At 43.2% G+C, this 132,469-nt stretch overlaps 1 protein-coding gene across 1 annotated transcript; it reads left to right on the forward strand.

Annotated features, from left to right (window-relative positions):
• Positions 1-60,317: 60,317 nt before the first annotated feature.
• On the forward strand, positions 60,318-118,415 carry ADRA1B (adrenoceptor alpha 1B). The gene is given in 3 exon segments (XM_068534574.1): positions 60,318-61,595; positions 117,784-117,936; positions 117,939-118,415. Coding segments are annotated over 3 exon segments (1,560 nt in total). The 5' UTR covers positions 60,318-60,646; the 3' UTR covers positions 118,397-118,415.
• Positions 118,416-132,469: the final 14,054 nt, after the last annotated feature.

Below are 132,469 nucleotides of genomic sequence, written 5' to 3' on the forward strand. Positions count from 1 at the left end.
CCTGGCCCTTGGGAGGGCAGGTTGAGCCTGCTGTTGCATTTGCCGCATGAGCTTGCTCTGCTCATTACAGAAACCACACTGTTGACAGAGGCAGGACCACTGGGTCAGTGGATTAAACTGCATCCTCTGTGATCAGTGGCCTCTGCAGGCCCAGAGAGGTTTCTGTTTGTTTGGAGCTGGGAGGATTTGCCCAGATTAGCACAGAGATTGTCTGTGCACCAGGGAAAGGGGCCCAGTGGCTGCCGATGGACCAGCTAGCACACAGTCAGCTCAACTCCTCCCTGTGGACCGCAACCCTGGAGTGACACAGCACTTCTCTGGGCTCCGGCAGCAACAGGCGCCTGCTTCTAAGAGAGCACGATGGTGGGAATGACATCTCTTGGTTATCTTATCACTCTCCATCACTGAAGCTCCTTAGGAATGATTTCAGCCCCCTCTCCAGCAGCCAGGGCTATAAATAAAGATTCCCCAGGGATGCTGAATCCTGCCCTTTATCCCCATCGCCTCTGTGACTCATCCCACAGGCAGATTCTTCTTCCATCTTCTTGATTACAGGGAGGGGGAAGTGAAAGTCTGTGCCTGTCTGCGCGAGTGGGTGTGCATGGCCATGCTTGTCTGCATGCCATGTGCATTTACTTAGGTGCAGTCTGGGTGCATGCATGCATATCTGTGCATGGAATTCTGTGTGTATACTGCATCTATTTGTGACTCGATATTTAATTTTAAAGGACAGAGGGGACATGCATTCTTACATAAATTTTGCCATAAAGATTGTTAGCTAAGACTCCATATTAGATCGCATCTACTAGTATTTATTAAGGCCCTTCTTTGTGCACAGCCCTATGCTAAGCAAGGAGAATAAGACACAAGCTATTTCATCTTCAAGGACTACAGCTGCTTAAAGCAAATCAAATCCCTGAATTGGCAGTGGCAGTTGAGAAAGCAGCATTTCAAGAAAAGAAAAGCCTCACCTGCAGCAGAGAAGAATCAAGAAAACACTCAATTACTGAGTTCCTTCTCTGTACCAGGTCTTTACTAAGTGCTGCATCGTTTATTTCTCACAACATCTCACAGATGAGAAAACAGCCTCAGAGAAGTTAAATAACTTACCTGAAATCACGAAGACCATAAAGAGCCAAGATAAAATTAGAACCTAGAGCTTTGGGGCAGAATCTTAGAGGTCATCTCATCTAAACCTTCATATAATGTTTGCATCAACCCTACAAAAATCCCTGAAAACTGGTCATTTGGCCCCTTGATAAGAGAAACTCAACTTTCAAGGCAAACTGTTCTATCTATAGATAGTGCCAAACTGCTGGAAAGTTCTCTCCTATGTTGAGTCCCAATCTACCGCCTTCTCATTTCTGCTCGTCAACTCTTATGCCCTCTGGGGCTAACAAAGTCTAATTCCTTTTCCTGTCACTTCCCTTCAAATAAAGGATGACAGCCGTCATGCTGTTTCCTCACCAAACTAAACCCTTCAACCATTCCACACTTGAAATAATTTCGAATCCCTAAATGTTGTTCATCACTGTATCCTTCATGCTGGTATCTACAGTGCTGGCACATTTTGGTTAGGTAAATATCAGCTGAGTGAATAAAGAGATAAACAAGGGACTTCCCTTGCGGTCCAGTGGTTAAGACTCCACGCTTCCAGTACAGGGGGTGCAGGTTAAATCCCTGGTTGGGGAACTAGGATCCCGCATGCTGCGGCCAAAATAAATTAATAAATAAATAGATTCTTTTTTTTTTTTTTTGATGATTATAGCAGCTTTATTCTTTCTTTTTTTTTTGAATTTTCTTTTATTTATTTTTTTTATACAGCAGGTTCTTATTCGTTATCCATTTTATACGTATTAGTGTATACATGTCAATCCTAATCTCCCAGTTCATCCCACCACCACCACCACCCCCCGCTGCTTTCCCCCCTTGGTGTCCATACGTTTGTTCTCTACATCTGTGTCTCAGTTTCTGCCCTGCAAACCGGTTCATCTGTACCATTTTTCTAGGTTCCACATATATGCGTTAGTATACGATATTTGTTTTTCTCTTTCTGACTTACTTCACTCTGTATGACAGTCTCTAGATCCATCCACGTCTCTACAAATGACCCAGTTTCGTTCCTTTTTATGGCTGAGTAATATTCCATTGTATATATGTACCACATCTTCTTTATCCATTCATCTGTCGATGGGCATTTAGGTTGCATCCATGTCCTAGCTATTGTAAATAGTGCTGCAGTGAACGTTGGGATGCATGTGCCTTTTTGAATTATGGTTTTCTCAGGGTATATGCCCAGTAGTGGGATTGCTGGGTCATATGGTAGTTCTATTTTTAGTTTTTTAAGGAACCTCCATACTGTTCTCCATAGTGGCTGCATCAATTTACATTCCCACCAACAGTGCAAGAGTGTTCCCTTTTCTCCACACCCTCTCCAGCATTTGTTGTTTGTAGATTTTCTGATGATGCCCATTCTAACTGGTGTGAGGTGATACCTCATGGTAGTTTTGATTTGCATTTCTCTAACAATTAGTGATGTTGAGCAGCTTTTCATGTGCTTCTTGGCCATCTGTATATCTTCTTCGGAGAAATGTCTATTTAGGTCTTCTGCCCATTTTTGGATTGGGTTGTTTGTTTCTTTAATATTGAGCTGCATGAGCTGTTTGTATATTTTGGAGATTAATCCTTTGTCTGTTGATTCATTTGCAAATATTTTCTCCCATTTTGAGGATTGTCTTTTCGTCTTGTGTGTAGTTTCCTTTGCTGTGCAAAAGCTTTCAAGTTTCATTAGGTCCCATTTGTTTATTTTTGTTTTTATTTCCATTACTCTAGGAGGTGGATCAAAAAAGATCTTGCTGTGATTTATGTCAAAGAGTGTTCTGCCTATGTTTTCCTCTAAGAGTTTTATAGTGTCTGGTCTTACATTTAGGTCTCTAATCCATTTTGAGTTTATTTTTGTGTATGGTATTAGGGAGTGTTCTAATTTCATTCTTTTACATGTAGCTGTCCAGTTTTCCCAGCACCACTTATTGAAGAGACTGTCTTTTCTCCATTGTATATCCTTGCCTCCTTAGCCATAGATTAGTTGACCATAGGTGCCTGGGTTTATCTCTGGGCTTTCTGTCCTGTTCCATTGATCTATATTTCTGTTTTTGTGCCAGTACCATATTGTCTTGATCACTGTAGCTTTGTAGTAGAGTCTGAAGTCAGGGAGTCTGATTCCTCCAGCTCCGTTTTTTTCCCTCAAGACCACTTTGGCTATTTGGGGTCTTTTGTGTCCCCATACAAATTTTAAGATTTTTTGTTCTAGTTCTGTAAAAACTGCCACTGGTAATTTGATAGGGATTGCATTGAATCTGTAGATTGCTTTGGGTAGTATAGTCATTTTCACAATATTGATTCTTCCAATCCAAGAACATGGTATATCTCTCCATCTGTTGGTGTCATCTTTGATTTCTTTCAACAGTGCCTTACAGTTTTGTGAGTACAGGTCTTTTACCTCCTTAGGTAGGTTTATTCCTAGGTATTTTATTCTTTTTGTTGCAGTGGTAAATGGGAGTGTTTCCTTAATTTCTCTTTCAGATTTTTCATCATTAGTGTATAGGAATGCGAGAGATTTCTGTGCATTAATTTTGTATCCTGCAACTTTACCAAATTCATTGATTAGCTCTAGTAGTTTTCTGGCAGCATCTTTAGGATTCTCTATGTATAGTATCATGTCATCTGCAAACAGTGACAGTTTTACTTCTTCTTTTCCAATTTGGATTCCTTTTATTTCTTTTTCTTCTCTGACTGCCATGGCTAGGACTTCCAAAACTATGTTGAATAATAGTGGTGAGGGTGGACATCCTTGTCTTTTTCCTGATCTTAGAGGAAATGCTTTCAGTTTTTCACCATTGAGAATGATGTTTGCTGTGGGTTTGTCGTATATGGCCTTTATTATGTTGAGGTAGGTTCCCTCTGTGCCCACTTTCTGGAGAGTTTTTATCATAAATGGGTGTTGAATTTTGTCAAAAGCTTTTTCTGCATCTATTGAGATGATCATATGGTTTTTATTCTTCAATTTGTTAATGTGGTGTATCACATTGATTGATTTGCATATATTGAAGAATCCAATAAATTCATTCTTAAAAAAGAGAGAGAGGTAAACAAGCCCTTTCACAGTAGATGGTGCCATGACTTGTTTCCTTAAGTCTTTTGTCTTAATTAAGGATTTCCTGGTTGCCAGGAAAAGAGCCTATTGTAGCTAGTTCAAGTGAAAATTCAGGTTTAAAGGAAGCATCCAAGGGATTCTAAAGTAAGCTAAATGTGGAGGAATTAAAGGGACTTGTAGAATGAGAACAATATCAGAAAGCCCCACCACCACCACTGCCCCCACTTCCTTCTGTTCTCTGATCTCTACCTTCACTTCATGTGTCTACTAGGTACACTTCTTGACATGCTGGTTTCCACTATTGCTCATGGCCCAACATGGTGGCTGTCCCATAACCGTAGTCCCATACAGCTCCATGTCCATCAGCATTAAGTAACAGGGGCTCTGTGTCCCGGTAGAGAGGAACCGATTGGTCATACGATTAGTCAGGTAGCTACTCCTAGACCAATCGACAATAGCTAGTAGGCAGGAAGGAGGGATCATCTAGTACAAACATGCATCCTTCAGCACCTCTTTAGCAAGGGTTCAAAGGGTTTGTTCAGAAGGAAGGGAAGATTCTTTGGTAAAGGAGTATGGGTGACTAGAAATGCTGGCATCTCTTGTACACCTTTAAGTATGAGTATTATAAATTTGTCTGAATGACTTATGGTGCTCTCGGAGAAGCACTTTATCCTTAGGATGTCCAAACATGAGCTCTAGGGACTAGGGCCTTTCAGAACTTCTTGTGCTTCTGTAATTCTACTTCAGTGCCATGAGGCCCTGAAAAGACTGACCAGTGGCCATAGGTGCTCTGGAGAGGGCTCAAGCTTCCCACCTGCAGGGGAATGTTCTACTGGAGTTATTAGTGGCGCCTTAGATCCTGTCAGTGATCTTGGCCATCTCTGGTAATATAGAAGATCCAATCAGCAAGTGCTAACCACATAAACAGCCCATTTTCTTCTTCCCTGTATTCATAGAGAAGGTATGTGTACATGGAGTAGTGAGGGTTATGGTTAGATAAGGGCTAGAGAAAAGGGAAATATGGCTGTTTTGTAAAGGAAATTAAAATTGACTGACTCATAGACTGGAAAGTCCCTTAGTGATCATCTAGCCATGTGGTCATCAAACTGTGTCTCTCGGACCTCTAGGGTTCCTCAAGAGCCAAAGAAGGAGGTAAAACAGGAACAACTGGCAGGCAGATTTCCACCCACCACCACCACCTGGACCACCAGCATTTTTCCAGCAGCCAGAGAAATTCTGCTCTTCTTAATATTCTATGCTAGGTTGCTGTGTGTTATCTCACTCTTTTATAGGTGAGTAAACTGACTGCAGAGAGGGGAATGACTTGCTCAGGGTCGCACAGCTAGCTAGAGTCTGAGCTGAGCTGGCTCCAGCTGTGCTGACTCCCAGAGCCCTCTCTCTGTTGGCACAGCACAGGTCATATTGAGACAAGAAAGAAAGCAGGGGGCTTCCCTGGTGGTGCAGTGGTTGAGAATCTGCCTGCCAATGCAGGGGACACGGGTTCGAGCCCTGGTCTGGGAAGATCCCACATGCCGCGGAGCAACTAGGCCCGTGAGCCACAATTACTGAGCCTGAGCGTCTGGAGCCTGTGCTCCGCAACAAGAGAGGCCGCGATAGTGAGAGGCCCGCGCACCGCGATGAAGAGTGGCCCCCACTTGCCACAACTAGAGAAAGCCCTCGCACAGAAGCGAAGACCCAACACAGCCATAAATAAATAAAAATAAATTTAAAAAAAGAAAAAGAAAAAGAAAGAAAGCAATGATTTTTGACATGGAGAAGTATCATGATAGCTAACCATCTGTGTTTTCCTCCTGCAGCGAAGTGTGAGGCATTCACTACTGACACGTTTCCATTGCCCGATAGCCCAGGTATACAGCTGTGCTTGGCAGTGTTCAAGCAGCAGGACAGTGATGAAGTGGTGGCTTTAGGGCTCAAGCCCCCTAAAAGGCCAAACTCACTCCTTAGGTGTCTGTCTATTTTGCAATTAGCTAATTCATAAAGGGACCCTGTAACAGTTAGGGTAATTTAATTGCAATCAACAGAGCCCTACTCTAACTAGCCTAAAAGAGAGATTGAGAGAGAGTATTGAGGAGTCCTCCAAACTGACAGTGTCAAGGCACCATGGCTGGAATGAATGAAAGTCAACCAATTTTCCCGAGATTGCAAGGTCATGGGAGAGGGAAACAGATGGATGAACTCAGTTCACATGACCACCTCCTTAGTGTCCACTGAGGTTCCTTTGTACAACTGCTGGTTCCAGGCTCTCCAGGTCACCATATTTACTGCTTCCCTTGAGCCAAGTCTTGGGTGGCATGGCTCAAGCAGTCACAGGCTACCTAGCCCACAAGTGGCCCTTGCTCCTTCTCCCCTCTCCCAGTCTGACCTGGCTTTTGTCATGCTTCTACCACTCTAAGAATCATAACACCAAACTCTTGTCATACCCCTAAGTAGAGTTTCCATGCTCTCTCAGTATCTTGCAGCCTGGTGTTATGATTCCTTTGACTCACAAATACAGTTTCTTACTGTGCCCTCTCTTTTGGGAATCTGGGAATGGTTTCTTTGGGACCAGGATAGAGGGCAAGATGCAAAAAAGTGTAGCATGCAGAATTATCCCCCTTCTTTGACAGACCATCTAAGAACTGGACTCAAACTTAGAGTTGGTTCAAGAGTTAAGGGGCAACCTTTGTTCCCCATCTTGGTTCATGAATTTTAGCCTAGAGCAAACAGTCAGCTCCAACATATTTCCTCACTGGCTCTCCTGGAAGGTCTATGGGGACTTCATACAGACTGAATCCCTACATCAGAGTCCCGGCAGCAGACACAGATTAGGTCCACCCCATGGACTTTGCTGCAAAAACATTTAAACACATAACCTCCAAAGTCACTTCTAGCTCTGAGTGTTCATGATTCTCTGATGAAAACAAAGGGAATTTATTTCTAAGAAGAGGGTGATAAACATCTTACTCAATGAACCATAATTCATTCTGCCGGATTCTGGAGACTTCCTGGCTGATCATTGAGAATACTACCATAATGCTGAACTTCTGCCATTTGCCTGGGAGTTATGACGTCAGACAGAAGAGTCTGACCTGACCCTTGGAGGAAAAATGTTATCTAAGGTATGAGGCGATGGACCCTGTCTACCCTCGGAACCAAACACATCACTCTCTGGTTGACTCAGGCCGACTGACCAGCGGCTGAGGGGTTGCTGATGGTTGATTGAACAGACCATTTGCAACAGACAGAAAAAATGGTCTGTGCCATCTGCTCTGCAAGCAACCTTCATTGTGACCAAAAGCCAAGGATAAATTCAAAAGAAAAAATCAATTCAGTTATGCATGTGACTAAGCTATGTTTCATGGTGAGGAAACTAAAAAAAAATTGGTTGCCCCATGTAACTGAAGAATATTTTCCCAACCCCCAAATGGCATGCCATTATGTTTTGAGTTGTTCCTTCAAAATGGGAATGGTTTTTATCAACCATTTGCACTGATCCTTCTAAAAAAAAAAAAAAAATGTTAGCCATACAATATGTGACCGCAACACACAGAGGAGCTAGAAATGTCCAGATGTACTGCCCTTCAATCCAAAACACTATTTGAGGTGGGCTTGCCATCTTGGGTAGAGGAGGGATTCCCAGGTATGTTCCTGAAGTAGAAAAAGGCAGACACTTTGGCACTTAGTCAACTGTATCATCAGCTCAGTTACACAACTCACTGTTGTGAGTGACAGTTGCTGGGATCTTGAAATCAGTTTCCTTTGGCTTGTTCTGAGTAACTCTGCACACCTGGAGTGTTTGGCTTGAGGTATTTCCGAGAAGGGAATGAAAGTTGGAAATAGAAATGGTACATTTCAGTTGCCCTCTCATTAGAAGAGGCAGGGACCAAACTTAGCCCAGCAGACCCTGAGAATGCTGAGTAAGATCAGACTCATGACTCTCAGAACAGGAAGAGAGACTGGGAGAGCAAGCAGTCCAGAGCAAAAACTGATGATAAAAAGAGTAATAATAAGAATAATAATAGTAAAACTTATGGATTGTAGAGGTTTTATTCAGATGCCTAGCCAGCATCCATATCTCCCTTCTTCTTTCCCAACAGAACTTCAGTTTTCTTTGGACATCCAGCCTCCCTCCGTGTAGCCTCAGGTGAAGCTGACTGTACCCCTCAGAGCCAGGGTAAGTTCCATTGATTAAATGTGTCTTACAAGTAATTGGTCAGAACAGGCATGTGTCCCAATTCTGGACAATAAGATATACGCAGAAGTTTGCTGGTGGGATTTTAAAAAAAAAAAAAAAGTTACTTAGCTTCAAATAGAGAGTCATAGGAGAGACATCCTTTTTCTTCCCCAGGACATTGACATATGAAGATGTGGTGCCTGGAAGTAAGGCACCCATCCTGATACCAGCCTAAGAGTGGAGCTAGCACTCAGGATCACAAATAGAAATATGGAAAGAGCCAGGTTCTTGATGAAGTCACTGAGGAACTAATTTAACTAATCCTAAAGACATCCTCTCCCTAAACTTTCAGTCACATGAGCTATTACACTTCCCTTTTTAAGCCACTCTGAGATGGAGTTTCAATTACTTGCAGCCAAAAACATCCCAAGTTAGAGAATGCTTACCATGTGCCAGCCACTGTGCTTGGTACCCTATAAGCTAAAGGGAAATAATTTTCCCTTATTTGCCTTGTGGCAGCCCTGTGAGATGAATATCATTGTTACCTGATTCTACAATTGAGGAAATTAAGTCTTAGGGATATTAAATAATTTGTCAGAATCAGTTGGTAAGTGGTGGAGACTAGATTCAATATTTAAGCACTGTGACTCCAGGACCTACAATTTTAGCCTCCATGCTCTATAACAGAAAAGGAAAAGATTTGTTCCAAAAACACCGTAAGTCAGTATCATCCAAGGGTTGAAACCAAGGTCCAGTGCTCTTTCAGTGCCCGTAAGGATGGTGATGATTTCAGAGATCAGGAGCCAGTGTGGTCTCTCCTTTAACCAAGGCATCGCTTCTCACGAGACCCATACTCTGGCTTGAATGACTAGCCTTTCTCTTTAATCATTAGCCATATTACCTGGTTCTCTATGCCCTTCCACCTCCTTTTTCATTTGTGCCTTTTCAGTTCATTAATTGACTTTTTGCAGCCATTGAAGAGAGACATGATTATCCTGGAAACCCCTGCCATGACAGGGGTTACATCATTGCCAGTGGGAAGTTCTCACCACCAGGGAAATTAGGCTGTCTGCTGGGGACTTGGAGGATGAGTTGGCAGGTTTCCCATGCTAATTGGTTTCAGTCTTGATTCAGCGCGTCTCCCAAGCCAGGTGACAGCTCAATAGTGGCCAGAAGTCCCAGACATGGAAAGAAGGCAGACACCTGAAGCTGCTTTAAGCTGAGGATGGGTCACCAGGAGCTCCCCCATAGGGACCTCACAGGCCTTTGATTGTCCATGAGTGAAAAGACAGACTGACAATAGCATGACAGACTGATATCATCATGCTAATAGGACAAAGAAAAATGAGGAGCCCACCCTTGCATTGTGGGGTTCTAGACGTGGGAAAGCAGTAGGATGTCGTGGTTTTGAGCATGTTCTCATAATTAAGCCCATATGGATTTGACTCCCAGTTCAGTTACTTGTTAACTAGTGAATGCAAAAAAGTGAGTAATGGAACATCCCTGAACCTCAGTTTCCTCTTCTGTAAAAAATAAGGGTAGGATGATTGTGGGGATTAGACCTGATGAGCATTACTCTGGAACATAGTAAATGCTCAGCGCCTTTGAAGATAATGATACTGGCTGCAATAATATGACAATAATGATGAAAAATTGAGTGGATAGAGAACATGTGTTAATTCTCATGGTCAAAATTTCTTCTTAATAACAACTCCAGACAGGTCCCATACTTGAGACTCTCCGCTTCTATTTTGCCCCATGCTCCCATGTTTCTTCCCTCCTTAAGGAAAGCACAATTTGGTGCACTTGAAGTTTACCCAAAAAACTGGATCTTCTGTGACTGACTACAGAGATGATTTCCTATTGTATCAAGCTGTGCTAATGGTGAACACCCACCTCAACTCAGTAGAGCCAATTAGTCAGGCTACATACAGAATTGGAAAAGGTGAACCAACACAGATATGGTTACTTTCAAGAGAAAATGTTGGTTACAGGGTAACTAAGCCTCAGTATTCAAAGCTATTATAATGATCTTATCAGGTTCATGGTGTGAAGACTTAGACTATGCTTTATTCAAATATCTCCCCAGGATTTCATTTTATCTGCCATTGAATATGATGTAGTTATCCAGTTGGCCAAAATATACATGTCTTACCTGACAAGGTAGCAGGGAAGATTTGCACCCAGGTTTCTAAGTCTATTGGTTGAAGTAAGGTATGTACAGACTATCATTTGAGCAATGTGTGGGCATCATATTTAATTGGATCCCCTCCTTTTGTGCCTGTATGTGTAAAACTGAAATACATAGAAGAGATGATCTAGTGCAGAGTTATAACTGTGCTCCTTGGATCCTTGGTGGAATGATGAAGGCACTGCCAAGGGTTTGAGGCTAGGGGAAGACTGGAGTTTATGAAACTCTAGAATGCCCACCCCTGACTTCAACCAGATCATCTATTTCTGGTTTCCCTGCTGGGTTTCCATGTGATGTTACTCAAAAATTTTTTAAAGTTTGGACATCACCCTCCTGATTGAACCCACTCATTTTTCAGAAGAGGAGACTACAGCCCAGAAAAGTCATCTGACTTCCAAGGTTGCACAGCTAGCTACTAATGGAATCTGACTAGAATTCCAGACTCAGAGATCAGCACAGTTGCCTAAGAAAAGCTACTGAAGCATTCTCTTGCAAACATACGCTTTTAATCTTCATGACTGTCACTGTGAACATCAACAAACACTGCTGTCATATACCTCCCTATGAGCGTGTGATACTATATTTGGCACTTTAGGGCTTAGAGGGGCAGAGTGCAGGGGTAATATCAGGAAGGCTTCTGGAGAATGAATGCCTGGACAAAGTTTTGAATGCTACATATGAGTTTAGCAGGTGGAAAAGGGAAGAAATGGGAGTATTCCAAACATTAAACCTCTTTGAAATTGAGAACAATGTTATAAATGTAAGTCCTATTGTTCTCACCAAATTACCAAGTGTAGCAGTCAGAGTCCAGTCAGGAAACAGCAAGCAGATTAATATTTCAAATCAGAGGATTTAATCCAGCAAAGTACTTACAAAGTGTTGGAAATGCTAAAAGAACAAAAAGGAAAAGTTGAGGTAAGCTGGAGACTAGGAAAAAGCAGAAAGCAGCTCTATGTTGGGACAAAGACGAGAACATGTTATTATCCAAGTGCAGGAATGCACTTATGACTGCGCCACTGGGGGTGCCAGAAAGGGTGATGGAACCGTGAAGGAGGACCAACAGGGAGGGCTCTCCCAGGCCGATACTGAGCTGTTGTGACTGAGGTTGGAATTGGCAGAGATACAGTCACTCCCAAAGATCACACGAAGAACACACCGTCTCACTTCCTCCCACCATCCAACTTCCTACCAGTGCTTCCCCTTGGCTGAACCTGCAAAGGGGGTCTGGGATCTGTGGTTTGCAGGGGTCCAGGCCCTGTAATGCAGAGCAGCGTGTGTAAAGGCAAGAATGGTGCTGAGAATAAGCAGGAAATAACCAGCACACCATATTTTCTAAATGTAATATTCTTCCCAGAAATTTCCCCAGGGTCTTGCTCCCTCTCCCCTACAAACACACATTGACACAGTGATATACCCACAGTAGCAACCCAGTAGTGGACATTTGCAATTCTTTTTCTGTCCAGTACCTGAAGTCTCTTCCTATCTGGGGGGAATCCCCCATTGTACAAAGATGAAGCTCTAGATCCTGGATTTCCCAGCTTACTTGCAGCTAGGAGGTGGCACATGACCAAGGCTCCACCAATCAGATACATCTGTTCCTAGACTTGGAATCAGGAGCTAGTGACCCAAAGAGGTAGAAACAGGGAGGTTCCATCCTGATGGAGAAGTAGCCACATCCAGGTTCCAAGTGCTGTGGCAATTGTGTCCTTACCAAACTGGTCTGACATGTGACCTGGCCCTTAATCTCTAGCCTCCCAGGGATTTTGAAAACTATCCAAATCTTTCTAATAATTTCACTTTCTGCTTAAATCATCTAGAACAATTGTCTGTTGCTCACAATAAAGAACCTCTACTAGCATAAACTCCTTCCTTGTTTTGTGACCAGAGATCTTATATCTTCAGTCTAGCCCTTATGATTGCCCCTGAGTTTTAGGGAGCTTCATCTCCTACAGTATCCAAGGGAAATAGGCAATGGCAAATAAGTCGACTTTGGCCTAGAACCCTCTAGACGTCCTGAGAGGCTGGGATGTGCTACCAGCCTCCAGCATCCATAGGTATGGAATCAAGCTATCCCCAGCCATGACCATGGAGAAGACTCACTTGCCTTGAGGGTTAAGTTCAAAACCCAGTGGCAGAGACTGGATCATCTTCATATCTCTCCCACAAAGGTTCACTGCACCCAGGAAGCTCTTGACTGTGTTGCATCTCCTTCCCTCTCCCAAGCCAAGTTCTGTCAGAAATTATTAGCCTCTACCCGCTTGCAATTTCAGAACCTCCAGCCTCCTTGCAATATCAGTCAGCAATTTCCAAGGATCTCTCTTACTCTAAATCATCATCTATTAAATTAGTCATCTATTGCTGCATAATAAATCACCTCAAAACTTAGTGGCTTAAAATACTAGTAGTATTTATTACTTCCCATGGTTTCTGGAGGTCAGGCATTCAGTCAGGGCACAATAGGAATGGCTTATCTCTGCTCCACAATGTTTGAGGGTCTCAGCTAGAAAATTCAAATGCTGGAGGTTATACTCATCTGAGGGCTCATTCATTCAGATATCTGACAGTTGCTGCGGGCTGCGGACCTAGCTGGGGTGACCAACTGAAACACCTCCCACACATGGCTTCTCCATGGCTTGGGCTTCCTTACAACATGGCAGCTGCGTTCCAAGAAACAGGTGGAAGCAATATTGCCTTCTAACCTCAGAAGTCATGTGGCATCGCTTCCACCACATTCTGTTGGTCAAGCCAGTTACAAAGATCCACCCCATTTCAAGGGGAGGACACAAAGACCTCCATGTCTCAGTGGAGGAATATCATTGTCACGTTGTAAGACAAGCCCGTGGAATGGGAGATATATTGATGAAGTTTTCTTGAAAATATTTTCTGCCCCAGTCACCTTCAGTAATTCTCAGGTTTAAAAGGCCTCTTTGGACTCATTCTCCTTTGATCATGTAGCAACTCACTCTGTACCTGACCTTCTAAGTATACCCGTCCTCAGTGAGTCCACCTACCTTCTAGGAAGGGGACTGCACTCAGTGTGTCCCAGGTGCTCTTCTGGATCCTTCTTCTGAAGAAAAGCAAATAAATGCAAATGTCGTCTCAATAGAGCTCTCTGCTACACACACGAACCCAAAGATACTGATTTCACTGACTCCCCGGAGCTGTACACCGCATTATGGTTCACACTGCGCTTTTGCTTGCACAGCTCATTTAATCAATAACTCCAAGGTGATTTTTCTGATGAAAAAAATAAATAAAACTACACAGAGTTAAGTACAAACGTGGCTCGAAAATTGCTCACACTACACTTTCCCCACTCAACTTCTGCCACCTTGAATTATATTCATGAAGACCCAGCCCCTCAAGGGCTGACACCTCAGCATAAAATGCATTCCACATCAGCAAGCTTGTTGAGGTGGGAGAGGAAACCCAACAAGGTGGGGTAGGAAGGTGGCTTACACAACAGGAAGAGAAGGCCCTAAACTTGAGTTAATGTTCCCAAGTAAGGATCCTGCAGGAGCTGGATGATTTGGAGATGGAAAGGCAACAAATAAATTGACTGGGCTTTTAGCCCTTAGGTAAAGCATCAGGGATTCATTGCTGAGAATTTTCACAATACCCTCCTGCAGCCTTGCTTCCTCAGTCCTTTGCTGTAGGCCAGGCCTGACTCTGTGTGAGACGAGGGCAAAGTCATGTCAGGGAAGCCGGAACTGGGTAAAAACTCTAGACTGCTCAACAGCGTAGAGATTCTAGTCCCTGATTTTGATGGAGGAGAATCGCTTTAGGTTTCTACCATGACTGTAGAATAGGAGTCACTTGCACTTGTCAAAAAGCTTTAGTTATCAATGCTCAAATTTGAAATGGGCCTCTCATAGTAAATAAAAATAATAGCCATCCTTTGAAGATGCTTAGTTTGTGCCAATCACTGAGCCATGCTCTTCACAGGTGTTATTGAATTTGATTGATTAATCAAATTAATCAAACACATGTTATTGAGTACCTATCATGGTCTCCTAGAGTTTATATTCTTTGAGGTATGTCTGTTAGAGCTGGGACTAAAACTGCTTCTCTGGGATTCCACAGCCTGACACATTAACCACAAAGCCATAGAACCGCATGCTGGTAATGGGTGTATCTTCCATGACCTGAGGGGTTAGTGCCAGGCATCCAAGGGTTCATCTTGGGCTGCAGGGCTTAGCAGGCTGAACTAAGAGTTTAGAATACCTTGGTGATTTGTGGAGACAACTCAAAGGAGGGAAATGGAGAGGTTCTCACAGGCCCAGCATAGGTAGAGAGAATGTCAGAATGACTGGCCAGGCCTAGGTTGGAATTCCAGCTCTGCCACTTGTTAGCTATGTGACCTTGGGTGAGGTACTTCACCTCTCTGTAAAGAGGGGATAAAATAATTAAACAAGATAATGAGCTTAAGTATAGTCCCTGGCCCACAAGAAGTGATCATTCACTCAATGCTTAATGAAGATGAAGATGAGGATGAGGATGCAGCCTAGCAGGAGGGTCTCCAGGTGGCAGTCAGAGCCTGGAAACCAAGAATGAGAGTTGAATATACTGCGAAACAAAGTGGGGAACAAAATATGCATGCCAGCACCTCAGAGGTAATGACTGGGGGATTGCACCAAGCTAGGAAAAAGGGAGAAGGTCAAATATCAAGAAAGATGCAATTCACTATTTCTTCAATTCGTTCATCCATTCAGTCATTCAGTAAACATTTCCCAGGCCCCTGCTACATGCAAGAAGCTCTGTAGTGCCAAAAGGAATACAGGAACTGGTGCTGTCTGAGAAAGCTGGGCAGAGAGGCAGTCAGGAGTGCAAATATCATCAAAAGACCTTTGGAAATACCAGTCCAGAGATGTGGGGCTATGCTGGTGCATCAGGAAACAGAGTAAGGACTCGCAGCCTTCTGCCATGGTTCAAGTAGCCTCACAGACATTGAATCTGCCACCAGGTTCTAGGAGTTTTAAGATGCCATCGGGGACTAAGTTGGAAAGGCCTCCCTGAATGGCCCTGTCCAGTCTGGACCATCCTAAGTAAACCTAATCACTCTCAGAGCCAAGCTCTGAGACAGACCTGGTTTCAGGGGTCTCAGGCTTGCCCCTCACATGTCCAAAACAGGCAGCTACCTACCACCGCAAGGGGCCAGCCAGCCAAAAGCGGTCCTTGTTGAACTGCCAGAAACCCCCTCACTAGAGCCAGGCCCACAGGGAGACGTGCACTCAGTAGCTCCACTCACATGTACCAAGAGCTTACTATGTGCCAGTCTCTGGTCTAGGCCTGGGGATACAGTATTGAATAAAACAAATGAGGTCCCTGCCCCCTTGGGGTATATGTTCAGGTTGGGGAAACAAACAGCTAGAGAGCCACAATACCTTATCTGAAACATTCACCACAGATGTGTTTTGGGGATAGAGAATTTTTCACATTTTAGAGAGGTCATGCTGTTCAAATTCCATGTAATACATTATACCCCTTAGAGTCTGGGCCAGCTCTTCATAGTCAAACACATTAACAGTTCTGTAGCTGCACATATCCATGTTTACACTAAGAGGGATAAATTAAGAAAAAAGATAGTTTCCCATCAGTTCAGGTCATATTTTGCTACAAAAACTGCAGATTTATATCAAAAACAAACTGATGCGTGCCCAAACTATTTTTTTTAATGTTCTACCTTGAGGGCATTTGGAATTGCAGAATTACAGAGGAGGACTGTAAACAAGATAATTTTAGATAGTGATACAGGCAATGAAGATAATCAAAAAGGATCATATAATCCTGAGTGAGGCAGGGAAAGAGCGACTTCACGTAAGATGGGTTCTTATCTGAAGCACCGCGCAGGACCCTCATACACATTGTCTCATGTCATCCCTCTACTCCCTGGGAGGTAATGCTGTCTCTTCCATTTTACAGTAGGGAGCTGGAGAACTGGTACCATTCAGAACCTCATTCTACGCCAGCATTTCCCAAATCTCCACAAACAAATACCACTCGTGGTTTTACCACATTCACATACCACACTGCTAGTCCTTAAGGTTCTCCTTTAAATCAAATCAGTTTTTTTAACTTACATAAATTTATCTTTAAAGGAGGCATTATAGAACTACCATAAGTGGAAAGATAGTATCTTCGTAATACACATAAAAATGTTTGCCTCAACGCTACCTAAACGTTATCTATGTAGACCACACTTTGAGAAGTGCTGACCTGTAGGCCAACAAGCGGAACTCAGCCTGAGCCCAACAGTCTTCCTCTTGCCAGGCACTGCCTTTCTAGACCAGGATGGCAGCAAAGACCAACTGGACCCATTTCCCCAGCTCACTCCACATCTTAGACCCAATGGAATCTTCACCTTCCTAGGAATGTGTCCAGAATGGACTCTGGGGATCAAAGAAGAGGAGTAGCCTCCAGGCACTGTGCTAGCGCTTTGTTGAAGCTTCATAATCCTGGGGTAGATGACACTACTACCCTCATTTCACAAAAGAGGACACTAAGGCAAGGGGAGGCCAAGGTCACAGAGCAACCAGAGGCAGAGCTGGACCTCAAACTCGGCTCTCAGACCTCCAAAGCTTGCACTCAGTATTTCCAGCCGCAGCCTTCCCCAGTACCGCTCCCATTCTCCCTTAGGCTTTCCAGAGTGCTCTGCTACACAGCTCTACTAAAGTTCTTCCTCGCCTACCAAGCCAAGAGCTCCTAGAAGGCACAGCCCATGTCTTAGGGCTCCCTGAAGACTGTAAGATCTACGAAAGCAGGGATCATTTCTGTCTCATTCAGCTCTGTGTCCCCTTCACATAGTGCAGTGCCTGACACCTCCAGGCGGTGCTCAGTAAATACTTGTTGAATGAATGAATGGATAGACGAAAGAATGGCTGGGTATCCACCCACGAACCTGGTATCCCAATACCTAGCACAGTGCTTGGCATATAGAAAGAGCTCAATAAAGACTTGTGGAATCATTAAATAACACTCCTGTTACTTACAGATTAAGTAGAACTAAGAGTTTCTAATTCTGTTACCTTGAACTCAAAAGAAAATGAATTTTAAATGGGATGTTCTTCTGTTTAAATAAACAAACAAGCTACCAATAGGCAAAGAAAGAAGAGAGAACACTTTTTAATTCAGTTACTCAAGATCAATTCAGATAAACTTAAAATGTTAAAAGCCTTGGATTTGAAACCAAACCTGAGCCCGAAAAGAGACATCTTTTTGGCAATGTGCTTCCACAAGAACATTTGCTGTAATTCCCAGCATTGGTATCAATTCCCCAGAGGTTGATGGCACCGACCAAATTTAAGTGATTAAATGTGTTCCTGGAATTCTCAAGTGTTCCTCCTGACTTAGATGGAAGGTGTGTGCTCGGGGACGGGAGGGAATATCTGACGATCTCTATTGTTCAGTGAATGTGGGTGTAGAAGGGTGGAGAGGAAGGATAGGGGCCCATGAGTCCCTTATTTCACAGGGCTTGGAAATTTAATATAATGTGAAAGCAACTGCATGTAGAAGAGCACACTGGGTTCTCTGTCAAATCCGTTCTTGTTTCACGGTGTGATCATCTCAGGAAACACCCTCATCAGGCACACTCCACTGGAATCTCAGATGTATTTAGCAAGCCCCTGGAAAAAATTCTCAAAGACAGAGATTTGCCTAGCACAGGGCAGATCAAGCATTTTACTCCTCCAAGTCAATAAGACAGAAAGATGCATGATCATTGTACATATTCAGTGATAGCAGGGTAAGTGTCTAACTCAGTGCCCAGCACATAAGAATCCAAGAATTCCCTTTTGTAGTAATAAAAAAGCTCCATGTAACCAAATTCTGTCCAGGTCCCAAATAATTATTTACATAATATGGGAAATTTGGAAATGGCCTGAATTTCTTTCCTTTCATTTTTTTCCCCCAACAGCCCTTTGAGGCCCATTGACAGTGGCTTTATTTAATCTCCATGCTGTTGAGGAGGCAAGCAAGGCTAAGACAATCAGGCAACTGACCCAAAGTCACACAGCAAGGAGGTGGCAGAGCTGGGATGGAAGTGCAGTGTTTTGGACTCCAGGGGCTATTTTCCTGGACTCCTCTACCTCTCCCAGTTGCTGATTTGGCTGTGTCTTGACCAGCCCCACCCATGGATGAAGCAAGTAGTCATTTGAGATGAGTGATTTTTTTTTTTTTTTTTTAGAGAATTGAAATTTCAACTTTACTGCTGATTACCACAGGATTAGAGAACGTGGCTTTGAGTCTATGGCAAAGTGGACTTGCCCATTCTTTACTCTTGAGTCAGGTGGGCTTTTCTAGCAGGCATGGTCGAGGTAGACATTTTCAGGGGTGGGTCCCGTACTGCACAGAGGTACTGAGCAGATCAGAATGTTAGCGTCTGCTCAGGTAAGCAGATCTTAAATGAACGCCTATCACAGACAGGCCTTGAAAGTCGCTTCCTTCTTCTTAAATTTGCCAATCAGTCAATGCGTAGGTTTTTCTTCTTCCTCTAGAGAGGGGCTCCTGCGGTTAGGGGAGAGAAGCCAGGGTGAGCACTTACTCTAGCTAATGGAGCATCAGGAGTTGGGAATACATATCTCCCCGGTACCCATCTAATTGAATGTTAGATTCTTTTTTTTTTATAATTTTTTTTAAGACAATTTGAAATGCATCCTCTTTATTTATTTATGACTGTGTTGGGTCTTCGTTTCTGTGCGAGGGCTTTCTCTAGTTGCAGCAAGTGGGGGCCACTCTTCATCGCGGTGCGTGGGCCTCTCACTATCGCAGCCTCTCTTGTTGCAGAGCACAGGCTCCAGACACGCAGGCTCAGTAGTTGTGGCTCACGGGCCCAGTTGCTCCGCGGCATGTGGGATCTTCCCAGACCAGGCCTCAAACCCGTGTCCCCTGCATTGGCAGGCAGATTCTCAACCACTGCACCACCAGGGAAGCCCTGAATGTTAGATTCTTTACACTAATTGTTTCAAGTAATCTTCACATTTTTATCACCATTTTATGGATGAGGCAACTCACACTTAAAGATGCTACTTTACCTAAGATTGTATAGTTTGCAATGGGAAGACCTCTGTGTGATTTGACACTTGTCTTTAGTTCCGCTGCTATGTTTTGTAAAGAAATGAACTAGCAAGAGGACCTTCAAGATGGTGGAGGAATAAGATGCGGAGATCACCTTCCTCCCCACAAATACATCAGAAATACATCTACATGTGGAACAACTCCTACAGAATACCTACTGAACACTGGCAGAAGACCTGACTTCCCAAAAGGCAAGAAACTCCCCAAGTACCTGGGTAGGGCCCAAGAAAAAAGGAAAAACAGAGAGAAAAGAATGGGGACGGGACCTGCACCTCTGGGAGGGAGCTGTGAAGGAGGAAAAGTTTCCACACACTAGGAAGCCCCTTCACTGGCGGGGACAGGGGGTGGGCAGGGAGGAAGCTTCGGAGCCACGGAGGAGAGAGCAGCAACAGGGATGCAGAGGGCAAAGCAGAGATTCCCGCACAGAGGATCAGTGCCAACCAGCACTCACCAGCCCGAGAGGCTTGTCTGCTCACCTGCCAGGACGGGTGGGGGCTGGGAGCTGAGGCTTGGGCTTCGGAGGTCAGATCCCAGGGAGAGGACTGGGGTTGGCTACGTGAACACAGCCTGAGGGGGCTAGTGCACCACAGCTAGCCGGGACCTGTCTGGACCTGTCTAAGAGGCAAGAGACCATTGTTTCGGAGTGTGCGAGGAGAGGGAATTCGGAGTATCGCCTAAACGAGCTCCAGAGATGGGCACGAGCTGCGGCTATCAGCATGGACCCCAGAGACGGGCATGAAACGCTAAGGCTGCTGCTGCAGCCACCAGGAAGCCTGTGTGCAAGCACAGGTCACTACCCACACCTCCCCTCCCAAGAGCCTGTGCAGCCCACCACTGCCAGGGTCCCATGATCCAGGGACAACTTCCCCGGGAGAACACATGGTGCGCCTCAAGCTGTTGCAATGTCACGCCAACCTCTGCCACCACAGGCTCGCCCCATATTCCGTACCCCTCCCTCCCCCCAGCCTGAGTGAGCCGGACCCCCCATAATCAGCCGCTCCTTTAACTCCCTCCTGTCTGGGCGAAAAACAGACACCAGAGGGCAACCTACATGCAGAGGCAGGGCCAAATCCAAAGCTGAACCCCAGGAGCTGTGCGAACAAAGAAGAGAAAGGGAAATTTCTCCGTGCAGCCTCAGCAGCAGCGGATTAAATCTCCACAATCAACTTGATGTATTCTGCATCTGTGGAATAACTGAAAAGACAACTAATCACCCCAAAATTGAGACGGTGGACTTTGGGAGCAACTGTAGACTTGACGTTTGCTGTATGCGACTGACTAGTTTCTGATTTATATGCTTATCTTAGTTTAGTTTTTAGCACTTGTTATCATTGGTGGATTTGTTTATTGGTTTGGTTGCTCTCTTCTTTTTTTTATTACTTTTTTAATTTAATAATATACTTCTTAAATGTTTTATTTTAATAACTTTATTTTATTTTTTTTCTTTCTTCCTCTTTTTTTACTCCCTTTTCTTCTGAGCCATGTGTCTGACATGGTCTTGGTGCTCCGGCCAGGTGTCAGGCCTGAGCCTTGGAGGTGGGAGAGCTGAGTTCAGGACACTGGACCAGCAGAGACCTCCTGGCCCCATGTAACATCAGTTGGCGAGAGCTCTCCCAGAGATCTCTGTGTCAGTGCTAAGACCCAGCTCCACTCAATGACCAGCAAGCTCCAGTGCTGGACACCCCATGCCAAACAACTAGCAGGACAGGAACGCAAACCCACCCATCAGCAGAGAGGGTGCCTAAAATCATAATAAGTTCACAGACACCCCAAAACACACCACCGGATGTGGTCCTGCCCACCAGAAAGACAAGATCCAGCCTCATCCACCAGAAAACAGGCACCAGTCCCCTCCACCAGGAAGCCTACACAACCCACTGAACCAACCTTACCCACTCAGGGCACACACCAAAAACAATGGGAACTACGAATCTGCATCCTGAGAAAAGTAGACCCCAAACACAGCAAGTTAAGCAAAATGAGAAGACAGAGAAATATACAGCAGATGAAGGAGCAGGGTAAAAACCCAACAGACCAAACAAATGAAGAGGAAATAAGCAGTCTACCTGAAAAAGAATTCAGAGTAATGATAGTAAAGATGATCCAAAATCTTGGAACTAGAATGGAGAAAATAGAAGAAACGTTTAACAAGGACCTGGAAGAACTAAACAGCAAACAAACAGTGATGAACAACACAATAAATGAAATTAAAAATTCTCTAGAAGGAATCAATAGCAGAATAACTGAGGCAGAAGAACGGATAAGTGACCCAGAAGATAATATAGTGGAAGTAACTACCACAGACCAGAATAAAGAAAAAAGAATGAAAAGAATTGAGGACAGTCTCAGAGACTTCTGGGACAACATTAAACGCACCAACATTCGAATTATACGGGTCCCAGAAGAAGAAGAGAAAAAGAAACAGACTGAGAAAATATTTGAAGAGATTATAGTTGAAAACGTCCCTAATATGGGAAGGGAAATAGTCAATCAAGTCCAGGAAGTGCAGAGAGTCCCATACAGGATAAATCCAAGGAGAAACATGCCAAGACACATATTAATCAAAGTATCAAAAATTAAATACAAAGAAAAGATATGAAAAGCAGCAAGGGAAAAGCAACAAATAACATACAAGGGAATCCCCATAAATGACCCAATTTCATTCCTTTTTATGGCTGAGTAGTATTCCGTTCTATATATGTACCACATCTTCTTTATCCATTCATCTATCAATGCGCATTTAGGTTGCTTCCATTACCTGGCTATTGTAAATAGTACTGCAGTGAACATTGGGGTGCATATGTCTTTTGGAATTATGGTTTTCTCTGAGTATATGCCCAGTAGTGGCATTGCTGGGTCATATGGTAGTTCTATTTTTAGTTTTTTAAAGAACTTCCATACTGTTCTCCATAGTGGCTGTATCAATTTACATTCCCACCAACAGTGCAAGAGGGTTCCCTTTTTCCACACCCTCTCCAGCATATGTTGTGTGTAGATTTTCTGATGATGCCCATTCTAACTGGTGTGAGATGATACCTCATTGTAGTTTTGATTTGCATTTCTGTAATAATTAGTGATGTTGAGCAGCTTTTCATGGCCATCTGTATGTCTTCTTTGGAGAACTGACTTTTTAGGTGTTCTGTCCTTTTTTTTATTGGGTTTGTTTTTTTTAATATTGAGCTGCATGAGCTGTTTATATATTTGGAGATTAATCCTTTGTCCGTTGATTCATTTGCAAATATTTTCTCCCATTCTGAGGGTTGTCTTTTCATCTTGTTTATAGTTTCCTTTGCTGTGCAAAAGCTTTTAAGTTTCATTAGGTCCCATTTGTTTATTTTTGTTTTTATTTCCGTTACTCTAGGAGGTGGATCAAAAAGATCTTGCTGTGATATATGTCATAGCGTGTTCTTCCTGTGTTTTCCTCCAAGAATTTTATAGTGTCTCGTCCTACATTTAGGTCTTTAATCCATTTTGAGTTTATTTTTTGTGTATGGTGTTAGGGAGTGTTCTAATTTCATTCTTTTACATGTAGCTGTCAAGTTTTCCCAGCACCACTTATTGAAGAGACTGTCTTTTCTCCATTGTATATCCTTGCCTCCTTAGCCATAGAATAGTTGACCTTAGCTGCATGGGTTTATCTCTGGGCTTTCTATCCTGTTCCATTGATCTATATTTCTGTTTTTGTGCCAGTACCATATTGTCTTGATTACTGGAGCTTTGTAGTAGAGTCTGAAGTCTGGGAGCCTGATTCCTCCAGCTCCGTTATTTTTCCTCAAGACTGCTTTGGCTCTTCAGGGTCTTTTGTGTCTCCATACAAATTTTAAGTTTTTTTGTCCTAGTTCTGTAAAAAATGCCACTGGTAATTTGATAGGGATTGCATTGACTCTGTAGATTGCTTTGGGTAGTATAGTCATTTTCACAATGTTGATTCTTCCAGTCCAAGAACATGGTATATCTCTCCATCTGTTTGTGTCATCTTTGATTTCTTTCAACAGTGCCTTACAGTTTTGTGAGTACAGGTCTTTTACCTCCTTAGGTAGGTTTATTCCTAGGTATTTTATTATTTCTGTTGCAGTGGTGAATGGGATTGTTTCCTTAATTTCTCTCTCTGATCTTTCATTGTTAGTGTATAGGAATGCAAGAGGTTTCTGTGCATTAATTTTGTATCCTGCAACTTTACCAAATTCATTGATTAGCTCTAGTAGTTTTCTGGTGGCATCTTTAGGATTCTCTCTATATAGTATCATGTCATCTGCAAACAGTGACAGTTTTACTTCTTCTTTTCCAATTTGGATTCCTTTTATTTCTTTTTCTTTTCTAATTGCTGTGGCTAGGACTTCCAAAATTATGTTGAATAATAGTGGTGAGAGTGAACATCCTTGTCTTCTTCCTGATGTTAGAGGAAATGCTTTCAGTTTTTCACCATTGAGAATGATGTTTGCTGTGGGTTTGTCATATATGGCCTTTACTATGTTGAGGTAGTTCCCTCTGTGCCCACTTTCTGGAGAGTTTTTATCATAAATGGGTGTTGAATTTTGTTGAAATCTTTTTCTGCGTCTATTGAGATGATCATATGGTTTTTATACTTCAGTTTTTTAATACGGTGTATCACATTGATTGATATATGTATACTGAAGAATCCTTGCATTCCTGGGATAAACCCCCCTTGGTCATAGTGTATGATCCTTTTAATGTGGTGCTGGATTCTGTTTGCTAGTATTTTGTAGAGGATTTTTGCATCCATGTTCATCAGTGATACTGGCCTGTAATTTTCTTTTTTTGTAATATCTCTGTCTGGTTTTGGTATCAAGGTTATGGTAACCTAGTAGAATGAGTTTGAGAGTGTTTCTTCCTCTGCAATTTTTTGGCAGAGTTTGAGAAGGATGGATATTAGCTCTTCTCTAAATGTTTGATAGAACTCATCTGTGAAGCCGTCTGGTCCTGGACTTTTGTTTGCTGGAAGATTTTTAATCACAGTTTCAATTTCATTACTAGTTATTGGGCTGTTCATATTTTCTATTTCTTCCTGGTTCAGTCTTGGAAGGTTATACCTTTCTAGTAATTTGCCCGTATCTTCCAGGTTGTCCATTTTATTGGCATAGAGTTGCTTGTAGTTGTCTCTTAGGATGATTTGTATTTCTATGGTGTCCATCGTAACTTGTTTTTCATTTCTAATTTATTGATTTGAGTCCTCTCCCTCTTTTTCTTGATGAGTCTGGCTAATGGTTTATCAATTTTGTTTATCTTCTCAAAGAACCAGCCTTTAGTTTTAGTGATCTTGGCTAATTTTTTCTTTGTTTCTCTTTCATTTATTTCTGCTCTGATCTTTATGATTTCTTTCCTTCTGCTAACTTTGGGTTTTGTTTGTTCTTCTTTCTCTAGTTCCTTTAAGTGTAAGGTTAGATTGTTTATTTGAGGTTTTTCTTGTTTATTGAGGTAGGATTGTATTGCTATAAACTTCCCTCTTTGAACGGCTTTTGCTGCATCCCATAGGTTTTGGATTGTTGTGTTTTCATTGTCATTTGTCTCTAGGTATTTTTTGATTTCCTCTGATTTCTTCAGTGATCTCTTAGTTATTTAGTAGCGTATTGTTTAGACTAAATGTGTTTGTGTTTTTACTTTTTTCCCCTGTACCTGATTTCTAATCTCATAGTTTTGTGGTTTGAAAAGATGCTTGATATGATTTCAATTTTCTTAAATTTACCAAGGCTTGATTTGTGACCCAAGATGTGATCTATCCTGGAGAATGTTCCATGTGCACTTGAGAAGAAAGTGTAATCTGCTGTTTTTGATGGAATGTCCTATAAATATCAGTTAAATCTATCTGGTCTATTGTATCATTTAAAGCTTGTGTTTCCTTATTAATTTTCTGTCTGGATGGATCTGTCCATTGGTGTAAGCAAGGTGTTAAAATCCCCTATTACTGTGTTACTGTCGATTTCCTCTTTAATAGCTGTTAGCACTTGCATTATGTATTTAGGTGCTCATATGTTGGGTGCATATATATTTATAATTGTTATATCTCCTTCTTGGATTGATCCCTTGATCATTATGTAGTGTCCTTCCTTGTCTCTTGTAACATTCTTTATTTTAAAGTCTATTTTATCTGATATGAGTATTGCTACTTCAGCTCTCTTTTGATTTCCATTTGCGTGGAATATCTTTTTTCCATCCCCTCACTTTCAGCCTCTATGTGTCCCTAGGTCTGAAGTGTGTCTCTTGTAGACAGCATATAGATGGGTCCTGTTTTTGTATCCATTCAGTGAGCCTGTGTCTTTTGGCTGGAGCATTTAATCCATTCACATTTAAGGTAATCATCGATATGTATGTTCCTGTTACCATTTTCTTAATTGTTATGGGTTTGTTCTTGTAGGTCCTTTTCTTCCCTTCGTTTCCCACTTAGAGAAGTTCCTTTAGCATTTGTTGTAGAGCTGGTTTGGTGGTGCTGAATTCTCTTAGGTTTTGCTTGTTTGTAAAGGTTTTGATTTCTATGTCGAATCTGAATGAGATCCTTGCCAGGTAGAGTAATCTTGGTTGTAGGTTCTTCCCTTTCATCACTTTAAATATATTGTGCCACTCCCTTCTAGCTTGTAGAGTTTCTGCTGAGAAATCAGCTGTTAACCTTATGGGAGTTCCCTTGTATGTTATTTGTCATTTTTCCCTTGTTGCTTTCAATAATTTTTCTGTCTTTAATTTTTGTCAGTTTGACTACTATGTGTCTCAGCCTGTTTCTCCTTGGGTTTATCCTGCCTAGGACTCTATACGCTTCCTGGACTTGGGTGGCCATTTCCTTTCCCATGTTAGGGAAGTTTTCAACCATAATCTCTTCAAATATTTTCTCGGGTCCTTTCTCTCTCTCTTCTCCTTCTGGGACCCCTATAATGTGAATGTTGTTGCATTTAATGTTCTCCCAGAGGTCTCTTAGGCTGTCTTCATTTCTTTTCATTCTTTTTTCTTTACTCTGTTCTGTGGCAGTGAATTACACCATTCTGTCTTCCAGGGCACTTATTCATTCTTCTGCCTCAGTTATTCTGCTATTGATTTCCTTCTAGTGTATTTTTCATTTCAGGTATTGTATTGTTCATCTCTGTTTGTTTGTTCTTTGAGTCTTCTAAGTGTTTGTTCTTTAATTCTTCTAGGTCTTTGTTAAATATTTCTTGCATCTTCTCGATCTTTTACTCCATTCTTTTTCCAAGTTCCTGGATCATCTTCACTATCATTATTCTGAATTCTTTTTCTGGAAGGTTGCCTATCTCCCCTTCATTTAGTTGTTTTTCTGGGGTTTTATCTTGTTCCTTCATCTGGTACAAAGTCCTCTGCCTTTTCATTTTGTCTATCTTTCTGTGAATGTGGTTTTCCTTCCACAGGCTGCAGAATTGTAGTTGCTTTTGCTTCTGCTCTCTGCCCTCTGGTGGATGAGGCTATCTAAGAGGCTTGTGCAAGCTTCCTGATGGAAGGGACTGGTGGTGGGTAGAGCTAGGTGTTGCTCTGTTGGGCAGAGCTCAGTAAAACTTTAATCTGTTTGTCTGCTGATGGTTGGGGCTGGGTTCCCTCCCTGTTGGTTGTTTGGCCTGAGGCGACCCAGCACTGGAGCCTACCTGGCTCTTTGGTGGGGCTAATGGCGGACTCTGGGAGGGCTCATGCCAAGGAGTACTTCCCAAAACTTCTGCTGCCAGTGTCCTTGTCCTTGCGGTGAGCCACAGCCATCCCCTGCCTCTGCAGGAGCCCCTCCAACACTAGCAGGTAGGTCTGGTTCAGTCTCCTGTGGGGTCACTGCCTCTTCCCCTTGGTCCCGATGCACACACTACTTTGTGCGTGCCCTCCAAGAGTGGAGTCTTTGTTTCCCCCAGTCCTGTCGAAGTCCTGCAGTCGAATCCTGCTAGCCTTCAAAGTCTGATTCTCTAGGAATTCCTCCTCCTGTTGCCGGACCCCCTGGTTGGGAAGCCTGACGTGGGGCTCAGAACCTTCAATCCCGTGGGTAGACTTCTGTGGTATAAGTGTTCTCCAGTTTGTGAGTCACCCACACAGCAGTTTTGGGATTTGATTTTATTGTGATTACGCCCCTCCTACAGTCTCACTGCAGCTTCTCCTTTGTCTTTGGATGTGGGGTATCCTTTTTGGTGAGTTCTAGTGTCCTCCTGTCGATAATTGTTCAGCAGTTTGTTGTGATTCCGGTGCTCTCGCAAGAGGGAGTGAGCACACATCCTTCTACTCTGCTATCTTAAACCAATCTTTTAAGCAGAGTGATTTTTTAAAATTTCTCTGCCTCCAAAAATATTTCCTCTAATGATCTTCCAAGGCTCCTGAAATCCTTGCCCACTTCTCTTCAAGGTCAAGTGCCAACAGGCAACGGTCCACAAAGTTGTCCCATCTAGGTCTTCAAAAGAACCTAGGCCTGTCCCTGTTGATGAACATTTGAATCAAGATTTTCCTTCTGGACTCCCTTTGCCTTCGTCTTATAAAACAAATCCTCTGGGTCACATGATCTTCAAAGTCCCCTCCTGCTGGGACCTTCTCTGTCACTCTGATCTACGTGGATATCCAAGGAGTTTGGCCACCTCTTCCTTGTGCACTTATAGAAGTCCCAGTAGCAGGATAAGGACAAGGAGCACTGACGCCTGAAAAAATAAGCATGGCTGAGAGCCCAGGGGCTGGCACAGCTCCAATCGTAATGGCATTAAGCTAATAACACTCATCACCCCTCCCTGCTCCCTCTCTCACCCTCCCTCTCTCCTCCCTCTGCCTGGCCAGGATGACAAACCACAGTGAGAGAAGTCCTGGGCAAGGCTGTTCTGTGGTATCTCCGCTGGTTCTGCCTATGATTCCATTTAAAGTAACCAGTTGTGCTGGTTCCAAATTGGAAGGGGAGAAGTAAAAAAACTGTCACTATTTGCAGATGACATGATACTATGTATAGAACACCCTAAAATTTCCACCAAAAAACTATTAGAACTAATAAACTGTCTGAAAGAGAAATTAAAAAGTAACCCCTTTACAATTGCATCAAAAAGAATAAAATACCTAGAAAGACCCATACTCTGAAAACTATAAAACATTGATGAAGGAAATTGCAGATGATGTAAAGAAATGAAAAGATATCCCATGCTTTTGGATTGGAAGAATTAGTATTGTTAAAATGGCCATATTACCTAAAGCAATCTACAGATTTAATGCAATCCCTATCAAAATACCCATGACATTTTTTACAGAACTAGAACTAATAACCCTAACATTTATATAGAACCACAAAAGACCTTGAATTGCCAAAGAAATCTTGAGAAAAAAGAACAAAGTTGGAGGTATCACGCTCCCTGACTTCAGACTATACTGCAAAGCTGCAGCAATCAAAACATCATGGAACTGATACAAAAACAGACACATAGATCAATAGAACAAAATAGAGAGCCCAGAAGTAAACCCATGCAGTTATGGTCATTTAATCTACAACAAGGGAGGCAAGAATATACAATGGAGAAAATACAGTCTATTCAATAAGTGGTGCTGGGAAAACTGGACAGCTACATGTAAAAGAATGAAATTAGAACATTTTCTCACACCATATACAAAAAAAAAAGCAAAAATAAAACAGAACAAAAAACCTCTCAGTATGGGTAAAAGATCTAAATGTAAGTCCTGAAACCATAAAACTCCTAGAAGAGAACATAGGCAGAACACTCTTTGACATAAATCATAACAATATTTTTTTGGATTAGTCTCCTAAGGCAAAAGAAAGAAAAGCAAAAATAAACAAATGGGATCTAATTAAACTTAAAAGCTTTTTTACAGTGAAGGAAACCATTGACAATACAAAAAGAAAACCTATTGAATGGGAGAAAATGCTTGCAAATTATATGACCAGTAAAGGGTTAATACCCAAAAAACATATGTATATAAATAGCTCACACAACTCAATATCAAAAAATCAAACAACCCAATTTTTTAAAATGGGCAGAAGACCTGAATAGACATTTTTCCGAAGAAGACATATACAGATGGCCAACAGGCACATGAAAAAATGCTCAGCATCGTTAATTATCAGAGAAATGCAAATCAAAACCACAGTGATATAGCACCTCACACCTGTCAAAATGGCTATCATCAGAAAATCTAATAACAAATGTTGGCAAGGATGTGGAAAAAAGGGGAACTCTTGTACACTGTTGATGGGAATGTAAATTATAAATTAGTGCAGCCACTATGGAAAATGGTATGGCATTTCCCCAAAAAAACTAAAAATAGAGCTACCATATGAACCAGCAGTTCCATTCCTGGGTATATATCCAAAGAAAATGAAAACACTGATTTGAAAAGATACATGCATCTCAATGTTCATAGCAGCGTTATTTACAGTAATCAAGATATGGAAGCAACCTAAGTGTCTATCAACAGATGAATAGATAAAGAAAATGAGATATATACAGATATAGATTAGATAGATAGATAGATAGATAGATATACACATATACAATGAAATATTACTCAGACAGAAAAAAGAATGAAATTCTGTCATTTGCAACAATTTGGATGGATCTAGAGGGTATTATGCTTAGTGAAATAAGACAAAGACAAATACTATGTTTGGTATATGTTATCACTTATATGTGAAATCTAAAAAATAAAACGAATGAATATAACAAAACAGAAACCGACTCACAGATACAGAGAACAAACTAGTGGTTCCAGTGGGGAGAGGGAGGGGAAGGGGCAAGATAGGGGTAGGGGATTAAGAGACATAAACTACTATGTATAAACTAAATAAACAACAAGGATATATTATACAGCACAGGGAAATAGTCATAATTTCATAATAACTTTAAATGGAGTATAATCTACTAAAATACTGAATCACTATGTTGTATACCTGAAATATTGTAAATCAACTATATTTTTTTAAATTTTTTTTTAAAGAAAGAAACATATAATTCAAAAAGAGTCATGTACCACAATGTTCATTGCAGCACTATTTACGATAGCCAGGACATGGAAGCAATCTAAGTATCCATCGACAGATGAATGGATAAAGAAAATGTGGTACATACATACAATGGAATATTACTCAGCCATAAAAAGAAACGAAATTGAGTTGTTTGTAGTGAGGTGGATGGACCTAGAGTCTGTCATACAGAGTGAAGTAAGTCAGAAAGAGAAAAACAAATACTGTGTGCTAACACCTATATATGGAATCTAAAAAAAAAAAAAATGGTTCTAATGAACCTAGGGGCAGGACAGGAATAAAGATGCAGATGTAGAGAATGGACTTGAGGACACGGGGAGGGGGAAGGGTAAGCTGCGACAAGTGAGAGAGTAGCATTTACATATATACACCACCAAATGTAAAACAGATAGCTAGTGGGAAGCAGCTGCATAGCACAGGGAGATCAGCTTGGTGCTTTGTGACCACCTAGAGGGGTGGGATTGGGAAGGTGGGATGGAGACACAAGAGGGAGGGGATATGGGGATATATGTATACATATAGCTGATTACTTTGTTATACAGCAGAAACTAACACAACATTGTAAAGCAATTATATGCCAATAAAGATGTAAAAAGCAAAGAAGGAAGGAAGGAAGAAAGAAAGGAAAGAAGGAAGGAAGAAAGAAAAGAAAAGAGGAAGGAAGGAAGAAAGAAAGAAAAGAAAAGAGAAAGGAAGGAAGGAAGAAAGAAAGGAAAGAAAGAAAGAAAGAAAAAGAAAGAAGGAAGGAAAGGAAGGAAGGAAGAAAAAGGAAGGAAGAAAGAAAGGAAGAAACAAGTTATGCTGATGTCTGTGGTCCTACCAAGTGTGTTTGGCTGCTTTTGCATCACCCATAAGAACCACTGAAGGATGGCCCCTCTTGACCCCTGTCACCACCACAACCCCACAAGTTCACTGGTTTCCTGCGAACACAGAAAGCAAGGGAAAAGAGAGAGAGAGAGGAGACTGACTCCTGAGATAGTCATAAGGCATAAGAACAGAAAGAATTATGCCCCCTAGATTTCTAGATTTTAGAAGCCACTGGATCACAGAACCTGATCCCTAGAAGGAGTGTGTGTGTGTGTGTGTGTGTGTGTGTGTGAGACAACTGAAACTCTGATAAGCATCTAATTCTCAATCATACTCAGCAAATTATACCTCTGACTTATGTTTGTAACCTAGGGGCTAAATCAAGAATACAGACATTAGGGGCTGTAAGCACATTAAACATATATTTATAGATTCCAACAAGGTGATTTTTAAATATTTTATTATAATTTTGAATTACTAATTATTGATCTTTGCAAGAGGCTAGTCACTGTCTAAGGACTTTACTTGTATTATCTCATTTAATCCTTAAAACATTCTATGAAGTTATCCTGACAGTATTGACTGCTTGTTTTGCTTGGGAGTTTTCTCACTATCTGATGCTAGTATCAATGAATAGAAGCTAAGGTAGAGACTTGGGAGGGGAGTCATTCAGAGGACAGATGTGAGCTACTCACTTTAGTACAGGAAGGCAAATAGATTTTAGCTCAAGTGTCAGCTACAGTTGAACACTGGTGGTAACGAAGAGGGTTGGGTTGAGAAAGATTCTGAGATTAAACCTGAGTTTAGTGGGAAGGAGTAACATGATTGACAGGTAGTGCCTGTCATGAGTACTACAAGAAGAAGTGTCACTACATGTGATAAGTATTTGCCATCCCTACTGAAGGACTCCTACTATGCCCATACACGTGCTCTTCACAACTCTAATGAGTGTCATTCATATAGATTTTGATATAAATGGAACCCCCTGGAATTGTGCAGTCCATAACCTGCACTAATGTACTCAGCAGCCCTGCTGCTATGATCCCTCATGGAAATGAGAACTGAGGTAGAAGATGATGACCTGAGCTGTAGAGATGGGTCCTTAAAGAGTAGGTGCTTTAGTGCGAAGAGCTCCAAATGGGAAGTAAAGAGCCCTTGGCCCTGCTTTTAATTTGTTCTGTGTCCTGGGGCAATCTCTGACTTTTCTGGGCATCAGTTTTATAACTTATGAAATAAGCTGTTAGACCACAGGATCCCCAAAATCCCTACCAACTGTGTATGTGGTAAACTTTGTTGTTCACCTTTGTTGGTCTCCTCCCCCTCTGTGATGTCATAGCCCAATTTTGGGGTAAGGGGAGCTGCCTTCCCCACTCTTAGCTTTTAAGCTTTATGCTAGTCATGAGCATATAACTAAGCTAAACCAAGCAAGGCATCTCATCCACCTTCTAACCCCCAGCCACAGTGACTGGTTCAGAGTTCAATCCAAACAGAGCCAATGAGACTCAAGTCCAGGGATTTGAAGTGGGCTTTATCTTTCCTACTAGATATGAATAGAAGGATGTAGCCTCAGGAAGTGTAGGCAGTAAGTTGGTTGAGCATGAAGGGAAACGCTGTCTTAAAACAGCGTTACCTTACCAAACCACAAAATCAAAAAATAGAGAAATTGTATTCTGGTTGGACTGTATGAGCCCTGTACCAAGCTTCTCCTGAAGCCAGACATTCTCTGACATGAACCAACAAATTCCTTTTGCTTAAGCAGTCATGGAACTTTTAAAGTATCCTAACTGAAAATGTATGAATTCATGAATGTAAAGAGTGAATTTTACACCCTCTAACTCTGGCCAATACTGGTCTTGGTATCACTGACAAGAGCCCAACAGAAATGGGAGGTCTTCATGATGCTCTGAGATGCTCATGTCATGATGAGCATTCCAGATTCCATTCGAGCGCTTCTCCCACACACATCATACATGCACAGTGGGCCTGGGAAAATGCAACAAGTGTATTACTATGCTTACTAAGACGTCCACTTCCAAATGAGTGCTGTCAGCCAAGCAGTCACCTAGGGAGTCAGGCTATGGCTTTTTTTTTTATATCACAAATGTATCCAGTCCTCTTTTCTGAAGGTCTACAGATCCAGTTTGCAAAACCCCCAGTAAGAACACCCTAGATCAAAATTACAACAATCCTTTACTGCCCACTCATTAGGTGGAAGGGGCTATAACAAACACTGAGAGATGGCAACAACAACAACAGCAAAGTCCAGAACCTCAAAGCATTTATAATTTAAAAGGAAAAAATAAGGCAGGTGTCCAATCTATCCAAACATTACACTCTGACTGGCTCATAAAAATAATTTTCCAATGTTAAGTGGTTTTCTAGGCAAACCCTCAGGCTCTTCTTTCCTCCATCCCATTCTGGATCTTTATGTGCTCTGAAGTGAGTACCTATGAGGCACCTTCTTGCTAAGAACTGTCCCTCTCTCATCTGTATGGTCACCATGGATACCATCCCAGAAGAATGTGACCCCCCTTCCCTGGCCAGTGTTGATGGTCCGGGGCTAGTCACCTACCAAAGCCAATGATAGAAGCCATTGCCTAGTGACAGCCGATTGGTCCAGCTGTAAGACCCTGATCCTCAGATTTACCTGAGCCCTTTTGTGGGAGTTTTGGAGCAAGACTGATATAAAGGAGCCAGGCTTTTTGTGGCTGCCCACATGCTGAGATGTAAAAATTAGAGCTTTTTGTGGTCTTTTTTCTCATCTTGTGGATCACAGAAAGAGGGTTTTCATCCTGTGGAAAGAAACAAAGGTGAAATATGGTATGTGAGGAGTTATCCAAAGGGTCTTGAACACGTGGGTCCAGTTGCTACTGAAGCCCAGATACATGCCAGGTTTTGAATTGCTTATTATACCCCACTAACACAATAAAGTCCTGTTTTTGCTTAAGTTACTTGGAGCTAGTTTTCTAGAACCAAGTGTCCTTACAAGCACATGGTCATCTGATAGGTCTCATGTCTCTGGTTCCAATTTAAGTCCACCCAGCCAGGTTTGGTCACGCTCTCATTCCTGAATTTGGACCTTCATGGTTGTGAGCATTGAGCTCCCTTTCAACTTGATGTCTTTTGTTCTCTGTTGGGGCTTCCCCACCCTCATCCCAGCCTGCAAAACTGCATCTTGATTCTCCTGTGAAGGGAGGGGAATAGGACAATCCCCAGAAACCGTGACACCTGGGGGCAGGTGTGGACTGTGCCGGAGCCGTGTCCACAGTGCTGTGGAAGCGCTGAGGAAGGAGCAAGCAGATCCAGCTGCAATAGGGCCGGGGAGGTCCACAGGGACTTAGCTAACCCTCAGAGGCTGGTAGGACTCTCATAGGTGGAAAGGGCTGGGAGTATTAGGAGGAAGGCAGCTTGAAAAGACTATTTCTAGCGGAAGGAACAAAATGGGTCAAAATGTTTGTGGGAAAATGGGTAAGTACAGCTTTAGTGGATCTCTAAGGAAAAAAGCCTTCCATCTTGGTTCCTACATTATTTAACATATTTGGCTCCAATTGACTTTGCCCTTTCAAAATAATTTTTGGGGGGAGAGGGAGACAGTTGATTACATGTCTATTATTTAAAAAAGAAAAGAATACCTTCAGAAAATATGGAAAATTATGAAATCATCTATAATCTCTCCACCTACTCAGATATAATCTCAGCTAATGTATTTGTCTATATGCTTATTACCTCTTTTTAAAGCATTTATATATTATAAAAGTAGATTTGAGCTATTTATATAGTTTGGCATCCTGGTTTTTTTCACTTTCAATATTTTATGAGAAGAATGTCTTTAAATATATACAACATCATGATTTTACATCGTCATTAAATGGCTGCATGGCATTCTCTGTGTGGATGTATAGTAATGTCTTAACCAGTTCCCTTGTGGCAAACATTTAGGCTGCTTCCAATCAGGTTACAAGCATGTGTGTGTGTGTGTGTGTGTGTGTGTGTGTGTGACTTTGCTTTTATATCAAAACTGTGATGACAGATCTTTATGCATTTGTTTGCTTGTTTTATTAAGGTAAATTCCAACAAGTAGGATTGCTATGTTAAAGAACTTTCATATTTTCAAGTCCTTTGACATATTGTCAAATGCCCTTTAGCAGTGTGCCAATTTGTATACCCACCGTCGCTGTATGAAACAATCAATTTTTCCTCACCCTTTTCAGACTTTTTAGACTCAGTTTTATTCTGTTCTATCTGCCCAGTAGGTAAAAACCAGATATCATTGTTATGCAATTTGCCTTTCTTTTATTAACATACAAGTTTGTATATGATTATTGATCATCCATGTATTTTATTTAAGATTTGTCCATTCATGTCCTTTTCACATTTTTATTTGGATGTTATTCAACTTTTTGTGATTGATCAAAAGGATTTCTTAAATATCTAATACTAGTTATCTATTATTCAAATAAGTTGAATGTGTGTTTTGAATATATCCTTTGTGGTGTGGTTTTTGTTTTTGTTTTTTTTTTTGTGGCTGCATCACGTGGCATGCAGGATGTGGGATCTTAGTTACCCGACCAGGGATCGAACCCGCACCCCCTGCAGTGGAAGCACAGAGTCTTAACCGCTGGACTGCCAGGGAAGTCCCTGTCCTTTGTGTTTTAACTTCATCATGTGGGAGATTTTGCCACATAAGTTTTACATTTTCCTTTATAGTCATACTCTTTTTTTTTTTCTAACATCTTTATTGGAGTATAATTGCTTTACAATGGTGTGTTTATACTCTTTCTTTTATGGTTTCTGATGTTAAATGCCATTGCTAAAAAGAATTCTCTAACCCTAAGAAGCTAAAACTATGCACCTATGCTTTCTTTTAGTGTTTTTATGATTTAGATGGTCACATTTAAATCTCTAACTTGTGTGGAATTTGTATTTTATGTAAGGTGAGAAGTAAGGCTCTAACTTTATTTTATTCCAGATATCCAAAATTGACACCATTTGTGAAGAACAGAAATGTCACCTTTATCACATTTTAAATTTCATGCATAGTTGGATCTTTTTTCAGATGATCTCTTCTATTCCAGTGGTCTGCCAGCCTACCCTCTGCCAGTGTCATTATCCAGCATTTTAATCTAGTAGGGAAATTCCCTCCACATAGCTCTCCTTTTTAGAAAAAAATTTTGGCTATTCTTAAGCATTTATTCTTCCAGAAGTACTTTGGAGTCATTTTGTTAAGTTCCTTCCAAATCCCACTGATATTTTGGATGAAATTACCTTAAGTAACTAGATTAAACTGTGGGGCATTGACATCTTTACAATACTTCCAGAAGCACAGTACATCTTTCCATTTGTTCACGTCCTCTTTCATGCTCCTCACTAAAGTTTTGTCATTTTCTCCATTTGGGTCTTGTACATTTGTTGCTAAAGTTATTCCTGAGTATTACATATTTGTTTGCTATTGTGAGTGCGTGAAATCTCTTTTGTATTATATTTTATAGAAAGTTCATGCTGGTATATAGCAAGCCATTGAGATATATATAGATAGAGATAGAGATGGAGGTAGAGGTAGAGGTAGAGACTGAGATAGATATTACTGAACCTGTCTGGTGGAGGAGGAGTCATGGAACAACTCTTGAGAAAGAAGAAGAGAGAGAAATGTCCTGACTTCTCCTGTTTCTCTCCTTCCCACCATGCCCACCACTGACCAAACCCAGCTAGAAGCCAGATGACAAGGGAGCCTGGGAACTACAGCCTGGAGTGGGGGCTTAGCCCCCAGCCATATAGAACAGCACAGGGGAAGTCGTGAAAGGAATCTAGGACCGAGAGGCCACGGACCAGTGCTAGATGCCTTCATAAGACTATCGGTTGCTTCTAAAAATCTGCTCTCAAATAATGAATGTTTAACTCCACCATGATGATCACAAGATGTGCATTGGTTTGAAAACAATATTGAAAGAGGAGAAAAATTAGTTTTAATTGGATTATTGAAACAAACTTATTGCCTCCTGAAGTGACCGCTTTGAAGGGGAACACCTACATATGGAAGTATTGGTATTATTTTTAAATATGCACATTAATGTAGAAATATTCACTATGTAAAATACATGTGTTACTTCAACAAGCTCCCAAGGAGCGGAGAACAAAAATAGTTCACTCTCTGCAAGGACCCAGCAAGATCTTATTTTTCTCCCTCTGTCTCAGAGCAGCGTGCTCACCTTCCTCAGGGGGAAAAGTGAGGGGACTTATCAGCAGGTGCATCCCCTCCTGCCTCAAGCACCAGCCAAATAGGCCAAATAGAATCCCAGTAAGAACAATACTTTACAAATAAATAAAACTTGCTAAATACCAGCATGAACTAATGGACCTGCTGTAAAATGTAATTTCAATTCTGTATCATTTAACTTTCTTAAAATCAACCAGATGTTACCTTGAGGAAAATCCCAACACTTTTCTAAAAGTTTCTTGAGGGGTTTCTTGTTCATCTCCGCTGTCCTCAGCACCTAGTAGACGCTAAAAGAATGAAGTGAAGTGAAGTGAAGTTGAACCTACTTAAGTACAAATGATTGACAGCTAACTCTCAGAGCCCTCCCACACTTTAACGTCCCTCCCTGGTGATGGTTCCCTATTCCATGTCTTATCCCCTTGCTTAGTCAATAGCACTGTTGGTGGCAGAGTCTGTGTTTTTCCATGTTTGTGTTCCCCACGTGATCTAACCCAGCCTGGCACAAAGCTCAACAAATGTTCATGTCATCCATGAAGGAGCAGATGGAATAGGGCCTCAGTGTCCCCATCTATATAAAATGGGAGCCTTGACATCTGCCTTTTTAATAGTCTGTGTGATGGAGCAATTCTCTTGGTGTTCTTGCTTTGGGGATGTAAGAAGTGGGTTTTCGTTCCTTCTGTGCCACCCACTTGTGTCTGTTCTCATCCTGATGAGTCATCTGGGAGCCAGACACCATCACTCTCAGACAGAACGTGTAAGGTACTTGCTCAGGAGCAGCGGGGCCATAAATCTGTGCCGCGTCCCTGTGGTTACCTAGGGAACACTGGGGCCCAGCCAGGGAGGGGGCACTGCAGACAGAGAGGACTCTGGCCAGTGCCCCAGCCTCCAGGCGACAGCCCAGCAAGCACTTCCCACTCTCTAGTTTGGAACCAGTGTCCTGGCCCCTGTAGAAGGCAAGGGTGGCCCCCAGTCAAGAGGCTCTGAAATACACCATGATCCTCCTACCAGACACTCAGAGAGACAGAAGGGATCAGTTAGCAAAATGACTGTGACAGGAACCAGAGCAGCTGGAATCTGGTCCTGCACTTCATTCCTTCACCATTTACACAAGCAATCATAAGCAGATCCCCCTTCCACTCTCTGTGGATGTGAAAAGTAAATGAAACAATATATTAAACTGCTTGGCTTAAGTCCTGATCCCACCAAACAATTAACAGAGGCAGTTGTAAATTTAATTATTATTATCGGTACTGATAGCAGTAGTAGTAGATTATTCTCACGATAATCTCCCAAGTATTATCCCACTTTAGAGATGAGGAAACTGGGTCAGAGAGGTAAAGTGACTTGCTCAAAGTCCTTTAAGAATCGAATACACTGGTAACAGCCAGCTAGCTACTCTAATGCACAGGGATTATTCTAGTAAGTACTATGGGAGAGTGTGGGAAGGACAGACAGTATCACTCAGCTCCATTCAGCTCCAGACCCAGACAGGTAGGCCCTCCCTGGAATACTCCCAGACCTTGCTCCAAACCTTACATAGTCTCATCCTCAAATCCCATGAAGAAAGAGTCCCTGGGCCCTCACTGGCTCTGATTGGGTCGGATTGTCCACCCCTAGAGCCACAGGGGAGGGTCAGCCTGGGTCTGAGCGGTGGGGAGCTCAGCAGACAGCTGTGGGTGCAGAGGGATGTAGAATGGAGGCTAGGGGCCCAAGCACAGCATGGTGTGTGTGTGTGTGTGTGTGTGTGTGTGTGTGTGTGTGTGTGTGTGTGTGTGTGTGTGTGTGTGTGTGTGAAGTCTGAAAAACATTTGCCAAAAATGTTTATAGAGATGCTGTCTCTGGATAGTGGAATAAAAAGTTGATTTCCCTTTTGTTTTGTTTTTTTTACATATAGAGAATACTTTTTTTTAAAGTTTTATTGGAGTATAGTTGATTTATAATGTTTCCCTTTTGTTTTCTATACCTTTCCATAGCTTTACCATAAGCACATACTTTGATAATTTTTTAAAAGCTATTTTCATTTGCTTAGTGGTTGAATAATGCAAGTAATATACAGTTATGTTAAGTATATTTACTTTTTATTTTTAAGAGTTTGGGGCTGGATATTTGAGGGCTCAGTCCTGGTTCTGGCTCTGAGTGACCACAATCATGTCACTTGTCTGGCCTCAGTTCCAGCATCTGTGAGATGAGGGAAGAGCCATACAACCTCTGTAGTCCCTTCCAGCTCTGATTCTCTCTCTTCTGTGTACACACATCAAGTAAAAAGGTGTGGATCAGCTGGGTCCTAGGAGACCTGCTTGAATGTGAAGAGAACACAGTTGGCCCTGAAAAACATGGCTTTGAACTGTGTGGGTCCACTTACATGCAGATTTTTTTCAATAAATCTGTACTATGTACAGAACTACACAACTTCCAGTTGGAACCACAGATACAGAGGGCCAGGGCTGACTGTAAACCCTCCCCTCTCGACCCCTAAACCCCTCCTTTGCCCCCTCTCCCCACTCCCATTGTTTAAGGGTCAACTGTAATTCCTTTTTTTAACTGAAGTATAGTTGATTTACAATGTTGTGTTAGTTTCAGGTATACAGCAAAGTGATTCAGTTATACATATATATGTATGTATATGTATATATATATATTCTTTTTCTGTAATTGTTGCTTTTTTTTTTTTTAAGTGACTCAGCCCTTGCAGTGTTGTTTTGGGAGGTCACCACTCTTTTTTTTTTTTTTTTTTTTGTTTAATTTTTGGCTGCGTTGGGTCTTCGTTGCTGCGCGCAGGTTTTCTCTAGTTGCTGCGCGAGCGGGGGCTACTCTTCGTTGCGGTGTGCGGGCTTCTCATTGCGGTGGCTTCTCTTGTTGCAGAGCATGGGCTCTAGGAGCGCGGACTTCAGTAGTTGTGGCACGTGGGCTCAGTAGTTGTGGCTCACGGGCTCTAGAGCGCAAGCTCAGTAGTTGTGGCACACGGGCTTAGTTGCTCCACGGCATGTGGGATCTTCCCGGGCCGGGGCTCGAACCTGTGTCACCTGCATTGGCAGGCAGATTCTTAACCACTGCGCCACCAGGGAAGCCCCTGTAATTGTTTCTTAATAGAAATCAGTTCTGAATAAAAATGGGTACATTTATGGAGTTGAAAAAGTTTCTCCACAAGTTGAATGTGTTCCCAGAGCTGCTAAGAGAACACCCCTCCTAAGTGGAGGCCAGCTAACCTACTCCAGCCCTGAAAAATCTCTCCCTCCCTAAGAGGGAAGAAGAATTAACATTACTGACTGGGCCTACTATGTGTCAGGCCTAATACAAAGTGTATTATACACACAGTCTAATTTAAACTCATAATGTGGTTACCATCGTTTGTTTGACAAGCAACTAGATACTAGACTCCTGCACTGTTATTGAATGCTTGTCTTCCCATAAAGATCCTTGAGAAGAAGAAATGCTCTTTATTCGTCTTTGTATGTCCCTCAGACCCTAACACAGGGCTCAATAAATATTTGCTGATCATTAGAAACCTCCTCCTATCATCACTGCTTCTTGGGCTCCATAGAGGATGATTCCTAATATCAAAGTTTTGACCACCTCCTTGGTTAAGAGAATGATGATCAAATTAAAAGGGAGGAGAAGGAGCAACAGATTAGGTCATTATCCACTGTTGGCCGGAAGCCGTCACTTTACAGAGTTGTCCTGGTACGCACAGGGCCTTCAGGACATAGGACGTTGGACAGGTAGACTTTGACCAGGAACAGAAGGTTAGAAAGGTCAGGATTAGGGGTGACTGGAAGCAATATGAGAGCACTGGGAGCTTTATTTTTATTGAAATACAGTTGCTGTACAATATTACATTAGTTTCAAGTATGCTACATAATGATATGACATTTGCATACATTATGAAATGATCACTGCAATAAGGCTAGTAACCATCTGTCCGCATACAGAGTTATTACAATATTATTGACCATATTCCTTATGCTGTATATTACATCCCTGTGACTTGTTTATTTTATAACTGGAGATTTGTACCTCTTAATCCCCTTTGCCTATTTTGTCCACCCCATCACCCCTCCCCACTCGGTTTGTTCTCTGTACCTATGAGTCTGTTTTCCTTTTGCTTTGTTTGTTTTTTAGATTCCACATATAAATGAGATCACGCGGTGTATTTCTCTATCTGACATTTCACTTAGCATAATACTCTCTAGATCCATCCATGTTGTCACAAATGACAAGATTTCATTTTTTTTTATAGCTGAGCAATATTCCTGTGTGGGTGGGTGGGTGGGTGAGTGGTGTGCTGTGTGTGTGTGTATACATACATCACATCTTTATCCATTCATCTACTTATGGGCACTTAGTTGCTTCCATATCTTGGCTATTGTAAATAATGCTGCAATGAACATTGGAGCGCATGTATCTTTTCTAATTAGTATTTTTGTTTCCATCGGGAAAACACCCAGAAGTGCAATTGCTGGATTATATGGCAGTTCTATTTTTAATTTTTGAGGAAGCCCCATACTGTTTTCTGTGATCGCTGCACCAATTTACATTTCCACCAACAGTGCAAGAGGGTTCCCTTTTCTCCACATCCTTGCCAACACTTGCTATTTGTTGTCTTTTTGATGGGAAACAAAAGCAAAAATAAACACATGGGACTATATCAAACTAAAAAGCTTTTGCACATCAAAGAAAACTATCAGTGAAACAAAAAGGCAGCCTACTGAATGGGAAAAGACATTTGCAAACAATCTATCCAGTAAGAGGTTAATATACAAAATATACAAAGAACTAATACAACTCAATATCAAAAAGACAAACAACCCAATTTAAAAATGGGCAGAGGGAGAGACCTTCAACATGGCAGAGGAGTAAGACGTGGAGATCACCATCCTCCCCACAAATACATCAGAAATACATCTACATGTGGAACAATTCCTACAGAACACCTACTGAACGCTGGCAGAAGACCTCAGACTTCCCAAAAGATATATATTTTTTTTCCTTTTTCTCTTCTTGTGAGTGTTTATGTGTATGCTTCTTTGTGTGATTTTGTCTGTATAGCTTTGCTTTTACCATTTGTCCTAGGGTTCTGTCTGTCCGTTTTTTGTTTGTTTGTTTGTTTTTAGTATAGTTTTTACAGCTTGTTATCATTGGTGGATTTGTTTTTTGGTTTGGTTGCTCTCTTCTTTCTTCCCTTCTTTCTTTAATTACTTTTTAATTTTTTTATCTTATTTTTAATAATTTATTTTACTTTTTATTTTAATAATTTTATTCTTTCTTCCTTCCTCCCTTTCTTTCTTTCTTCCTTTCTTTCTTTCTTTCTTTCTTTCTTTCTTCTCCCTTTTCATCTGAGCTGTGTGGCTGACAGGGTCTTGGTGCTCTGGGCGGGTGTTAGGCGTGTGCCTCTGAGGTGGGAGAGCCGAGTTCAGGACGTTGGTCCACCAGACACCTCCCGGCTCCACACAATATCAAACAGTGAAAGCTCTCCCAGAGATCTCCATCTCAACACTAAGACCCAGCTCCACTCCACAACCAGCTAGCTACAGTGCTGGACACCCTATGCCAAACAACTAGCAGGACAGGAACACAACCCCACCCATTAGCAGAGAGGCTGCCTAAAATCATAATGAGATCACAGACACCCCAAAACACACCACTGGATGTGGCCCTGCCCACCAGAAAGACAAGATCCAGACTCATCCACCAGAACACAGGCACCAGTCCCCTCCACCAGGAAACCTACACAACGCACTGAACCAACCTTAGCCATTGGGGGCAGACACCAAAAACAATGGGAACTATAAACCTGCAGCCTGTGAAAAGGAGACCCCAAACACAGTAAGTTAAGCAAAATGAGAAGACAGAGAAACACACAGCAGATGAAGGAGTAAGGCAAAAACCCACCAGACCAAACAAATGAAGAGGAAATAGTCAGTCTACCTGAAAAAGAATTCAGAGTAATGATAGTAAAGATGATCCACAATCTTGGAAATAGAATGGAGAAATACAAGAAATGTTTAACAAGGACCTAGAAGAACTAAAGAGCAAACAAACAATGAACAACACAATAAATGAAATTTAAAATTCTCTAGAAGGAATCAATAGCAGAATAACTGAAGCAGAAGAACGGATAAGTGACCTGGAAGATAATATAGTGGAAATAACTACCACAGAGCAGAATAAAGAAAAAAGAATGAAAAGAATTGAGGACAGTCTCAGACACATCTGGGACAACGTTAAACGCACCAACATTCAAATTATAAGGGTCCCAGAAGAAGTAGAGAAAAAGAAAGGGACTGAGAAAATATTTGAAGAGAATATAGTTGAAAACTTCCCTAATAAGGGAAAGGAAATAGTCAATCAAGTCCAGGAAGCACAAAGAGTCCCATAGAGGATGAATCCAAGGAGAAACATGGCAAGACACATATTAAGCAAACTATCAAAAATTAAATACAAAGAAAAAAATATTAAAAGCAGCAAGGAAAAACAACAAATAACATACAAGGGGATCCCCATAAGGTTAACAGCTGATCTTTCAGCAGAAACTCTGCAAGCCAGAAGAGAGTGGCAGAACATATTTAAAGTGATGAAAGGGAAAAACCTACAACCAAGATTACTCTACCCAGCAAGGATCTCATTCAGATTCGACAGAGAAATTAAAACCTTTTCAGACAAGCAAAAGCTAAGACAATTCAGCACCACCAAACCAGCTTTACAACAAATGCTAAAGGAACTTCTCTAGGCAGGAAACACAAGAGAAGGAAAAGGCCTACAATAACAAACCCAAAACAATTAAGAAAATGGTAATAGGAACATACATATCGATAACTACCTTAAAGGTACATGGATTAAATGCTCCAACCAAAAGACGTAGACTGGCGGAATGGATAAAAAAAACAAGACCCGTATATAGGCTGTCTACAAGAGACCCACTTCAGACCTAGGGACATATAGAGACTGAAAGTGAGGGGATGGAAAAAGATATTCCATGCAAATGGAAATCAGAAGAAAGCTGGAGTAGCAATTCTCATATCAGACAAAATAGATTTTAAAATAAAGACTGTTACAAGAGACAAAGAAGGACACTACATAATGATCAAGGGATCAATACAAGAAGAAGATATAACAATTGTAAATATTTATGCACCCAACATAGGAGCACCTCAATACATAAGGCACATGCTAACAGCCACAAAAGGGGAAATCGACAGTAACACAATCATAGTAGGGGACTTTAACACCCCATTTTCACCAATGGACACATCAACCAAAATGCAAATAAATAAGGAAACACAAGCTTTAAATGACACATTAAACAAAATGGACTTAATTGATATTTATAGGACATTCCATCCAAAAACAACAGAATACACTTTCTTCTCAAGTGCTCATGGAACATTCTACAGGAGACATCATATCTTGGGTCACAAATCAAGCCTTGGTAAATTTAAGAAAATGGAAATCGTATCAAATAACTTTTCCTACCATAACACTATGAGACTAGATATCAATTACAGGAAAAAATCTGTAAAAAATACAAACACATGGAGGCTAAACAGTACACTACAAATAACCAACAGATAACTGAGGAAATCAAAAAATACTTAGAAACAAATGAAAATGAAAACACGATGACCCAAAACCTATGGGATGCAGCAAAAGCAGTTCTAAGAGGGAAGTTTATAGCTATACAAGCCTACCTCAAGAAACAAGAAACGTCTCAAATAAACAACCGAACCTTATACCTAAAGCAATTAGAGAAAGAAGAACAAAAAACCCCAAAGTTAGCAGAAGGAAAGAAATCATAAAGATCAGATCAGAAATAAATGAAAAAGAAATGAAGGAAACAATAGCAAAGATCAATAAAACTAAAAGCTGATTCTTTGAGAAGATAAACAAAATTGATAAACCTTTAGCCAGACTCATCAAGAAAAAGAGGGAGAGGACTCAAATCAATAAAATTAGAAATGAAAAAGGAGAAGTAACAACTGACACTGCGGAAATACAAAGGATCATGAGAGATTACAACAAGCAACTATATTCCAATAAAATGGACAACCTGGAAGAAATGGACAAATTCTGAGAAAAGCACAACCTTCCAAGATGGGACCAGGAGGAAACAGAAAATATAAACAGACCAATCACAAACACTGAAATTGAGACTGGGATTAAAAATCTTCCAACAAACAAAAGCCCAGGACCAGATGACTTCACAGGCAAATTCTATCAAACATTTAGAGAAGAGCTAACACCTATCCTTCTCAAACTCTTCCAAAATATTGCAGAGGGAGGAGCACTCCCAAACTCATTCTACGAGGCCACCATCACCCTGATACCAAAATCAGACAAAGATGTCACACAAAAAAGAAAACTACAGGCCAATATCACTGATGAACATAGATGCAAAAATCCTCAACAAAATACTAGCAAACAGAATCCAACAGCACATTAAAGGGATCATACACCATGATCAAGTGGGGTTTATGCCAGGAATGCAAGGATTCTTCAATATACGCATATCAATCAGTGTGATAAACCCTATTAACAAATTGAAGGAGAAAAACCATATGACCATCTCAATCGATGCAGAAAAAGCTTTCGACAAAATTCAACACCCATTTATGATAAAAACCCTCCAGAAAGTAGGCATAGAGGGAACTTACCTCAATATAATAAAGGCCATATATGACAAATCCACAGCCAACATCGTTCTCAGTGGTGGAAAAAGGAAACCATTTCCACTAAGATCAGGAACAAGACAAGGTTGCCCACTCTCACCACTATTATTCAGCATAGTTTTGGAAGTTTTATCCACAGCAATCGGAGAAGAAAAAGAAATAAAAGGAATCCAAATGAGAAAAGAAGAAGTAAACCATCACTGTTTGCCGATAACATGATACTATACATAGAGAATCCTAAAGATGCCACTAGAAAACTACTAGAGCTAATCAGTGAATTTGGTAAAGTAGCAGGATACAAAATTAATGCACAGAAATCTCTTGCATTCCTATACACTAATGATGAAAAATCTGAAAGAGAAATTAAGGAAACACTCCCATTTACCATCTCAACAAAAAAGGAAAAAATACCTAGGAATAAACCTACCTAAGGAAACAAAAGACCTGTACTCAGAAAACTATAAGACACTGATGAAAGAAATCAAAAATGACACAAAGAGAGAGATATACTATGTTCTTGGATTGGAAGAATCAACATTGTGAAAATGACTATACCACCCAAAGCAATCTACAGATTCAATGCAATCCCTATCAAACTACCAATGGCAATTTTCACAGAACTAGAACAAAAAATTTCACAATCTGTATGGAAACACAAAAGCCCCCAAATAGCCAAAGCAATCTTGAGAAAGAAAAACGGAGCTGGAGGAATCAGGCTCCCTGACTTCTGACTCTACTACAAAGCTACAGTAATCAAGAAAGTATGGTACTGGCACAATACAGAAATATAGATCAATGGAACAGGATAGAAAGCCCAGAGATAAACCCACGCACATATGGTCACCTTATTTTTGATAAAGGAGACAAAAATATACGATGGAGAAGAGACAGCCTCTTCAGTAAGTGGTGATGGTAAAACTGGGCAGCTATATGTAAAAGAATGAAATTAGAACACTCCCTAAGACCATACACAAAAATAAACTCAAAATGGATTAAAGACCTAAATGTAAGGCCTGACAGTATAAAACTCTTAGAGGAAAACATAGGCAGAACACTCTATGACATAAATCACAGCAAGATCCTTTTTGACCCACCTCCTAGAGAAATGGAAATAAAAACAAAAATAAACAAATGGGACCCCAATGAAACTTACAAAGCTTTTGCACAGGGGCTTCCCTGGTGGCGCAGTGGTTGAGAATCTGCCTGCTAATGTAGGGGACACGGGTTCGAGCCCTGGTCTGGGAAGATCCCACATGCCGCGTAGCAACTAGGCCCGGGAGCCACAACTACTGAGCCTGCGCGTCTGGAACCTGTGCTCCGCAACAAGAGAGGCCACTATAGTGAGAAGCCCGTGCACCGCGATGAAGAGTGGCCCCCGCTTGCCACAACTAGAGAAAGCCCTCACACAGAAACAAAGACGCAACACAGCCAAAAATAAATTAATTAATTAATTAATAAAACTACAATGAGGTATCACCTCACACCTGTCCGAATGGCCATCATCAAAAAATCTACAAACGATAAATGCTGGAGAGGGTGTGGAGAAAAGGGAACCCTCTTGCACTGTTGGTGGGAATGTAAATTGATACAGCCACTATAGAGAACAGTATGGAGGTTCCTGAAAAAACTAAAAATAGAACTACCGTATGACCCAGCAATCCCACTACTGGGCATATACCCTGAGAAAACCATAATTCAAAAGGAGTCATGTACCACAATGTTCATTGCAGCTCTATTTACAGTAGCCAGGACATGGAAGCAACCTAAGTGTCCAGCCACAGATGAATGGATAAAGAAGATGTGGCACATATATACATTGGAATATTACTCAGCCATAAAAAGAAACGAAATTGAGTTATTTGTAGTGAGGTGGATGGACCTAGAGTCTGTCATACAGAGTGAAGTAAGTCAGAAAGAGAAAAACAAATACAGTATGCTAACACATATATATGGAATCTAAGAAAAAAAAAAAAAAGGCCATGAAGAACCTACTGGCAAGACGGGAATAAAGACACAGACCTACTAGAGAATGGACTTGAGGATATGGGGAGGGGGAGGGGTGAGATGTGAAAGGGTGAGAGAGTGTCATGGACATATATACACTACCAAATGTAAAATAGATAGCTAGTGGGAAGCAGCCGCAGAGCACAGGGAGATCAGCTCGGTGCTTTGTGACCACCTAGAGGGATGGGATAGGGAGGGTCGGAGGGAGACGCGAAAGGGAGGAGATACGGGGATATACGTTTATGTATAGCTGATTCACTGTGTTATACAGCAGAAACTAACACACCATTATACAGCAATTATACTCCAAAAAAGATGTTAAAAAAATAAAAGAAAATAAATAAAATAAAAATGGGCAGAGGACCTGAATAGATATTTTTCCAAAGAAGATATACAAATGGCCAACAGACACATGAAAAGATGCTCAGCATCACTCATCATCAGGGAAATGAAAATCAGAACCACAGTAAGATACCACCTCACACCTGTCAGAGAGCATTGGGATCTTAGGCAAGGGTTAGAATTGAAAGTAAGGGAGGGTTGCATAGAGGAGAATGGATTTCCAACACAGAATTCACTGGAAAGATAGAAAGATTAAAGAAATAAACAGACAGATGATGAAAGAAAGCAAACCTCCTTCTACACAATTTTGCCTGCAAGAAGCTCTGGTTTTAGGGATGGGATTAGATGTTGGGATCAAAAAGGTGGGTCAAAAAGAAGAACCAAAAAAAAAAAAGTCTAAACAGAGAAAGCCCATCGAAGGACAAAAGTTTCACAAATTTTTCTTTATTTTGACGTTCAGTTAAGGCTGAAATCAACCTGTCCTTTTCATTCACTCATTCATTCTATTGCTCATCTAATAAATATTTATTGAGCACATACAATCCATCAGACCATGTGCTAGCTCCTCGGATGAGCAAAAAGAAACACTGTGCCTGCTCTCATTGAGTATGAAGTCTAGGAAGAGAGGCATATATTGATCCAATAATCACGTGGAGGAGTGAGTAAACAGAAACCAGGGGGAATGCCATGAAGGAGAGGGATGTGGTTTTCTGAGAGCAGAGAAGAAAGGAACCTCACCTAGACTGGGGTGGGGAGGGGCAAAACAAGTCTCCCTGAGGAATTGACCCCTGACTTGAGATGTGAAGAACCATAGGCCCCTGGCAAGGAATAAGCCACAGCAAATGGAGGTCAAAGTCACTTTTAATGGGTCCAGCCGAGGTAAGACTAGCAATACTGGTAATCAGAAAATCTAAGTTTAAGACGTAGACCCTCCAAGAACCCTCTCTGTGAGACATTTAGCTAAGTCATTTGTACTTTCTGGGCCTCCATTTGATGATCTGTAAAATGGGGATGATAGACTAAAGTGATGTTTCTCAAAATATGATCTGCTGGTCTTCTGCAGTAGAATCAGTTGGGTTGCTTGTGAAAAATATTAATTCCTGGACCTCACTTCAGACCTACTGGATCAAAATATCTGGGGCTAGGACCCAAGAATCTACATTTTTAAGGCTCACTCTAGGTGACTGTTATGCTCAGTAAAGTTTGCGCATCACAGGCTGTGTAGGCAAACTTTTGCCCGCTAAATGGCTCCCTATTTCTTTCTAAATTTCTAGGTTCCCAAAGGAGCAGCACCAAGAAGCGGTGAGGTGGGCAGTCCTCCAGACTGAGCAAAGAAACATTCTAAAGTTTTCAGGTGACAACAAAGGTCTGAGCTTTTATACCTGGAGCTGGTCCAACTGTTTTAGGGACAGCTTGGCTTGAGAGAAAATAGCTCCAGGCTGAATTTTTTTTTTCCCTTCACTTTCCACTCCACCCCTGGGATTTACTTGAAAATATATAATATATATTCAATGAAGTCTGTTCCCTGCCCTTTTCCCTCTTTTTCTTCTTTCCCTCCTCATGGATCTGGTTCTCTGCAGTATCGGGGGCCAGTGGAGGTTCACATGGGTCCCCCTTCCTTCCGTGCCTTTCTAGGGCACAAATGGTCAGCCTCTGATATGATGGTTTATAGTCTGTGAGCCTCTTTGTCTTGCTACACAGGGAAAATTCCTGTTGACACTAATTGTATCAGGGACCAAGAATTACAGGCTGAGATCCGGCTGCCTTGCCTGCTGGACCAAGCCATTTCCCTTTCCCTCTGCACAGCAAACTCACAGGGCCTACTGCCCAAGGCTACCAGTAGCCATACTGGCTTGGTCTCCAACCTCACTTTGAGTTCTCTGTGTGAAGAAATATTTCCAGCAAGTCCTGGGGTCTCTAGGTGTGGTAGAGCCAATCTCACAGGTTGCTTCTCAAAGGCCAGGTATATTATTTCTGCCTACCTGATAGAATTCTTGTATTAAAATGAGGTAGTGCATGTAAAGCACATAACACCAGCCTAGCACACAGTAAGCTCTCAACAAATGTTAGTTAGTGTTCTTTATATTTTTGTTATTTTTCTAGCCACTGTTTGTTCAGTGGTATTTATAAGGAAAAAAAAAAAAGAAAGAAAGAAATCAGTTATATCAACTGGCAAGTAAAGGGTTGAAAGTATCATTGAGAGATCAACTAGGAAAATCTGTACCTGAATACTCCAGTTACTGAGAAATATGTTGTATGTTAAGACTATGCAAAACATCAACAATAACTAATACTTACTGAGAGCTTTCTAGGTGCCAGGCAAAGTTTCATTTAATCCTCATAATAACTTGATGGAGAAAATACTAAATCCCCATTTTACAAATAAACAGACAGAAGCTTAAATAAATGAAGTAAAGTCACAAACTCACAAAGCTAGGAAGTAGCAGCAACTAGAATTTGATCTGATGCTTAATAAGCTATTTCCTTAGGTCTAACTGATATCTCTCATGCTGTATTTGGAGGCTATATCTGCTCTCTCTCTCTCTCTCTCTCTCTCTCTCTCTCTGTCTCTCTGAGATAGACAACAGTTGATTGCCATCATGCGGTCAATAACCTTTGCAGTCCTTAAAGGCAATTGTTAGATCAGGTCTCTTCCCCTTCTTCTTGGAAGAATTAAGGCTCAAGCCTGATACAAGCCCTTGATCTCATTTGAGGTTCCCAGGGAGGGGTTAGGAGGAGAGATGCAATCCTCAGATCCAGCCCAGAGACAGGCCGTGTTTGCATTGTGCGATTAGTACACAGACCAAATTAACTTCTGCCTTTCTGACCCATGTCTCTGGCCTGCTGAGGTGCCCAGAAATTTCTGTCATTTTATCAGTGAGGTCAGCCTGCAGCCAAACTTGGGTTATCTGAGAGGTGAAAAGTATCAACTTTGAGTCAAACCACTTCTGTTCTAATCCCATCTCTGAATAATCTTGAGCAAGTTAATTAATCACTCTTATCCTGTTTCCTCACCTGTAAATTGGAGCCAATAGTGTCTTCCACAAAAGTGCTGTTTGGAGGGTTAAATGAGATGATGCCTGTGAATTAGCTTGACACATGCTTGCTGCATAACTGCACTCATAGTTAATTAACATAGGTGATTCGGAAGAGGGCAAGGCTTACATCTAAATGGATAGCACTCCAAAGGATTGGGGAGATACTTGGAAGCCCTTCCAAGAATTTGTAATTCACACCATGCATCTAACTGTGATTATCCCAGGTGCTCCTATCTAGAAGTTTCCACAAAATCTTCCACATACCTTACCCCCAAGCACTTACCAGGGCAGTCCCACAGAGGTAGAAAACCAAGGCTCCTCCTCCTTCTCCCTTCATCTTTTCACGACTCCCAAGGCAACCTTCCAAATTCGTCAGTCTGGCGTCCAGTAAACAGTAGAGAAACGCTGGGCATTTCCTGTCCCAGCATCCCTCAGGACACAATAGAGATGGGCAAAGAAAACTACCTCTTTCTCACACTCCTCCCTCCTTTGCCATGCCCCGGGGCCTGAAGTGATGTCACACACATTTCCCAAGCATGCCCACCCCCATCCCAGGGTCCTACCCTGTCACGCCTGCCAGAGAAGGCAGACATCACTCTATGACATCATTCCTTGCCTTGCTCCCCAGGGGCCCAGTCTGTCCTCTCCAAAGCTGGACTCTAACACTTTGTCCAGATACAATTTTTAGATGCCCCCAAGGAAAAAGGTTCCCACCACTTCCTTTAGACCTTTCTGAACTTGGTGGCCACCACAAGTAATTGGTTCAAAGAACCCAAAAGAGGAAGAGGAAGATTGGAGAAACATGAGACCTATGTCATGTATTTATGTGTTTCCTTATTTAACTCACATCACTGTTCAGTGTCAGGCACAATTCTCTCTGCATCCTCAGACGCACATTCCCGTTATTCATCTTAGACCTTGAACTCTGGGAGGATGAGAAAGGCCAGCATCCATTTACTTCATTCAGTGCAAGTTCTGCTCCATGATGAATGGTAAAACACTGCATTAGTTCTGTTGCCCAAGAGTGGAAGAGGTTACACCAAGATAGAGTTAGCAGGAGAGAGGCTCAGCAAACAAAAATAAGAAGTAACAGGGTGGAGATCAATTGATCAAGGGGCCCTGCCAAGAACTTGGCACTGAAGAAGCCCTTATAAGGAATTCAGAAAAAGTGTGGAGTAAAGCAAAATTTCCACCGCTTTCAGTAGATTCTTAATAAGGTCTAGGACCCAAAAAGTTAAAGAACCACTGGGAAGGGATATCACTTTTTCTTATGAAATTTGGAGGGGAAGGGAATAAGATTAATACATATAAAATTACAGAAAACATCAGTATAATAATAGTGCTACTTTTGGCTGAGTGTTGTTTATGAGCCAGGTCCCAGCCTAAGCATTATAGACTACAGTTCCTTTAATTCTTGCAACCGCCTATGTTGTTGTACATTATCTCAAGAAATAGAAAGCATTATGTCCAGGTCTCAGATGAAAAAATGGAGGCTGAAAGAGTTACGTAGCTTGCCCAAGGTCACACATCTGGTCAGCCAAAGCTAGGATTCAAACTCAGACTCCATGCCAGGCTGCAGAAATTGATAACAGCAGTGGCAAAAAAAAAAGAGCCATGGGAGCAGAGTCAAATCTCCAGGCTATGGACCCTGGTTCTGCCTTAGGTAAATCCCTTCCCCTTTCTGGGCCTTTGTGTCCCTACATGTAAAATAAGAGAGTTAGACTAGATAAACATTTGATGCAACAATGTTTATAGAACATGCAACAAACATATTCTGTAAAGGTTCAGAGAACAAATATTTTAGGCTTTACAAGACTGTCTCTGTTGCAGCTCCACAACTCTGCCATGGTACCATGAAAGTACCCGAAGACAATACCCAAGCGAATGGGCGTGGCTGTGTTCCAATAAAACTTTATTTACAAAACAGGCACAAGGCTGGATTTGTTCCATGGGATTATAGTTTGCTGACCCTGGACCAGATCATCTGCAGGGTCCTTCTGAGTCTGATATTTCAGAAGTCTGGGTCCTGATTGTAGCAGTGGAGCCCAGAGGGCCCAGTGCCTTGAAAAGTCAGCTGTACGGAGCCTATTGCCATAACTTTTGTTTTGTTATGTTTTGCTTTAACCTTTGACGGTTTCAACAAGTGTGTTTAGAAAGTAAATCCTGGCATTGGCAATACAAAGGCAGCTTGGAAGAGCTTTAGCCCCAGCAAAATCTCCATCGGCAACATGAACAACTACCTCTGTCTTGTGAAGAGCATGGTACAAACACAGCTGCGTGCCCACCTTCAAACCATATTGCAACCCAAAGACCATTTCTTGAGAAATTTGGGGCCCACGACAGATTTCTGGACAAAGTGATGGGCAAAGCCCATGGATGGTAAAGGGACAGCCAGAGTCTTTCAAGAAAACGGCATACGCTCCCCTTTGCCCTCAACTCTGCAGCACTGCGTGTTGGTGTTGGTGACCTGTTTACCTTGTCCCACAGGAGAAGCTGCTAGGGCATAAGGAAGCAGGGACCCATTCTTGGTTCCAGACTCAGTAGGCTTTTCACACTCCACGCTTTGGTGCCCTCACACCCCAGCCCCCAATTCAGGGCTCCCAGGCTCTCCCCGAACATGTGATGTGATGTCAGCCCCTGGATGACTTGGCAGTTAATCTTCACAAGTCTACTGCACATGGTTGCTCCAAGCTCTCTCTCACTTACCGAGACCTGCAGTGCATCTAGAATTTCGGGGCTGGGGGAATCCTTGCTCACCAAAGATTGACAAATTATAATTACCAGAGAGAAAAGCAAGTTTGCCCAGAGGGACCTGAAATCCCTCCCTCCTGGGAGCTTCTGACCTGCTGCCTTTAGAGGAAATGCCTCTAGTGCAGCCAGTGTCCTCCGCTCAGAAGAAAGGGTACTTCTCCTCTCTCCCATCTGGGCTGCAGCAGGGGCAAAAATCCTCCTTCAGGTCCCAGGAGACCCTAGTGTACCTCATGAAGCAGACGCCTCATACCTCCAATTCTTTTTCCATTTTTAGTCTCATTTGCTGGGTACTCTGTGTTTCGGCTGTGCCACCTGCCAGCCCTGTGGCCTTGGGCAACCACTCTGAGACTCAGTTTGCTCATCTATACAATGTCAGTAGTGATAGCATCCGCCTCATAATATTATTAACAGTATTAAGTCAGAAAATGTACATAAGGCATTTGGGGCACAATGCTTGCATTGTGGTAAGCATTTAATAACTCACATTATTAAGTGCTGATATTTTCACTATTACTCTGTGCTAGGCACTTTATACACATTATCACATGTAATCATCACCTCAGCCCTCTGAGGTAGGCACTGTTATGGTCTTCATTTCACAGATGAGGAAACCATAGCTCAGAGTGGTTAAGTGACTTGCCCAAGGACACACAGCTAATAAATGAGTGGAGGTGGGACATAAACCCAGGTCTGTTTGATGCCAGTGTTCAGACTCTTAGTCACTTTACTATCCTGCCCAAGTTCACATTAGCAGCTATTAAATAAGGGAAGCAGGATTAGACTCCAAGTTGGCTCTCAAATCTTCAGCAGACTGAGTGCTGGCCTGGGAGGCAAGAAAGCCTGACCCAAGGAGCTCCTCTGCAGAACCTTCTCACCCAGACAGCTCTGCCGTGCCGTCCCTTCCCTGACCTCTGCCTCGCTCGGGAACCTGATCACATTCTGTCTTCTACTGTGATTTCCTTCTACTGTAATTTCAGGGCTAACATTGAACCTTCTGCTGCCTTTTTTTTTTTTTTTTTAATCTCAGTCTGGTGCAGAGAGAAGGATACAAGCTTTGGAGCCAGACAATAATGCTTTGAATACCAGTGCTGCTTACTCATTGAATGGGCTTGGCCATGTCAAAGAACCTCTCTGAACCTCAGTTTCCTCATATGTAAAATGGGGATAATTCCTACCTTGCATTGTTGTAAAGGTTTAAGTAAGTGCACATAGAGTACCTAAAACAGTGCCTGCCACATAGTAGGTACTCTCTGAAGGGCACTTTACCATCATCATCATCTCCCATGGCACCTAGCTCAGTGCTAGGTTATTGTTTGCTTGATTTAATTCACCTTTGATTCGCCCGCAGTACCTAGCATGGTCCCTTACACAGAGTAGATGCTCCTGTATGCGGCTGGTTGAATTGAAAACTGGAGAGAGCTAGAGAGGGAATACCATGCAAAACTGCATGATCACAGATGACAGATCTCCTCCCACAGGTCCTCTAAACAGATCTCTGAATCTCCCACAGCCTTGGTCTCCCCACAGGTCAAACTCAGTGGCAGCTTCTCCTAGAGGGCTCACAGAAATGGGAGTTTGCAACATCAGAGGTTTCTAATGTAATCAGATGGATAATGAAAAGGTTCTTCTTCCCTGAGCCTCGAGTGAGTCAGAGCTCTGTGCTTGGCTTTGCCCCAGGGAGTACCAAGAAAATGAAATATCGTCTGTATCATCATGACACCTAAACAAATGTTCATTTCTCTGGGTCAAATATCAGCCAGAGGGGTTAAAAGGCATCTCCAGTGAAGGGACGAAAGGAGCATCAGGGAAAGGACCATGAGCAAGGTGCTTGGTGGGGTCCTGGTACGTGGCTCCTGTTAAGGCTGATACCTGTTTGCCTTATGATGGGATGTTTGTTTTGCTTTCGTGAAAGATGCTGCTAAATGACAACATATCTGAAATCTACAAGCATTTTGAACCCCTCGATCTGGCTCAATAATCCCTTCCACATCCTGACACCTGAATCAAGACATAAGTTCTCATTTAGGTAACAAACTGTCCTCTTTTGTAACAAATATAAACCACATCTGTATCTCAGACTTGCTCTTTTTTTTCCTGGCCTTTTGCCACTATAGAAAAATGTCGGATAGGCTAAGTTTTCACACTGCAGCTGGTTACTGTGATTATGTAGACACAGCCTCTGTAAATTCAATGGTGTGTTGCTGGCTGTTCAAGAGCTGGTGAAATTAATGCCCAGGGAAGTGGGAAATGGGCCACCACAATCAAAATGTGGACTCAAAACTTGCTCTTCATTCTGCCCCACTCTTTCCCTCCTACATCCCTGTCTTTGTGCTGATCACCACCTTTCTGCCAACCTGCTGGCATTCTGTTCCTCCTCCCACTCCCCCTTGGGAGTAAACCAGTTCAAGAGAAGCACCATCATCCTAGACTTAAAGATACATGAGGATGGTGGGAGCTGAGTGTATGAAACCCCACTCCCACCACCGCTGTGGACAGTGCATCAGAGAAGGGGCAGCGTGGTTGCCTTCAGAGGCCTCTTTATCCAGCAAAGGAAGCTGACCACCTGGAACTAGAAGACCTCGAAAGATCATCTGGCCCAGGCCCTATCTCCAGACAGATCAGTACATGAGCCACCCACGACCAAGGACAATCTCTCCTCTTCATAAGGACCCCTGGCAGAGGCCTGCCCAAGTTGTCCCTGTCTCACACTCTGCTGTATAAGTCATGAGTAGCCGCTGTGTGTGGCTTCTGTCCGAGGCAGAGGAAGGTGCACCGCTCGGTGGGGCAGGGAAATGGAGTTTGAGAACCAGCTCTGCACCTGACTAGCTGTGGGAGTTTACCAACTTTCTCTGCCTCCTAGACCACCTCCAAAATGGGAAGATGGGCAAGCAAGAGTTCTGCTAGCTCTTGAAGAGCTAAATCAGTGAATCTCTTATTTTAAAATCTTCATATACAACTTAAGCCAGTTTAATTGAAATAGAAAAAGTCTGTTTTCAGGGCTATCTCTATCACAGATTCCTTAATCTCAGGGAACTCCTTGAAATTGTGTATTTTGTGCATTTGAGGGTCTGTAAATTTTGATGGGAGAGATTAAATCCCTAGATAGGTGTATGATATCCTACCACCTCCAAATATATATATATATGGTTAGGGACCTACCTTTAGGATGGAGAACTTAAATGTAAATCACCCTGAATGGCATCCTGGTTCCCCACCCCTGAATACCAGGCTACAGTGATTATCAAGGGCGGGAAGTAGGAAGCCCTAGATGCAGGATTCTGGACGAGAGTAAAAGAAGGCATCAGGCTTTACTTTCTTTTTTTTTTTTTTTTTTTTTTTTTTTGCTGTGTAGCATCTGGGATCTTAGTTCCCGGACCAGGGATTGAACCCGCGCCCCCTGCATAGGGAGCACGGAGTCTTAACCACTGGATTGCCAGGGAAGTCCCCAGGCTTTACTTTTCAGTCTCCAGCTGTCGCTACCCATTGCTCTGCCGCATGTCTACTAGCCATACAACCTGAGGAATATACTAACTCCCTCTGAACCATGGTTTTCTCAACTGTCAATGGAGAATTGTATGCTTCTGTTAAAGGTTGTTGTGAAGAATAAAAGAAAATGAGTAAATGCTTGGCTATCAGTGGAAACTCAATAAATGTGAGTTCCCTCCCAGCACTAGTAGCTCAGGTCCCAAAACTGACCACTTGGAAGACAGCTCCATCTATAACAATCAATCCACCCCTACCTCAAATGTAAATTGGCACAGTCACTATGGAAAACAGTAAGGAGGTTCCCCAAAAAATTAAAAATAGAACTACCATATGATCTAGCAATCCCACTTCTGGGTATATATCCAAAGCAAATGAAAATAGGGTTTCATTTGCACTCCCATGTTCTCTGCAGCATTATTCACAAGAGCCAAGACATGGAAACAACTTAAATGTCCATCAGCTGATGGATGGATAAAGAAGATGTGGCATATATATATATATATACACACACACACACACACACACACACACACATATACATACATACACACACACAATGGAGTATTATTCAGCCAAGACAAAGAAAGAAATCCCACCATTTGCAGCAACATAGATAAGACTTGAGGGCATTATGCTAAGTGAAATAAGTCAGACAGAGAAAGACAAATACTCCATGATATCACCTATATGTGAATCTAAAAGAAAAAAAAAAAAGCCTCATAGAAACAGAGTTAGTTAAGTGGTGGTTACCAGGGGTTGGGTGGGGAGGGGCTGGAGTGGGGAAATGTTGGTCAAATGGTGAAAACTTCCAGTTATAAGATGAATAAGTTCTGGGGATCTAATGTGCAGCATGGTGTTCGTAGTTAATAATACTATATCATATACTTGAAAGTTGCCAAGAGAGTAGATCTTAAATGTTTTCACCACAAAAAAAGAAATGGTAATTACGTGACATGTTGGCAGTATTAGCTAACACTATGATGGTAATCATTTTGCAATATATAAGTGTCTCAAATCAACTTACATAATGTTATATGTCAGTTATATCTCAATAAAGCTGGGGGTGAGAATTCACCCCCTTCTTTGCTTCTGGGGGAAAAGTGTGACATAACAGGTAAGTCCTCAACTTTGGATAGACCCACAGTTGGGTTCAACTCTCAAATTCTCTCCTTGATGGCCATGTGGATTTACGCAGAGTTAAATTTCACTGCACCTTGGTGTCCCATCCATTTAAATGAAAATGATTATGAGAATAGTCCTTCTTTCTTAGGGTCGTGAGAAGATGCGACAAGTACTTAGCACGCTGTCTGGGACTGGGACATATGGATAAATGTTAACTAACATAAGACTCTCCCTCGGCATCCTTGGCCATACCCTCTTTCCTAAGTACCATTCACCCACCTTGGGAAGTGTGTCCCTATAGCTGAATGTCCAACATGGATATCAGGCGGAAAGGGGAAAAAAATTCAACAAATAATCTGGATTCCCCAAGTCCCCTCCCCATTTGCCTGGAGGTCTCTTACCCCATTCCCACCCCCAGATAGCCCACAGTTTGTTCCTCATTTCTTTCAGGTCTTGGCTCAAATATCACTTCAGGAAAATCCCGAGCACCCCTATAAAATTCCACATGCGCCCCACAGCGTTCCATTTCCCCAATCTTGCTTTATTTTCTCTGCTACACCTGTCAGCATAGGGTGCACCTCAGAATTTGCCTACTTGTTTGTCTCCTCCCACTAGAATGGAAGTTCCCCAAGGACAGGGGTCTTTGTCTGCTTGCTTCAGTTACTCTACCCACAGCGCCTAGAACAGAACCCAGGGCCGACAGGGGGTTCCCAGTTAACAATTTGTTGAATGAATGAGTGAGTGAATGAATGAATCACAAGAAGCTTCCGAGTTTTCTTATGAGACCAGAGAGGTTTCACAGGGAGGGAAGGATGGGAGTTGGTCTCAATCTGACTCAAGTCCCTCCCATTTGACTAACTTTGGAATTCTTCCTCTTTTAGGTGCCACGCAAGTTGCAGAGCCCCCTATATCTGAGTGCTGACTCCAGACGCCCCTCACTAAAGGCAAGCACCCCCAGCCCACTTTTTAAACTGCGGAGTGAATAGGGGGGAAAAGAATACCAGTGGGCTACCTGGGGGTGGGGGACAGGGGGATCCCCACGCTCAGGTCGCTCTATCTCCACCCCCACCCCCGCTCCCCCCACCTTTTCCCCTCCCCCTACTGGCCTGCCCTGGGGGAGACGGGGGCGCGGCCCGCCTCCGGGCTGAGCAGGGTGGTGGCGTCGGGGCTGCGGGCGCCTTCGCTGGACCCGCATTGCCCCCTAGTGCCGCGCGGAGTCAGGGCGCCGGGCTCCCCCGCCTGATGTCACCGCCGTGCAGTCAGCCCAGAGGCGGCTCATTGAAAGCAGACCCTCCTCGGCGCTAGCTGGGCGGAGGCGCCGCTGTCCGCAGACCCGCCGCGGGCCGGGCAGAGCCGGGTGCCCCCTGCCCCGCTGCCCGCTCCTCCCCGCCGCTCCCCGCGAGCCCGGCCCGGCGCGCCTGACGTGGACCGTTAAACTTGGAGCTGCCGCCTCGTCCCCTCTCTCCTCCTCCTCCCTCTGACAGGCGAGCGAGCGGCTCGGTGCAGGCAGGAGACGTGCTGCCGGGCTGGGCTGCCCGGGGGAGATGACTTCTCGCCAGGAGGGCGCCTCTGGGAAGAAGACCACGGGGGAAGCAAAGTTTCAGGGCAGCTGAGGTGCCTTCGCCAGCCCTTCCCAGCCCTGTCACCCCTCTGGCTATGGAGGGCGGACTCTAAAATGAATCCCGATCTGGACACCGGCCACAACACATCAGCACCTGCCCACTGGGGAGAGTTGAAAAATGCCAACTTCACTGGCCCCAACCAGACCTCGAGCAACTCCACACTGCCCCAGCTGGACATCACCAGGGCCATCTCCGTGGGCCTGGTGCTGGGCGCCTTCATCCTCTTTGCCATCGTGGGCAACATCCTAGTCATCTTGTCTGTGGCCTGCAACCGTCACCTAAGGACGCCCACCAACTACTTCATCGTCAACCTGGCCATTGCCGACCTGCTGCTAAGCTTCACCGTGCTGCCCTTCTCCGCGGCCCTGGAGGTGCTCGGCTATTGGGTGCTGGGCCGTATCTTCTGTGACATCTGGGCCGCCGTGGATGTCCTGTGCTGCACAGCCTCCATTTTGAGCCTGTGTGCCATCTCCATCGACCGCTACATCGGGGTGCGCTACTCTCTGCAGTACCCCTCGCTGGTCACCAGGAGGAAGGCCATCTTGGCGCTCCTCAGCGTCTGGGTCTTGTCCACGGTCATCTCCATTGGGCCTCTTCTTGGGTGGAAGGAACCGGCGCCCAATGATGACAAGGAATGTGGGGTCACTGAAGAACCCTTCTATGCCCTCTTCTCCTCCCTGGGCTCCTTCTACATCCCTCTGGCGGTCATTCTGGTCATGTACTGCCGGGTCTACATCGTTGCCAAGAGGACCACCAAGAACCTGGAGGCTGGAGTCATGAAGGAGATGTCCAACTCCAAGGAGCTGACCTTGAGGATCCACTCCAAGAACTTTCACGAGGACACCCTCAGCAGTACCAAGGCCAAGGGCCACAACCCCAGGAGTTCCATAGCTGTCAAACTTTTTAAGTTCTCCCGGGAAAAGAAAGCAGCCAAGACCTTGGGCATTGTAGTCGGTATGTTCATCTTGTGTTGGCTACCCTTCTTCATCGCTCTACCACTTGGTAAGTTGGGGACTGGCGGAGGGGAACGGGGCATTTTCAGATCTTGGGTTTACTGATGAGCTTACTATAAAGTTTTTTGTGGGTTTTAGTTTTTTATGCAGTCTGTGTGTGTTTGGAGGTTGGGGAATATTGTTTGTTCTGCAAAGGCTTTGCAGATGGGGTAGGTGGCTAAGAACCGACTCAGGTGTTAGTGGAACGCGCTAAGGTACGAGTCACTTGAAATAGAACCTCGGGAGGCAAATCTGCTATGTGCAATGACTCATTCAGCAGCCTTGGTTTAATAATTAAAAAGGACACTGGACTTGAACATCACACCAGCGTTATTTCAGTAGTAATCATGTGCCCACTAAGGCGGCGTCACTAATGCAGCATACAAAATAGTTTGTAGTTACCGCAGACACGGTATTTGGGAAGCAAGGAAGCAGCTCGTACACAGAAAGGCAGTTTTCATCCAGCATTTCCAGGGCTCCTGCAGAGATCCACGCTCCTCAAGAGCTTTGCAGAGGCTGCCTTCTCCCCCTCCTCCTTTCACCACTTGCTGTCACCTCCAAGCACTCCCTCCATTACGAGTTAATAAGAGCATTTTACAGCCTCACAGCCCCAACCAGCCTCTATCTAAAGCTTGAGATTTGAAAGAGAAGGAAGATGGCCAGAGGGTCACACATTCTCAGTTTTCACCCCAAAATATCCCTAACTCTGGTAATTTATGGAATGTCCAGAATTAAATTATAGTTGCCCCCCACCTTCAGCTACCAGACACCAAGTCCTGCTAGTATGAAGCTGAGCACTTTCTCTCCTATGAAAATGTGCCCATCTTATTTTGTTTGGGAGTCCTACTAAGTGAGTTGTTCAAAAGGCTACCTGACTTCCTCTAAGGATGAAGCCAAGGTCTGGGTAGGAGGTAAACCTAGAGGAGGGTACTGTGACATGCTGTCCACACGGCTCAGGAAACACTTGTCCCTTCTCTGAGGCAGTGATCTGCTTTGATTTCTTTTTCTATCCCTGGGGGACACTCCAGAAAATGAATGGAGGGAGGTAATTATGACAGAGTCATGTGCTGTGATATCAGAAGAGACGACGGCTGCTACTTGCTATGGACCACTAACGCCTACAGTCACACCAGGGGCTCACTTGGAACCGAACATAAACAAATCCCCGAAGTAACAAAAATCCTAAAGACACACTGCTTCCAAGAGAAAGAGCCAAATGGAAAGAGGGTAAACTGATGTCGGGAGTTTCCATTTAAAAATGATAAAGAAAAACTGTTTAACCTACTCTCCATATTGTCATTTCTAAGGCTAGCTTTCGAGCTAATGCCTTTCAGAAATATTTTCAGCATGTTAAGTGGAGAGGTTTTGAAGCTCTACCCCAAGTAGTGATCACATCCTGCTGCCCAGCTTTCTTTTCTTTCCCAAGGTCTCAGGGTCCTTTTGCAGGCTTGTCCAGTTAAAGTGGAAGACAAGTTCACACTGCACTGGACCATACAAATATCGTGGTTGCACATGGAGTGATTTGGCCAATAATTAGCCATGTGACCTTGGGCAAATGACTTCTCTGTGAGCCTCAGTTTCTTCATCTGCAAAATAGGGCTAATTACTATTTGCTCCATGGGGTTTGCACTAGTGCATGGAAAGGACTTAATACAGTGTCTGGTACACAGCAAATACTCAATGTAAGTTAGCTCTTAGTACTACAAACCAAACCCCAATAACCCTGCAGCTAAAACTGTGTTTTCTTCTCCATTCAGTTGCCAATACCTGTTATTAAAGGCTCAGAAGGGAACTAGATCTTTTTCCTTTCTTCCTTCTTCCCCCGATCCTCAGCTGGCAGAGGCTGTGACCAGAGCATCCTCAGGAAAGGCAAAGCCCCAGCAGGATGCAGGAGTGGATCAAAGGTGCAGGCTTTCACTTTAGGTGGCAGGGGAAACAAGTGAAGAGGCTGCCAGCATGGTGAAATGGAAAGAGTACTGCTCTGAGGGTCAGGAGCAATAGAGTTATGTATGTGAGCTTTGCCATAAATTAGCTCTGTGAACTTAGGTGTGTTGCTTTACCAGCTGGGCTTCAGGTCTCACTTCCAGCGAACAAGAGGGTTGGACTAGATCAAGGGCTCTCAAACTTCAATAAGGATCAGAATCATTTGTGGAACTAGATAAAAATTCAGCTTCTAAGACCTAACGCATAGAGAATCCGAGTCAGTAAATCAGAGAAATCCCAGGAATCACGTTTAACCAGCCCACCGGGTGATTCTGAAGAGGTGATCCGCAGACCAGGCTTTGAGAAGCACCAGCCAGGGGCTCTCTCAGCTCCTTTCAGGCTCCAGCCTCCTGGTCACCAAGGCTTTTAAACGCTGCGAAGGTTAGCACTTCACCACCCACGTGGTGGTGCAGGACGATGTGGCTTCCCTCTGGGTCCTGCTCTTCACACACACCCTCAGTTTCTTCTCACTTATACTATTTCTGTTTCCCCCCTCTTTCTGTCCATGCCTTTCTGAGACCTTATCTTCCTAACATCTCAGGTCCTTGGCTTCCATGCCACAGAAAGTGAGATGTTCTTGCCACCCTGATGCTATCAGAGCTTGTTTCTCTTCTCTTTGACTTGAAGACTTCTGACCATCTGTTATCTCCCGGAGCTCTCCCAGTGTGCTGTCCCTGAGCTGAGTCCATCCACATGCTTCTCCCCTGGAAACCCAACCCTTGGCGGGTAAGGAGTGTGGACCCCAGGCCTTGAATTTGGGATGGACTTCGAAAGTTACTCAAGAGTTTCAAACAGAGAAGGTGCTTAATTAACATGTTCTTAGTAATTTATCAATAGAAAGAGCATCTGAGCAAAATGGAGATGTGGGCTTCTACTTCTTCTGAGTTCAAATAACACCCAAATAAAAGTAGCATGATGTAGAACAATAACTCCTTTGGAATCTGATGCAGGTTCCAAATTCTAAATTTTCCATGAAAGGCTTTTCACTCAGAAGGGGAGAAAGCAGATCTGGGGGAAGACAGTGGTTGGCAAACAGAGAAGCCCAGGTAGGAGTAAACTTCCAGTTGGCGATAGACTTCCAGGTGCCTGGATGGCGAGATTTCTATCGCTGTGTTTGTCTTCTCCGTGGAAGAGAAGGGTTGGGATTCCTCCTGGGAAGGAAGGAAAATAGCCTTGCCTCCTACAGGGTCCTGGTCAGGGGCCCCATTTGTTTTCCTTCCTCCCTTGTTTTTATTGTTGGGAGCGAGGTTGGGCTGCCTGCAGAGACAGGCCTGCCATCTCCTGTGGAGCCCTCCCCACCTGTAACACCCTCCCTATCTCCTCCCCACCCTTTTTCCCTGTGGCCTCAGACCAAGTTGGGCCAGGGACCAGCTCTCACTTACTCAGGAGCAGGGATGGATCCACCAAACAAGGACCTCTTTATTCAGCCCCTGGAATCAGGCCATGGAGGGACAGGAAATAATTGGAATATAATATAGTAGCATTTCTACTTGATGGGCGATGTGCAAGGTGTCCAAGGAATCTTCAGCTGCCTGGCATTACAGTGAAGGCCAACTCCCACCCGCCTGGTCAGGGTTCAAGAAGTGGCTGGGCTATTGAGGGATGTGCGTTGCACTGGGGTGCATGGGGGTGTGTGGTAGATGGGGGTGCGGGTGGGTAGCAGGAAGCGCTGGGCAGCCAACTGGTAGCTGGGCTTGGTGTGTTATTTCGAAAACACTGGAACCTTGCCTCGCTCCAAATCCTTCTTCCGTCTTTTAAAATGCTGAAAGGCACCAGGAAGCCATTATTGAACTAACTGCTTTCCCCTCCACATAAATGAAGGTCAGTTTCAAAGAAACAGTTGTAATCTCTGTAGTACTGGAACCAAATCGGAATCCCTCTCTCCATTGATTTGTTTCTCCAGTCCTCTCATTCAGATTAGGGCTGATGAATTTCCAGCTCCCACAAGAGCATAAGGGAGGGTGGGGGTCTCAGAGATGACTCAGGACAGAGCCACCCCCGAAGACACACACGCTAATCCTCCAGTTCTGAGGTTTCAGAACACAGGGATTTGAGTTGCTCACAGGGAAATCAATTGGTTTGAGTGAGGGAAAATTTTACACACAGGGAATCCTTCCTAGAAGAGGGAAATCTTACTGCAGGAAAATACATTCAGTCATTTATAAAATCATTAATGAAGACTTCCTAAAGCACCTACTATGTGCTAGGCATTGTACTAATCGCTGGGTTGTTGAACCAAAGCAAACATGGCCCCTGCCTGCAGGAGGCTCACAGCCTAGTGAGATCCTATTATCATGGAGCACATACTATGTACCAGACATTCTGCTAGGCCCTCTACAGACATTATCTCACTAATCCTCACAGCTACCCTGACAGGGGAAAGTAATTGCTCCCTCTCGACAGTTAAATATACTGAAGCTAAGAGAGGTTAGACTTCTTGCCCAAGGTCACACAGCAAGTAAATGGTAGAGACAAGAATTGAATCCGTGTCTGTCAGAACAGGCACTTACCTGGTCCAGTGCACAAAGATGTCTGACCTTTTTGCTTTCTGGTCCCAACCTGCTCTCATAGCAAGTGTTCTCCAGGAACCCCAGAGCCACCTTGTCAAAAGCTGATTATTCTACTTCTGCTACAAAACCCTGTCTTTCTTCCATTCCCCACTCACCCCTGAAAAAAGTTCACTCATAAACTATCAGGGAAGGTCATCCACATTCTAGCTCAGGGCTCGGCTTTCTCTATATCTCCCGCACTGTGTATGATATGGGTCTCTCAACATTGGGCATTTAGTCACCCCAACCAGGAAGAAAAAGTGGGATCTTGCCCTTCATATAGGGACTTGTTTCCACATCTTTAATCATTCATTCATTCATTCATTCATTCACTGAATAAGTATTTATTTATTGGAAGCCTACTAGGTCCAGGCGTCATGCTGGAGATTGTGGAGCAAAGCAGCTGTGTTTCACGTTCTCATAGAATTTAGTTCTAGTGAGGAACACAGGTAATTTGAAAAATATACACATGCAAATAAACATAAATGCAAATCGCGAAAAAAGATTTGAAGAAAAGGGGTATGCTGCTATTAGAAGTATACAACAGGGATAGGTATATCACAGGGGTCCCTGAGTGGCATTTAGGCAGAACCCTGAACAGTTTGGAGGAGTTAATTCAGTTAAAGGGGCATGTAGAAGAAGAGAGCTCCAGGCAGAAGGAATGGCACACCTGAGAGTCCTGAGGGAGGAGCTAGTAGGGAACTACCAGAGCCTGGAGAACAGAGGGGAGGCAGGTGCAAGTCGAGGCTGCAGGTGCAGGCACAGGTTGGGCCATGCAGGGGCTTTTGTGCCACATTAAGGATTTTAGATTTTATGATAAATTGCCGTGGCCAGTACCGAAGGGTTTGAAGCCGACAAGAGATACAATCTGATTATGTGTTTAAAAGATGACTCAGGCAGCTATATGGAGCACAGAGCAGAGATGGGGCAGTTAGGAGGATGTAATCCCAGTGAGCGCTGGTGGTAATTTAGACCACGCTGGTAGCAGTGGAGGTGGAGAGAAGTAGACAGATTCAGGGACTTGGGGATGGGTTGGTTATGATACAGGAGAATAAGAGATGTATCTGGAATAGCCCTGAGGTTACTGGGTGAAACACAACCAAGAGGATTCCTCCCAGGATCTCCTCAGACCCCATTCATCAGGGCTCACAAGATACCATGCTAGGAATGATACACCGGACACTCTTATGAGATGAGTGGACAAAATGTCCCAACCCAAAAACCAGGAGCCGTGACCATCAGCAAACCCAGATGCTCATTAGAAACATTTGGCAGGGGACTGCTTTCAAAAGCACAGATTCTTGAGCTCCACCACAGACCTTTGTATCAGAGTCTTTCAAGATCGGGCCATGAATCTCAATTTTTAACCAGTTCTCACAGGCAATTATGCCACCAGCATAGCAGTAGTCCTCCCCATGCCTGGGAACCTGGAATGAACACCCCTTGGAGAACCAAAGTTTGGTTAAACTTCCCCCAGTGCAGCCAGAAACATCCCCAGTCCTGCCCAGTCCCTCGGGCCAGTCCATACAGAGGAAGGCAGAAGATTGTTAGGAGGGAAGGTGAACTCTTCAAACTAGAGCCTCCCTGGAGAAGGGAAGGAGAATGAGCACTGTGGAAGCAGGTCTTCAATGTAGCAGGTAACACTGCTCAGCACTAAATGTTCTGTATAGCTTGTAATTCTCACAGCCCCTCTGCAGAGCAAGGATCATCACCCTGTGTCTAGAGTTCAGAGAGGTTCGGTAAATTGCCCAAGGTCACACAGCTAGTAAATGATAGAATCTATTAGACTCCATATTTGGCACTCAATAAACATACGTTATATTATTCTTGTTGTTACTACAGTGCTTCCAGACATTTGTCTGAGGTCTGGTGCCCATGGGTGATAAAATTTTTACTGGCTCATGACAAAATGAAAGAAGAGTTAGGAAAGTTCTGTGTTTTTCCAAATGTACTCAGTATAAATGACTGTTCTTTTATTCTAAAGACTATGTCCTGTCTATTTTGGGAAACTGAAATAACATTTCTTTAATGGAATGATGGTAATAAGTGATGGTGATAGTCATTGTGTGTGTGTGTGTGTGTGTGTGTGTGTGTGTGTGTGTGTGTGTGCAGTATTCTACTTGGCAAAGTGAAAATTTGGTAACCCTATGTCTGTCCCCACCAAAAATTTTTTTTGAAATTTTACTGTGAGTCTCCTAAAGTCTTAGAATCATGGGAGACACCATGATAGTTAGGCACGATAAATATTTGTGGGCGAAAGCAGGAAGAAAGGGGGAGGGTGATTTATCCTCTCAGTGATGGATAAACAAATTAGCCTCAGCTTTGCCATAAGAGTCAAAGGCGTAGGGCGGGGGGCAGGGGGGCAGTGAGGGGGAAGGATGATGTGTGTGGAGTCATGCTTGTCAGATATGATAGGATGGGGGCCATTTGTGGAAGCACCCAGTCCTTCTGGGGTGAAACAGACCACAGAAATGCCAGTGGGTGTGTGTGTAGCTGCAGTGCCATCACAGATGGGCCTATTAAGATCTCTAATGCAGGAGATGCCTTTACCTGAGTATGTGTGGCTCATAAAAATAACTGATGGCCACCAGACCACAATGGGAAATTGCTTTCTCCCACATCTGCAGGATGTTTCCGCAGTCACTGTGCTCCCTAACCACATCTGATAATAGTAATACTAATAGCTCCATTTATTAGGTCTTGCCGTGTGCCTGGCTTACACCAGGCTAAGGGTGCTTTCTATGCATGATCTCATTCACTCCTTCCCAGAGGCTTACCAAATGGACACTATTGTTGTCTCCATTTTACAGATGAGGAAACTGAAGTTCAGAGAGATTGGGTGATTTGCCTCAGGCCACCCAGCTGATTAGTGACAGAACCTGGATTCACATCTAGGCAATCAGATAAAGCTAAAGGGTTCATTAGTGGGGTTATACTAGGTATGGGGTTCTGAGCCCTGATTTATGGAAGCCCAAAGAGGCCCTAGGGAAAGCAGAGTCTATTCTGAGAAGATGGAAAGGAAGGGCGAGTGGCTGCCTGTTATTCAGCAACCAAAAGGCACCATATCCTGGTGAGAACATAAAGAATATAAAAATAATTGGGTCTTTCCCCTAGCAAGCTAAGTCAAAATTTCTCTTTCTTTTATTACGGGTGCTTTAGATTTTTTTCAGCTTCACAACATATTACGGGTAGTGCCATATACCTTTAAGGCTTTTATCAAATTTGGGCTTTGGGGTTAAACACATAAAATTTACAACAGTTTTTCACAGCCTAATTTCTGGCTGCATACATTTCAGAACTTGATTCACCTCTTCACCACATACGTGTGATCTCAGCACCATAGGACTCTCTCCTACCTTGGATCAGCCTTTGGTCCTACCTCTTGATGTCACAAAGGCTGGCATCGTGGACAAGAGAGTATTTCTAGAAGCTGTTTTTCCACTTTGCAGTAACCCTGACTAGTGATAACCTAGCTATACAGAAAGAAAATGCACATATATGTATATAAGAATATACATATATGCACACCATATATGTATATTCAAGAGAACCCAAATGAAATGTATCTTAGCTAGTTGCCAAAAATGCCCACAGCCCCTATACTAACACCCACATGAAGGGAAATATGACAGAGGGAAGTTGGAGTGGAATTAGATAGTGGTCCTAACCAGTTGCAAGTAATAGATCTTACTCATGAAAACTTTGCAAAATAGTGCTACCCAGAGGAGACACGCTGGGATCCCTCCCAGGGCTTTGGAGGGTCCCATGAAGAGAGGAGCCCTGAGGTTAAGGAAGTGCCCATGGTCCACCCCTAACACTGCAGGGGTGGCTCTCTCTAGCAGCCTCGTGACTGATGGACTTAAGTGTGAACTTCTTGTAAGCAGTGACCGCATCTTTCCTCTTTGCCTAACACGCGTGCTGGGAGCGCGCCTTAACTCAAATTGTTTGCTGTTTCCCCAAATACACCTTACATTTTCCTTACCCTGTGTGTTTTTCATACTGTTCCCTCTGGCAGGAATGCTCTTCCCGTACCCTCTGAACGTCCAAATCCTGTCCACCTGTAGACCCCCAGTTTTGTGGACATCTCTCTTAGGAAGTCTTTCCTGGTCCCCACCCCTTTCCCTGGTGGTGATGGCTGCCTTTACACCTTGTGTATGGTGCTTGTCACATTTGTTCACGGGCATCAGGACTGATTGGCACATCTTTAGCAGTGTTACCGGGCTGCAAACCTCTGGAGGAAATGGTCCAGGTTTCACTCATCTTCCTGTCCTCCATGCCCAGAAACATGTACCTACTAGACTCCCAATAAAAATAGCAATTGCAGCTATGATTCACACAGTATGTGCCAGACTTCATCTACCATTTGAACCTCCCAATAGCCCATTAGATAGGTATTAATGTTCTGCTCACTTTATAAATGAGGAAACAGGCCTAGAGGTTAGGTGACTTGTCCCATTCCTTGAAAATACCACAAGCACGTTGAAAGTGTCTTGACTGCTCTTGTGAAACCAAAAGGCCAATATGGGTCTGGTTATGGGGCCAATGAAGAAGGATTAGATAGATGAAGACCGGAGTGGACCCAAGTTATGAGCTTGAAAATTGGACAGCATCTTCATTCTTCATAAAAGGTTGCCATTCCACCGCCTCTGGGGGAGACCTGTCTATTGCCAGTCAGTCCCCATTTTCCCTCACCTTCTCAGCCCTTGTCACCTGCCTCTCACCTCTGGGAGGGATATGGTCAGAGTTGGTCCCCACAGAAGTAGGAGAGGAGGACACAATTCTGGTGACTTTATAGCAGGGCCTGATTAAGACCTTCAGAAAGGCCCAAGGTATTGAGAAGTGAATGCTGCCGCCACCTCCAAATGTAATTCTAAATTCTTGCTCTCTCTCTCTCACATACACACACACACACACACACACACACACACACACACACACACACACACACACACACACACACGACATACACACACACACGGCCCTAAAATGAATGGAAGGAAGGCCAGCATTCTAATTTATCCCATGAAGTCTACTTTGATTTCTTTAATATCAAAGTGTTTCCCCAAAAAAGTGAAGGTGCCCAGCTTTGCTAATGCACCAAAGATACACTGGGTCTGTTTGTAGGTGATATAACATTGCTCTATAATGGGGTGACCAGACATCCCACTTTGCCTGAGCCAGTCTCCACTTATGTCTGTTACCAAGGGCACTATGATGATTATTGTAACCCTCTCATATTCTCAAAATGTCTCAATTTGAATGGTAAAAGTACCTCGATATTTTAACTCCCGGAGTAAGAGTGTTTACAATGGAACGTCCAGTGGTGCCTTGGTTTCACTGAGAAGCCTGAGATGGGGGAGGAGAGAGTCTGGCACCCATGGCCTCAGCAGTACAGAGAAAGATTAATAATGAGAGAATGAAGTGAACATTAATTGAAGGAGGAAAGACACAACTTCACGTATGTGTTTTTTGTGGGAAAAGGGAATTAATGTAAAGGTTGGTTGGAAATTTTTAGGTCTTCATTCAGTTAATTTACCCTACTTGCACAAGTGAGTCACTGAGCTGGGATCTGAATCCATGGCTGGCTGACCCTAAATACTTAAATGAGTGAGTCAATGAAGGAGTGGATCCATTTCAGCACAAGGCAGATGGTATGACCTGAATGATGAGTGTCTCCAGAATGAAGAGGAGACGGAAAGAAAGGTGAACCAAAACAATATTGGGGGGAGGAGAAGAAAAGCGAGCTATGTCTTAGGGACTTGTCAGGCTGGAATGATGGCAGGGGAGGGGCATCTTCACCCGTTCATCACCCCCCTCCTGACATGACAGAGCGTAGGTCAGCCCAGTGTACCATCCTCACGGCAGGCTTGTGTTCTTAGATTGTGTCAACAGCACACTCGTGACCACACCCAGGGGCAGCACACGTGAGTCCCCTTTGAGCACTCAAGTGCCCCTCTCTGGTGTGAGCACACAAAGTCCGCTGTAAAAGTCGCACCAATGAACAGTTCATGCCGAAATGTTCAGAAATAGAATGTCCTAGCACATGCAAGTGGACCATTTCTTTCAGAGCCCCATTTAACTTTTTCCAGGGGTATCTACCCGCAGTGTCTTGCTCCCCTGAAGCTGGGATGCATTTGGGGCTTGGCTTCGCACGCTTTTTAAAATTCTTTAAGATAGAGTTTCCTGCCAAGCTAACATGCATCGCTTCGAGGCTGAGCTCAGCACCCTGGCCATGGCCCAGAAGGAGGTTAAAATAGGACCAAGGGCAAGCCGGGCTCACTGTCATTCACAGGCATGGGCCCCAGGGCTCACGCCACCAGTACAGGGCCGGGCAGAGATCCAGAGAGGCAGCTGGTGGGGGAGGAGGGGGTGCTACCAACTGGAACAAACAAAAAAAATTACATCTCTGATTTATATATTCAGGCCATCAATCACCCCCTGGCATCAAGAGAAAGTGGTACCTGCTTCCAGGTATACCCTCGTAGTGTCATTTGTGACTCCTTGTCCCCAGCTCCGCAGACTTTATCTTAAGCAAGAGTTCTTGGGCTTTTCTGTTGCACGGGCCCCTTTGGCAATCTGATGAAGCCCCTTCTTACAATAGATACATAAAATAAGATACACAGGATATCAAAGAAAATCAGTTATGTTGAAATAGCTATTATAATGTTGAAAAAACAAATTTATTGTAGAGTAAAACAATGTTCTTCATTATTAACATATTAAACAAGATCTAGCAGCAAGTCAAATAAATAACTACTATAATTTGAAGTAGTGGCAAGTGGAAATATTTCAAGATATCTGCAACAAACGTAATAAAATATCGTAAATCTGATTTCTGTGGGCGACAAATCCTGCTAATTCTACTGTGGCTTGTTGCCTGCATTCCTGTGGAAGAAAATGCTAACTTTCAGCCAAAGGTTAATTCTTTAAAAAAAAATTAAAAAAAAAAAATAATTTTTCCCATCCAAGTTCAGGGACTCCCTAACCCCAGAATAAGAACCCTATCTTATGACATTATAAAGATGTACTTCAGGACATGAGGTTTTCTATACTTTTTTCTTTCAAATTAGTCTTAGGACGACAGGGAACTTGGACTATGCCATTGTGCTTTGTAACTGTCTTGCATGATTACTTGTAGCAATTTTTAAATCTACTTTCTTTATTTAAAAATAGTGCATAGGCTTTTATTTAAATCAAGGAGAATAAAAAAAAAAAGAAAAATCAGTCTACCCAAACCAGACCCCAGGTCCGCCTCTATCCAGCACTCTCAGTCTTTTTTCCCAGGAGCAAACACTGTTACCAGATTGTGTATAGTTCCAGAAATATTCTATTTATCTGTAAGCATCCATATACATATGTATGTAGGTGTAAATATTTGAGTGTGTATGTGTGTGGAATGTATGTTTACATCCTGTTTATTTTTACAAATGGTATCATTTTATAAACACTATAGTGGAGGTTACGTTTTACACTCAACAGCATATCTTGGGCATAGTTCTCTGTCAGAATGTATAGTTACTGCCTTCCTTTTCATGGCTGTATAGTAATCCATCTATGGAATATCCTATTTTATTTAACAGTTTCCCAGCTCATTGACATTAGGTTATTTTTGGTTTTTCCATACTAAAAACAGTGCTGCAGTGAGTACTCTTGTTTATGTGTCTGTGCCCACATATTCAGGATAAATTCCTAGAAACGGAATCACTGGAGCAAGAAATATTTGATATTTTAGGTTTAACCTGATTATGTTCAATTTTACTAAATAAGGAATTTTAAATATATTAAAATGTAAAGTTGTTAAAATAAATAGGTTAGATCTATCATGTAGGAGGGTTGTCATGATATTTATGTGAAAAAGACAAGTCATAGGGTTTTATGGAATCCTATATTTAAAAGCTATTAGTCACCTCCAGGGGTAGAGAGAAGTGAGGAGGAATAGATTATTAACTTTTTTATACACCTCTGTATTTCATATTTCACATTATTTCACGTGTATGTGTGTATGTATACACAAATTATATCACCTAGTGCTTTTATCACTAAGTATCAAGTGTGAACTTCTTGCCATTTCAATAAAACTGAATCATTTCAGTTTTTAATTTGTATTTCACATCTTTTAAATGATGTATTGCAATCCATAATAGAAGGTACCATAATATATTATATATAACCAATCCACTTATGACAATAGTGGTCATATTTATGTAAATAGATAAGACACACACAAGGTATCACATTCACAAGGCCCAAGTGTAGAATGAAAAGAATGTCCCTCTCAGTTCCTTGGTCCCCACCTATCTAATTCCCCTCCCTGGAGGCAACTATTAATACCAGTTTCTTGCACATCCTTTCAGAGATATTCTATGCATATAAAAATATATTTATATGTTCTTTTTAATAGAAATAACACGCTATTCTGCACTTTGCTTTTTTCACTGAACAGTGCATCTTGGAAATTTTCCACTTCATTATAAATAGAGCAACCTCATTCTTTTTGATACTGTATAGTATTCCTTTTTCTTCAAAAAAGACTTCTATAGAAGGACATTTAGATTGTTTCAAATCTTTTATTATTACAAACAACACTGTAGTGAATATTCCTGTACATACTTCAGTATTTCCCACATTATACGATTAAAATCCTGAAAGTGGACTATTCTGAGTAAATTTTTTTTTAATTTTTATAAATACTGCCAAATCATCCTGCATAGAGATTGTACCAATTTTCATTTCCTTAAGTGACATTTGAGAGTGACCACTCATTCCCTAACAGTTTGTTATCAATCTTTTTGATCTTTGCCAACTTGATACGTGAAATATCTGTGAATGAGGTTAAGCATCTTTTTGTATGTTTGATAATCCATCCCCTCTTGATGTACAATTGTTTTGAGTTTTTAGCTGTGACAAATTTTCTTATACATGCATTTTTTTCTTTAATATCTTTTGTACACTTGCCCTTTAGGATTGCCTTAGGATAAAATCCACTTTGAATGGTTAGGATCAAAAGGTAGACTCATGTGAAAGGCCTCAGACCAAATTATCAAATTACCCTCTGGGAAGGATGTAGCAATTTACACTCCCACTAAGCATGTTTCAGCATAGCTGAAGAAACCACTTTTTATGCTGATAGTTCCTCACTGCCGGGGGAAGTTTCAGACATCTGCGTGACAAGTCAGCTTCCCCTCAGAGGTGATAAGATGGCTTGAAAGCTTCAAATCCTTCCAACTAATTTGGTGTCAGCCTTCCAGACTTCAGGGCTAGCAAGCTGCCCTCTTGGAATGCAACACCCCATCCATCAGGGGAGCCAGAGCAAGCAGCAGCCTTGGAATGTGTGTATGTTACCCAGGATCTGAGAACAAAAAGCAGTCACCCACAGTGTGTAAACGGATTTGATCTTTCACATGGCTGCCAGGGCCACCACGATCCACATCAGTGGTTCGAGGCTCTGGGGCTGATGTACTGATTAAAAACCATAACAAAATAAGATACTCACCCCCACCCCAGGAAAACAATCAACTTTCAGGCACTCAAGGATGAGTTAATAAGGAAGGATTCCTTTGGGCATCCAAGCTTGCCGCACCCGACCATGGGGGCCTGTGCTGATCCAGGGAACTCAGTGGACAGTCTATATTTAGACAAGGGCATGGCAAATGCACCACATTTTAGTTGCAAAATTCAAATTGGCTCGGAAGATGCCAGCCTCACGAATGGAAAATTTAATCGAGCACTGCTTAAGAAGCAAGGAGATGGCGTGTTGAGCAGATTCTTCTGGGGAAGGAGGCTTTTTTGAGAGGCAGGCAATGAGCCCTGGTCAGTCAGGGTGGTAATTTAATCCCGACCTTGAACTGCTAGTCAGGATGGAGAGGCAGAGTTATTTTCAGACTGTACTAAATCTAGAGGTGTTGGAACCAGCATCCAGGACAGGGCAGGGAAGAGATGCACTCTGACCCACTGCCACCAAGTTGGGAGATCAAGAAGATCCTAAGCCAGGAACTGAGACCAGCCAGGGAGTCTCAGAACCTCAGGAAAGCCTTTCCTGCCGCCTGTCTCTGTCACTGCCATCCCACCCCCCCATATCCAGTAAAGAGGGCTGGTACCTTCCCTTTTCCTTTCCTTTCCTTCCCTTCCCTTCCCTTCCCTTCCCTTCCCTTCCCTTCCCTTCCCTTCCCTCCCCTTCCCTTCCCTCCCCTCCCCTCCCCTCCCCTCCCCTCCCCTCCCCTCCCCTCCCCTCCCCTCCCCTCCCCTTCCCTTTCCTTTCCTTTCCTTTCCTTCCAGCATCCTTGTTAGCCCTTCACAGGTTCTGTTTGGCTGGCAGCTTGGAGTACTAGAAAGAACAGGGACATTGAAATCAGGCAAATCCAGGTCTGAAGTCCTAGCTCTGCAGCTCATCTCGCTAAGCCTCAGTTAACACATCTGTAAAACGAGACTGAAATCATCTGCTCATAGGATTGGAGTGAGGAATAAATAGGAAAATGGATGAAAAGGACTCAGCTGGGCGCCAGACATGAGTAAATAATTCAAAATCCTCAGCTATTAATGTATGTGAAGCCTCTAATATAATACCACCTTTGGAGGATACATTTAATAAGGATCTGTTGATAAATAGGGATTATGAGTAATTCTATAAATGGGCTATGTCTTTGGGGGAAATAAAAATGGGACCAGTTCCTTCTCATTAAAAGGTTGGGGGATTAAAAATAATTTGAGACTCCCATGGCTTGTCCACCCAGATTTAACCAATGTTAACATGTTGCTGAGTTTGCTACCTATCTTCTTTCCCCTCTTAAATAAAATGTTGCACATACACCTAAAAGGCCCCACTCCTCATCCCATTCATCTCTCTCCTTCTCAGAGGCAATCACCAGGATGCATATGATTAAGCAGACGCTCTTCTCTACATCTTCCTAGATGTGTCCTCTTAGAAGGGAGGAGGGGAGTGGTCCAAAATGAGGCCTTGGATTATGTCAGTCCTGAGTTCCAATTCTGCACCTGCTCCTTTACTAGCTGGGTGGTCTTTGGCAAATTGCTCAACCTCTCTTTTCCTCCTCTCCCTCATTCTTCTCTAAAATGGGACAAATAACACCTACTTCACTGGGTTTTGTGAGAATGAAATAAGATTATTCATGTAAAGCAGTGGTTCACAATCAAGGATGATTTTGCCCCACAGGGGACATTTGACATTGTCAGGAGACATTTTTGGTTGTCACAACTGGGGTGTGCCACTGGCATCTAGTGGGAGAGGCCAGGGATACAGCCGAACATCCTACAATGCACAGGAAAGCCCCCCCACAGCAAAGAATAATCAGTCCCAAGATCTCAATAGTGCCAAAGTAGAGAAAGCCTAATATAAAGCACACTATCACAAGGGCTTAAAAATACTTATTCAATAAACAATAATGATTTTTTTATTTGTTAAGATATTATGTTAGACCCTTCCATGTGCATTATCTCACTAGTATTCCGTGAGTTGCCCCTTCTTGGTAAAAAGAATGATGGAAAGCAAACACTGTTGCTTCTGCTTGTCTGAGACTATCTGTCCTGCTTGTTAAAGTGGTAAACTTATTGAAAATATAAAATTTCAGGCTAATAGATTAATTGGAAGTTGTTACTCAGAGCCTAACCCCTCCTTGTCTCTGTAAACCACAAATATCCCTTCAACCTAAGCAGGCCCAAGGACTGGCATGGCAAAAAATTAAGGCATCATAATTAAGCCTTTTTGACCCCTGTTCACAAGGACTGGATCCCAAAACCTCAGGAAACTACAGAAGCGGGGTAGAATATGGGGAAGAGGAGAGAGGCCAGAGCTCTGCTTCTCTGATTCACCTCAGGCTCGGATGGACTCCAAATGTTCTGCCCAGGGATTAGAGCCACTGTTACGCACAGAGAGTACCCACTATGAAAGGCCTTTGCACTGAATCTCTAAGTGTGGTCCCCAGCCCAGCAGTATCCACATCGCCCAGGAACTTGGTAGAGATGACACCCCAGACCTACTGAGTCAGAAACTGGGGGTGCAGCCAGGCAATCTGGGTTCTCAAATTCTCCGGGTGATTCAGATGCACACTCAAGATTAAGAAGCAATAACGTAATAAGATCAGATCTCACTTTCCCTGTGGGTCCATTTCCTGTTGCCCACGGCCCTCCCTGCTGTAACCACACAGCTCACCAATACCTATTCCGAAGTGGAGGAGCCACTCCTTACTGGCATTTCCCCTGGGCTGGAAGCTTCACACATATTCTTTAACTTTCGCAAAAATATAAGGAAGATACCATTATTCCTTTTTCCAGATGAGAAAATCCCAGCTGAGAAACCTTAAACAGCTTGCCCAGGGTCATACCTACAGAAAAGGGCTGGAATCAGGATCTGAATCTAGGTCAGCCTGCCACCAAATCCTGTCCTCTTAATGATGACATCACACTGCCCATGGATGATGAAGAGAGACAGAACATGAATAGATCAAACCTGCTGGGGCCAAATTGTAAGCCTTGCCAAGTTAGTCTTTAGTGCCCCTCAATCCTCTGTCCTGGGGTTCGCCTGCCCATAGGTGATCCCCTGGGATGCTTAACCCCCAGTGACCTGATACTGCCCCCTAGAAGCCAAGGCTGCCCACATTTCAGTGCTCTTCTAGCCTTTGTCTGATGTCCTGGGACTTCAAATCCCCACTCTTCCTCTTACTAGCTGTGTGACTTTGAAGCTGACTCAACCTCTCTGTGCTCCTGTTTCTCATCTGTAAATCAGTTATAATAATACATTCATATCAAGGTTGTTAAAAGGATTAAATGGGATAATAAATATGAAAATATCTAGCCCAGTGCCTCATGCATAGTAAAAACTAACTCTTCTTTTGTTTTTTTTTTTTTCCCCCATGCTTTACACACTAGCAAATATCAAAACTACTCAGTCCAGGGTTGATTCTACTGCAGTCTCATTTATTGGCCAGTTAGCTAATATGAGGAGCTAATCTTCACTAAGGTATTAATTCATAATAATGGTTTTCTGTGTTTGCCTCCCAACATACCATTTGCACTTCAACCAGGGGCCCTAAGTCCTTGAAATTGTACAGCTTGGGAGGGATTAATGATGGAAGTATTAAGGAATATGGAAGGCCAGTGGGAAGCCTCTCCCCATCCTTCATATTGTTCCAATTCAACTCTAATAGACAGGGAATCCCAGAGAAATGGGAAATGGGATAAGAAAGGGAAGTATGCCTTCAAGGTTGCACCTGGCTTTGAAGAGAAAAATGAGCTCCTGGCATCTGAATATCAGGATAGGTGGGAACAATGCAAAAAAGGAAGTGAAATCAAAGACTAATGAGCCGTTTGCCAACATTTAACACAATTGCTTGGTATCTGCATAGTTGAATGTAATAAAGCTTCATTAAAAAGTAGTTATAACAACTAATAAGACTCTAATTAAATTACCTTTCACTGGGCAAGCTGCTTGTGAAGTCCTAATTAGGTTATTTGCTGCCATTGGCCTAGCCTGGGAACAAAAGAAGATTCTCCTATGTCTTCAGGGATGCCTAGAAAGCCAGATCTCTAGACTCATGCAAGAAATGCTGAGAGGCTCTAAATCTGGGGGCAGCTGGTCTGAGACTATCTTAGCTCTCCAAAAACCATGATGTGTGGCCAGAGTGAAATCCCTTAATAGGTCCCACTGCTCTTAGGAGCCAGACAGTTTAAAAGATGGAAAAGATATTTAAAGATGGAAATTCTAAGAATTTCATTTTACAGAAGAGGGCCTGAGAAGTGATTTATTCAAGGTCTTCCAGCGAGGAGCAATGTGCCCTTCCCCCAACCTCCTCCCACTATGGTCTGGAAAAGACACAGAACTTGGGCTGCTAGCATGGATTTTCATTTGGGAAGAGAGAGAGAAACAAAAGCACTGGATTCTCAGAGGCTCCTATCTTTGAAGCCGTGTGTGTGTGTGTGTGTGTGTGTGTCTGTGTGTGTCTGTGTGTGTGTGTGTCTGTGTGTTGAGAGTGGTTCAGTCCCAGGTAAACTGAAGACCTACTTACAGTGTGGGTTGAGCTCTCTCCAACACTGTCTTTGCATTGGTGCCACAATGTCTTCCTAAAACACAGATCCGGTCACGCCAGCATCCTGCTGAACTACCCAGCGGGTAACTTCTGAGTCCCTGAGTGTGGCAGAAAAGTCTCCTCACAATTGGGTGCCATCCTCCCTCATCACTCAAGACTGAGCTTTGTGCTCAACAAACAGGATTCCCAGCTCTGCCCTCACTAGCTAGGCAGCCTTGAGCAAATTATTTCATCTCTCTCAGCTTCCACTTTCTGCCTATAAAATGGGGATGACATTTTACTTATCAGGGGAATAGGAGAATTAAATGACAATAAAGCAGATAAGCTACCGTGACCTGTACTATTACCTCTCCAGCCACACAGGAGCACTCTCCCTTCCCTGAACACACCTGGCTCCCTCATGTCTGAAACCTTTGCACATGCTCTTCCCTCTGCCTGCAACGCCCCTCACCCTCTTCTCTGCGTCATGAATTCTTCCAATTCAGATGTCCAGCTCAAATGTCATTTCACCTTTGCAGTCTTCCACAGCTCCCCATGCAGTGGCTACTCCTGTCCTGTGCTTTCCCTGGCCTCGCTTCACCCCTATCAGAACCTTGTCACACTGGGCTGAATGGGTTTTTGATGTCCTTCTCCCCCAGGAGTCTGGGTCTCACCCAGCACAGGCCTGGCACACAGTGAGAACACAGTAAGTGAATAAAATCTTATCACAGGTACTATGAGAAGGGACTGTGAACAAGGAACAAGATTGGTTCCACTGTCACTTTTGCTCCTGTCCCCAAAGCTGAAATATAAATAAATTCCGTGTATGTGCACAAACACACACACACACCCCTCAAGATATTAGCAGTAACTACCTGTAGTTGTTTTTGTTTTCTTCTCATGCTTCTCTATGCTGAATATGTATTGCTCTTGTAATAAGAAACTAAACACTTCTTGAAATCGAGTGAGCTGAAAGCATAAAGGAGATACACAAAGGGCTGATTTTCCAAACACATCTCTGAAAAAGTTGGGAATTTCCTGAATTTCTGTGTGGTGCGGTTCTGATTTAAGGCCTTGTGGTCTCTGAATTTCTTCTCTGTGATGTCTGTGACAGGAGCTAGTTTGGAGCTGTGAGGTGCAGACCAGAAAGCAAGTCACTTTCTCAGAATCTTTAAGGTGACCTTTTGGGGAACCATGAGATTTTACAGACAGGAAAGAGTAAGTACTCTGCTGTCCAATATAGTAGCCATGGGCCACAGAAGACGAATCCAACTTATTATTCATTAAAATAAAATAAAATTAAAGATTCAGTTCCTAAGTCACAGGAGTCACATTTCAAGTGTTCAGTAGCCATATGTGGCTGGTGGCTACCATACTGGACAGCACATCATTGCAGAAGGTTCTGCCAGACAGCACTAAATTAGTGTGTTTCTCAGCTTGCTCCAAACATGGTTGGTGATGTCTCAAGAGAATAAACACATCCGTTTGCCCTATGAATATGTTATTTCTTGCTTAAATATACATAGATATAGATATAGATATAGATATTCGTGGCAGTGTAAAATGATGCAGTGACTTTGGAAAACAGTTTGGCAGGTCCTCAAAAAGTTCAACATAGAGTAGCCTTAGGACCCAGCAATCCCACTTCTGGTATCTACCCAAAAGAATTGAAAACATATGCTCACACAAAAATCCGTGTGTGAACGTTCACAGCAGCGTTATTCATAATAGACAAAAACTGGAAATAACTCAAATGTCCATCAGCTGAAAAATGGATAAACAAATTTGATATATACGTACAATAGAGTATTATTTAGACAAAAAAAAGAATGAAGTACTGATATATGCTACATGGATGAACCTTGAAAAGCATATGCTAAGGGAAAGAAACCAAACAGGTCACATATTTTGTGATTCCATTATACGAAATGTCCAGAGTAGGCAAATCCACAGAGAGAGAAAGTAAATTAGTGTTTGCCAGAGGCTGAGGAGAGGGGGAGATGGGAGTCACTGCCAATGGGTACTAGGTATTTTTTGAGGGTGAGGAAAATGTTCTGGAATTAGCTGGTGGTGATAGTTGTACAACTCTGTGCATACACTAGAAACCACTAATTGTACACTTTAAAAGGATGAATTTTATGGTGTGTGATAAGTCTCAGTGAAGCTGTAATTTAAAAAAAAAAATACTCTTCTAATTGGGAAACAACCTAAATGTCCATTTATAGGCAAGTGAGGAAAAACCCCTGACACATCCATACAGTGAACTTCAATGCAGCAGTTAGAAAGAATGAATTAGATGTAGGTCAGAAAGATCTTCAAGACAAATTGTTGCGGGGGGAGACAAGTTTCAGAGAGTTGCGTATAGTATAAAATGTAACATTAAAAAAAATCCCAAATATTCTATTTCCTATGAGTGTATGTATGAAAATACAGGCATCTTGTTGCATTTCTCTTCATTGCACTTCACAGATACTGTGTTTTCTACAAACTGAAGGTTTGTGGCCACCCTATGGCAAGTGTATGGGCACCATGTTTCCAACAGCACTTGCTCGCTTCGTGTCTTCATGTCACATTTTGGTAATTCTCACAATATTTCAAACTTTTTCATTATTATTATATCCGTGATGATGATCTGTGATCAATGATCTTTGATGTTACTCTAGTAATTCAGTGGCGGGGGGGAGGACACAAACCGTGCCTGTGTAATTAAGACTTAATCAATAAATATTGTATGTGTTCTGACTGCTCCACCCACCGGCCACTCCCCCATCTCTTTCCTTCTCCTCGGGCCTCCCTATTCCCTGAGACACAAGAATATTGAAATTAGGACAATTAATAGCCCTACAGTAGCCTCTTAAGTGTTCAAGAGAAAGGAAGAGTCACACATCTCTCACTTTAAATCAAAATCTAGAAATGATTAAGCTTAGTGAAGAAGGCATGTGGAAACCCAAGATAGGCCAAAAGGTAGGCGTCTTATACCAAACAGTTAGCCAAGTTGTGACTGTAAAGGAAAAGTTCTTGAAGAAAATTAAAAGTGCTACTCCAGTTAACACAAGAAAGATAAGAAAGTGAGACAGTCTTACTGCTGATGTGGAGAAAGTTTTAGTGTTCTGGTAGAAGATCAAACCAGCCACAACACTGCCTTAAACCAAAGCCTAATCCAGAGCAAGGCCCTCTCTTCAATTCCATGAAGGCTGAGAGAGGTGAGGAAGCTGCCCAAGAAAAGTTTGAGGCTAGCAAAGGTTGGTTCATGAGGTTTAAGGAAAGAAGCCGTCTCCACAACATAAAAGTACACAGTGAAGCAGCAAGTACTGATGTAGAAGCTGCAGCAAATTATCCAGAAGATCTAGCTAAGATCATTAATGAAGGTGGCTATACTAAACAACAAATTTTCAATGTAGATAAAGCAATCTTATGTTGGAAGAAGATTTCACCTAGGACTTTCATAGCTAGAGAGTCAATGCCTGGCTTCAAAGTTTCGAAGGACAGACTGACTCTCTTGATAGGGGCCAACGCAGCTGGTGACTTAAAGTTGAAATCAATGTTCATTTCTCATTCCACAAATCCTAGGGCCCTTAAGAATTATGCTAAAATCTACTCTGCCTGTGCTCTATAAATGTAACAACAAAGCCTGGATAACAGCACATCTGTTTACAGCATGGTTTACTGAATATTTTAAGCCCACTGTTGAGACCTACTGCTGAGGAAAAAGATTCCTTTCAAAATATTACTGCTCATCAACAATGCACCTGGTCACCCAAGAGCTCTGATGGAGATGTACAATGCGATTAATGTTGTTTTCATGCCTGCTAACACGACATCTGTTCTGCAGCCCACGGATCAAGGAGGAATTTCTATTTCAACTCTTACTATTTAAGAAATACATTTCATAAGGCTGTAACCAGCATAAATAGTAATTCCTCTGATGGATCTGGACACAATCAATTGAAAACTTTATGGGAAGGATTCACCATTCTAGATGCCACTGAGAACATTAATGATTCATGGGAATAGGTCAAAATATCAACATTAACAGAAGTTTGGTACAGTGTGGTATTGGCACAAAAACAGACATATGAATCAATGGAACAGAACAGAGAGCTCAGAAATAAACCCACACACCTATAGCCAATTAATCTTTGACAAAGGAGGCAAGATTATACAATGGAGAAAAGACAGTCTTTTCAGCAGGTGGTGTTGGGAAAGCTGGACAGCCACATGTAAATCAATGAAGTTAGAACACACCCTCTCACCATACACAAAAATAAACTCAAAATGGCTTAAAGACTTAAATATAAGGCATGACACCATAAAACTCCTAGAAGAGAACATAGGCAAAACATTCTCTGATATAAATCATACCAATGTTTTCTTAGGTCACTCTCCCAAGGCAATAGAAATAAAACCGAAAATAAACAAATGGGATCTAATCAAACATAAGCTTTTGCACAGCAGAGGAAACCATAAGCAAATGAAAGAAAGGACAACCTACAGACTGGGAGAAAATATTTGCAAATGATGTGACCAACAGGGCTTAATTTCCAAAATATACAAAGAGCTCATACAACTCGACAACAAAAAAACAAACAACCCAATCCAAAAATGGGCAGAAGACCTAAATAGACGTTTCTCCAAAGACGTATAGATGGTCAATAGGCACATGAAAAGATGCTCAACATTGCTAATTATTAGAGAAATGCAAATCAAAACTACAATGAGGTATCACCTCACACCAGTCAGAATGGCCATCATCGAAAAATCTACAAACAATAAATGCTGGAGAGGGTGTGGAGAGAAGGGAACCCTCTTGCACTGTTGGTGAGAATGTAAATTGGTGCCACCACTATGGAAAAGAGTATGGAGATTCCTTTAGAAACTAAAGATAGAGCTGCTATATGATCCAGCAATGCCACTCCTGGGCATATATCCAGACAAAACTATAATTCGAAAAGATATATGTACCCCAATGTTCACAACAGCACTATTTGTAATAGCCAAGACATGGAAGCAACCTAAATGTCCATCGACAGATGAATGGATAAAGAAGATGTGGTACATATACATAATGGAATACTATTCAGCCATTAAAAAGAGAATGAAATAATGCCATTTGCAGCAACATGCATGGACCTAGAGATGATCATACTAAGTGAAATAAGTCAGAAAGAGAAAGACAAATACCATATGGTATCACTTATATGTGGAATCTAAAGTATGACACAGAGTTATTTGTAGAGACGTGGATGGGCCTAGAGTCTGTCATACAGAGTGAAGTAAGTCAGAAAGAGAAAAACAAATACTGTGTGCTAACACATATATATGGAATTTTTTTAAAATGGTTATGTAGAACCTTGGGGCAGGACAGGAATAAAGACACAGACGTAGAGAATGGACTTGAGGACACGGGGAGGGGGAAGGGTAAGCTGGGGCAAAGTGAGAGAGTGGCATGAACTTTTATATACTACCAAATGTAAAATAGCTAGTGGGAAGCAGCCACATAGCACAAGGAGATCAGCTCGGTGCTTTGTGACCACCTAGAGGGGTGGGATAGGGAGGGTGGGAGACAGACGCAAGACGGAGGAGATATGGGGATATATGCATATGTATAGCTGATTCACTTTGTTATAAAGCAGAAACTAACACACCATTGTAAAGCAATTATACTCCAATAAAGATGTAAATAAATAAATAAATTAATTAAATATGGCACAAATGAACTTATCTATGAAAGAGAAACATACTCACAGACATAGACGGTTACCAAAGGGGAAAGGGGGTGAGGAAGGGATAAATTAGGAGTTTGGGATTAGCAGATACAAACTGCTATATATAAAATAAACAACAAGGCCCTACTGTATCACACAGGGAACCGTATTCAATATCCTGTTATAAATCATAATGGAAAAGAATATGAAAATATGTATATGTATAACCAAATCACTTTGCTGTACATCAGAAACTAACACAACATTGTAAATCAACTATACTTCAATTTGAAAATTTTTTTAAAAAACCCAGAAGTTTGGAAGAAGTTGATTCCAGCCCTCATGGATGACTTTGAGGGGTTCAAGACTTCAGTGGAGGGAGTCACTGCAGATGTGGTGGAAATGGCAAGAGAATTAGAAGTGGAGCCTGAAGAAGTAACTGAATTGCTGCAATCTCATGATAAAACTTTAATGGATGAGGAGTTGCTTATGGAAGAGCAAAGAGAGTGGTTTCTCGAGATGGGATCTGCTCCTGGTGAAGATGCTGTGAAGATGGTTGAAATGACACCAAAGGATTTAGAATATTATGTAAACTTAGTTCATAAAGCAGCAGCAGGGTTTGAGAGGACTGACTTCAGTTTTTAAAGAAGTTCTACTGTGGGTAAAATGCTATCAAACAGCATTGCATGCTACAGAGAAATCATTCATGAAAGGAAGAGTCCATCGATGTGGCACACTTCACTGTTGTCTTATTTTAAGAAATCGCCTCAGCCACCCCAGCCTTAGCAACCACCACCCAGATCAGTCAGCAGCCATGGACATCGAGGCAAGACCCTCCCCCAGGAAAAAGATTATGACTCACTGAAGGCTCAGATGATGGTTAGCATTTTTTAGCAATGAAGTATTTTTAATTAAGGTACTGTATGTACATTGTTTTTTTAGACGTAACGCTATTGCACACTTAATAGAGTACATAATGTAAGCATAACATTTATATGCACTGGGAAACCAAAAAATTCGGGTGATTCGCTTTACTGCATGTGATACTCGCTTTATCACTGTGGTCTAGAACCAAACCTGCAATATCTCCGAATGCCTGTACGAAGAAAAAAAACCAAAACTGTAAGGTTATTCACCAAAAAGATAACAGTAGCTACCTGTGAAGGAAGGGCCTGGAATTAGGGGCAGTGTTCAAAAGATAGGTTCTGAATTTTTATGAAGAAAAAGTATTCATTTATGTGTGTAATTAACAATTGTTAAAGCTCTCTTTATTAAAAATAAAAGCATAAATTAGATCATCCCTGTGGGAATAAAGAAAAATATAACAAAGAGCATGCTTCAAAGAAATAAGCTACCTAAGTATAATCAGATACTTTGTTAATTGACCTCTTATATTCTCCCAGGAATACAAACTTACTCTTAAACTTTGCCTATCCCTGAACCCTCTAAAGCTGAAAATACTCCTACTTCCTCTGGTTTCCCTGCTGGGAGAGCCCCAGACCTGAAGGGCCTGAGCTCCAACCTGATTAAATTTGTTAGTTGGATGATTTCCTCTCTGTGTCACCTGTCATCACCTCTCACTAACCAGCTCTATCTAGGTAAAACCTTGAAATTCTTTTATACTTCCTGTAGCCTATGCCTCTGCCTATGGTTAAGACATTGCATGTGACCTATTTAGCAGATTTTTTTTTTTCAGGGTTTGTAGAGAAGAAGAGATTTGCTTTTCATTTGATTTTTCCCAAATTTTTTCAATCTTCTCTTCACCAGATCACAAGAAAAAAGATAAAATGAAAAAGAGCGCAAAGGAATACTTTCTCATTTTGTAGCTAAAATTCTGTGATGGTTTTCTTCCAATCAGTATATTATTACTGGGTGACTGACTTACGACCATGATTGGCTCTCATTCTCATTCATTCTCTCTCTCTTTCCCTGACTCTCACTCCCCAGTTTTATTTTTCTGGGTTTTCTGTTCCTTTCAAATCAGTAGCTGTATATCATTCAATGAGGGTCTTTACCCAAGATTTGCCCATTTATTTACATCACCGTCTTATAGAGACCACTTTTACCTTTGGGAACTTCTTAAAACAGACAGGTCCTATTCCCTCTGAACCTTTCTTTTTTTTTTTTTTTTTCCACACACACACACTGTATTTTATTTTTACAAGAGATAAATAGACTGACACCAAGCATTGTACATGGATGACCACAACAAAAGCAACAATGATTGCAATTACCAAACATGAAACACACTCATACTATGTCATAATATTGACATTCAGTCCAGTAATCCTCCACTGTAACAGCTCCTTTACTTTGCAGTGAAAATTGATTTGTATATTCTTTGCCTCTGAGTCCTTGTGGGATTTTTTTTTTTAATTCAAACAGAAAGTCACAAAAATTATACTCATCCTCATCAGTTCACTCAGTCCCATGTAATTAATTTTTTTTCATCTTGATCTTTTGTTAGCACTTTTATAAGTTCATCAGTTTTTCATTAGAGTTCTGAAAATGCTTATTCATTCAGTTCAGCAGTACAGTCAGCTACCAGAAACCTGTACTTGTCAGAGTCTTTTCCATGAATTTCTTGAAGATGAAACCCTTTTATAGGAACATATTTGCAAAAGCATCAGAGTACACCCAGAACTGTCTGTAAATGACAAAAGACTTAAAAATGACCACAGTTAAAGATTTGATGAAAGTTCATAACCCTCTGAACCTTTCAAGCAGGCTTTTTTTTTTTTTTTTTTTTTTTTTAACAAAACACTTCTAAAGATACCAATGTACTCGGGATGCCCCAGGAACAAATGATCCCATTTTTTACGGCGGAGAGCCTTGGCAATCTGCTTTCTCACCAGCCAACATCTCCTGGCCTGAGTGTCCTGCTCCTGTGTTTCCATTTCTTATATGTCTGACCCTGGCACAGTGTCCCACAGGCTGCTCATTCTTCTAGATAGAAATTTCATCTGCCCTGTCTTTTGAAGAACGATCGGTAGCACAAGATCTCTGTTAATCAGTCAGTAATTGATTAACATGCAGAGAATGGCTAACAGCCAAAGAAACATCAGAATGATGTTGGGAAATCTGGTCTCTCGACATGCCACGTTACAATTTTGTCAAAGTGTCCCTAACAAAAGATGATTGCTTGCTCATGATAAATGAATCAGAGGCTTCTAGTAGGTGTAAGATTAACAAAGCCCTGCAATTAGCACCCAGCGAGGACAGCCACCGTTTGTACAATGTGCTGGGCGCTGTGCTAAGTTCCTCACGTACATTATCTCCTGCAATCTCCACAACAGCCCTAGAGATGAGAGACTTATTATTAACCTTATTTTACAGACATAGGCTTTGAAGTTCAGAGGTTGAGAGGCTTACAAAGATCCCATAGATCACATGTTAAGTACCTACTACATGTCATGGTCTCTTCTAGGCACTACGGCTCCAAGAGTGAATGAGACAGGCAAAGCCTCCACTTTCATGAAGCTGACATTCTTGGGGGGAGGGTATGGATACAAATATTCGATATGTAAGTGAAAATAATATATAATTGTATGTACTAAAGAGGTGGTGTACTAGAGGGGACAAGAAAGTGGCAGCCAGAGTGCTGGAGTGAAGAGAAAGAGGAGAGAGATGACAAAGGATGTCAGGTAGAAAGATAGCATGGACATTTTGTATGGCCTGCTGGGTCATGATAGTTTACAGTTCTCTCTGAGTGCAGTAGAAAGTCATTGGAAGGTTTTACAGGAAATAATATAATCTGATTTATGTTTTTTAAAGACCTCTGTGGGTAAGTGGAGAATGGATTGTAGAGGCTCAAGAGTGGGGGCAGGGAGGGCGCTTGGGAGGCTATAGAAGTGGTCCAGGAGAGAGGTGATGGAGGTTTGAGATTGTGCTCTGTCCTTACTTATAAAAAGCGAAACCGTCCAGGAAAAAACATGATCTAGGCTTTACAGAGAACCCAACCTTCCTTACTAAGCTGACGTGAGATATCTTCAGGCCTTGTCCCATCTCATGCTGAATGCGTGCGAATTATGTGCCACTTGTTTTTCTTTAAACTTTTTATTGAAGTGTGACATACATACAGAAAAGTGCACCAATCATAAGGGCAGAGCCCTGTCAGTTTTCACAAAGTGAACACATCCCTGTAAGCAGCACCCAAAACAAGAAAGAAAAGATTATCCACACCCTGAAGCTCCCCTCATACCCCCTTCCTGTCAATCTCTGGCATTCCAAGTATGTTTTTCCAGAATGACATTCTGTAAATCACTTTTCTCCATCTTGCTTAACCCATGACCCCTTTTTCCAAACTGAAAGTTGCATGCCCTCTGCAATCAGAGATTCTCTTATACAACCAGCCAAGAGATTTGAGCTTTGTATTCTGTGATGGGTAGTATGAGAACAAGTATTTTCATATAAAAAAAAATCTAATATAATGTTGAATGTGCTTTTTTCAAACTTGATATAAATTCCCACTCCCAGATTCTGTTAGGTCCCCCTCTTAAAAATCACGTATGCAAATTCTGGAAAGACTGCAAGTTGCTGTTGTCTAGAAGAACAGTCTGGAAATCTAACAGCACAGACAGTAGGACTGGGATACACGAGTCTGTAATAGAACAAAGCCATGATTTCCAGGCTTTGTTCAGGAGACAAGACACTGGCAGAGAACTAATATTTACTGAGCACTTATTATGTCTCTGGAGCTGAGCTAAGGTGTTTCAGTATGTGATCTTATTTAACCTTCACAACCCTTTGAGGATACCATTCTCTTCATTGTATAACTAAGAAAACCAAGGCGAGGAAAGGTGAGATAATTGGCCCAAGTTCTCAGGGCTCATAGTGACCAGACTTGGAAACAGCTCTATCTGTCTTCTTATCCCAAGCTCATTTCACTCAACCAAAGCAACCTCTCTCATGTTTTTCTTCCTCTGATCAGTACTTAAGAAATTGAAAATGTTGGTCTCAACATTTGGTTCCTGCAATAAGCCGCATTTCTTCTAGTGGTTTCCCATTTACATTTTTTTTTTAATGCATGGACTTTCAAATTAATGGTAAAGCTATTCATAAATGAAATGGGGAACCTGGCTATAACTTTGCTTCCTTCCAGAAAGGAAAGGCTCTTTAAGCCTGATGAAGTTTAATGCTTGCTGTAAATGCAGGGAAAAAATAAACGAGCACCATTTAAATCACCCAACCCAGAGCCTGGCCACGTGAGGGACACGGGAGCCACACTGTGTCACCACATTATCCATTATTGAGAAGGGAGCCAACAATTAACAAAGCAATCTAGATTAACCACGTTAACATCTCTGGCAGAGTAGTTCATGTTCTCCGGCTTTCTGGAAGCTCTTCCCAGCTCAAGCTGTCCCTGGGTTCTTTGGCTTTGCGTCATGAAGGGAATTGATTTGATTAATTACATTGCTGCTGCCTAATTAGTAAGCGTGGCCACACTTGCCCATCGGTTTTGCAGAGATGAAACTTGGGATCCTGACTGCAGACCAATTTTCGTAGCTGAAAGTCGCTGTGCCTTTCATCCTCGATCCATACCAAGTTCCCCAGAGTTGATCATAGCAGGACTTCAGTCCAGAGCCAGGGGCAGGTTTTCAAAGTCCAGACAGCTGGGTCTCTGGGGCCCTCCTGCATTTCAACACAGATTATTTTGTGAAAGCTTCTCAGGTTAAGGACCCCTGCCTTTCTGCACATGCCAGGTCTCACCTTACACAAAGCACATCCACCCTCACCCTTTTATTTGGGTTTCCCGGTTTCTCAAGAAGAAAGACGTACAGCTCTCATTTTAGACACGAAGAAAGGAACCTTTGCAGAAATGATTACTCAAGGCCACAAAACATTTCTCAACTAAGATTAGTCATCCTTTTTTTTTTTAATTTAATTAATTTTTTTATACAGCAGGTTCTTATTAGTCATCCATTTTATACACATCAGTGTATACATGTCAATCCCAATCGCCCAATTCATCCCACCACCACTCCCACCCACCGCCGCTTTCCCCCCTTAGCATCCATACGTTTGTTCTCTACATCTGTGTCTCAATTTCTGCCCTGCGAACTGGTTCATCTGTACCATTTTTCTAGGTTCCACATATATGCGTTAATATACGATATTTGGTTTTCTCTTTCTGACTTACTTCACTCTGTATGACAGTCTCTAGATCCATCCATGTCTCTACAAATGACCCAATTTCGTTCCTTTTTATGGCTGAGTAATAGTCCATTGTATACGTGTACCACATCTTCTTGATCCATTCGTCTGTCGATGGGCATTTAGGGTGCTTCCATGACCTGGCTATTGTAAATAGTGCTGCAATGAACATTGGGATGCATGTGTCTTTTTGAATTATGGTTTTCTCTGGGTATATGCCCGGTAGTGGGATTGCTGGGTCATGTGGTAATTCTATTTTTAGTTTTTTAAGGAACCTCCATACTGTTCTCCATAGTGGCTGTATCAATTTACCTTCCCACCAACAGTGCAAGAGGGTTCCCTTTTCTCCACACCCTCTCCAGCATTTGTTGTTTGTAGATTTTCTGATGATGCCCATTCTAACTGGTGTGAGGTGATACCTCATGGTAGTTTTGATTTGCATTTCTCTAATAATTAGTGATGTTGAGCAGCTTTTCATGTGCTTCTTGACCATCTGTATGTCTTCTTTGGAGAAATGTCTATTTAGGTCTTCTGCCCATTTTTGGATTGGGTTGTTTGTTTCTTTAATATTGAGCTGCATGAGCTGTTTATATATTTTGGAGATTAATCCTTTGTCCGTTGATTTGTTTGCAAATATTTTCTCCCATTTTGAGGGTTGTCTTTTCATCTTGTTTATGGTTTCCTCTGCTGTGCAAAAGCTTTTAAGTTTCATTAGGTCCCATTTGTTTATTTTTGTTTTTATTTCCATTACTCTAGGAGGTGGATCAAGAAAGACCTTGCTGTGATTTATGTCAAAGAGTGTTCTGCCTATGTTTTCCTCTAAGAGTTTTATAGTATCCAGTCTTATATTTAGGTCTCGAATCCATTTTGAGTTTATTTTTGTGTATGGTGTTAGGGAGTGTTCTAATTTCATTCTTTTACATGTAGCTGTCCAGTTTTCCCAGCACCACTTATTAAAGAGACTGTCTTTTCTCCATTGTATATCCTTGCCTCCTTTGTCATAGATTAGTTGACCATAGGTGCATGGGTTTATCTCTGGGCTTTCTATCTTGTTCCATTGATCTATGTTTCTGTTTTTGTGCCAGTACCATATTGTCTTGATTACTGTACCTTTGTAGTATAGTCTGAAGTCAGGGAGTCTGATTCCTCCAACTCCGTTTTTTTCCCTCAAGACTGCTTTGGCTCTTCGGGGTCTTTTGTGTCTCCATACAAATTTTAAGATTTTTTTGTTCTAGTTCCATAAAAAATGCCATTGGTAATTTGATAGGGATTGCATTGAATCTGTAGATTGCTTTGGGTAGTATAGTCATTTTCACAATGTTGATTCTTCCGATTCAAGAACATGGTATATCTCTCCATCTGTCTGTACCATCTCTAATTTCTTTCATCAGTGTCTTATAGTTTTCTGCATACAGGTCTTTTGTCTCCCTAGGTAGGTTTATTCCTAGGTATTTTATTCTTTTTGTTGCAATGGTAAATGGGAGTGTTTCCTTAATTTCTCTTTCAGATTTTTCATCATTAGTGTATAGGAATGCGAGAGATTTCTGTGCCTTAATTTTGTATCCTGCAAGTTTACCAGATTCATTGATTAACTCTAGTAGTTTTCTGGTGGCATGTTTAGGATTCTCTATGTATAGTATCATGTCATCTGCAAACAGTGACAGTTTTACTTCTTCTTTTCCAATTTGTATTCCTTTTCTTTCTTTTTCTTCTCTGATTGCCGTGGCTAGGACTTCCAAAACTATGTTGAATAATAGTGGTGAGAGCGGACATCGTTGTCTTGTTACTGATCTTAGAGGAAATGCTTTCAGTTTTTCACCATTGAGAATGATGTTTGCTGTGGGTTTGTCATATATGGCCTTTATTATGTTGAGGTAGGTTCTCTCTATGCCCACTTTCTGGAGAGTTTTTATCAAAAATGGGTGTTGAATTTTGTCAAAAGCTTTTTCTGCATCTATTGAGATGATCATATGGTTTTTATTCTTCAATTTGTTAATATGGTGTATCACATTGATTGATTTGCGTATATTGAAGAATCCTTGTATCCCTAGGATAAATCCAACTTGTTCATGGTGTATGTCCCTTTAATGTGTTGTTGGATTCTGTTTGCTAGTATTTTGTTGAGGAGTTTTGCATCTATATTCATCAGTGACGTTGGTCTGTAATTTTCTTTTTTGTAGTATCTTTGTCTGGTTTTGGTATCAGGGTGATGGGGGCCTCATAGAATGAGTTTTGGAGTGTTCCTTCCTCTGCAGTTTTTTGGAAGAGTTTGAGAAGGATGGGTGTTAGCTCTTCTCTAAATGTTTGATAGAATTCACCTGTGAAGCCATCTGGTCCTGGACTTTTGTATTTTGGAAGATTTTTAATCACAATTTCCATTTCATTGCTTGTGATTGGTCTGTTCATATTTTCTATTTCTTCTTGGTTCAGTCTTGGGAAGTTATACCTCTCTGAGAATTTGTCTGTTTCTTCCAGGTTGTCCATTTTATTGTCATAGAGTTGCTTGTAGTAGTCTCTTAGGATGCTTTGTATTTCTGCGGTGTCTGTTGTAACTTCTCCTTTTTCATTTCTAATTTTATTGATTTGAGTCCTCTCCCTCTTTTTCTTGATGAGTCTGGCTAATGGTTTATCAATTTTGTTTATCTTCTCAAAGAACCAGCTTTTAGTTTTATTGATCTTTGCTATTGTTTTCTTTGTTTCTATTTCATTTATTTTTGCTCTGATCTTTACAATTTCTTTCCTCCTGCTAACTTTGGGTTTTGTTTGTTCTTATTTCTCTAGTTCCTCTAGGTGTAAGGTTAGATTGTTTATTTGAGATTTTTCTTGTTTCTTGAGGTAGGCTTGTATAGCTATTAACTTCCCTCTTAGAACTGCTTTTGCTGCATCCCATACATTTTGGGTCATCGTGGTTTCATTGTCATTTGTCTCTAGGTATTTTTTGATTTCCTCTTTGATTTCTTCAGTGATCTCTTGGTTATTTAGTAACATATTGTTTAGTCTCCATGTGTTTCTGTTTTTTACGTTTTATTCCCTGTATTTGATTTCTAATCTCATAGCGTTGTGGTCAGAAAAGCTGCTTGATATGATTTCAATTTTCTTAAATTTACTGAGGCTTGATTTGTGACCCAAGATGTGATCTATCCTGGAAAATATTCCGTGCGCACTTGAGAAGAAAGTGTAATCTGCTGTTTTTGGATGGAATGTACTATAAATATCAATTAAATCTATCGGTTCTATTGTGTCATTTAAAACTTGTGTTTCCTTATTAATTTTCTATTTGGATGATCTATCCATTGGTGTAAGTGAGGTGTTAAATTCCCCCTCTATTATTGTGTTACTGTCGATTTCTTCTTTTATAGCTGTTAGCAGTTGCCTTATGTATTGAGGTGCTCCTATGTTGGGTGCATATATATTTATAATTGTTATATCTTCTTCTTGGATTGACCCCTTGATCATTATGTAGTGTCCTTCCTTGTCTCTTGTAACATTCTTTATTTTAAAGTCTATTTTATCTGATATGAGTATTGCTACTCCAGCTTTCTTTTGATTTCCATTTGCATGGAATATCTTTTTCCATCCCCTCACTTTCAGTCTGTATGTGTCCCTAGGTCTGAAGTGGGTGTCTGTAGACAGCATATATATGGGTCTTGTTTTTGTATCCATTCAGCAAGCCTGTGTCTTTTGGTTGGAGCATTTAATCCATTCATGTTTAAGGTAATTATCGATATGTATGTTCCTATTACCATTTCCTTAATTTTGGGGGGTTTGTTTTTGTAGGTCCTTTTCTTCTCTTGTGTTTCCCACTTAGAGAAGTTCCTTTAGCATTTGTTGTAGAGCTGGTTTGGTGGTGCTGAATTCTCTTAGCTTTTGCTTGTCTGTAAAGCTTTTGATTTCTCCATCGAATCTGAATGAGATCCTTGACGGGTAGAGTAATCTTGGTTGTAGGTTCTGCCCTTTCATTACTTTAAGTATATCATGCCACTCCCTTTTGGCTTGTAGAGTTTCTGCTGAGAAATCAGCTGTTAACCTTATGGGAGTTCCCTTGTATGTTATTTGTTGTTTCTCCCTTGCTGGTTTCAGTAATTTTTCTTTGTCTTTAATTTTTGCCAATTTCATTACTATGTGTCTTGGCGTGTTTCTCTTTGGGTTTATCCTGTATGGGAGTCTCTGCGCTTCCTGGACCTGGGTGGCTATTTCCTTTCCCATGTTAGGGAAGTTTTCGGTTATAATCTCTTCAGATATTTTCTCTGGTCCTTCCTGTCTCTCTTCTCCTTCTGGGACCCCTATAATGCGAATGTTGTTGTGTTTAATGTTGTCCCAGTGGTCTCTTAGGCTGTCTTCACTTCTTTTCATTCTTTTTTCTTTATTCTGTTCCGCAGCAGTGAATTCCACCATTCTGTCTTCCAGGTCACTTATCCGTTCTTCTGCCTCAGTTATTCTGCTATTGATTCCTTCTAGTGTATTTTTCATTTCAATTATTGTATTGTTCTTCTCTGTTTGTTCTTTAATTCTTCTAGGTCTTTGTTAAACATTTCTTGCATCTCGATTTTTGCCTCCATTCTTTTTCTGAGGTCCTGGATCATCTTCACTATCATTCTGAATTCTTTTTCTGGAAGGTTGCCTATCTCCACACCATTTAGTTGTTTTTCTAGGGTTTTACCTTGTTCCTTCATCTGATACATAGCCTTCTGCCTTTTCATCTTGTATATCTTTCTATGAATGTGGTTTTTGTTCCATGGGCTGCAGGATTGTAGTTCTTCTTGCTTCTGCTGTCTGCCCTCTGGTGGATGAGGCTATCTAAGAGGCTTGTGGAAGTTTCCCAATGGGAGGGACTGGTGGTGGGTAGAGCTGGCTGTTGCTCTGGTGGGCAGAGCTCAGTAAAACTTTAATCTGCTTGCCTGCTGGTGGTTGGGGCTGGGTCCCCTCCCTGTTGGTTGTTTGGCCTGAGGCGACCCAACACTGCAGCCTACCCGGGCTCTTTGGTGGGGCTAATGGCGGACTCTGGGAGGGCTCACGCCAAGGAATACTTCCCAGAACTTCTGCTGCCAGTGTCCTTGTCCTCACGATGAGACAGAGCCATCCCCCGCCTCTTAGGAGACCCCCCAACACTAGCAGGTAGGTCTGGTTCAGTCTCTATGGGGTCACTGCTCCTTCCCCTGGGTCCCGATGCACACACTAATTTGTGTGTGCCCTCCAAGAGTGGAGTCTTTGTTTCCCCCAGTCCTGTCGAAGTCCTGCAATCGAATCCTGCTAGGCTTCAAAGTCTGATTCTCTAGGAATTCCTCCTCCCGTTGCCGGACCCCCAGGTTCGGAAGCCTGACATGTGGCTCAGAACCTTCACTCCAGTGGGTGGACTTCTGTGGTATAAGTGTTCTCCAGTTTGTGGGTCACCCACCAGCAGTTACGGAATTTGACTTTTTTGTGATTGAACCCCTCCTACCATCTCATTGTGGCTTCTCCTTTGTCTTTGGATGTGGGATATCTTTTTTGGTGAGTTCCAGTGTCTTCCTGTCGATGACTGTTCAGCAGTTACTTGTGATTCCAGTGTTCTCGCAAGAGGGAGTGAGAGCACATCCTTCTACTCCGCCATCTTGAACCATTCTCCAGTCGTCCTTTTTTTAATTCAAGTAACTTTTACTGGGTTTGTTTTGTCTTATTGAAAGAAGTTATATATGCTCATTATAGAAAAGTTTAGAAGATACAGAAAAACAAAAAGAAGGTATTAAAAAGCCGTCCTTCACACATAACTACTGAAATATTTGATGCATATTTATTCAGCCACTTTTCTATGGGATGATATCATACATACTCTTTTGTAACCTACTCTTTGTCTTTTGATATATTATTAACACTTTTCGAATCATATTCACTAATTTAATCTTTAATGGTTGAGATATATGGATCATTAAACCAATCAGTTATGTTGGATATTTGGGATTGTTTCAAAATTTTAGTTATGATAAATAATGTGGCAATAAAATCCTTGTATCTAAATCATAATAACTAACATTTATTGAGTATTTATTACTCAGGCACTATACTGTTTTACATGTATTATCTTTTTTATTTATTTTTTTTAATTGAAATATAGTGGATTTACAGTGTTGCACCACTCTCTGCTGTACAGCAAAGCGACTCAGTTATATATATATATACATTCTTTATTTTATAATCTTTTCCATTATGGTGTGTCCCAGGAGACTGGATATAGTTCCCTGTGCTATACAGTAGGACCTTGTTGTTTATCCATTCTATACGTAATAGTTTGCATTTACCAACCCCAAACTCCCAGTCCATCCCTCTCTCCCTTCCCCTCCCCCTTGGCAACCACAAGTCTGATCTATATGTCTGTGAGTCTGTTTCTGTTTTGTAGATAGGCTCATTTGTGCCATGTTTTAGATTCCATATGTAAGTGATATCATATGGTATTTGTCTTTCTCTTTCTGACTTACTTCACTTAGTGTGATAATCTCTAGTTGCATCCATGTTGCTGCAAATGGCATTATTTCATTCTTTTTTATGGCTGAGTAGTATTCCATTGTATATATATATGCCACATCTTCTTTATCCATTTATCGGTCAATGGACATTTTGGTTGTTTCCATGTTTTGGCTATTGTGAATAGTGCTGTTATGAACATAGGGGTGCATGTATCTTTTTGAATTAGAGTTTTGTCCGGGTATATACCCAGGAGTGGGTATATGCCTATGGTAATTTTATTTTTGGTTTTCTGAGGAACCTCCATACTGTTTTACATAGTGGCTGGACCAACTTACATTCCCACCAACAGTGTAGGAGGGTTCCCTTTTCTCCACACCCTCTCCAGCATTTGTTACTTGTAGACTTTTTAATGATGGCCATTCTGACCGGTGTGAGGTGGTACCTCATTTGTATTATCTAATTTAACCCTCCCAGGAGTCCTATGAATAAGTAATATTACCTCCATTTTACAGGTGAGGAAACTGAGGCCTAGAGAGGTTGAGTAATTTGCCCACAGTGACATAGATAATGACTGCAGAGGCAGCACCCTTAATCACTAAGATAAATTCTTAGAATTGTAATTTCAGGATAACTAAATACATAAAATTGTAAGGTCTCTGAGTCATATCGCCCAGTTGCCCTCCAGAAAGCATGTCCCAATCAATATTCCCACCGTCAGGATATGAATGCCCACTCACTTGCATCATTGCCAACACAGGACACTATTAATTTGTATTGTCGTTAGAGAAATGAAGCTCAGACTTCTGATAGCTTATTCATGCTCTTTAGAGCATGCGTGCAACCCAGTTCCCAACTGAAACGTTGATTTTCTTTAAACCAATTGTTGTTATCCTTTTCTTGGTACATGGGCCCCTTTGAGAATCTGATGGAAGCTATGAAGCAGCTACACAGAAAATGCACATGTGCACATCAAATAACCCCATATTTCTCAGGAGTTCACAGACACCATTAAGAACTCCTGTGCTTGCTAGAGGATCGATATATCAACAATACTGAAACTAAAACTAAAAACAGGGCTAATGAACCCAGTCAAATGCTGGTTTGACCAGACTGTTCTTTTTTAACAATCCTGCAGTGTAAGGAACCAGATCAGAAGAGGCTGGAATAAAATGCCCAGGCACTATAATGGTCCATTTGCCCTGTGGAGTGGAGGTACCCCGGGCAAAACTCTCTCCTGAGGTCGTGCTGTCCTCCACCAAACCAGTAAGACCTCCGAGCAGATGGACAGGCCGTCACTGGCCTGCCCCCATTGGTGCGCTTCAGCAGCCTCCAAAGAACAAGGCTCCTTCTGCCAAATGCTCTTCTTCACACACTAGTGTCTTTCACGATCTCCCCTCGCATCCTGCTCCGATATGGTCTGGAAAGCCTCATCCCAGATCAGTCAAGCCTCCGCCAACCCTACCCACCCCTCTCCTGTCACAAGCATCGGATGAAGACAAGACGGGGGGGGGGGGGGTGGGGAGCATGAGGGCCAGGACCTTGCCCATCCATCTGCTGTGATGCTGCTTTGCCAGGAAGATTTTTCTGGGAACTTTCCTTGGCCTGAGCATGTGCTTTTGGGGCCGTGTTTAATAATGATCCATTGAGGCTCAGTGGCATTTTCAGAATTGGGGGTGGAACATCTGGTCCCACCCTGCAAGGAAGGAGGTGGACAGAGGAATTAGCACTCTGGAGTGAATTGCTTTTTTGGGTGACCCAGTGGAGAATTCAGCTCCATCTGGATAGACAGGCTAGGGCTGCCAGACCACCATGAGACACACACAGAGGATGCAGGCAGCTTCTCAGGCTGGAACCTGAGCTGCCCTGTCCTTGCTGCCCGTCCATGGCCACCTTGGGGTCTCATTTTGCACAAGACCACCATATCCTTGTCAGAAGTATGAGGAGGAGTGGTGATGGGAAAGGGGGCTGTTCTGCCCTTTTATTGTCTGGCTTAACTCTATCTTTTGATCTCTATTTATTAATTTTTCTCCAGCCTATGCCCTGTCCTCTCGCTTATGTTCTTGGCATTGCCAAGATGATGGAAAGATTTGTGAGTTAAACATCCATTCTCCTCCCACCTTCTTGGGTCCCTGGGACTTACATTCACAAGGCCAGGAGATGGCAGACAATGACTTTTCAATTCTAAATAATTACAGTTCCTCCTGGATTTGGCTGGGAACATGAGTCATCTGAAAACTAGTATATTCACACCCAAACATGGCTCTTCTGTTTCCCCCTGCACCCTGTACTCCCTTGTGGAATCTGCTCAGTTTTTTTACATGTCCTTTTAGTCTTTGGTGTTTTGATGGCCTTCCTCACCAGGTCCAAATAGCAGAAGATAGGAGAGCAGAAACTCTACTACTTAATATCTCTGTGACTCTGAGCAAATTACTTCTCTTCTAAGCCTCAATTTCAACATCTGTAAAATGGGGACAGTAACTGTGCCTCCCACGTTGAAATGTTTTGAGTACAGAGTTAGATAATATATGTTAGGAGTTTGATACAGCGCTTGCCTCCTATAAGCTCCCAATAGACGGTAACTACTATTCTTATTGTTGTTGTCATTAAATTCAGATCACCACCATCTTCTGTATTTTCTTGGGCACCATCATAAGGTTGAGTCCATTTCTGACTATCACGAGAGTCAGCACGACTTCTCCACCTTCCTTGTGATCAGGACACTGCACAGAAAGTCAGGCCTCCTCTCTCAGGCTCTAAACAGCCTGAGGTCACCAGCTCTCTGAGACACATTGCCCCACTGCCGTTGCACCCTCTTGCACAAAGGGCATGCAATTCCCTGCCTTTCCAGCTCCTGTCTCCTCAAAATGTACAAAGATGAAATCGTTTTTGCAGGAAAGTTCTCTGAAAGTAGCAAAGTCAAGTAACTCCTCCTTCCCAAACTATCACCCACACTTATCTCTCCATCCCAACATGTAACCAGCACCTCCTGGTTTTCTTCTAGGTGCCTTCACACAGAACGTTCCAGGGATATATTATAACAAGTCTCCAGTCTGTGGGAATCAGCACTGAGGTGCAGAAAGATCAGTTGCTCCAGGGTCAGACCTGGAACTGAATCCTATCTCCACCACTATGTAATCTTGAGCAATTTGTTTAATTGCACTAAGCCACAGTTTTTTTTCATCCATAAAATGGGCATAATAATTGTATTCACCTCACGGGCTTATAGGTACTGAATAAAATAATTGTTGAAATCTCCTTGCTTCCCCAGTCAAAGTTAATCTCCTGGATTAAATTCTCAACCAGTTCCAGGTACCTAAGGGATGTTCGATAAAGACTCTCTGTAAAGTGGAACAAAGCTTGGGACCTCCCGCTGCAAGCAATAATCTAAAAACCTGCATCAAACTGAGAATATATTTCATGTATATTTACAAGAAAGAGGTGAAGAAATTGTATTTTCTGAAAATCTAGTAATTTGAGGAAAGGAACCGTCTTTAGGAAAAATCTTAAATAGAGCTGAAGGTAGAAAGTGAAACCCATTTCCCCCGATCACAACGTACATCCCCCTCTTCCTTGCTGCCCTCAACAAGGCTGATGCCAAAGCTACCAGAAGAGAAAACAGAAATTATTGCCTAAAAAAGCAATAAGAATTTGGAACTCTTGGAGCAATCTGCGAGGGGAGGAGCTGAGGTGAGAGAGGGCAAGGAGGGGGCCAGGGAGCCCAGCACTGAGTAGTACGTTAAACGCTTGGTGCGGGTAATTTTCATCTTGTGGAATCACTGCTTCCAGGTGGTATAAGCAGAGCAGGCATCAAGGGAAATGGAGCCCAAGAAGCAGAGTGGCGGGAATGAAGTTATTCCCCCTGCCCCACTCCAGGAATCCAGAGACTTTGAGGGAGGGCTTTGGACATCCCAGGGTTATGGAAAAGGGACACTCACGATCATCTCGCCTAGCTTTCAAGGGGTGGAAAGGCCCCCAGCTGATGTCTGGGCTACACATATAAACAGCATAGGCAGTAAATACTGAATTACATCTTGTCCCTTCATGGAAACTCTCAGAAAACATTCTCCCATGGCTGCAGCAAGCCCAGCCAGCTCTCTGTCCTACAGGCCATCTCTGAGTTGAGCAATAAATTGTCCCTCGGGCACTTGCATCTGCAAATTTCCTAGCAATGAGGAGTCTTCGAGCTATGAGAAAGGGCAGCAATTTCAGGGTCATTTTATGGAATGTCTGTGGACCTGGACTGAGAAGCAGGAGAAGGCCCTGCTTTGCTAAAATCTGGACAGTGGCACGTATGCAGTAGCAAAGACTAATCATTTCATCATACAATATTCATGACACCAGCGATGTGCCTGGCCCTCGGGATACAGAAAGGCAGGCGAGGGCTCTGGTGAGAAGACAAGACGCCCTAGGGACAGCGGGTTGGCATCATTCACTCTAAGGGCTGCAGGTGACAGGGCAGCCATGACGCCCAGGTGTGGCCCCCAGAGGAGGAGTGCATCCCAGACCAGGCCTGACAAGTGGAGAGGAGATGCAGAGCTGTCCGGGGGTCCCAACCTGAACCTGGCAAGCCAGTGGATATAGGAAAAAGTTTGGATTACCACCAGCCAAAGGACAGATCAGAGGGATGAGTCAGAAAGAGGAAGGCAGGGGAGTCAGTGGACAGCTGCTGAGACAAGGGATGAAAGGCATTGCACGGTGCCTAATGGCTTAAGTGGTCCAGTCTCAGCGTTTTACCACCTGATTCCCCAAAGCCAGTAATTGTCCCTGTTCTCTCTGGAGCCTTTCATCCGAAGGTGCCGAGCCTGTCAGCCAAGCAGCAGGTTCATCTGCTCGCTCTGAGGGCAGCATCCAGTATTGCACAGCCTTCTTGTTATAGGCTCAAAGACACTCTGGCCACAGGTATATCTGTAACTTTTCCCCTAGTCTCTGTTCCACCTCTGCAATGGAGTGAACACAGCTGACAATCCAAGAAGCAGGGAGCCCCGGTAGCTAATGCAGCCCCCCCCTTTCATACATGAGGAAACGAGGCCCAGAACTGTGATGACCCTGAATAAAGGTCGGCCAGCTTCTAGCCCTAGGCTGGGTCTTTCCCCCTATATTCTCAACCACTCTCTCTATCTCTTTCTCTCTGTCTCTCATTTTCCCCCCGCCTCTCTCCCTGTTTCCCTCTAATTACAAAAGCAATGATTGTTCATTGCAAAAAGAATTTTAAATAAAAAGTGAAAATCTTCCCATAAAGCCATCCTCCAGAGATAACCATTATGAACAGTTTGTTTTCACATTCACCCAGATTTTTTTCTATGAACACACACATGCGCACACACACACAAAATGTTTTTTATAAAAATCAGATATTAGACATTCTCTCCTGAAATTTGATTTTTCCTATTTAACTCCGGCATGGGCCTCATTCCATGTAGACCTAGCTTGCCATTTTAATAGATGTATGGTTTTTCAATGCGTGAATGCTACGTGGTTTATTTCATAATCCCCTATTGCTAGAATTTAGGTTATTTCCCATTTGGGGGGAACATTACTGCAGTTTCCTGTACTTTTATCTTTGCTCCCTTTTAAGAGTACTTCTGTAGGATAAATTCCTGGATTGAGTACTTACATCAAAAGCTAAAGTTATGCTCATTCAAATTGTATCAGATAACACCAGTTTTCCACCCAAAATCTGTACCCACACACAGAATGCGTGCAAATGTCTGTTTTCTCATACCTTTGCCGAACTAATAGACCTGAAATATTTTGCTGCTTTTTAATTTGCATTATTTGCTTTGTAAAGGATTCCATGAGGTTTTCATTAATTCACTGGCTGTCCATTGTAATTATTCTTGTTATTTCCTTATCCATATGATTTGCTTTGTTTTCTATTGAGTTGCTTTGTCTTCTTGATTTGAAAGAGAGCTTTGTGTATTAGAAATATTCCTTTTACTGTCCTTTAAATTACAAATGTTTCTCTCAATTCTGATAACTTTGTTTTCAAAGTTTATGACCTTATAGAAGTGTCTAGGCAAACTCAGCAATACTTTTCTTTACAGATCCTGAACTTCTGTCATGCTTAGAAAGGTCTTTCCTATTTCAAAATCATAAAAAATATTCACTTCCATCTTCTTATATCTTAATAATCTTTTAATATTTAAAATCTTAGATCCATCTGGGTTTATTTTAATGTAGGAAAGTAGAGATCCAGCTTTATTTGTTTCTAAATAGCTAGAGACTGTTGTCCTAACACCACTTATAGAATAATCTGTTTTTTCCCCACAAGCATTGCAATGGCATATAAAATTCTCATGGATATTTGGTTCTGTTTATAAACTGTATAATTTCGTTGATCTATCTGCATTTTCTTGCACCTCCTGCCCTGGTATTTTTTAATTACTCTTATGGTATGATATGATTTTATGGTAGGTTTTACTCTCTGTATGGGTAAGTTTCCCCGTCTTCCCCACACCACTCCCACCATTCCTCTTTATTTATTTTAATTGACCTGGCTATTTTTTCATGGTTTTTCTTCTATAATCTATATTCTTCCATATATTTAGTTTGGGATCATTTAGGTTCCCCTCTCTACCACCACCCCCCCAAAAAAACCTGGTGGTATTTTAATGAGATTATCTTGAATTTACAGATGCATTTGGGGAGAACTGAAGTTTTCTTGGATAGAGACTTTCTATACTAAAGCAAGCTATGTCTCTCCATTTGTACATGTCTTCTTTGTATGCCCCTTCATAAAGTGGTATCACTTCCTTCACATAGGTTCCCCCCAACACTCAGTTTTAAAAGGGTTCTATGCGGAAATTGCTATTGAGGTCAAAGCATGGAACACACTCAGTTTGGCATCAAAGATAAACCCTTAAGTGCTGCAGAAACTCCTCCATCCCATCTGCTCCCAACTCTGGGCCTAAGCCAAGAGGTCGCTTCCCTCTTTGAAGTTGGAATGGGTCCATCAAGTAACCAGCAGGCAATTGATGGCACGGACCCCATGCCCAGTCCTGTGCTAGAAGTATAGCGCACAGACTCCATCTTCACAGAGCTTTGATGCTGCCTAAAGAGACAAGTGGCACATCTCTCAAGAATGACATTCCATATGAATCCATGTGGTATGGCCTTTGTTTTGATGGGAAATATAGGAGAAGAAGCCTGGAGCAGTCAGGAAAGATTTCAGGAAGAAGATGAAAACTGAACTGGGCATTGGCCTGTGGTTACTATTTAAATAAAGAAGAGGAAGGAAGCACATTATAAGCAAGAGAATCACTCCACAACAATTTACCTAGCACCTACCATGAACCAGATACTGGGCTATGCACATGAAGAGGAGGTTATGTGCTCAACAAATAGTTTTACACATTCACTATAACCCAAGCTCTGTGTTTGGTGCTAGAGAAACAGGACAAGTAAGATTGACCCTGGCCTTGAGGAGCTTGTAAACAAGGGAGACAGACTCTTAAATAAATAAGTTCAACAGCTGTTGTGATAGAATTCTGTGGAGGGAATAGCAGAAGACTCTTAATCTGGTGACTGTGCACCTCCTGGGTACCCATGGATGGGATTCAGTGAGTCTGTGAGCCCCTGGAATTATATGATGCTAAGTTATTTGCATAACCAGCATTTTCAGGTTAAGAACCGTCGAGGTAGAGTGCCACAAAATTCTTGGCTTCTGTGTTTTAATGACCATATAAAATATATAGAAAGACACCATTACAAATAAGAAGTAAATAATTCTAGCCTTCCCCCAACCAGAACTATTCTAAGAGTTTAGAGGCTGTATCATCTGTTGTGGAAACTGCCCAGCTTTGAGACCAGGCAGATTTGGGTTTGAATACCAGCTCTACCGTTTAATAGCTGTGTAACATTGGGTGAGTTCCATACACTTGAAGACTTTATTTCCTCATCTGTAAATTGAAAATTGAGAATTACAGAACCCAGTCCTCCCTCATGCCTTACTGTGGGAGTGAAATTAGCTAAGGTATGTCGGTTACCTGGATCTGAGCAGGTCTTCACAGCCTGCTCATTCCTTCCTTCTGCTTTCACGCTTCACAGGAAGCTCTGCATCATGGGCTATGGTTATGACAAGGAGGAATTTGAGCCAGGCGAGAGGAGGAGGAGAAAGGAGTGGGCATCTCAGACCAGTGGACAGAGTAGATACAGGGAAACGAGCCAGAAAAGTCAACTCGTGTTGTGAAGAATCAGTACGTTGCAGCCAAGTTGAGCGGGTCTTAAATTCCAGCCTAAGCAGTTTGAACTTTATCCTATAAACTATAGGAGCTGCTGGAGGGTTTGGGACAAGGAAGTCAATCCCATAGTGAGGTGGTTCTCAACCCAGCCTTTGCCCATCATGAATCCCAAGATACCCAGGAAAACAATTTTTAAAATAAAATTATAATGTGGAGGGCAATGCTTCTCACCTCAGGATCTTGTTAAAAAGCAGACAGATTCTGATTCCCTGGATCACTGAGATTCTGCATTTCTAACAAGCACTGCGGTGATTTTGATGCTGTTTACCCATGAACCTCACTTTGAGTAGCCAGAGGCTAACATATTTTTGGTTTTGTCATTTTTATTACTAATATTATTCTTGTAACACACGTTGGCTGAGTGCCTGTCCTATATCAGGCACTGTGCTAGGCCCTGAGTAGAAAGAGAAGAATCAGACATGAACTCTCTTTTCTAGAAGCTCACAGTCTAATCTGAGGGGATGTGGCATGGCCCTAAGCAACTGTAATTCAATATAGAAAGTAATAAATGCCATATTTTAGCCTCAGATAAAATACTGTGACAATTTGGTGAAGAGAAAGATTGTTCCCAGTTGAGGGAGAAATTGCCTGGTGTTTAAGGAAATGAATAGTAGCTTCTTTTTCTTATTATTAAACAATGAGTAAGAACCAGTGAGTAGACTTCAGAGTTAGATTTTAATCCTAACTCTACCACTTACTAGACATGTGACTTCATTAATCTCTTAAACCTCAGTTTCCTCATCCATAAAATGAGATATATTAATAGCAAGGCTTCTGGAAGGATTGTATGAGAGAATGTTTATAAACATAGTACCTAATAACTGGTTCCTGGTTCATTATAAATGGTAGCTCTGGTGATTATTATTGTTTTCAGTATTTGCTGTAAATCTTAACATGTGTCTCTTTGGCCCCAAGGATATTGTATTTGTTGGACAATTTTGTGATCACATTCCAGGGTTAAGCAGCAAATGAAAATGGAAAAACCTCGAAGGGAATTTCCAAATCCAAGGAAACTTCCTTCACAAAGCCAGTGCTGAAAGAATTAGCAACTAGTATTTTCAATTTTTGAATATTTATTGGGCCAGACTGTTTCCACTGGGGAGACTTGGCTTGGCTAAAGGTGTAGCCAAGTGCTCCTAATAACAGGCACAGTGAAAGGGAGCTCCACTCTATTTACAAGCTGATCAAAATGGTTTCACCACCCACTGGCTCCCTTGAGATGTCTGCTTGTGTGATGCTGACTGTGAAATAAGTCAAATCAAATTTATAATCCTACAGACACAGAATGTCAGAGCTCAGAGGGATGTTAAAAAGCACCCAGCCCTGGGGGGACCAGATAAATGATGCTTTACATCCCTCTATGCCTTGCTGCAGTCTCCAAGCCCACCCACTGGTCATTCCTTCAACCAGTATTTAATGAAGGAATATTAAAGGGCCCTATAGTAAGAGGATAAGGCACATCAGGGAACCTACAAGCACATCAGGAACTAACAGAGGAGGCTGCTGGGCTTAACAACAAAAAATCTCATTTCCAACCTCTCTCTCCCTCTCTCTCTCTCTCTCTCTCTCTCTCTTACCTGTGGAGGACCTTGCGCAAGTGCTGCCTTCTAGCTGCGGCTCCATTTCTTCATCTGTAAAGTAGGGATAATCCCACTTTGCTCATAGAACTGTCAGGGGGATTAAATGAAATAGAACATAAGATAGTTGGCTGACATATAACTAGGACCCCATAAACACAGTATCTTTTGATTCATTTTTCATTTTTTAAAATAATATTCATTGGATTTTTCCCAATTACAAAAGTAATTCGTGTTTTTGGAGAAAATGTTGGAAAACACCAGAAAGCCCAGAGAGGGAAAGTTCATGCATAATTCACCACCCAAAGATAAACATGGTTGACATCTCCTTTCATGTATATTTTTCCAGTCCTTTATACACACCAACATGTGTATTTTGTTTCCCCATGAACTGTATTGGAAGTGATTGACAGCTTCTGTTAGGGCTTCCTGGATTCATATTCAAACTCTATCCCCCACTAGCTCTGTGACCTGGAGCAACTTGCCTTCCATTCCCCCATGTGTAATAGTTATGGCCTGCAGCGGGCGCGGCAGGTTGGACCCAGTCACCAGGAACGCTATAGACTGCAGTGCGGAATGGCGCCCCCTAGAGCCGTGCCAGGCGCAGTCATGCTGGGCTGCCTTGGGAACAGAGAGGTTGAGGTTGAAGGAGTAATGGGCGTAAAGATGTTTAGGCATTTGGCCAGTGGCTGACACAGGACAAGAGCTTGTTAAATAGTAGCTACTACTCCACAAACAAACCCTGTGGTTTTGAAGAGTGGAGGGAGGTTCACTGTTCAGATTTGCTAAATAGCACCTTAAGGATGACCCATTAGGACCATGGTCCAGCCAAGAAGTCCCTCTCCTTGTGCTGATCCTGCTCTGCTTTAGCTTTTTTTCAAAAATTTATTTATTTTATTTATTTGTTTTTGGCTGCGTTGGGTCTTCGTTGCTGTGCGCGGGCTTTCTCTAGTTGCGGTGAGCGGGGGCTACTCTTCATTGCGGTGCGCGGGCTTCTCATTGCGGTGGCTTCTCGTTGCAGAGCATGGGCTTCAGTAGTTGTGGCTCGTGGGCTCTAGGGCTCAGGCTCAGTAGTTGTGGCACACGGGCTCAGTTGCTCCGCGGCATGTGGGATCTTCCGGGACCAGGGCTCAAACCCATGTCCCCTGCATTGGCAGGCGGAGTCTTCACCGCTGTCCCACCAGGGAAGTCCCCGCTTTAGCTTTTGATCCTTGCACTTCACCATGCCTCTAAGTCGCCCTCAGGCATGCAAAGCCCAAGTGATGTGAGTGGGCTCACTGCACCATCTGCTTGCTGCTTCATCCCTTTGCTCTCAAGTTCTGCCTCCTGCTCGCCCCATCCAGGTGTGCAGCTTTCAACCCCTCCAAGCCCTTTCAGAGGTGTTGTCTCATTTGACCTGTTTAAAAAACCTCAGTAAGAGGCTAGCAAGGGGCAACCGAGTGGAGCCATGTGGCCTCCCGCAAGTGGTTTCCCAGGGCTGCACCCATAATGCTACTCAAAATGACTACAGATCTGCGTGATGTGCAAGATAGCTTGAAGTGACAGCTAGAGATGGCACAAAAAACTCTGAGTCACGTATTCAGTCAGTCAGTCGGTGAACAAATATTTATTTGGCACTACTATGTGCCAGGGGCTGGGTTCTCCAGTGAGAAAATATTCCCTGTTCACTTCTCTTTCCAATTCTTCAGGTCCTCAAAGAAGAATGAATTCCTCTCAGTTTAGGGCCAGCAAGTCTTCAACACCCCTCAACCCCGGCTAATCTCCCTTTCTGAAAAAGGGAGCAGGCTCAGACTCACATCCAGAGGTAGTAATATTGTTTAGTTTTCATCTTATTTTTCTCTACCACTGCATTCTGTTTATAGCAAATGATGCAGGTTTTTAAATGGTGATAGAAAGCTTCCTTTTTTAAAAAAAATTTAGCTAAGATACCAAAAGTGAGTCGATTTAAAGAAAAGCATTAAGTAACGGGTGGTCCGGGTGGTAGAATGACTGATGCTTAGGAAGCCCTAGACTTGAGATGGGTGAGGCTTAACCCTTTCAGGTTTGCTGACCCAAGCCCATGATGACAGCTGTGGATTCTCCCCCAGAAAAATGCATGAACATCACATACAATTTCATCAAGTTCCAGAACTACCTGGAGTCCCATTCCTGGGCCTGTATTGGAAAGAGCAGCAGGGTAAGAGTCCCGAGGCCTGGTCTGCACGGGAGATCTAATCCTCTTTGCCACCTTCCTCATCTTCTTGGCAGTAGTACTGGCAGTAATAGCAGTGTTGGCAATAGTAACGGTAGTTGTGTTTGAAGCAGTCAAACTGTACTTTGAGTACAGCTTTGAGTGCTTTCAACATGCCAGGCACTTACCAAGCCTAAGCTCAACTCATCCATGCAGAAAAAGAATTATCACCATCCCCACTTTCTGGGAAACAGAGCTCAAGTAGTTTCCCCAAGTTCACTCATCTGGGAAGTCAGGGTCAGCACTTGAACCCAGCTGTACCTGCCTGTGATGTCTGAACAGGTCCTTAACCACTGGACTCCATTGTCTCGATATATCTCTGTTGGATCAATTGAAGGACATTTGAACAGGTTCTGGCCGTCATTCTGCCATTCACCAGCTGAGTGACCTTGAGCAAGTTACTCACCCTGACTGACCTTCTGTTAAGGAAGAAGGTTTCGGAGTCCTGCCAAGCCATGATGCTAAGACGCAGGGCAAGGAGCGTGGGACCGTTTCATGAGCAGGAGAAGTGGAGCCAAGCTCAGGGACATGCACTGCGAGTTAGTGGCCCTGGCAAAGAGCAGGCATAGCCCTGACTTCCAGCAGAGAGAGCAGGCTTCCAGGAGCCCACATTTCCCATTGATATTTGCTCCCTCTCCTGGCAGCTTCATTGGCCCCCAAAGGTCTGTTTGGGTGCCCAGAGAAAAAGATCCCTGTCACCAATCCGCTTTCATGCCCCAAGGGCCTCAGCACCTTCCCTAATTAACGAGGGCTTCTTGGCTCCCCCCAGGGCAGGCTGGCGTAGCAAACAGGGCCACTAATCCAGGTGGCTCCTGTGCTGCTGGCAGGTGAGGGAGGAGGGAAGGGTCCGACATATGTGTGGAATCCAAGGCAGCTGGCAGTCCCGTCCCTGACCCGCACTGCCCCTCTGTGGTGGGTCTGGAGATGGGCAGGGCTTCTAGCTCTGGCCTCGTGGAGACTGAATGTTAAGGCTGGACAGGACTCAGATCAAACCACTCAACTAAAGGAGGGAAACCATGTCAAATTAGTATGTAGTGCACCTGAAACTAACATAATATTGTCCGTCAACTCTAGTTCAGTAAAATAAATAAATACATTTTTTTAAAGGAGGGAAACTGAGGCCCGGAAAGGGAAAGCAACTTACCCAAAATGATACATCAAGTTATCAAACAGAGGTTTCCTATAATTAGATTTCCAGCCCAATGAGTGGTTTACAGGAATAATTATTATTTGGTTAATAAGCATTAATGCAGAGTTGATTTAGGTGGCAGGAACCTGGTACCCAACAAGCTAGTAAGAACTTTACATGTTTTACCATGTTTAATCCTCACAACAACCCAGGGAAGGTGGTATTCTTATTAGCTCCATTTTACTGCTGAGGAAACTGAAGCTTAGGTATAGTATGAAACTTGCCCAAGGTCATGTGTCTGGTGAGAGAACCAGGATTCTATCCCAGGAATCGGAATCTAATGAGAAAAGGGCAGTCCTTGTCAGAAGTCACTGAGGGCTTGCTCAGGGTGCGAGAGTCATGCTGCGGTCTGCAGGAGGACAAAGCAAAATAGAATGCAAATGAAACAAGAGGGTAGGTGAGGTCATTATTCAGCTTCCAAACACATGAGGATTAAAAACTGACCACACCCAGAGTTGTGGAGGTGTAGAGAAAATATCACATTCATACACAGTCGATGGGAGGAGGGTAAATTGGTACGACTGTTTCAGAAGGCAATTTGGCTAGCTGTCAGGACTTAAATGTGGAATTGACCCAGTGATTGCTCGTGAAGGAAGTTAGCCTGCAGAAACACTCAAAGGTGCAAAAAGCGAAATGCATGAGGCTTGTCATTACAGCAGTTTGTAATAGCCAAAAATTGGAAATCACCTACTTGACTATCATCAAGAAAGAGTTTAGTGAACTACTGTATATCCAGAGGGCAGGATGTAATGCTCTGACATGGGGAAATATCTTTTATATATTCTAAGTGAAGATAGAAATTTGGGGAAAGGTATGTGTATGACCCCTTTAAAAAAAATCCGTCTGAAAGGATAAAAACAAAACTGTTAACTCTGGTCCTGTCTACTTGAATGAAGAAAGAATTTTCACTCTATATTATATAGATTTTTTTGTAATGTGTAATTTTTTAATTTAGCAGGTGTCACTTTTGTAAGTGAGGGGTTTTTTAGTTGAAGTATAGTTGATTTACAATATTGTGTTAGTTTCAGGTGTACAACAAAGTGATTCGGATATATATATATATATATATATATATATATATATATTCTTTTTTTCAATTCTATTCCATTATAGTTTATTACAAGATATTGAATATACTTCCCTGTGCTATGTAGTAAATCCTTATTGTTTATATATTTTATATATGGTGGTAAGCATCTGTTAATCCCCTACTCCCAATTTATCCCTCCCCCACTTCCCCTTTGGTAACCGTAAGTTTGTTTTCTATGTCTGTGAGTCTGTTTTTGTTTTGTAAATAAGTTCATTTGCGTCACATTTTAGATTCCACATATAAGTGATACCACATGGTATTTGTCTTTCTCTTTCTAACTTACTTCACTTAGTATGATAATCTCTAGGTCCATCCATGTTGCTGCAAATGGCGTTATTTCATTCTTTTTTATGGCTGAGTAATATTCCATTGTGTGTGTGTGTGTGTGTGTGTGTGTGTGTGTATACACACACACATCACATTTTCTTTATCCATTCATCTGTTGATGGACACTTAGTTGCTTCCATGTCTTGGCTATTATAAATAGTGCCACTATGAACATTGGAGTACATGTATCTTTTTGAATTACAGTTTTCATATTTTCCGGATATATGCCCAGGAGTGGGATTGCTGGATCATAAGGTAACTCTATTTTTAGTTTTTTAAGGGTCAGTGAGGTTTTTTTTTTTAATAGACTTTATTTTTTAGAGCAGTTTTAGGTTCACATTCAAATTGACAGGAAGGTACTGTGATGAACCCATATTGACATATAATCACCCAAAGTCCACAGTTTACATAAGGGATCACTCTTGGTATTGTACATTTTATGGGTTTTGACAAAGGTATAATGACATATATCCACCAATACAGCATCATACCGAGTAGTTTCACTCCCCTAAAATTCTCTGTGCTCCCCCTTTTCATTCTCCATTGTGTCACTTTTGTAATAAAAATATACAAATCTGGAAAGGAAAAGAAAAGAAATAAAGATATGGTTTCTGCCCAGAAGGAATTTACTGCCCAGTGGTAAACAAGGACTCAGCCAGCCCTGGAATGGCTTAATTAACAGACAAACAATAAAATAACAGAATAAGATCTGATTGTATATGTTCTGTGGGGTACAGAATGAAGAATTCAGTCTGAGTTGGGTAGGGTTAATCAGAGCAGAGTTCCTGGAAGAGGGCAATGAATGGGCCAGGATATAAAGTATATTTGGAAAATGGCCACCGTTTATGAATTTTCAAGGTGCCAGACCCTGTGTCAAGTATGTTTACATGGATATTTTCATGTATTCAGAATAACCCTATGAAGCAGATGTTATCCCCAATTTATGGATAAGAAAATTTAGCCTGAGAGAGCCAATTAACTTTTCAAAAGTCAAACAGCCAATACACCAAAAAAGGGATGCAAAACCAGGCCTCTGTGACCCCAAACTCTGAGCTCAAGTCACCAGGCCACATTGCCTAAAGTGGCTGAAGGCAAAGAATGACCTTCTTCTCAGAGGAACAAGTAACTCAGGGAGCCCAAACTCAAATTGTGGCTGTAAATAAATGCCATGAGAAAAGTCAGCATCACCCCCTTCCCTTTGGCTGAGCACATCTTAGCCCCATGGTCCTTGGAGAGCGCTTTGTAAGAAAATAAAGACAAAGATCCAGCCTGTCTTTATCCCTGACAAGGTGCTTCCGTTGTGATGGAGGTGAAGAAGAACCTAGAAAGAAATGCCACGTGGCACAGGGGTACAGAATGATATGCCCCTATCATAAAGCCATGTGTGTTCTGTGGCAATGAACTGTGAATGCATCAGCCTTCCCACAAGCCTGTGGACTGCCACAGGGCAGAGACCACACCCCTGTTTGTCTGTATCCCCACAGGTTGTCCTCATGCCTGGCACTTAGCAGAGCTCCGTATTTGTGGAATGAATGAATGAACAAATGAATGAATGAATGTATAAAAATGTAAAAAGCTACCACTCTTACATGCTGGTGTCCTGATCCATAAAATAGGACCAACTATAGTCCCTTCATCTAGGGATTACTGTGATCATTAAATGGGCAAATGGTGTAAAGGATTTAGTGTAAGATGTGTACAAGAGCACACACAATGTGATTGACGGTTCTGATATTAGCTATTAACACTACTGTTATTTGTGTATCCTTTAAAAGCTGGTCCCTCAGGATACACCCCCTTTACGCCATTTATTGACCATTTTACTAACATCTTCAACAGGATTGGCAAGCAGAGTTACAAGTTTGTCTTCAGCAAGTATGCTTTCCTGCTCTGGATCCTCCCCACCTTTGCCACAGCTGTCTGTGCCTCCCCAGCCTCTATCCCAGGCCTTAACATGTCCTCATGGGTGGTGTGCCTACCTGTGTACACGCTCACCAGCATTTACCGTCCAGGGTAATTCACAAGGTTTCCAGGTGTTACCTCCCTCTCTCCACTTCCCCAAATTTATTCTCCAGTTTCCCATTTTTGTCAAGACCAGTTTAACTATGCCCTTTAGACTCAGTGACAGAAACAAGACCATCCCCCTGGGCAGAAACAACTCACCCCATCATGGGTACTAGGTATTCACACGTCATATTTGCATTTCCACTGGGGCCTTCTGTCCAGTGTCTTATTCCAAAGGAGAATCTGGGACAGTGGGACAAAAACCTAATGGTGCAAGCCTTGTCGCAAATCAGACCACAAGGTGGCGCCCTCATTGGCCCCCACCTAGAGCTAACCCACAGTTGAGAAGAGTCAGCGTACTTATATATATAGTTACCACTTACCCGGAGTATGGATAACCTGCTTTCCAAGTTAACCCCTCTCTGGTTTAACTCCGCACCAGGAACTCTGGCCATCTCCCCCCAGCCACCACCCCTGCATTGCCAAGCAGAGAAGTCGGAGGCTCCCTGTAACAACAAGCCGAAGCTCAAATAATCAAGAAGGGCAAGTGCTACAGGGGGGAAACTCAAGTGCAATCCAACATAGGGATTCTTGTGGCATCTATGCCACAACTGTGGGATCTTCAGCCACTTTCTGGGTCTCGGTGTCTCCATCTGCCAAGTGAGGAGGTTGGACTTCGTGATTTGCTAATATTTCTCCCATTCAGATGCTCTTCCTTCAACAAATGGATTCAAAGGTGATCCCAAAGACCAGGCCCTCAGGAAGCTCACAGTGTAACAGAGGAGATAAGACAGGAATACAAAAGTCACTGTACTGCAGGTGGAGTGGCTGGCTTAGGGACGTGGTTTGAAGTTACGAAACGTTCTGTAAAGTATATTTGCATTTTTTAAAGCATTTACATACGTATATACAACAGGAAAAAAATCTTAAAGTTTATGTACCAAAATGTGATGTCTCTGCATTATGGGTATGTGTGCTTTTAAAATATTTTTTCTTTTCTTTTTGCTTTTTAATAGTTTCTCATTTTTCCACAAAGGGTATGATTAATAGCATTAAAAACAAAAAAAAACACGTTTCATATTCAAACAGAATTGAGTTTAAATCCCAGCTATATTACAAACATGCTGCGTGGCCTGGGGCAAGTCATTCAACCTCTCCAAGTCTCAACTGCCTTGCATTTAAAATGGAATTGTTTTTAACTTAATATTGCCATTAAATGCTTTGGGACCTCAAATTCACAGGGATGAGTTAATCATGTTTCCCAATTCATAGCACCTCATTGTCATCATCTAAGCCAGGCCTCTCTCTTACTTTATTGATTTATTTCCTTTTATTCCCATCCCTTATTCCCCTTTCCCTCTGCCTCACCCTTAGGCACCCATTTTGTATTTGATATGTATAATATTTTTTAACTTGAAAGTGTTTTTGAAAATGTGTGTGGTTGTTTGTACCTTATAACAAAAGATACTATGTTATAAATCTCATTGTTTCCTACTTTTTTCACAAAGAACAATGTATTTAAGATCTTTCCATATTGCTTTTTGGACATGTCATCCAGGACTTCTAAGTGCTGCATAATTGCTGTGCTATGCATGTACTCCACTCTACCTTTCCATAACTCCCAGTGAGGGGCACCCAGGTGTTTTCCAACTCTCTGTCACCATAAACACCACCCTGAGCATAGTCGTACATGGCCCCCGATGGACCTGTGTGAAAATTCTTTGAGAGCTCTGCCCTGGAGCAGAATTGCTGGGTCAGGAGGTATCTGTATACTTAATGGGATCAGAAGGTCTTCACAGCCTGTGCCCCCACCAGCAGGAGACTTCCCATGTCTCCACACCCTTGTCTGCACTTGGCACTATTGAGTTTTCTAATTTTTGCCAACCTAACAGATGTTCTATTACTCTGTGGTTTTCACTTTATTTGACTGCCTAATATTTTGAGCATCTTGGTATATGCTCATTAGCCCTCGGGTTTCCTATTTTGTAAATTGCCTGTTCCTTTTCTTTGCCCACTATCTACTAGGAATGCTGTCCTTTTCTTGTTGACTTTCAGGAGTCCTTATATATTCTAAATATCAATCCCTTGACTGTCTTAGACATTGTAAATAATCTTCTCCCATTCTTGCCCCCTAGTTTATCTTTTTGAAGTGTTAAGTCGTTTTTCTTCACCTCTCCATCGATAAGATCATCCTTTACCTTGTCTTCTTTTACCTTATAAAGGTTTATCTTTCACCTTTAGGTCTTTAATACATCTCATATTTGCCATGGAAATACTTCATGGCATTTTGTGAAGGATAAAATAATACAGGTAAAGCGCCAATACAGTGCCTCAGACCCAAGAGCTGTACAATTGTGGGTGATTATTATTATCATTTGAGTAGAAAGTGGTAAGCACTGCCCTAGGAAATCTAGAGATACGGGAGTTTGAATGCCGTTTAGCTAGATCAGAAAAGATTTTATGGGCGAAGGTTAAGTGATGGAGATTGGCCTCAAAAAAGAATGTAGGAGTCATTTATTTTGAGATGTAAAGGGCAGTATTCCAGGTAGAGGAACTGGCCTGGGCAAAGGCCGGGAGGCAGGAATGCCACAGGTTGACAATGTTTGGGCCGATCACATCGAAGAGAGGGGTCTGACTACTCACCAACTGCTGTCTGTCTTTCTGCCCGTGCCCACCCCACCCCTTCCCCATGCAGGCTCCCTGTTCTCCACCCTGAAGCCCCCCGACGCCGTGTTCAAGGTGGTGTTCTGGCTGGGCTACTTCAACAGCTGCCTCAACCCCATCATCTACCCGTGCTCCAGCAAGGAGTTCAAGCGCGCCTTCGTGCGCATCCTCGGGTGCCAGTGCCGCGCCGCCGCCGCCGCCGCCGCCGCCGTCGCCGCCGCTTGGGCGGCTGCGCCTACACCTACCGGCCGTGGACGCGCGGCGGCTCGCTGGAGCGGTCGCAGTCGCGCAAGGACTCGCTGGATGACAGCGGCAGCTGCCTGAGCGGCAGCCAGCGGACCCTGCCCTCGGCCTCGCCGAGCCCCGGCTACCTGGGCCGCGGCGCGCCGCCGCCCGTCGAGCTGTGCGCCTTCCCGGAGTGGAAGGCGCCCGGCGCCCTGCTGAGCCTGCCCGCGCCCGAGCCCCCGGGCCGCCGCGGCCGCCACGACTCGGGCCCGCTCTTCACCTTCAAGCTGCTGGCCGAGCCCGAGAGCCCCGGGACCGACGGAGACGCCAGCCACGGGGGCCATGAGGCTGCAGCCGACGTGGCCAACGGGCAGCCCGGCTTCAAAAGCAACATGCCCCTGGCGCCTGGGCAGTTTTAGGGCCCCGCGCACCGCTTCCTTTCCCTGGGGAGCCAATCATCGTGGGGGGCGGGCGGGCGGAGGGGGGGAGGGGAGTGTTGGCGCCCGGTAGACACGGGCCCCACGGGGAAGCGGGGGGAGGGGGGCGGGGAGAGGGGCAGCTGCTTTTCTGGCAGGGGCATGGGTGCCAGGTACAGCGCGGAGAGCTGGGCCGAGCATGCTGAGAGCCTGGGGGGGACCCGACGCCAGCCGGGATTTCCGTCTCTCTCTCTGTGTATATATCTAAACGAGTCCCTCTGTACATGTATTTAACCGTGGGTGCACGTGCGTGTGTCTGTGCGGTGTACGTGTGGTCTGCGTGTGTGCGTGTGTGGGGCTGCCCGCGCGGGGGCAGAGCGAGTGGGTGCCCAGGAGGCAGCCAGGGCGTTGTTTGTCTCGTGACTTCGTACCTCGCAAGCCCCTCCTGTACTTCACTGAACGGTGGCACTTTGGCGGGGTTGGAAGCAAAGTCGGACATTAAAGGTCATTTCTCCTGTGCGGCTTTGAGCAGTTTGTGAACGGGGTGGCAGGCAGATCTTGAGTTGCCTTTTCGTTCACATTCAGGTGTGCCCCTGTCTCTCCCGCCGGCCCTGTGGGCAATGGTCGTGCCGTGCCCCCTTTACCCCGTTTCTGCCTTTGCCATTCCTGCCCTTCAGGGCTAAACAAATCGGACCCTGTGGCCGAAAGTGACGCCTTGGACTTGTCCCATAAATCCTGCTTGCCCGCTTTTGACCGTTACCAGTATCTAAATCCTCCTGCTGTGGGCAACACTGGGCAATGTCTGGCCTGGCCCTGATCCCCAGGACCCCGATCCTAGCTGGAGCTACCAGGCCAGCACCCTAGGTGGGCCTGTCACCTGTGAGGGGACTGGTCCCTTACCTCCTCCAGTATCTTTTGACCAAACACTGCATTATTTGCCGGTGCCCATGGAACCTGAAAAAGAGAGCCAGACTGCAGAATTTTCTGGACAAGATAAGGATCCATGTGTCAATGCAACACATATGGGCACAAGAACCCTCCTAAGCTCGGCTAACTGGCGAGCCTGCCTGGGAAAGAAGCACCGAGGAAAGTCACGCAGAGAGGAGGAGCATACCTTGAAGAAGGTAACTTCCGTTCTAGTCTCAGCGCTGCTACCGATTTACTCTATGACCTTGAGAAAGTCACATCTCCTCTGGATCTTGGTTTCCCATCTATGTAATGACAAGATTGATTCTAAGGTCTTTTCTGCCTCTAAAAGCCACTGGTTTGCTAAAAGAATAAAGGATAGGGAACAAAACAGGGAGCATTTTTCTTCCCTGAAATTAAAAAAAAAAGCTTAAGAGGAAAACCCCCACCCCAGTCCCTTTCTCTTCCTGCTTTGCGTTTTCTAAGTTGAGATTCATTAATTTTTCAAATGGTAAGAGCTTCTTCCAGTAATATTGGCACATCAATCATTTATTCTATAGGCGATTGAAATAGAAAATCCCTTAATGGAGGAGGGGCAGTCATTCATTTAGCTGAAAAGTGTAGGGGTATCAGGCATGGCTGGATCCAGGGGCTTAAACAGTATTGTTAGCTTGCTCACCGGCTCTTATCATTCATCTAGCTCCCATCTTTTAGCTCTGCTTATCTTTATATGTTACACTTGTTTCCTTTCTGCAAATAGCTTTCTCACACCATTCTTACAACTTGAGCCCCCTCCCCAAGGAGAAATAAGATTTCCCAGCATATCTGCCAAAAAAAGAAAAATAAAGAAAAAATCCAGAGAAGCTAGATGTTCTGTATCACAGACCCCTTTGAGACTGTAATGAAAGCTATAGATATACCTTCCAGGAAAAAAAAATGCACATACAAAAAAGTTACATTTTCATACAATTTCAAGTGACTCACCTCTGTTTAAGATCCTATGAACTAAGCATGATACCACAGATTCACTAGTTATTTGAAAAAAATGGATGTTCAGAATTATCTAGGCCAATCCCCTCATCTTTACAGATGGAGAGACTGAGGTAAATAACTTGCCAAGTCACACTAACCTAGGACTAAGACCTGGATCTGCTATATCCCTGTGCAGTACATTTTCTCCTCCCTTGTGCTGCCATCTTGGAGTTGAGTATATCCTCCAACAGAGAGTAGGTTTCTTCTTGCTGCTATAGAGAAAAGGGAGTCCTAGGGAAGGAAGAGCCTGCACCCAATTCCCAGAGAAGAAGGAACAGTTTGGGGTAGTCCTCTGGAAACATTTGCTTAGCAACACAAGTCTTTCAAACAAGTCTGACACAGAATCCTGATACAAGTGCGGTCTGCAGTGAAGTGAGGAAAGGAGGACAGAGCCTTGCCCCCTTGGCCTCCTCCTCCACGTCTTCAGCCCCTTCCCCTTGCCTGCCCCAAGCACCTGAGGGCTCCACAGCATGAAGTTTGAAAATCACTGGTGAATGGGACTTGGAGTCAGTAGGACCAAGTCTTGGCTCTGGGTGACCTTGGGCAATTTACCTGCCTCTTCTCATCTGTTTCTCCATCTATCAAATGGACATGATCTTCACAGCCTAGCAGGAAGCACAAAGGATTCGATGAGATCACTGTGGTATAAATACTGAACTGTGAATCACTGGGCAAATGCAAGTTATAATTTGGACTTCAGATATCTGAAGCCACAGTCACCAAAGGTATTTCCTGAGCTGCTCAGTTACAATGACCTCACACATTACTGGTTCTTGGAGGCCACCCAGGCAGCACAAAGAAGCAGTGGCAGCCTCCTATCTCTTTCCAGAAGGAAGATTGGCCAAGCAGTGGCTCACATCCCTGGAGAGTGCTAGGTTCCATATCTGCCCCCAGCCAGGGCCTGCATTATGCTGACCTCTCCAGGCTGCCTCACTGTGGTCTACCCCAAGGAAGGCCACGAGTTCATCAGGAGCCCTTGGGGTGAACAGGTCCTCTCTGCTCTGACCTCACAGCTGGCCACAAAGCAGCCTACTTTATCATCTCTAACTACCCAAATACTGCTGGGTCGTTTGTCACCCCTGAGGCATGCACAGGGATACATCCTTACACCAACCGAAGTAAAGAAGGAAGTGGCTTGGCAAGGGTAGTAGTTAATCCTGCAGCTCTGGGCTCAAATCCTACTCCTGCCATGGGTTCTAAACCTCAGTTTCCTTAACTGTAAAATAGGGATAATAATAGTACTTACTTCATAGGGGCATTAGGAGGATCAAATGAGATCATGAGGGTAAAAAATGACACCATGCCAGTCACTTGGAGAACATCCAATAAGTGGTAGCTATTTGCAGAGGTATTAGTTATTTAATTCATTACTTTGATACATGACGTTTAGAAAATCTGAGTAAAAAAGCAAAGAGAACAAATTTGGTTCTATTCATCAGATATCAGGGTTTTAGGACTCAGGGTCCACCTTGAAGAAGAAAGACACAAGTGTATGACAGAGTAAAAGAATTTTATGTCTTACAGCATGAAAAAAACATATTACTCAAGGTGATGATCAGCCCAAACTAAACGGAAAAGTGAAATTTAATAAAATAATGTTATAGAACATTCTAGAGTGACAAAACCAGAATAGGTGTGTGAGAGAAGTCTGGATGTCTTAGGGATAGTGCATCCCGTGACGAAGGAGTGGGAGGAGGGGACATAGGGCTGCTCTGAGCATGTACCCGGGTTCAAGGCCCACTCCACTGTCTGAACCAGCTACTTAGGCCTGAGGCCGATTGCCCTGTGTGGAAATAGGGGATGTGGTAAGCACTGACCTCACAAGGTTGGGATGAGACAAAATATGAAAGAGCTTGGCCCAGACTAGGCATTGTTTTTATTACCTGTGGGCCACCTTACATATCCTCCTTTCCCGCAGTTCTCGACTTTCTTAAACCAGAAGCTCCTTTAAGAATCTGGTGAAAGGGCTTCCCTGGTGGCGCAGTGGTTGAGAATCTGCCTGCCAATGCAGGGGACACGGGTTCGAGCCCTGGTCTGGGAAGATCCCACATGCCGCGGAGCAACTGGGCCCGTGAGCCACAATTACTGAGCCTGCGCGTCTGGAGCCTGTGCTCCGCAACAAGAGAGGCCACGATAGTGAGAGGCCCGCGCACCGCGATGAAGAGTGGCCCCCGCTTGCCACAATTGGAGGAAGCCCTCGCACAGAGACGAAGATCCAACACAGCCATAAATAAATAAATTAAAAAATTAAAAAAAAAAAATTAAAAAAAAAAAAAAAAAGAATCTGGTGATAACCAAAGAAAAGTAAGCATAACAGCCCAAATGTCACCTACAATTCATGCCCCCCAAATCTCCCAACAGACACATGGAACCCATAAACTCTTCAACAGATTTTACTCCCTTGATATACAGAAGTAGCCAAATCCAGAGAGAAATATACACACGAGATACGCTAGCCCTCAGGGAGCCCAGCCTGGATGAGAGGTAGGCAGGTCACCAGGGAATTTGAGCGTGTGGCAGGAATTGGGCATCTACCACCATCCTCACTTGGTGAGACCCCAAGTGTCAGGCTCCATCTTCCATTTGGGGCATGGAGGTGATGGATAAGTGCCCTGGGATCTTGGGAGCGGGCTGCATGGGACCTAAGCAAAGTACTGAGCGTCACTCCTCCAGATGAAGAACAGGCCTCCTTCTGCCTGCTGTCACCAAGAGGTCCTCACCAGATGCCAAAAAGTAGGAGAGCAGCCACTCCTCAGCTCAGATTAGGGGTTGACTTCCACCCAGCCCTGGAAACAGACATGGCGGCCTCTAGCTACCCCACTCCTCTCAGCAGATTCCTTCAGTACGCTCTTCACCTTACCCCACCAGTGCATGGAATCTTTATTTAGTCTGGATAAGGGTGAGAGTCAGGATACAAAGGCATGGCTGGGTCAACTTAGAAGAAATTGCATCCTTCCACACAGTCTTCCCACACTACACCTGGACCTGCCTTCTGAAACGTAAGAACCAAGAATTGGCCATGTTTTTCTTTGGCTTCCCCTGGAAAACCTTTCCCTTAGTCAATGAGTGGCTTGCTCCTGGCTGGCTTGGCTACAGTCAGAGCCTCGGTGTATGAGTTAGTTCGCTGAAGTGCGGGTATTGGGAGGTGGGGAGGGGACAGATGTTCAATCTGCTCCCGTTCCTGCTCTAACGTCCCAGCCCTCTCCTTCCCCACTCTGCTCCAGCCACGCTGGCCTCTGCTGTTCCTCAAACTGGGGAGCCTGGCTCCCCGCTCAGGGCCTTTGCACTTGCTGGCCCCTCTACCTAGATCCCCTTCTCTCCACACGGCTTCCTCCCTCACCTCCTTCGCATCTTTGCTCAAGGGTCACCTCTCAGGGGTCATCTGATTCCTCTGAGTGTCCTATTTAAAACTGACCTCCTCACTGCCCACATCATCTAGCCCCTCCTATAGCCCTTTCCCACTTTTATTTTCTCCACAGCACTTATTGCTGCCTAGCATGTTTTATATTTTATCTGTTTTTATGTTTTTTTGTCTGTCTCCCCAGGCACACTAGAAATACAAGTTCCATGAGGGTGGGGGTTTTTTTCTGTTTTGTTCACCGTTGTATCCTCAGCATCTAAAGTAGTGCTTGCCACATGGTTAAGTGTTCGAATATTTTTGAATGAACGAGTGTATGTTACCTCACCATGAGTGTGGGAGTGCTATCACAGTAGGAGAACAGAGTGCTAGGGGAGCTCATGGCAGGGGCTCCTACCTCTAACTTGATGATGGGAGCTGGGGCAGGGGGCAGTTCTGGTCAGGGAAGGCTTCCTGTAGGAAGTGGCATCTGAAGAATGTCAGCTGGGCCCTGCCTACCCAACACCCCCTGTGGTTCCATTGTTAGTGCTTTCATACACTGGCTTGGTGGAGATGGGAGTCTAAAGGCCAGGTATCTGGTCATAGCCCAGCCCCTAAGTCTCCACCCTCTTTAGGCTTCTGTCTACCATCTGACAATCAGAAGCATTGAGCCAAAGACAACCCCTAAGCTCTGCCGATCTATGATGCCACTTTTGTTCTCTCCTCAATGCACAATCCTCAGAGACAAGTTATTTTTGGAGACAACCTCATCGTGATTAGTAAGATAAACAGCATTGGCCCTTGCTGATGGCCTCATTCAGAAAAGCAGCATCTATGTAAGAAGCTTCCAGAACTGCTCGGGAGCAGAGGAAAGTGCTAAAACCTGGTGACTGCCCTCACATATAGTGCCAGCTGCTTCTGCTGAAAGCATGTTTGTGTCTCTGCCAAACACCACCTGAAATCCGGCAACCACTTAACACCTGTATGTCACGCCCCCATTTGTTCTTTCATTTAGTCTACAAATGATTGTTGAGCTGGGAGCCAAAGAAACAAAGGCAAGTAAAACGCAGCCTTTGCACTCATGAAAATTTCAGTCTGGAAGAGGAGATTGGACATTCCCTCCAAACATGAATTCTGAAGGGACACAGACATCGTCAGTGCCATTGGAGGCGTGTAAGTAAAGGGCTTTGGGAATTCAAGGGAGAAAGGATGCAGGTTGAAGCCCTAACCTTCGATGTGATGGTGTTAGGAGGTGGGGCCTTTGGGAGGTAATTAGTTTAGCTGAGGTCACGAGGGTAGGGCCTCTATGATTGGATCAGTGCCCTTATAAGAAGAGGGAGAGAGAGCAGCGCTTCCTCTCTGCACCATGGGAGGACCCAGTGAGAAGGCAGCCACTTGCAAGTCAGGAACAGGGTCCTCACCAAGGACAGGGTCTGCCGGCACCTTGATCTTGGACTTCTAGCCCCCAGAACTGTGAGAAAGAAATGTCTGCCACCCAGTCTGTGGAGTTGGTTTGGCAGCCCGAGCTGACGAATACAGGAGGCTCTAAGAGGTCAGAGATGAGAACCTGGACGAGGACGAGTCTAAAAGAGGTGAGAGATGTGAGAGGTGACAGGGTGGGTGTGTAAAGGTCTGGCCCAAGCAGTTGCACGTCCAAAGTGATGCCAGAGCACAGTTTTCCTACGACAGGCTGAGCAGGTACGGGAATCCCCACCTGACAGACCAGGAAGCTGAACCGCTAAAAGTTCCTTTCCCAGGTCACTTGGCTGATGAAGGGGAGAGTCAGAACAAGACTCCACACTGCCTGGCCCCAACCTAGAATTTGTTCTCTCCTACTGGATCTGTCTGTGTGATAGATGTGTTTCAAGCCTAGATTCCAATCAAAACATAGCTTGGAAAGTGGCGGTACTCCCTGGTCATTAGGGCTGAGTTCAAACCCTGGCTCTGCTATTCAGCAGCTGTGTGGTCCCAGTGAAGTGATTTAACCTCCCTGAGCCTCAGTTCCCACACTAGTAAGACTGCCATGATAGAGTCTTCTTCACATAGTTGCTATAATAAATGAGGAATAAATGAGCCAATGCTTGGAACTGAGAAGGCTTGGGCATATAGGAAATGCTCAACTAGTAATAGTGATTAGGTCAGTATCCTCGCTGTGAGGAAACAGGGAAAACCTAGGGTCTCAGCACTGGCCAACAGGAAAGTTAAAAGCTTTTGTCTGAATCAGGGTTAACAGGTGTTAGAGGGTTCTCTTCTAAAGCTACATTATGTCCACACTCCCAACTCTTCTGAGAGAAGTCCTATCTGGGGAGAGCTGACAATAAAAGAAAACCAGGAGAAAATGAATAGTGCATTCAGATCATCCGAGTAGGGGCAGATGCTACCAGGGCCTGGTGAGCAAATCTCGGTGGCAGAACTAGATTCAGGAGCTGGACTCACTCAGGAGTCTTCTAGTCTAGGGGCTCTCACACTCTTTGAATGCAACCCACAGGATGGAACACTGCACATTGCAACTCAGTACATGTAGATATAGATATACAGATATCAAGGTTTCTCAGTCTCCTCACTGTTGAAATTTTGAGTTGGATAATTCATCGCTAGGGAGTGGGGAGGGGGCTGTCTTGAGAATTGTAGGATATATAGCAACATCCCTGGCCTCTACCCACTCGATGTCAGTAACATTTCCTGCCCCCTTCAGTTGTGACAATTAAAATTGTCTCCAGACATCTCCACATGTCTCCTGGGAGACAAAATTGCCCACAGTTGAAAACCACTAATGCATACAGATATAAGGAACAAAAGTTTCATAAAATTTATCTTTACTTACAAAATGTACTCTGATATTTCTCATTTTGTATCATTAGATGTCACTTTTTAAAAAGTGCCAATTGTGGTTCACTATCTTAATTTCACAGTGCAAGAACCGTAGTTTGAGGAACACTGTTCCAGGCGAGGCTTTCTGCTTATCCCAGGCCTTCAGAAACTCAGTTGTAACTGTTTTCCAATGTCACCTGTTCTTCCCAGAGGGGAACCCTTATTGAGAATTGGGAAGATGTTTGGGTTGGGAAAGTTACATATCATCTTAGGATCTCTGTCCCCCCCTCTGTAAAATGGAGATCAAATGCCTACCTCAAAGGCTTGGGTGGACAGTAATGAGATAATCCCTAGAATAAGCACTATCTCTGAGCAATTGCTATGTGCCGGGCACTGTGCTAGGGGGTTTACACACACATTTTCTCATTTAATTCTCATAGCATTTCTATGAACAAGGGACTACGTTTACCATTACTTTATAGATGAGGAAACTGAAGCTTGGAGAAGCTAAGGATGCAGACTTTGGAAGATGTGGTGGTTTTAAAATATTTCTGCAGGTTCATCTTATTAAGAGGTGAAGTCTAATTATTCACTCCTTGAATAGAATGCAGCAGAAGTGACCCCGTGGGACTTCCAAAGTCATGTAACATAATTCAATCCCCATGTCTTTCTCTCTTGGGATGCTTGCCCTTGGAACCCACCTGTCATTTTATGAGGAAGCCCAGGCCACATGAAGAGGCCACAGTAGATGTTCCTGCCAGCTGAGGTCCCAGCCAACAGCCAGCCTCAACCACCAGACATGTAAGTGACCCTTGAGTGAGAACCACCCAGCTGAGCTCAATTAACACCCAGCATCATGATAGATAATAATGAAGGACTGTTGCTGTTTTGCACCACCAATTTTGCTTTACGGCAACAGATAATCCGTAAATAAGGGAAGACCTAAGATTTCTACTTAGACAGTATGACCCTGGAACCCACACTTATAACCATTACCCCTAGGGCCAGGAAGGGTTTGTACTTTGTGGTTTGATTTTTTCCCCCAGCTTTATAGAGGTATAGTTGACAAAAAAGTTAAAATTGTATATATTTAATGTGTACAACATGATGTGTTTTTTTTAATTTTTATTTATTTATTTATATTTGGCTGTGTTGGGTCTTCGTTTCTGTGCGAGGGCTTTCTCTAGTTGTGGCAAGCGGGTGCTACTCTTCATCGTGGTGCGCGGGCCTCTCACTATCGCGGCCTCTCTTGTTGCGGAGCACAGGCTCCAGTCGCGCAGGCTCAGTAGTTGTGGCTCACGGGCCCTGTTGCTCCGCGGCATGTGGGATCCTCCCAGACCAGGGCTCGAACCCGTGTCCCCTGCATTGGCAGGCAGATTCTCAACCACTGCGCCACCAGGGAAGCCCAACATGATGTTTTGATATAAGTATACACTGTGACATGCTTACCACAATCAAGCTAATTAACATATCTATCGCCGCACATGTTACCTTTTTGTGTGTGTGGCGAGAACACTCTCTTAGCAAATTTCAAGTATACAATACAGTATTATTAACTATAGTCACCATGGTGTACATCAGATCTCCAGAACTTATTCATCCTGCATAACTGAAACTTTGTATCCTTTGACCAACATCTCCCCATTTCCCACACCTCCCAGCCCCTGGCAACTACCATTCTACTCTTTGTTTTTGTAAGTTCAATGTTTTTAGATTCCATATGTAAGTGAGATCATACAGTATTTGTCTTCTGTGTCTGGCTTATGTCACTTAGCATAATGTTCTCCAGGTTCATCCATATGGTTGCAAACGGACTTCCTTCTCTTTCAAGGCTGAATAATAGTCCTGGGTGTGTGTATAAATTTTTTTTCTCATTGTTCTGGAAGCCAGACGTCAGATCAAGATGTCAGCAGGGTTGATTTCTTCTGCGGCCTCTCCGCTTGGCTTGTAGATGGCTGTCTTCTCCCTGTGTCCTCACACAGTCTTTCCTCTGTACCTGTCTGTGTCCAAATGTCCTCTTCTTCTGAGGACACCAGTCATATTGGATTAGGGTCCACTCTAATGACCTCATTTTATATTGCTGACCTCTTTAATGACCCTCTCTCCACATACAGTCACATTCTGAAGTAGTGGGGGTTAGGACTTCAATATATGAACTTGGTGGAGGGGGGCGGGCAGCGGTGGGGAGTACACAATTCAGTCCTTAACAGGTACCCCAAGAACCCTGGGACTAAAGCCAAAATGTTAGAACACATCAGTGAGGTAGACATTATTATTGTCTCATTTTTAGGCTTAGAGTAGTTTAAGTAACTAGTCCAAGATTAGGTGGCTTCTAGGTGGCAAAGCCAGAATTTGAATCGAGCAGCCCCTCTGACTTTGCTCTACACACCCCTTACCTGGAACAACCTTCTTTGTATGTTGAAGGAAGCACCTCTCACCTTCCTGCTTCTCCAAGCTCCCTACTCCTTCCCTCTGACTCTGCCCTGTCTCTAGTCTTGAGCTTTTAGAAAACAAAAGCCGGGAAACCTTGCAAGCTTCTCCTGCTTCCGCCATCCATGCCTCACTGGAAGGAGTGAAGCACAAAGCCTACTGTCTGCTTGAATGAAGGGAAAGGGCAGAAAGGCATGGGGCAGAAACATGAATGAAAGTCACAAATATCACCCAGTCACTCACGACCCAAATGTCCAATCAATCCCCATCCAAAGGGTGAATCCAGCCACTTAAATGCTCCGCATGTGTGATACACATCAGGATGAAGCTCGCTGACTCCACACCTGGCTGAGGAATCCAGTCCACACAGCTAATCTAGCTCAAGACCATCCCTTATGAGCTTCCGCAAAGCAGGGATTGATGAGGAAGCACCTGCTGCAGCATCAGGGTTGAAGCAGCCTCCTTCCATCCCTCCCTAGTTGACCCCAGGACAAGCCAGCAGGTTTCACAGGAAGGGGCTCCCAGGGCAGAGGCTGGTGGCTGTCCTGACACAGCAGAGTCAGCAAGGCTTCCCCTTCCCAACCGGAACACTCTGCTGCCCCAGAGAGCCCAAGAGGCTGGCCAGCCCCTGGCTGTGATGCACCCAAGGAAACACCTGGGCAGGATTCTCCCCCTTACTACCGCTCTCCCTCTGCCGACCTACAGTGCCTGCCCTCCAGCTGCCAACCTACTTCTTTATTTCCCTTGACAGAACCCCCCTTCGTGTTTACACTCCATGTCTGCACTTGCTCTCCCCCGTTTCCTCTCCCATCCTTTGTAAACAGGCTTTCGTCCCCACCACTCCCTGGGAACCATGCTTGTCATGAAGGGCCTCGATGCTGCCAAAGCCAAGCTTTTTCTCAGTCCTCATCTTCCTGCACCTCTCAGCAGCATTTAGCACAACTGATCAGGCTCCTTTGTACTTTTAAGCACTTCTTTTGCACAGTTTCCAAGCTCGCTGACCACTCCTCAGCAGAGAGCCTTCTCATCTTCCCATCCTTTCGGTGTTGAAGGTCCCCACTGCTCCGTCCTTGGATCTTCCTCTTCCCTCCCTGGTGACTTCATCCACTCCCGAGGCGTTAAAGTCTATCCACACCGTGATGACTCCCAAATCATGTCACCAGCCCAGGCCTTTCATAGGCAGCTCAAACTTAACATGCTCCCAACTGACCTCTTGGTTCCTCCTGAATCCCAGTAACTGTATCACCATTCACCTGATTACACAAACCAAATATCCCAGAGTCTCTTTGACTTCCCTGTGGATCTCAAACCCCACATCAACCATCAAAATGTTTGATGGCCTCTTTTGCAAAATGTGTCTGGAATCCATCCACTTCTCACCACCGCCACCATCACCTTCTCCAGCAGTTGCCTCCCAACTCAACTCCCTGCTTCCCCCTTAGAAAACTGTCCATCTGTACCACCCTCCCCAGCTGCAAGAATGGTCCGTTTGAAAAGTAAATGAGACCATGCCCCTGCTCAAACACTCCAATGAGTTCCGACTACAAGAAATCCACACTGCATGCAATGCTCCGCTCCCCCATTTCTTCTCCCACCTCCTCTGCTATACTCTCCCCTCCCTCTGCTCTAGACACACACTGGCCCCCTTGATGCACACACCAGGGATACGCCTTTCTTAGGGTCTCTGCTCTTGCTGTTCCCTCTGCCTGTGCTACTCCAGATATTTACAGTTTTCACCCCTTTGGGACTCAATTCAGATGTCACCACCTCAGAGAGGCCTTTGCTGATCACTTGTTCTAAAATAGACCACCCATCACTGTAGCTCCTTACCTGGCTTTCCTTATTTTATAGCACTTATCAAGAGCTGACCTGTTTGTTTACTTATTTATTTATGGGCTGTCTCCTCCATTAGAAGGTGAACTCTACCTGGGCAAGAGCTTGATCCCTTATATTTACTTCTGGATCCCCAGATCAGAGAATAGCAACTGGCACATAGCAGGCACTCAGTAAATAGTTGTTGAATGGATGAATGATGTTTTGGTATCTGGTCCCTGGCCAGCCCTCAGGGAGTGTTGTGCCAGTGCTGCCTTTTCCCAGCTGTGAGACTGATTATGAGCATCTCTTTCCAACTTTGCTTAAAATCTGCAGTTATGGGAATATTTATACCACAGAAATCGGTAAACATGACAAATCAGGGCTTTGATTTTTCTTTTGTGGAAAGCAGTTTACCAGTACACCACTTTTAATCTCTGAAGAAGCTCTTTCTTCAAAGAACTTTGGGACACTGGGAGCCCAAGCAGCGCTACCTCTGGTCCCTGGTGACAAAATCTGATCCTGAGTTAGAAACGGAAGCATTCTGTTTGGAACAAAGCTTGGTTTGGGTGCTGTGAGACCTAAAGGGGAGACACCTCCATCTGGCCTTGAGGGTTTGCAGCTTTGAGCGGGTGGGGACTTAACCCCACAGGAGAGAGTGAGCTCTGGAGGCACCAGGAGAAGGAGCTGCACGGGTTACACTTGTGGCTACTCTTTGATGCAACTTGCGGGAAGCAGTTATTATGGAGGTGGAGGGAGAAAAGGAACTCACAGGGGCTCCAGAAATATTGGGGGAGACTCTCTCAGAGGGCCTGAGGTTTGATAGATGGGGGTTAACTAGGCAGAAATACTGATTATACTTATTCGTATGACCAAATTTGCACCCTCGAAGGGTGGGACTAGAGCTAACCCAGTTTGGAAGGACGTGGGCACTCAGAGGCTGGTTCTTGTATCTGAGCTGCCAGCTTTTGGTACACAGAGCTGGGGCTGTGGTTCTCAGACTCAGAGAGTAGAAGAACTACTCAGGGGCTTATTAGAAATACAGACTCGGTGCTACCACCTCTGGCCTCCTCCATCTGATTTAGTAAAGCTCCGTAAACTGCATTTTTAGCAAATGATCCAGGTGGTCTGTAGACATGTTAAGAAGCACTGTACTTCAACATGCACCCCGTCAGGAAAAGGATCAGATTTTACTCCCCTCTAGATCCCCTTCAGGGTATACTGTCTTCGGGGACCCACTTGGGTAAACACTGAGTTGGAAGAGCCATTCCTCTCTCCCCTAGTCACTGACTTTTGTCTGCCACCTGCCTTAAGCCCAGGTGGCTTCAGAGAAAGGGAACCTCTCATCTGACCCTTCTGCCCCAGATTGTTGACCTCCCCACCCCTGCCTCCAGCGAGGAAGAAGCCAGGCCTGGGGGTAAAAGGGCGATGCTGTAACAAGCTCGGGGACACGGTTTCCAGAAACCAAACAGCAGCTGTTTTCATGCCTTTTCAATCACACCAGGAAGTTTCAATTTCCTCCTCTTGCAGGCTCATAAACATTTGGCGTTCGGTTTCTGTGTTTTCTGCAACTGCCGGAAGCTACCTTCGCCATTCCGGGCGGGGGCGCAGTGCACGCCCAGGTGCGCGGGGCTCTCCTGCGGGCGCCCGGGGCCGGTGCCGCCGCCGCGTCTCCACCTACGCGCAGCAGAAATGAAGCCTCCCGGGGCCTCTCCTTGCCGCCCACAGCCGGGCTTCCTTCCTCTGTA

This window comes from Eschrichtius robustus, chromosome 2 (genome assembly GCF_028021215.1).
Source record: "Eschrichtius robustus isolate mEscRob2 chromosome 2, mEscRob2.pri, whole genome shotgun sequence".
NCBI lineage: Eukaryota > Metazoa > Chordata > Mammalia > Artiodactyla > Eschrichtiidae > Eschrichtius > Eschrichtius robustus.